Source organism: Carassius auratus, chromosome 36, assembly GCF_003368295.1.
Source record: "Carassius auratus strain Wakin chromosome 36, ASM336829v1, whole genome shotgun sequence".
Lineage (NCBI taxonomy): Eukaryota > Metazoa > Chordata > Actinopteri > Cypriniformes > Cyprinidae > Carassius > Carassius auratus.
In genome coordinates, this window is record NC_039278.1 from 13,933,381 (window position 1) to 14,077,559 (window position 144,179).

Below are 144,179 nucleotides of genomic sequence, written 5' to 3' on the forward strand. Positions count from 1 at the left end.
ACAGTATCAATCCTTTGTGATCATTACATACTTCTTTCAGAACCATTTAAAATAACTTAATTACCCTAAACAATTGAACTGTACAATATATGGACATGTGGACATATTCTTTCAAAGCAGTTCTAATGTCAAAGCCTGAGGTTTGGTATTGATTCACCCCTAAAACACAACGGATATAAACTAAGAGCAGCATAGTGCAAAGTATGGTGTTATATAATCAGTGTCATTGGCTAAATGAGTAATCAGACAGGAGTACCATCAAAACGATGGGAGAGCGATGAAGTACTCTTTCTCAGCTCTCCGATTATCAATACTCCACCATCCAAACCACTTCTGCTTCCATGGAGGACCCCATACACATTGGCAGTTGCTGTACCAATCGATGTGTGATGTACTGTAGGATGCAGGATGTGGGGGTGGGGGGTGGAGTGCACTAAATTTGGAATCATATCACACCAAACAGTTTTGGGTGAAATGGACAAGTTTACCCTGTAAACTAATATATATTTATAATGTGAGCATGATTTCACCAAGTACAACATGTTCCTGGATCAACATCCTTGTTGATCCTGGAACAACATTCCCATCAACCAATCAGATTGAGATATAACTTTTCAGGAAATATCTGTTTTTAGGCTTACAATCAGGGTTAGGTGCTTCTACACAATTGTTAATCAGCTATCATTTCCCACTGATTTTAGGAATAAATTATTGGTAGTGTTAAGTTTAGGGTTAGGGATTAGGTTAAGTCTATATTTTTGGACAATAATGTTGATCCAGGATCATCAAAAGATGTTGATCCAGGAACATGTCTTACTTGGTGTAAAGGTATAAACTTCACAAGTTCTGATGACGTTCTGATGAGTCACCGCTGAAACAAGCTGTTTCGTCACTGCGCTCGCTGGCTGACTGAATTCTCTGGCTAATTCTCTCATCAGAATCAACAAAGTGAAGATGTACAAATGCAGGTAAGATATTAATTTCACAGTGTAAACAGCTTTACAGATTATTATGGGAGTTTTTATGTACAGTATTATGGGAAGCTGCGGTGAGACTATGCTACTCTTGCGTGAAACAAGTATTGTTTACAGCAAAGGAAAACCAGTTTCAGCTTAGCTTATAGACATTTTAATTAACAAATCCTCATTTTGTATTTCTAATTTGTGACAGGTGTTTTGCTCTCTACTCTGTGCTTCTGCATTCGTAACTTCCCACTGGAGCTTATTCTTTGCCTACATCCTATGCCATCAGCTAAAAAGACACTCTCAAGGAGGGGTGTAACGGTTCACAAAATTCACGGTTCGGTTCGATACGATACACTGATGTCACGGTTCGGTACGGTTCGGTACGTTTTAGATACAGCAAAATGTAAAAACATCTGAACTTTTCAGAATGTCGCAAGGTCACCGGGGGTCATGTGACAAGAACTAACCAATCAGCTTCATCCTTTCCCGTAACAACGTTGAAAGCTCAGCCAAGATGAAGGAACAGCTGATCATAGTTGTATATGGATTGCAATTTTGAAATAAATTTAGTAGCAGAGCTAGCCTACTGCAAGCGATTTTTAGAGCTGCAAATCCATTTATCCTTTGCTGAAATTTCCGTGTCTTCATGGAGAGAGCAGGTCATTGTTGCTTAGCAAAGGCAGACGCCTCAGGGGCGCAACTGGCCGAGCGCTTGGGAAAGGAGAAGAAAGATGCGCCTAACGTTTTCCACGCGTTTTGAATGAACTGCTCGCTCACTCAGCGCGTACTGAGTGAGCGAGCGCATGACTGAGTAGCCTAACATAAACATATAAGTTGGTGTTTTTTTCTTCTTCGGGGGTGTCAGGGGCGTTGCCTGTTACGTCGTTTGGGTTATTGGGCTACCTTGTTGAACGCATATCATTATATTTCACTTTTTTTTTTTCAAATATAATTAATTAGTCCAACGAACCGTTCGGTACATAATGCGTAACGTGTACCGAACCGAAAGCCTCGTACCGAACGGTTCAATACGAATACGCGTATCGTTACACCCCTACTCTCAAGTGAAAGCACGCATGACAGTTAGCAGAAGCTAGAGAAAAGTTAAAGTTATAAAGTTTTAAATATAGATTTTTTTCTTACACATGTAACTTTCTTGCATCAATTCACTTTAGGAAGTCTTTATTTCCCCCCCGGAACAGTGTAAAGTATTTTTATGATGCATTTCTTTGGGCTTCAAAATCTCAATCCCCATTCACTACCATTATAAAGCTATATATATTTATTTATTATTATTATTATTATTATTATTTTTTTTTATTATTTTTTTTTTTTACCGGTACCGTTTTTTTTAACCATGACAGCTTCACGTTCTTTCAATTTCTTTTCCTTCACTTTCAATAAATGGAAAGGAATAGCCAGGATAGTCACCTAAAATTCACCTTTTGTGTTCAATAAAAGAAAGTCATACTGGTTTGGAACATCATTTTCTCACCCTCATGTCATTCCAAACCTATATGACTTTTGACGCAGAAGATATTTTGAAGAATGATGAGATTCTAACAACATTGGACCAAATTGACCTTAATTAACCAGACAAAAATTTGAATTTCTCGATATTCAATGTGTTCCTTTGCATATTAGGCTTTAACAAAAAAACATATTCCCTTCCAAACAAATGCACCACTTATGACAGTTTCTCAAAACAACAAAGCACATCATGACATATGTTAAATGAGGGTAATTTATTTCTTCATTGCTGCATTCTAAACAGTGTGGCACTGATCTTTTCTCCTGTCCTGTGTGAGATGTTTTTCACTTCCCCCACTGCTGTATTTTTCCATTGCCTCTCCATAACTATGGCAACCTTGATGATTTGGATATCTGGGGCTATATTAAAACATAGTAAAACATAGAAAATAAAAACAAACAAATATTGAAAGCTGACTTTTGGCACCATAAGGATATAGACCATCTCTTGCCATTTATTCATCTTTGCATTTTCCCCCGTCAATGGACAGTGAGAGAGAAAGAGAAAAGAGAGAGGTTAAAAACGGCGTACAGTTAAGCAACCCACGAGTAGACGTCAGCGGCATCTCACCACCTACCAACTGCTTGTAATGCAGACAGTGTGTGTGGGAGAAGAGGGATGCGTACATGCTTGCAAGTCTGTAGTGTACTATTCCTTCTTCTGTTTCTACACACCACTGATCTATCCAATTCATCTACGTTGGTCACATCTCATGCATGCTCATTACTCAGCATGAAAGAAAAAGTGCAACTCTGCATGGCTGGTCATGAGTGGGTGCTGTGATTTGTACCCGGCTCCTCAGCATGGGATGCTGGTGTCTGCACCAGGTTGGTTAATTAGTAGTGATGTGCAAAACAACATGTTCAAGATTGTTAACCTAATTGGTCTTAAAGGGATAGTTCAGTCTTAAATGACAGAACTTGTGACCATAGGTGGCTAACAGTGCTTCTCGAAAGCACACCCTGATTGAATGCATTTTGCACATTTCATGAGTTTTTGTGCAATGTACAATGAACAGCTGGATAGAGAGCAGCGCCCCATATTTACATTTTCAATCATAAACAATTATTTATACAGCATTTGGACTTTAAACAAGCCAATATTAACTATGTGGTAACTATTTCAGCAGTGTTGTAGTGAGAAAATATGGCAGGATGATTTAATAACATTTTGGCAGAGTATGTTTTATATTAGCTAGCTCCATATGTGTCCTAAATTGAATAGAGTTTTTAAAAAGAGGTTAGACATTTTTAGTAAGTTGGGATTTTTTTTGTTATGCCAATTGTGAATTAAAATAAGATAATATGTTTTTATAACCTATAAAGCAAATTGTTTCTTTTGCATATGCATAATTGAGGTAATCGTCTTGCATGGTTTGTTGCTTTGCAGGGCATCTTCTGATGATTGTTTCCTGTATATCAATATGAGATGTCTGTAAAATGTGGAATACTTTATGCAATCCTTTTTTTTTTTGCAGCATTGACAAAAAGATTAGGCCTTTTTTTTTTTTTTTTTTCATTTTCAAACATCTCATTATGGTAGCAAGTAATGCTTTTAAGGGAGTCTTTAGTGTATTTGTAAGAACCACATTCAGGCACACTGTGGTTCTAATCTTTAACCTTAATGGGCTCAACATGTTCCACATACAATGAAAAATTTGTTGCAATATAATCACTGAAAATGTGGCAGAACCTGATTTTACCAAGTGAGACATGTTCCTGGGACAACATCGTTGTTGTCCCTGGAACAACATTGTGATTAACCAATCAGATTTGAAGAACCAGTTTATAGATTTTGTGAAGTTTATGCTTAAAATCAGTGGTTGGTGCTTGTACATCAGTGTCACTCATCTATCATTTCCTCTGATTTTAGGGATTACTCATGGTTAAGGTTAGGTTTAGGTGTAGAGATATGGTTAAGAATATATTTTTGGAGTAAAATGTTGTTCCAGGGTCAACAAAATATGTTGACCTAGGAACACATCGAACTTGGCAAAATCAGGACGTGCGAAAATGTTTTCCAGAGTTTTTATGTCACTGAATGTGACGTATGTGGACAGTAGTCTTCATCTGTGTAAGAAGAGCCTATCTATTGACATCCCATGAGAAGGCACTGTCTCATAATTAATTATTCATGACACAGCATGACCTTTGACAGGTGCTTCAAGCAGTGATTTGATTTTCACGCATTCCCTGTGTGTACTCTGCCCATTTGCTGTGTGCTTTGTTTGTCTCCATAGTTGTCCTTATTGACCATACCCATACCTTGTTTGGTGTCATAGCCACTTTTTGCTCCCTTTTGTTCTCCAGTGTATGTATAGCCCTCGTGTGTCTCTTGTCAGTTGTTTGATTTAATGCTCCTGTTACTTGTGTAATTTAGGCTTCTCCAGGAAAATTCCTGTAAGATGAAAAATTATCTTCTCCTCTGTTCTTTTGATACTCTTCGTAAGGAACAATGGCTTCCCGGGACAGCACCGGATGTAAATAAACACCTTAAGAAAGGACACAGACGTGACTGTTTATAGAGTCTTTTGTTCGATTACATGAATATTTTGCATGGTTTCCCGAAGAATGGCTACAGAATGACAGGCTTTTGATCGATGACTGATACTTTTGAAATGTGACAAGGTGAAATGGGGATTGTTTTTAACAAGACATGGTCTGACGTTGGTAGTTTGGGTTTACAAACACCATCCATTTTGTACTGTGAGTGTGTTCAGTGAAACATTATTACAATTTAAAATAACTTTTTTCTATTTAAATTTATTTTAAGATGCACTTTGCGATGGCAAAGCAGAATTTTTGGCAGTCATTACTTATTCTTCAGAAATCAGATTTGCTGCTTAGAACCATTTCTTATCAATGTTAAAAACAGTTTTGCTACCTAAGGTCTTTGTTGAAACTGCAATATATATATAAATATAAATATATATATATATATATATATATATATATATATATATATATATATATATATATATATATATATTACTATAGCATTACTATCACTTAAGTCAATTTAGCGCATCAATTCTGAAGTATTAATTTCTTAAAAAAAAAAAAATATTAATCTAACTGCAGGGTATATTCAATTTAAATTTAAATTTATGCATTTAGCAGAAGCTTTTATCCAAAGCAACTTATAGTGCATTCAGGCTTTACATTTTTACATATCATATATGTATATGTATATAAACACACATACACATACACACACACACATACACACACACTCACTTTTTATTTTTAGCCTAGTTCATTGCTGGAAAGCATCATTTGGAGCAGTGAAGCTGGAGCCCAGCAAGTCTTAACATTTACTGATTGACGCACATCTGAGGTCCCAGTGGTCATTGGAGGAGGGGAAACCTAATAATGCTGTACCTGAAGGAATTGGCAAAAAGTTCCTCTTGTGATTTACAATGCAAACCAAGTACCCCGAGGACAAGAGCGCAGCATCTGACACCAACATCCAAAGACCCGATGGAGGTCTACCTCTTCTATCTTTAGTACATGACATCTGTTTCTTCTGGGAAGAATCAGTAGAGGGGAAGAAAAAACAGCCATATATGCATTTCCATGTTTGTAAAAAGAACAGAGCCATTTGAGAAGGAATTTGCTTTATCAGATGTTTAGGGAGCCGTTCAGAAATGTACAGGCAGTTATTGCTGTATTTGTAGCAAAAGTATCAAATCAACAGAAAAAACACTACAGTTCTTTTGGTTTTATTTCAGTTTAGTCTTATCAGTGTGTGATTAAATGGGTCTGTGTCCCTCCTGTAATCCAGCTGCAGTGAATGAGTTATGACTGCAGGCTAATCATTCGCTGCAGCCTTCTACTTATCGTGTATGAGTGAAAAACACATTAGTCTTGTGTAGTTATGTTCTTATATAACCCTAAGCAGCTATTCTCATTGCCATACAGCTTATTATTTTTCTGACAATATCAGTGGCTGAAATTAGATTGTGTTTCTTACAGTAAAGTCGTACAAAGGCCTATAGGGTTGAAACTCAGTGTCTTGGTAATTTATTATAATTTTTTTAAACTCTAAAATACTTTCTATTAACCCAGTTTAAAAATACACTTTTTTTTTTAATGTTACGCCAGTTGGTGGCAGTTGTTTTTAATTTATACTGGTAGCTAATGGTGTGGAAGCTGCTTAATGCAAAAGCATATGTTTAGTTTATGATACCATCAGCTATAAATTCATTCTACAGGCAAATTCGCACTTTTCAGTGTCTAGTGTCTACTGTTATAGGAACATGGGAAAATGATATTGTTTGAAAATTCTGCCATTTATTCATTGTCATTGGATCCTACTGACTTTAATTTTACGGACAAAAATGGTTCTACAAAATATCAGTCAAAATATATCTTGCCTTTTTGAAGACATGGCATGCGGATGAGCAAATGACAAAATTTCTGAACAATTTTTATAATTATGTAGAGGAATATATATATATGCATTGAGGCCTTATTCATATTAAATCAGCTATTTAAACTTGCAATAGTACCAACCCTACATATAGTACATATGAATTGTAGAAACACTTTGGGGCATTCACTCTCTTTTTCTTAACTTACTTGGTTGAATACAGAGGTTTGGAATCTACAGATGTCTGTAAAACATAAAAATTTCATGGCCTGCCTCTGCATGTTGGTATAGTTTCTCTCTACACTTCCAATTTAAAACATGGTCATGCACTGCAACGGACCCGCAGAGATTGGTGAAGTCTGCACCCATAGTGAAATGATGCAGATTTAGCTCTACCTGCTTCTCTGTGCTACCTTATTATCTACCCAGGCCGAATCGTGTGAGGAGCATCTTCTTTTGGAATGATTAATATAATGCATCTTCCGTGGGTGTCTCTTGGCTGATCTTAATACATATAATCACCCATTTTAATATAGCCTCCGGTGAGCTGTGACCATTTGTAAGAGTGTGGTTGTTAAAATAACTCCTTTCTATTTGAATATATTTTAAAAGTTAATTTATTCCTGTGATGGTAAAGCTAAATTTTCAGCAGTCGTTACCCCAGTCTTTAGTGTCGCATGATAAAATAACTGGACTGACTCGAGAATTGACTGTATTGTAAAACGTACTCACTATATGCTATATGACAGGTTTGAGGAAGAAGCTAAAAAAAAAAAAAAAACACTGTAAGCGGGCTTGGTGACATCAGCCAGGAAAGTAATTACATAACATTTTGATTAAAGAAGGCATACATGCACCAAGGATCATTTACAATAAGACCAGAAAAGTATAGTATGAAAGTAAAGATATATTTACCTAATGTTATGCTGTACTTATTTCTTCCTCAAATACTCTGTCTTCCTGTCCTGTCTACCCCACTGTCATATTGTATGTATGTATGTATGGACAGGTTGATGGCTAATTTCGCTGGTACTTGTGACTAGTGACAATAAAGGGCTACTACTACTACTACTATTTTGAAACCATGTTGACTGTAATCATAGTGATGAATAGGGTAATTAAGAGTGTATTGGAGATATCTGGGATACTGCTGGGTTTAAGGGTTTAAGAAGAAAACTGATATAAATCTTGCTGAGAAAAGATAATGTTTTTTAACCAAAGCTGTGGTGGACATTACTGCAAAGTGCAGAATGGCAGTGAAATAGAAAGAGGAGCAGATGATGGATGATGCCTTTCCTCAGTGTGTGAGCTAACTTTTCACCTTTGATCTAAATTGCATTGCATTGTGACTTATCTGAACATAACTTCAGACCTGAATCCATGCCAGTGGAAAGCAAATGGTGGCCAATAAACAATCCCCCCCCCCAAAAAAAAAAAACCTGCATGCTGTAAAACAAAGACAGTTATTGAATCATTTTGCACAGTCTGTGAGATAAAAAAAAAAAACTCAGTGTGATAAACTTGGTAATGTAAGAAAAATGACTTTATATTTACTCTTCATCTTACTCCTCGTTATTTATTTTATTTTTTTGTCTTACTCTTAGAGCTTGGGCTGTGCCTTGTCACCTCTCTCGGATAAAAGCAAATGAGCAGTTTCTCCAAGGACTTTAAATGGCAGCCAGCAAACATGTGAAAGTCCCAGAGTGCTGCTCCCCCTGGTCTCAGGTAGTGTTCTCATGCATGCTTCATTTACTCTCAAGGCTAAGTGTTTCTGTGCTCCTCCAGAGCTTTTCCACAAGTGAGTGTGTTAAAATGCCTGGGAGATTGACTCACATTCTCTGCTTTTATTAGAGCAATTTATCAAAGGATGGCATGGAAAATTTCAAAGAGTTTTACATGCATTTTCATACTTGTGCTAAGATATTTGGTAAGCATTATTTCTTCTGGGAGTTTTTCTTTTTTTATAGTGTTAAAAGGGGAAAAATATTAAGTTGATGAATTTTGCATGATGTTTATTGGAGCCTGTAGTATTGTTTATGGCCTACTGAGTTAAAAGCCAAATTCATCAGATTTAATTGAACAAACTAGCAAGATAACCATCATTTCCACCTAATACCATCCTATGAAAATATTCCAAAGTTATACATTCAGGGTCCGAATATCATATAGACTTTTAAATTGGGTCTTTTGATCCTGATCAGGAAGCAATTGCCTAGCAACAACAGGAAGGGTTGTTATCAAGCAACCTTGTTACTAAAACCCCAAACTTACTTGTCTACTCTTGACTTTGGAATGGCAAGCTGTTCTTTAATTAAATGTAAAAGGCTTTTACCTAATGCTGATATTTTCCATAGTGTCAATTAACTTTTATGATCTGGTGTTTGGATCAAAGCCACTAAGGACATGTATTAACTCTAAAAGCTGAGTTTAAAACCCCCATAAATATAGCTTTTTACAGGTCCTTATTTAGTACAGTATATGAATATGAAATATGAAATAAAAATATGACTTTACATAGCTTATAGCTAGCTACTTAGTCATGCTTGGCTCATTAATACCAATATTATAATCTTTACCATAATCTCTCCATGGAAACCATTTGGGCTGTCCCCGACTAAAGATTTTTCTAGTCAGCTATAGTAGTTCATTTAATCCATTAGTTGACTAATCACACATTTACATTAATTTAATTACTTAAATATGTTCTTGAGGGGCCTTAAATATATAGCCTATTTCAATGCTGACTCGCCATCTTCACAGTACAGTGGTTGTGGCTTTAGAGAGCAATGCACCTTTAATGTGGACTACATAAGAGTTTTTGTATTTAATTTGAATTGGTTAGTTTAAAAGTTAACATTTCAAGCTTTCTGTAGATATAGTTCTCATGCCTGTGAGACAAGTAATACGTATATACACTGAGTTTTGGTTCAGTTTTGTGACATGCTTCAATTAACGGAGACCAAGACAGCAGAAAGCATCAGTAATACATCCTGATTGTTTTCTTTATTTTACCAAAGCACAATGTTTTGTTGATATTGTGAGTGTACACACATAAAATTAGACCCTTGACAATTTCACAGTTTCAAATGATGTATTACTCTTATCTGCATAAGCGAAAACGACTATTTTATTTCCACTCTTATCAGGAAAAAATGCCAGTGATTGTTCCGGCATCATCAATAGCGCACTAATAGCTTCCAGAATCCACACAAACACTTAGAAATGCATTTATCTAGGTTAATATTAGAGGAAGGGGCCATGTAAAGTTGCTACTACTTACATTTTTTCTCTTTGAAGTAACAAGCCATATTTGAGGTCAATGATGGCGAACGTTTGGATTTCCTGGCCAGTATCCTGTAATCACATCTGGGAATTTTAGGTAAATTTTAGTCTACTAAAACTCTTCTCTTTGGCTATTAGGAGGCAGTCCTAGAAACCAAAGACTTGTATGAGTGTGTATGACCGGGATGAGTGTTCTAATAGGACAGTGTTTCTATTCAATAAAATCCAGGGATTTCAAATTAGGCATGGAAATGGATTTAGGTAGTTAAAAGGACTAACATATCCTTCACAGGCACAACCTGTAGGATAGTCTATGGAAATGCATGCATGACATTGAATAAACGAGTTATCGGATGTAATTTGAAGCACTGGCTGATTTCCATATCCACGTTTTCAACCAAGAAGCCGGCAAATAAATGTGCAGTCAACGGCACACTCGGCTTAAATGAATTCTCATGTCGGTCCACCTTTAACAAATGGTTTTTTTGCTGTATGCTCGCCAAACTAAAAACATATTCCTCACCTACCCCCTTTCAACTTGGCTGTTGGCGTAAAGCTGATTTGGAATCTAAGTGAAAATACAGCACGCTAAACATATTTCTGTGCTTTCATTTCAAAATGTCAGCTTAGTTCTGGCTCAGTTAAACTGCTTTGTAAAACGGAGTATGTGGGTGTTGATGCTGCTCAATCCAAGGTGGGACCGCCGTGCCGCTTCCAGATTATGGCAGTTAAGGATGTGTCAGGAAGTGCTGAAGCAGCTTGTTCTATCTCTCTGTCACCAGAGTCCCTGCAGCTCTTGGTAATCACCTGCATCTCAAACATTCATAGCTCTTCTTCCACTTGGAGAAATTGGGATCAACGGATTTCTTAACTCTGGGGAAAAGAGGATGGATTTGTTTTATGACTATATAAAGGAGCAAAGGAGCAAAATGACTGTAGTGTGAGGGGATTGCTTTGCAATAAGGCCTCTACTCTCCCACTGTTTTCTCTCTCTCTGTTTACCTGTACGTACATACTGAATGCTCTACCTCGGCCTTTTAGAGATGAAGTAGGTCTAAGTATGATGCAAAACAGAAGGTTTGGACAACATGTCAGAATTCAAGATTTGGCTTTTTTTTCAGTTCATGAGAGTGGATTTGGATTTAATTTGCCACACACAATTGGATTTTGAATTGAAATAACAGAAAATTGTCCTCATGAATTCCAGTTTAAAATGCTTAAACATGGATGCAAGGTAAAGAAATTTCATTAGCCGAAGACAAAAAAGCCTTAATTTTGAGAATGATCTTTTAAGAATTGTTAACTTTTTAAATGTTTTTATACCAGGGTTATTTTTAACAATTAAAAATATATAATAATATTAATAATAATAATAATAATAATAATAATGATTTTTATTCTGCAATTTCATTATTATTTTAATATATACTTTTATTTAAATTAACTTACATTTTATTTTATTATTTATTAATATAATTAATTTTTTCACAAGCTGGCCCAGCTTGTGTATGAAAGCTTGTTTCCAAAACTGAATAAAAAACTTTCAATTGCGAGTTTCCATCATCGCGGATCTGACTTTTTTTTTCTTTTTTTCTGAGAAATAAGAAATATTAATTGGACTTCATAACTAGTAATTGTGAGTTTATATAATATATTCTTGCAACTGTGAGGAAAAAAAAAGTAGAATTACCAATAGAATTTATCTCACAATTCTGACTTTATTTATCGGAGTTGCATGGTCCAAACATGCAATTCTGACTTTATATCATGCAATTCTGAGAAAAACTAAAATCTGAATTGCTATATGTAAACTCTTTTTCTTAAGAAAAAAAATGAGAATTATTAGACAAAAAGCCACAATTAACTTTTTTTTTTATTTATTCAGTGGTGAAAACTGGCTCCCATACATATATGTGTGTAATAACATGTTTATGGCTGATTCATTTCAGGAGATATTCATTTTTTTTTCTTTTTTTCTTTTTAATGTTACCTCATTAAATTCTAACTGAAATAACAATTCTGCATCCAGTTTGCTACATACAAGGGTTGAATGAATTTCAAAGACATTCTCAATTAAATTCTGAATGGTGCACAACCTGAGACTCCTTCTGAGGCTGGCAGTTTTGCCCGCACTGTGCTCTTCCTGATCCTACTGAGGATACAAAACCATTGAAAGCACAGACCTCTGGGAGTGCAGAGTCTTAATTTGAACTTTTGCAGCCATCCCTACAGCTGTCATGTACTTTCACAAGCTCACACTTCCCTGGATAATAGAGTAGCCAGTGGTGCAATAGTCTACAGGAACAGAAAAAGAAAAAAGGGACATATGCAGGAATGTGAAAAGAGGAGTAAATGAACTGCAATAAAGAGGATCATTAGGAGCTGGGCCATATTGATGCTGATTGGGCTGAACTGAAAGCCTGCAAATAGCCATTTGCACCTCTAGCTTTAATGAAACCTGGATGTTTACAGCTTTTTGTAAAGAAAACGTATGCCCTGTGAAAAACTCACTGCCAAGATACTCTTATTTTCTGTCTTTACTAGGGATGTGTGAGACCGGTCGATTAAACGGAACTGCTTCTGGTAGTCAAGACTGGAAATTCTAGCCGACCAGTCAAAATTTAGTAATTTTTATGTTTACCTTGGAAAGTGGATATCAAATTAATTTCATTTCATCTCAGACCTTGCATGCATGCATTTTCATCATTACCCGCTGCAGCCTCAGAGAAATGTCTACTAGAGAAGACGAGCAAGGTGTGGGAGCATTGTTACTGGTTTAAAGGGGGAAACATTAGGAATTAAAGTTAACTGACTTTCATCAGAAAGGTTTCATTGCTATATTTTTATTCAATTTCCATATAACACCTAATATCATAGTGTTTATACGAGCAGTGCTGCTTTGTTTAAGGGGTATCTATGGAAACCATTGTATTTCTGCTTGTCCAAAAGCGCCATCTGCTGCCGTCAGAGAGTGAATTAGCATTTTTAGCCCATCTGCAGCTTTTGTTGCCGTCAGTGTTGTTAATTTTACTAAGCTTTTGATGGAAAATAAGAACAGTTTGGATGATAAGGTATTTATAAATATTTGACTGTTTGGTTATTTCAAATGGATTGCATATGCACTTAACGTTTTTGACTGTCTGAGGGTTTCTTACTTTTAGACTAGTACAATTTTTGCACATCCCTAGTCATTACCAAGGCATTGTTATACCATTGCTTAGGTGTACTGGGTGGTTGCTAGAGCATTGCTAGGTGGTTAAAGTGTTTCAGGAGGTTGTTAAGATGTTCTGAGTGGATGCTTTGTTGTTCTGGGTTATTGCTATGATAATCCTTTGGTGTTCTTAGTGGTTTTCTCAGGAACAGTTCAAAAGCAACACTCAACCAAATCCAGAGGTTGCATAAAATGGGCAAACATATTGCTAGCTTAATCTACTCTGTTCAAAGCCCGGTGAAACGTGCGAGACAGAGGCAAATGCTGTAATACGATCTCAACTGCGGTTTGCATGTGGATGAGCAATGGATGTAAAAAATAAAAGATTCTGATAGATCTCTTTGCAGTGTTCTCTTAGCAGGCTTAAAGTGGAGCCCCAGGGGAGCCGAGAATCAAATTTAGACATCTATCCTTTGGCCTTAAAATCTCTTTCAAATAACGTGTAATAAATATTGTGAGCAGTTTGCTCTAATATGACCGATGTAAGATTGAATTAGCTGTGAACAATAATGAGCATTCAAACGTGTACAGGGGCATGCTTGCATACCGTATTGTAGTGCTTTTCAATAGCCTTACAACCTACAATCAATGATGCGATCGAAAGTGTTCTGGAGTTTAAACTGAAATCTGTCAACTCTTTTGTGCATCACACTAATGTGGATTGCTTGTTTGTACAGATCTGGTGCATTAACTGCTGTGTTTTGAATAACATCATTTTGGGCAAGAGCTACAGACACAGCACTGCTGTCACATGAGAGTTTTTTTAGTGAAAAAAAAGATGGGTTTCAGTAAAGTGACTTTGGCATTATGATTTATTTATTTTTTTGACAATTTTTTAAGCTATTTTTTTAAAGATGGATGTACAGATTTCCTGTTTGCATGGCATGTGCAAATATTTAAACAAAATTATTTAAAAAATATTACCTGAATTCTACTATGATGATCAGCTGATCATGCTAAGAATAAATCTAGATCCATTGTGGGTGTCTAAAGTAGCATGTGCACTAGTGTGTGGCGTGAGTAGTATGAGTTTCAGTGTTATTTAAGTTAATCATTTTATTTTAATTCACAACAGTCCATAAAGAACACGGGAATTATTATTATTATTATTATTTTAAATGATGATAATACTTATTTTAAATTCATGTCCCTAACAATGGTGAAGTCATGGGTTTGATTCCCAAGGAATGCATGAACTGATGTATATTAAATGCAGTGTAAGTCGTTTTGGGAAAAAGCATCTGCCAAATTAATAAACAGAATGTGTAAACTGAAATATTCTGGAAACATTCAGAAAGAAAGCTGCAAATTCATATCTTTCTTAGGAGGAAACAGATAGTCCAGCTAAGAAACAGTGTTATTTTCAGTGTAGCTGAGTTAAGTGCATCTGAACTTTTAATAGCTAATATTATTAGTGCCTCAACCTACGCAATCATATGCACAAAAAAACAACAACAAAAAAAAAACACCAGGAACTTAACGTCATCTGGCTGATAAATTGGTGTCGTCTGTAATGGAAGGCCAAGTCTGGTACTGAAGCCATGACGTTATTCCTCTGGGGCAGAATGGCATCGCTGAAAAATGCACTGTTTTTCTGGACCCCTGCCTGAGCAACAGAAGGCAGATAAGTGGCTGTTTGGTTATGCAAATGCTGATCTGCTGCCCAAGATATCACTGGTTTTGACCGTACTTCATAAAGTAAGAGTGAAGTCATAAGAAGTGCTGTAGGTGTGGCCTAAGTTGCTCGCGGTAGTTTTGGTGAGTAATGTTTGTAAATGCTTCATTGTTAAGTGATTCATAGGTATGAGGAAGGGGAGTCTCAAGAAGATAAATACATTATGATAGTTTTCTTTATTGAGCAAACTAACCCTATAACACATGTAATGTGATGGACCAAGAGACAATAGGTTCTGGCCCCTAGCTAAATACTGATGCTGAATGATGCAGAAAACATGCCTATGGTATTGAAGTATGTTCTGCATGCTGAATGTTAAGTTATAGCTAGTAATGCTTAGGTTTCTGTCAATGTGTCACAGATTCAGTTTTTTTTTTCTACCACCACAAGATGTTTAGATGTTAAATGCCGCCAAAACTCTAATGGCAGAGCCCTGACTGAACATCTGGGGTGATTTCTACATGGTTTCACGCTTACACAATTACTTTTACCCTGACTTGATTGCATACTTTTTGTGTGTGTTTGTGTTCCTCAAGTGATTTTCCAATAAATCATGAAGAGCCTGTTTGGCCCTGTGCTGCAGTGATTCACTGAACCCTGTAGGATATTACATGTTGTTCTTGTTGAGGTTTGTTGTGCTTTTTTATAGGGAGGTTGCGGGAAACAGATTTCTCCATTTTGACATTGATGTACCTTGAGACAGGCATCTCAACTAAGTTGTCAAAGTGACATGAAATGTTAATGCTGTGAAGGAAGTCACATATCTGTCTGAGGCATCAGCAAGCATGGAATGTAGAACATATCGTGCCACCATTTATCCTATACTTTTTGACTTTGGGGAAAACGTACTAAATACTCAGAAGACCACGTAACTTCACAGAGAGGGATCATTGAGGGCTGAGGCCTCTAGTGTGAAAAAATGTACCAATGCTCAGCTAATTCCATAACTGAAGAGTTTAAAACTTCCACTGGCATCAATCAGCACAGAAACAGGAGCTTCATGGAATGGTGTTCCATGGCTGAGCAGCTGTACGCAAGCCTCATTCTGACCCTCTGTCTAAAAATTATCCATTTTAAGGGGCGGGTCCTTTAAGGCTTGTCAGTAACCAATATTATGATTGGCTAACATCACTGCATATGCAAGGTATCAAGGCCCCCTAACTACTGAATTATAAATTAGATTTATAATGACATGAACCCTTTAATGCTACAAAATTTTGGACGATGTTATGCTTCCATTTTTGTGGGAACAGTTTGGGGACAGCCTTATTCTATTCCAGTATGACTGTGCCTCAGTGCATGAAGCAAGGTCCATAAAGTCACGATTGGATTAATTTGGTATGGAACGATTTGACTGTCCCACACAGAGCCCTGATTTCAACCCCATTGATCATCTTTGGGATGAACTGGAATAGAGATTGTGAGCCAGGCCTGCTTGTCCAACATCGGTGCCTTACCTCACCAATGCTCTACTGAATACATGGGCAAATATTACCACAGAAACACTCTTAAATTTTCAGGAAAGTCATCCCAGAAGCCATTTCCATAATAATATATATGTATATAGAATGCAACATTATTGCTGCAAGTCCCTGTTGTCCCAATCCTTTTGTCCATATAGTGTATGCATAATATTATTATTAATTTAACATTAATAATAATTTATATTTAATCATATTTATTATTTTTTATATTATTATTTTATTACTATATTGAACATTACACTAATTTATTGAACATTGCAAACTTTAAAATTGTATTATAACTGATCTGTTAATAACACTCATTTTCTGCTGTAATGCACAGCATCATATGGTTTATTGCTTTTACTGCCTTTTGTAGAAGTTTTTTGTTGTCTTTGTGCTTTTCCCTGTCGTGTCAAGACATCATCCTTGAGGTATGCAGTGCAACACTGAACTTCATTTTCTGAAAGTTAAACTCACTCAGGTAAAATAAAGAAGTGCACAGGTTTTCTCTAGGTTTTTTTTTCTATATTCAAATACTTCAGTTTAGCCTTTGTGTGGATTTATTGTTCTTATATTAACATTTAAGGCTATGATTTTATGATCAAATATATGTTTAACTGATTCCAATTTCTGATTAGCTTCTTATCAACAGTCAGGTGAATGTCAAAAGATGTTTCAATATTGACACCGCTGTTGAAACCACTTTTTATCTGACTTGAGCTGAATAACAACACTTGTTGTTTCACCTTTAAGTTTGACCTTGGTGTTGTTTGTTCAGGCTGAGCTACAGGAGTAAGTTTACATGCTAAGCAGTGTGAATGTGATATGATATGCATGAAATAAATCAATTCTATAGATACAACTTTTTCCCCATACATTAAAGGAACAGGTTTTTGTTGGAAATTTTTTGGAGCTTTATTTAGCTGTCTATATCAGAGTGGGGGTATTCCTGTGGGGTTCATTGCGGTGCTGTGATTTTCTCGCAGTTGCAGGGTCTCTCTGGAGAGTTGCGTTGGCAGGCTGCAGGTAAAAAAAGCTTTATGCTCACATTTCCCCCACTCTTTTAATGAGGCTAAAAACTCTGTCATGAATCTGTCCTTTACAAGTGACCATTCCTTTTCGGAATGCATCTCTTAGTTACTTTTTAACTTTTTAAGTTTAATTATGATGATTCATTCAATTTTAGTGAGAGGAGCCACACTCAGCAAATGATCCAACAAGATTAAAAATATACTGGACCCCGCTGGGAGGAAAGTTTGTGCTAACTGTACCACCAGCAGTCAGTGATGGTGACACTGTGGATATCTGTTAGATTATTCTAGGCTTCCAGTCACCGTTCTGTTATAATGGTTTTTCTTTCCTCACCACTGATGGAAAACAGCAGCATGTTGGTGAGCACGGGTTTACAAAAAGGTGAACGTATTGATAAACTATGTGTGTGTATGTATATATGTAAAATAATTTATGACATGCATCTATCTATATATTATGAAAAGTTTTATGTAATATTACATTATGATATATAAGTAAATATAGTGTTTGTTCAGATACAATGTGTAGTAAATGTTGAGCAATAGTAATGGTATTCCTTGTCTTGGCAAGCACTGATAATAATTATAAAATTTGTTGAACTTACTTCCACACCACTGTCAGTAATTTCCACTGCAAAGCAGGAGAATTAAAGCATGTCTTAATTTTATATGCCGGAGATTAATTTAGTTAGATGATCCTCAGAACACCTGCAGTATATAAAGTAAACACTGACAGATTTAAATGATTTGTGTGAGGGATTTTGCTTCTTGGTGCAAGGTTGTCAGGATTGAACCTGGTGAATTTTATCAGTTTTATGGCCGAGACAAATAAGCTAATCTGCAGAATGTAAATCAGCATCACAGGAGTGATACTGGAAACTTGAGAAAGTCAGCCAGCAGAGAACTTCTGCAAATCTGCTGCAATGTTTCTACATCTTCGCTGGTCTTTACTCTGTATTTTAGCATTATGAAGAGACAACGGTGGCATGTGCAATTTCGAAATCTGAGCTGATAGATGCCTTTTGATATATTGTGTCACTCACCTGAAAGAATGAAGTGGATTTACTCTTGGTGTTGTACGAGTTCTGAGTTTTCATATTCAGGTTTTGTAAGCATAGTGTGCTTTGTAACATGAACAGCTTTCAGGCATAAATTTAACAGCTCCTGCAAAGATCATATCAATCTTTGAGGTTTTTTTGTTGCTCACTGAAAATCAAACTGTTGACATGTTTCTAAGTTACTTTTGGCATATAGTGAGTAAAGTTGTTCATTCCTGTTCTGTTGTACCATCTGAAATAAAGTATAGACCTTGAACTTCATCAATTATTATTACAATAGGATGAATAGGATACCAAATCAGATGGAGATAAATATCTACAGCTATAAAAATAAAATCACAGTTAGCTTACCTGAGGACTTAAATTAATTTTTTATATTTTTAATCATCAAATGCTACACATACAGATCTCTTTAATATCATTTAACAGAATTGTCTGTTTTAGGGAAATTGTTTTCATTTTGCTTCACATTGACTCTTTTTTTCTATTCCTTTTTTCCCCCAAATCAAATTTCAGTTGTTAATACTCACTGATATTTGTGCTGTTGTTTTCCTAAAATCGAGTCAGACTTCATACATACAGTTTTAAGGACTTTTTATTGTAATTTGTTAGTTAAAATTTAAATACAAAAGACCATGGAAAAAATATATATGTATTGAGAATGTTTAGTTTCGTTTAGTCTTTCAGCTGCTCTCTCCCGAGGTATCAAGTCAAGTTAAGTCACCTTTTTTTATATAGCGCTTTAAACAAAACAGATTATGTCAAAGCAACTGAACAAAATTAATTAGGAAATAGTTTGTCAATAATGCAAAATGACAGTTAAAGGCAGTTCATCATTGAATTCAGTGATGTCATCATGCAGCTCAGTTCAGTTTAAATAGTATCTGTGCAATCATTTGCAATCAAGTCAACGATATCGCTGTAAATGAAGTGTCCCCAGCTAAGTAAGCCATAGGTGACAGCAGCAAAGAACCAAAGTTCCATCGGTGACAGAATGGAGAAAAAACCTTAGGAGAAACCAGGCTCAGTTGGGGGGACAGTTCTCCTCTGACCAGACGAAACCAGCAGTTCAATTCCAGGCTGCAGCAGTGTAACAGCCACTCCGTTTCATGTCATAGCCCCATTACCGCATCAGGTCTGTTGTCAATTATTCCTACAGAGTCTGACTCAGGTTACATCTACCATCAGTGAACTGTTGACTTGTACCTCTAAGCACCTTTCTGTTAGTTGGAAAATCTCTCTAATTATAGTCTGTCAGAAAAGAGGCAGAGATTGAGACCTTTAAAAGGAGACTCTGACATAAAGGTCCCTTTTTTTTTGTTCCTGATGAGGCCTAATCGGAGTTATCAACTGAGAAAATGGCTGTGGATGATGATAATGTTCAATCTGTGCTGTTTGCAGGACGTAATCATTTTACCCATTTTTCTAACACCTATAGGTGAAGTGTGTAATTTTTTCCAGTGTTTAAATGCTTTCTCCTGTCCCAGCTTATTATGCAGAGCTCTAAGTAAGCTATTAGTACGCTGATTTCCTGCAACAACCAATTTAATAAATACGTTTTTCATTTCTGTTTTATGACATTAGTGGTGTAAAAATGGCACACTTCACCTTTGGAAGCAAGAAAGATGTTTTGATTCAGTTGTCTTCAGGTTAACCCTTTAGTCTTCTTATCCAGTGTCCATGTACAAATACACCTTCTGTATATATATATATATATAGCCAGTTCAGATGATAGAAGGAGAATATTTTCTGAGATAGGATTTCTAAAATGGGAGAAATGCAGGACTGAAGAAGCCATTTGGACTGATTTTAAGTGCTTTAGAAAGCTCATAGTCACCTCTCAGCTCTCATTTGTTCTGTTTAGTGCAGCGTTCTAAGATAGTAATTTAAAAGTTTCACTCTGGAGACATAAATACAATTAGGAAGGTGTTAAGTCGCTTTCACGTGACTTGCATCAGAGCTTCAACACACAAGCGCTGCAGATAGTGCCACGGTAGGGCAATTTAACATGTATTAAGACTGATTTTAAGTTTTTTTTTTTTTTACTTTAATGTTATGAAATGCTTTAGACACTATGTCTTAAACAACTGCATACTTTAGCTTGATGTGAAGCTCTGAGGAGAAAAGTGGTAACCTGTAATAGTTAACTTAAGGTGATATTTTTAACTGATTTTGTTTTGTTGGAGTAGCAATGTATAGGTTAAACATGAATAACATCCAATATTTCAGCAACTTCTTTTAAGAATCTTTATTAACAAAATAACTTGGGAAAAAAAAAATGTTACACAGTCAAAAACTGTTGTGCTCCCATCTTACACTAATATAAAGGAATTTCATAATTATTTTAAGATCAGCAATTCTTTTCGGTATGAGAACATTGATGCAAATCATGTGAAAGTGCTTTTAGACTTATTTACAAAAACTATTGGCACAACAGATTTTTTCCGTAAGCTTTATCTAACTGTTTTTCAGCAGGGTCTGGTTAATTTCACTCTCTTGCTGTCATTAAGTTATTTGGTGAAGTGCTTATGTGCCATGTTCAATGAAAGCATCGTAACGTGTTTTCACAATAGTAAACTGTAATGTTCGAACTAGCTTTCTAAGGGTGTTTTCCCCCATGTTCTTCATCCATAGTAGAGAACATTTCCATGCAGCAATCTACAGGGAATGCTTTCACATTGCACACATTGTGCGTGTCAGTACACAGAAATCTGTATGTATGTGGAAGAATATACTGTAGCTTAGGAGCTGCGCATATAGGACAGCAGAGCAGCTTCCCGAGGCTGTATTTTCCACTTGTTCTACTCATGATTTTTCTTTAAGATTCAAACAATCTCCATTTCAGCCACTGCATCTGCTCTTCCAAATGGCATGGACTCAGTAATTGTACAGTAAGTGTATGAAGAACCTCAAATTCAGCCTATAGTGAATACAAGTTGATTTCAATATACAGTATGTGAGAGCTCAAGATGAATGTGACTCAAAAATAAAGGTTCTTTACTGGCATATATTTGGCATTCTAAGGAAGACCTTTAACATCCTTGGAACCTTTGCACTGCTCAAAAGGGTTTTTTATTTTGTAAAAAGTTTCTTTAGATCAGTAAACTGTTCTTCAACCAAGAGGGAAAATGTTTCTGAAAGGTTGCTTAGGGACCTAAAATGGTGGTTCTGGCATCATTGCAAAAAAAAAAAAAAAAAAAAAAACCTTTGCACTTACATCATATTTTTGGAGTAAAACAATGAGGGAGGGGGGGGGGGGATTCATATCAAGACCAGGAATTTTCATTTAAAATTCAGTTTAATCAGTTTAATGTCAACTTTCAGGACAGAGCTTCAGTGTTGACTCAAATTTTGGAAGCATACCTCAATCATGATGGAAACCTCTGAAATATTCCTCCTCCTTTAATGCAAGTCAGCACCACAAACCACTTTATTTTCTGAATAAGAAAAATCATCCATATGGAAATTTGTTTTAGAAGTGGAGTAAGTTATGTTTTGATTGAAAAAGACAAGCACTTTTTTTTCTTGGTACCACACACTGATGAATTATTCATTTAAAGAGAAAAAGGAAATTAATAGTGTCAGTTTGGATTTGTTTTTCAGTTTTAGTAATTCAGTGGAGGCATCACAGTGATTAGTAAAGCCTTGCTACACACTCAGCTGAGAGATCTGTTGTGGTAAGAAGGAGATCCAACCAGATCAACATCAACTTCCAACCCCCAGGGTTCTTCCATACATCCCATCACAATTCTTATGTTTCTTTCTTAATTCTTCTAAGAGCCTCAGACATATTTGATTGAAAAAAAAAATCATTACTGGATGCCTTATAAATTGTGAGTGTCATAGGACATTTAATGTGTATTTGTAGAGCAGTGGGTCACATCTCAGGAGGTTTGGGTCTTCACAATTTATGATTGCTCACCACAAATGCTCATTCTGAAACCAAAATGCATAATTTGAGTTACTGTACTGCAATATTTCATTTAAAAAGCATAAGCATTCACAGATTTGAGCATTGTGTGTTTATTGGCGAATGCGCTATAATCTTTTAATCCATTCTGTAGATGATTACAACCACCTCAGTATATTTTGAAGATGTAAAGCATCACTTTGTTTTTGTCCCCCTTCCGTTTCACCAGTCATAATATCCATGCTGTGCATATTTGCCTGTGATAATCTGTAACCATAGTAACACAGGCTTGTGTAATGTGGTGATGTTAACAGAGCATGAGCACTGTTATACCACAGATGAGCTCTACCCTATATTCAAAAACAGCAAGTACTGTATAGCCTCATCTCAGGTTTGTATTTATAACATGGGAGTCAGGAATAAAAATATGATATATATAAAGCTTCTGGCTACAGTTCTTTTGAGTTTTAGAGATCGGATTTGACTGGCAATTTTCCTTTTATTTTTGAACAACTTCAAAGACAATATTTTACAATCTGCCAAGGAGCATATAATATTACATTAATGGAATTAAATGGGCAATATTTATGTATTAACATTAAAAGAATAACTCACCCAGAATGAAAATTTGCAGATAATGTACTCACTCTCAGGCCACCCAAGATATAGATGAGTTTGTTTCTTAATGGGAACAGATTTTGAGAAATTTATGTGGTGATAATGCTGATGTAAAGTCTTATAAATTCAATTTTAGGCAGTCTTTAGAGGATTTTATAATTATTTGTATACTTAACATGTATATATATATATATATTTACATTGTAGATGCTTCCACTATGTTGTCAGTTTTTTTTTTTTTTACTGTTTAGAAAGAATGCTGTGAGTTTGGTAATGCAACAGTGATTCTACCAATAAAAATCTGGGTTTCATTAGTCTTTTTTTTTTTCATTATAAAGACCATTTGTGTCTTGCACTGAAAAAAAAGGTGTACAAACAATTTTGACTCTTACATTTTACAATTGCAAAGAAACGGCAAGTAAACACTTGACATTTTGAAGCAATGCAAGTACTTTTTTACAGGTAACCTGCTGGTGGGTGCTTGCTTTGAGTTTGCATTACTGTAACACTAAAATGTCAAATTAATATGAGGATGTGCAGATTAGTGTAGTACCTAGTGGATTTTGGTGTGAGCTTTTACAGTTTTTAGAGGCTGGTGGCAGAGGACGTCCCCTGCAGAATTTCAATTTATGCAAGCTGTCTTGATTCTCGAAGTGTTGCTGCCAACATGGAGAAAGCCCTCACAATACAATACTTTTTGAAAAACAAGAACTCCTCTCTCATGTCCATACCACTTTTGCACAGTGCAATATTTATTTCAGGAGATGTTCTTCTGTCCATGCATGACAGTATCTAAGCTTCTGGTGTACAGTATGTCTAATCATCCAAATTTAATGTTTTCTGTAGTCATACGATACTGTATATATATATATATATATATATATATATATATATATATATATATATATATATATATATATATATATATATATATATATATATATATATATATATTGTATAGATGAGAAATCAATCATAAAATCATAAGTAGATTCATTCAAGATGTTTCACATGCTTGATCACATTTCTTGGCTCCATTTTATTTTCTGTCTATGTGAGATGGATTTAGGCAAACATGAGAAGCCACTCAAGCAGGCACTATATACGTATGCTTCAACTAATTCTTTAAGACATTGAGACCCTTAGGGGCAAACTATTATCGCAAGTAAGAGTGAAGCTTGCAAAGACAAATTCCCTGTGGTAGCTGACATTGACCCCATCTGCTCAGCTGTTTCACTGAAAGAAGAGGCATGAAATGGTCTCTGTAAGATTGTGATCCAAAGTATGTCCTTCTGAACACTTCAAACTCAGTAGTGTCCTTTAATCTTATATAATTTATTGACTCTATAATACACCTTTGTATTGTAATCTGATTTCATTGAGACCCTTAGGGGCAAACTATTCTATAATACTATATTCTATAATAACTATTATATAATACTCTATAATACACCTTTGTATTGTAATCTTATATCATTGAGACCCTTAGGGGCAAACTATTATCGCAAGTAAGAGTGAAGCTTGCAAAGACAAATTCCCTGTGGTAGCTGGCATTGACCCCATCTGCTCAGCTGTTTCACCGAAAGAAGAGGCATGAAATGGTCTCTGTAAGATTGTGATCCAAAGTATGTCCTTCTGAAAATTTCAAACTCAGTACAGTGTCATTTAATCTTATATCATTAATTGACTCTATAATACACCTTTGTATTGTGTATATATTATTACAAGACCTTAATCAGACTTTCTACTTATGATGATGTGTAAAAATCTTTCCTGTGATGTATGATCATTTGTCGACAGTGAATTCATTTTTCCTCAAATTAGACTCTTGTATAGACCAGTTTTGGTTTCTAAGCATATTTATAAATAGCTTGTTTTATTGGCGCCTGACTCTTCTTTTCTTTGACTTTGCAATCAATACACTTAACCTGCCCACTTCCATGTCTTCAGTCATTCATTTGAAGTAGTCGTCTGAACGTTAATGGAGAAATATCCATGAGTATTAATTATTCATAATGGTGCATTGGACAAATAATGGTAATGATAACCATTATTATTTTGCTGTTATTATTTAATGATGTTGAGATCATTAAGCTAATTGATAATGGAATAACACAGTGTTTTCATATTATTCCTTAATATACCTTAATCATAGTTTGTCTTTATGATGGTGCTGCACAAGATGATCATCTTTCATATGCTCTATGCAAATGTATTATCATGAAGTGGCTATATAAACAGCTTTGCCCAATAGCACTATACAGTACTTTTGCAAATGTGTTAATTGCTTCATTACCTTATTCAAAGAAATAAATAATAATCGTATAATATCGTATAATATTTAATAATAAATAATATCGTGCAGTGATTTTTTGCGTTTGCTTCTTTTCATAACCAGCAACAGGAGAAGTTTAAATGACAAGTTAAGTTCTTAATATTTGCTTTTATGATATTAGATGGCCACACCCCTAGAAACGCCAGTCACATTAGCGTGCATTATTTCCCTCACGCGCGCTGCTCTTACCCTCTCTCTTTCTCTCTCGTTCGCGCGCGCTCATCTCCATCATTCAATCGCTACTGAGAAAAAAAAAACCCGCTGGCGCAAAACAGATGGGAAGGCATCCGCGGATTTTGCGATCGTTACTGTGCAGAGAATAGCCGTCAAAACTTAACGGACACCAAAAAGAAGTTCATTTCCCCTCCAGAAGAATTCTGGACTGAGAACTTGAGGACATTTCTCGTCTTTTCACGACTGGAAAAGTAAGTTTTGCATCAGTGACAGCGCGTTGAACATAACTTAAGTGTGTGTAATGGATTAGTACGTAATATTCGTCGAAGAAAACCTTTTTGTTGGCTTTATGAATAATAATAACGTTGAGGAGCAGAACAGTGATGTATTCACTGGTTTGGTCACACTTTACATGAGTGTTCATGTTGCAGCGCAATGTAATTACATAAGTACCGAGTAATATAAAAATAGATTTAAAATAGATGTTAAACTTAAGAAATGTGTTGATCTTTATTTATATATTTATTTGATGTGACGTGCTGTATGAAAGACGCACTGCTGCGGAAGACTTTATAATGTAATGCGTCTGTACGTTACCCGTTTTAAACAAAATATGTTGTATGTGTGTGTTATCTTAAAATGAAAAAAAAATATTCTAAATGATAAATAGTCTAGTATGATGTATTTATATTAAATAGTAATGCTACTGAAAAGTCATGTAATATTATATCTTATATTTAATCTGTGGGTCTTTAGTTTATTATACGTTTTGATGAGATCAATATGCACGAAGTTGCTCATTTGCAAAATAGTAGGTGGTAAACGTTGGACTACTTGTTGAAAAGAGAGTCGTGTGAAACTGTCAGCCATCATTAGGGGATGATAGATGTATTCATTCACAATACACTAGTTACTAGACTACAAAACAAAACAAACAAAACAATTCTGTGCTAAAGAGCGTGTTTTCATTTGTTTTGAGAAGGACGACCTTCATCACATTTTATCTTTATAATGATGAAGTATAAAAGTAGCCTTTCTTTTTCTCCTGCTGCATGCTCAGTTGCTCAAAAATACCCCTCCCCCAATTCAGTTTGTCAGTTTCAACAATTACATTCTGCAATATTTTTTTAAAACAAATATATTTTGTAGTGTTAGACACTTTTTATCCTTAACAAACTCATCACAATTTATTCAGTAGTAGCCTGAACATATATGGTCTATTATTCCCGAGTATTCATTAGTTCTTTTAATGATGCCTTTATTTAGTTCCCATATAATGTAAATGTTAACCATATTATGTTATTCCTATAATTACCTAGATGCTTTGAGGTCATTATACCAACCTAAAATAGAATAAAATAGTGTTTGTATATCCATTCTTTATAATTGTCATTTTCATTTGCATTATGTAATATGCAAGAGTTCATTAGTGGCTGTATAAAAGTAATGTGGAGTTGTCACATGATAATAGCATATATTAGCCATTCACCAGAACTTTGTCCTCATGTACTTCTATGGGATGTACCACCAGTCCTTTCTGCTTAGAAACTGAATGAGGTAGGACTGGGTTATAACTTGCCTTCAAGTTTGTAGTACTCAAATTAACTGCTTTATATGGGTTGTGCAGATAGTGCTGCTGTCCATGGTGCTGAAATGTAAATGGCATCATAAAGGCAACAATCGGACAATAGATTACTTCTCCAGTGATAAAAACCATAGTTCCTCCATACTGTTGGACCCTGAACTGAGAACGGAAGTCAGTAATGTGAACAACCGTTCATTCTTTCTTTGGATTGTTGCACCAACATTTTACAGGCATCCTCTTGTGTCCATGCATAAAAGGAGATGCTCTGCTGGCTGGGCATATCAAGCTAATCAGAAATGATACTGTTAGTTGTAGGACAGTAAGCATGATTATAATAAGAAAAAAAGTGATTCATACATGGTTTAGCGTTCTAAGGATTCTCTTTTTAGGGAAGTCGTGGCCTAATGGTTAGAGGGTTGGACTCCCAATCGAAGGGTTGTGAGTTCTAGTCTCGGGCCGGACGGAATTGTGGGTGGGGGTAGTGCATGAACAGCTCTCTCTCCACCTTCAATACCACGACTTAGGTGCCCTTGAGCAAGGCATCGAACCCCCAACTGCTCCCCGGGCGCCGCAGCATAAATGGCTGCCCACTGCTCCGGGTGTGTGCTCACAGTGTGTGTGTGTGCATTTCGGATGGGTTAAATGCAGAGCACAAATTCTGAGTATGGGTCACCATACTTGGCTGAATGTCACTTCACTTTCACTTTCTGCCTGAGTATTTGTGCTGATGATGTTGCTTTAGCTCTTAAGAGCATATGAAATCCATCTCTGTGTCTCAGGTGGTCTTTTGCAAGCGCTTGTGGGAAACTGTTGACCCCTTTTGTCACTCAGCTTGTGCATGCTGCTTGTTGAGTGTTCCTTGACATGAATAATGAGCAGTGTATTGTTTTGAATAGATTACATGTACCCTTGAACTATATTTTACAGACTGTGATCACAGTTATTAAAGGAACAGTTCACCCCAGAATTAAAAATTGCTTAACATTTACTCCCTCTCAGGCCATCCAAAATGTAGATGAGCTTATTTCTTCACCTGAAAAGATTTGAAGAAATTTAGAATTACGTCACTTGCTCACCAGTGTATCAACTGCAGTGAATGTGTGCAATCAGAATAAGAAATAAACTGATCTTGGATGAACTGAGGATGAGTAAGATTTCAGCAAGTTTACATTTTTGCGTGAACTATTCCTTTATATCCACTGGTCATATAGTGAAATGACTTAATTTTTTTCTTGCAGATTGCTGGCTTTCCTTTTATTAGAACATCATACTAGTAAGAGTCATCCACTGTTATTTTCCCCCAAGAGATGGATTATAACTTTTGACATGCCATAAATATTATCACACTTTTGAAAGATATTGAATTGTAATTTGAATTTTGGGATTGCAAATGCTAGGAAGTCATGTAATCAGTATTTAAAGGTTTTGCAAGGCTTATTGTATTGTGAACACTGCCTTCAATTAGGGGTTGGTGATATGGAAATATCAAGATTTTATAAAAAAGAAAATGTTGTATTTCAAGGTAAAAAAAAAAAAAGAAAGAATGGCAGATATTTAGGATAAAAATATTTTTATAGATAAAAATCTTTGTTCTTCATTTTTAATAACAAAGATAAAAGATACACATTGCAACTACACATAATATACACACAAAACAAAAAGGGCTTTATTTTCAGGGACAATACGTGTATTTAGTGACGTGACATACAGCCAAGTATGGTGACCCATACTCAGAATTCATGCTCTGAATTTAACCCATCCAAAGTGCTCACACACACAACGTGAACACACACCCGGAGCAGTGGGCAGCCATTTATGCTGTGGTGCCTGTGGAGCAGTTGGGAGTTTGGTGCCTTGCAGGAGCATTCAAACTGAATGAACAAATATAAAAATAAAAGACTATATAAACTGATTCCTAAAGCATCTGTGTTTAATTTCAAGAGCAGTGAGTGATTTTTGTCTTTGTGTTTTGTTGTTTTATTAAAGGAATAGTTCACCCAAAAAAAAAAAAAAAAAAAAATTCTGTCAGCTGTCTGTCAATTCTGTCATAGTGTTTTATTTTTATACCACCATTTACTCACTCAAAAGTGGTTTTAAACCTGAATGAGTTTCTTTGTTCTTCTGAACATAAATGCTATTTTGATGAACATGGAAAACCAAACAGTTGCTGGTCTACAGCGACTTTCATAGTAATTTTTGCTACTATCAAATTCAATGTGGACCAGCGAATGTTTGCTTTTTGCTCGATTATTCTTCAAAAATATCTTATTTTTTGCTCAGCACAAGAAAGAAATGAATACAGGTTTGGGATAACACGACAGTGAGTAAATAATGACAGAAATGAAAATTTAGGGTGATCTATCCCTTGACAGTTATGACAGTAGGCTGCATGTTTAATAGGCGTACTGTCACTTTAAGACCTTCACGCATCTCTTTATACAGGCACGTATCCATTTTTTTCTCAACTGTTTACTTTAATGTTAGACATAACCAACTTTAATTTTAGACATAACCAACTACACAAAAGATAACTTAGTTCAATAATCAGGCACTGTTTGACAGGGTTTAGCGCATGTGCTTCGGGTGTATGCGGCGCTCAGAAAAAAGCACAGGTCAGACCAGTGCAAATTTCAACATGTAAAAGCTCATGCAAATAATGAGCGAGTTACTCTACTGCTGAGTTAACACTGCTGTGAATGCATGTGTGTTGTACAGTATATGATGGAGGTGCCAGAACTCTAGCTGATAGAATGTGCGCTGTAGCACGATACTACGATTTCTTCAAAAGCAGATCGTGGAGACATTTTTATCGTACACGATCAAAAATTGTCATATCGGACGCACACCCCTACCTTCAAGTAAGTTAAATGCTGCCACTTGAATGGTAGAGAGAGAACAGAGTATCACATATAGAGAAGAAGAGCAATGGCTCCAGAAAATACTGCAAGATTCATGTCGCCTGCTAACCACTAAGTTGTGGCTCCTGAATGAGTTTTGTGGTCTGTCTGACTGACTGTCTTCCATTAAGCAGATACAGTAAATGTTGCAATAAAGTGGAGAACAATTTAAGCCAGCAACCTGATTAATGTCTAATTTTTATTTTTTATTTTTTTATTTACTTTGCTTAATGAATCAGTTGCTAGCATAAGGTCAGACATTGCTTTTTTTCATCTCTATGGAATCATTAATAAGTTAGTAAAATAATATTTTTTGGCCATCAGACCCCCTTCTTAGAAGGTATCTTAGAAAATATTACAGATCCCAATTTGATCACTATGAGTGAATGTTAATAAACATGTAATAATAGAGCTGTTAAAATTATTAGCATTATGATTGTCTTGTTATTTTATGTACAGAACAACAGTAAAATTACAATACTAATGTTTATGAATATTGATGAATGTAGAGTTTTTGCTTTTGTAGGCCACTGGTGTTGAAGAACTCAGTCAATAGGTAACTGACCCCTGGGACACTGTACCATTACATGGTATGGCACAACGAGGCTCAGTTTGCGTTTCCACAGCAGTTTAGTACTGCTTTATAGTGGGCTGGATTATAGATATGTCATTATAGTTTTGCCGCCTTTACTGCTGCGACCTCCTGAAAAACTTTTTCATTCCACGTTGTCCCATCAAGTTCTTGCTTGATCTACTCCTCAGCAATCAATGAGAGAAACGTCTGTACTTCCTCAACATACTACGAAACAGCCATTATCTTGTTGTTTAAAAAAGGTGTGCTCATTTGAAACTGTTGAATTTGTTTTTAAAAAGTTGCATTGGATCTTTGCTGGCTGTGCTGATTTAATTAAGCGGGTCTAGTGTCTCGTGTCGCAAGTTCAATGATGCATATAGTGGTGATTCTCTCTGGAAATCAGTCATCAGCAGGGTTTACACATCACATTTTGTTAATGGTACGACTCGCTTTGAAGCTCAGCCGAGGTGGTACTGAAAAAAGTACCAGGTACCAGGTACTGTACCCAGTGAAAAACCCCCCAAAAGAGAGCCGTGCCGTACCATGCAGTGAAAAAGCACCATTTGTTTGCATTCCTTTGTCCTTTCCTGAGAGATAACAACCAGGATGAGTCTATCTCTCTCTGTGTCTCCAAATGTATATTGATCTGATGGAGGTGCTAAAAAAAAATCACACAAAGCTGAAAATGTCACACCATCAGCAAAACTGGAGGAAGCAGCCATATTTTGTCTCACTGAATGATTATGTGCAAAGTAACTTCTGTTGGCCTAGAGCATGTTAGCTTTACCAAACTCAGAGGTCCTTAGCTAACTTGTGTTTAATATATTTATTCTAGTGCTCACAGTAATCAGCATAAGTGATAATTGATTAGCCATTCTGCTAATGGCTTTGGGAATGAAATTATGTAGTGGTTAAAGCTTCATTGAGTCAAATGCATAAAAGTCACAGAAAAAAAGTGCACCAGCTTTGGTTGTGTGACGTTAATAGAGATTAGATGGGTCCATTCTCTTGTTCTTTATGATTTAAGGATCCATCATCACTGGCAGCACTGTGTCTCGTGGGGAGAGACTACAAGAGGTCAGAGCTTTTACTTTAGCTTAGTCGTTCTGACAAATTATTCTAGTATAGCTGTGGCAGGTTTTATTAAGAGAATGATCTTTTTCAGCTCTGCACCACTGAGCAGGACGTAAGATTTAAGCTTTGATACTATTGAATATGTCCCAGCTGGATGATTTCTTTTAGGCTGCAGACTTTTTGCCTCTTCCGGGGAAACAGTAATGTGTCCAAAATGGTCCATCACCACAAGTATGTCAATCATCTTTTGGCAGACTATTCCTTACTCCAATAGTAAAAAAGAAAAATATATAATTTAGGCATTCAGATACATTGACTGAATGGAAGATTATTTCATTTTGTTTTTTACAAACAACATAGCATATAATGATGTCAAAACTTTCTCAGAGACAAAAGAATGGTAAAACTAGCTAATGCTCAACTCTCTGCTGAAAGGGTTACTTGTGGCATGAGGCAACTTCAAAGCTCCTCTCCAGCTGATAGCCTCCATAAATAGCGAATTTGAAGGGGAATTTTAAATCAAAAATTGATTAATATTTCACCTCCGCATTGATTCATGCTGCCACTGAAGACATTTTCATCTCTCTGAATCGTTTGTATGAGGAATGACTTTATTCCCATGATCCACAACATCATCTTTTCTCACATGCTTTTTAAACTTTTTTTCATAGTGCAGCGTAACATTTCATTACCTTAGCACATTCATCAGTCAATTTAAGTCAGAGAACTACAGCAAAAGAAGTGCATAATAAGACAAGCTCCAACAGCTATGTATTTTATATGCAACCAGTTGTTTCTATGAAGTAGAAGTCTGTTTAATCCACTTATATGTTGGATGCCACTTTTGTGTTGTTTCAAGGGCACACAGTTTTTTTTTTATTCTGCAGCATTTTTGACAACAGCATTTATACCGTTGGTTTCTATCCAAATATATATATTTTTTTTTATGGACAGCAACTGGCACATTAAAATGTCCATATAAGTTATTGCATGTCTTTAAATGTAAATTTGGCTGTCACAGGTGCTGTGATTTAATAAATAATGTTTGCAGAAGGACACAGTGTAACAGAGCTGGATGCTGCAGTTGCCAGAGACTCACTCTATCGGGTGAAGGATGGGGTAACATCCATTTTATTAAAACTGCCAGGACTTGAGCATTTGGACTGTATTGCAAGAATGTCTATGTAGAGATCAATAAAGAGCAACCTCCTGGAGATCTGACAGGTAGCGTATTTGTACACATAGTTGGAGTTACAGCCCACCCTAGTGTGTAAAAGCTGAATGAAGTGCCTGAGTTTCACTCTTAGAACTATTTATGAAGGCCTTCTGCACTAGACTAGTCAAAGCCAATTTCATGTTCCTCTTACGTAATAATGCACTAGCATACAGTTGTGCTGACTCTGTGTGAACAAGTAGCATGCAAAATATGAATAGAACAAATGAAAAAATTAGATATAGACTCCTTTTCAAAACCAAAAGCTAGTCTAAACAGGTTCCCCAAAAAGACTATTTTTGGAGGCTGACAGTTGTGGCTTTTAATTATATATATATATATATATATATATATATATATATATATATATATATATATATATATATAATATTATATGATATTATATTATATTATATTATACTATACTATATTTAAATCTAATTTAAAAGGAAACACTATGTTGAGTGATCTAGATAAATCTCTGTAGTAAGCACAGTTACAGTACTATTATTAATCAATGCTGCACTTATGTTGATCAATTCAAAGAAGGATGAGACAGACTATGTAGTAAGAAAGAGCAGTTTCATTGATTTTTTAGACATGTAGTCGACTTCGTCAGGCAGAACATATCCAACATATGAATTGAGTGTGCGTGGGACATGTCGTCAAATACTTCCAAGCGTATTTGAAAGCTTTAATTCAGAAGGATTTCATTCACATGGTTCACTGTGCTTCCAGTTACCCACACAAAGACCTCATCTTCATGTGCCTGTCCATGTAAATGTTCTATTTTAACTGCCTGATCTTAGATAAAAAAGCAAGACATTTCCTTTTTTCCTCCTAATTCTGAACGATGAGTGCTGGCACAGGCGGCTCCTAAATTTAGCCTTGTATAACATCATGCTCCCGAACCATGTGCGTTTTCTTTTTTTCGCTCGATGATTTACTGGAACTGTAGAGTGAAATGGCATTGAGGGACTTTGTAACCAAGGCAACAAACAATAGCAGAGCAGAATGGTCAGATTAGTGTGTGAGGAGTGAAGGGCTTAAACTTGATTTTTTTTGTTGTTGTTTGGGTGGGAGCCATGATGTGAAACGATTGCCACACCTGACCTTATTGCTCGTAAAAACATTAGCCTGATGTGTTGAGTTGTTCCTATTGAGTGTTCCTGTAGCTCAATTGGTAGAGCTTTGCACTATCGAGTGCAAGGTTGGGGATTCGATTCCCCGGGAACACATGATAGGTAAAAATTGATAACCTGAATGCACTGTAAGTTGCTTCGGATAAAAGTGTCTGCTAAATGCATAGATTTATTTATTTAATTTTCCAGTTGGACTACAAAAAGGTATCACCGCCCTGCCACAAAATTAAAATTTTAAAAGGTCTTACTTTTGGGGACAGAAAGACAAGGATCGCAGTATGGATTATGAAGATTGAAATGTAAAACTGATTTCATTGAATAAATATAAGAGCTGCACAAGTCAAATTTGTTTTCTTTTAACACTGGATGCACCTCTTATTTGAACATGCACTAGATGGAAATCTTTGATTTAAGTGTCTCGTACCTTGGACCAGTGTTTTCTACACTGGATTTCCATGACACCCTGCCATTACTGAATCTACAGCACCACAGAGTTTGCAGTCTGAAAACGTCTTTCAAATTAATGGCTGGAATAAATTACTTTTGATTTCCCCCAAATTTACGGTTAGGATAAGTTTATGCTAGTTGCCTAACATCAGAGCCAGTCTGCAGTTGTGAGTTAACAGATTTAATAGAAAATTGTGTAGTCACAGACACAGATTTGTTAGATTCAGACTATGATTCCATCCAGTCTTGGATATCAAACATGTTTGACATTTTCAGCTGATTTAAGAAATTTCCCCACCATTTAATTGATGTGTGACAACACTGATAATAACCGTGGGGGCGATCTTTTCCTCGCTTTCCTTCGCTTTTAAATAGCTTTTGAAAACGGCATAAGCATTTTACTTTCACTTTCAAATAGCGGCAATTCTGTGTAAAGCAATTGTTTGTTTTTAGTTTGTTTGAATTTTCCCTCTTTTCCTTGCTTTCTTTTGCTTTAGCTTAAAAGCGTCAATTTGGCATCAATTGCTTGAATCCAACAACAAAATATAATGTTGCAAAATAAACTTGCTTTAGCCTGTACTGTATATACAAAACTTTTATTAACAAAACAAATAAAAATACACCATGTTATAAAGCAGGCTATGCCTAATATAAAATAACAAATAACTTACATAAAGTTTAAATAGGTATACAAAACTAGAAATAAGTAAACATGTATAGGCTAATATATAACCAAATAAACAAGAAACATAAAACATTTATTAGCCAAATGAATAAGAAAGCTTGGATAAATGGCATACACCTAGATGAAAAAATAAAATTAATAAATTACACAAAGTTTAAATAACGTAAAAATCAGCAAACAATGCGGAACCAATTAAATAAGAAATGACTGTTTAAAAAAAACTTCCAATGTCACCTAAGATAAATAGCAAAAGTCGACAGGCTTTTCAAAATCTAAAATATTGTCAAACAGGCGCTTTTGCATTCATTTTAAAACTTAATCATCCACTATCGTCTCTGTCTGTCTGTCTCACCTCACTCGTTTTGGCAGTCAGCTCTCCTCACTCTCCTCACTGGATAAATTAAATCTGATCTGTGATGTGACTGTCGTTTTATTGAATTAAATGATTGTTATTACCATAAAAAAAATCAAAGGGATGGTGGGGGTCGGTGCCGTGGTGAAAAAGTGACATATCCAGTGTTGTGGCTTAACATTGGTATTACCTTCAGCACCATCAATTGCAGCAAGCCTAGTACACTCGTTGTTTTCATTTTTCAAGGTCTCTTAGCAACAAGGTGCAGATTTCTGCTAGGGGTGCGCCAATCGAATACTCAGTATCTGTATCAGCTCTGATACTGCCATTTTCTGCCAGATCGGGTATCAGTCAGACGAGACAGATCCAAATCTGATATTGTGCATATACGATTCTGTGTTATTATTAAGCCCCACGAAATGCACAAAAACATTATAAAGCACCATAAAGTTTTTGTGCTGTATATTCTGGGTCTTAAAAACTTTATTAGTATATATATATATATATATATATATATATATATATATATATATATATATATATATATATATATATATATATATATATAATTTTTTTTTTTTTTTCTTTCAAGTTTAAAGGCAAATTTTTGCTGCTTAATGAAAGTTTTAGAAGCTAGTCTGTTAATTGTGGTTTTAGACTTCTCTTTATGATCAGAAATGGGCTGGGCGCTTAAGCAAAAAATGTAAATCTCGATTTTTCCATAATGTTCTCGATTTTCTTTTTTCCAACGATTTTTAACTGATCGACTTGAAAATGTAACGACAACATGATTATATTTTTCTTTATTCAAATTTCTTAATTTTCTTTATCTAGTTAAAGAAAATTCTATTTCAAGTGCAGCACACGTGAAGTTCTCACCATGATGTAAATGTTAAACAAATATCTTTGCAGAAAAGATGCAAAAACTACAACTGCATATTGTACAAACGTGTCTTATACATATTATCTGTTCAGAAATAATACGAGGAAAATTATTTTAGAAAAATCTCAAAAGTCAAAAGTTTAAATTCCAAATGACTGAAGGTAAAACACCAGTAGACTTTTATTAACTATAAATGATCTTTAAAAACAACAGCAGCTTTCAGCCTGTCACCATGGTGCAACATGAAATAACAGACTTACAATAGTTCTTTACAGGTTTTTTATTAATATGTGTTGCTTTTGTGCTCGCATCTTTTGCAGTGTCTCATGCATGAGATGGCATTCTAAAAAAATGTTCACAGTTTTCAGTGCTGTTGCAATATTAATATTATTATTATTATTTTATTTTTGTCTCTTAGAAATGCACATTTGACAGTAGCTTGAGTTGACAATAGTAGTAGCTTAAGTTAGGATGCAGATGTAAATTTATCTGTTTCATTCAGAAACTAGCTTAAAGCATGAGTCATTTGTGTTCTTTGTTCAGTTCAGTGGCTTCACACTGGATCTCACAGCCCTGTTTAGTGCCCGCTCAACAGAATCTCTTCAGTGAGTAAACTCTGCTGTGGTGAGCTCGCACTGTGCTGCCATTTGAACTTTGAACCAAACAGATAAATGGTCCTTGTGCCGTGGTTCAAATGAGTAGCCATTTCATTCTGCTTTTAACAGCAGATAAACATTATATCTGTAACTATATATCGTTAACAATAGCTATCGTTTTATCACCATGCCCTACTTCTGAGACACATGAGATTACTGTGGATTTCTCTGGAGATAAATGAGAAGGCAAAAGTCTCAATTTGATATCTATTTAACCTTATTCATGTCTTGGAAAAACAACTGCGATATTAAAGAGGTGTCATTTGTGACTTTCTTTCCTCTTTTAAATGTGTAGCATTCCCAGCTGAACAGATGCACTTTACTCTCAGAAACTGATGTTTACAAAGGGTTTAATCTTCAAAAACACCGTAAGAGCTGAATAAAACAAACAAACAAACAAAGTGTCATTAGACATCTTCCTGCAAATTGTAAATAAATGTCCAAAACAAACCTATAAACTAATAGATACACAGTTGCAATCTGATTGACCTACATCATAAATTGTATGACAATAAATCACATTTTTAGTATACAGGCTAATGTAATAACCTTGCCTTACTGTACTGTAGTAAGCCTGAATAATATGAATTATTTTAACACTGTCAGTAACCATATTTAATGCAGATACAGCACCAACGAATAAATGAGTTTTAAACAACTGACAAACTTCTTTCAAAGTGCTACTTATATGACCCATTTGATTTTATAAATCACATCAATGTCCTTTTAAAGTTCAATGAGAACTATATGTTAATTAATTAATTTTGGTAGAACTGATGACATCAAATTAGTGCGAAAAACATAAAACATAAAATGACCAAATAAAGTCCTGATTTACTGTAAACAATCCACCTGGTGTGCAAACCAAGAAAAACTGTAACATTGACGAGGAAATAATACAGTAACCATGAATCACACTCTCTCTGAATAACAACATTAGCAAGTGAAATGGTCATCACTGATATTCGAAACTTGCATATATGCTAACAACCAGCTAAACGTTAGTTAATAGCTTCAGAGGTAATCGCTAAAATAAACACTTCAAAGTCTTTCAAAGTTTACCACACAGCATGAAATTAAAACGATACCTTGTGCCCTTCATCAGCCAGGAGCTAAGAGATAGGGAGAAACCTTTAACCGTATATATGTAGAGCGTGCACCCAAAAGTTCATCCTTCTTCTCTGGTAACGTTAGTCAGAATGACGCTTCACGTACAAAAAAGTGCGCCAATGTACACACATAGCACCACTTCACTTCCTTTTTCAAATTTCAAAATAAAAGCGTGAGGCAAGAAACAAACACTCTTGAAAAACAAACAGGAACACAATGTCCGCATTAAGCACTATGCAAAAATCACCAGACAACCAAAACAAACAAATAAATAGTTCTTGAGTGACATTTGCCTCGATTTAATAATAAAGTCCTTTTTTGACTATTCCATGGCAACACCGCCCTCTGTGGCTGGAAGTAAAGGTGTCGACCCACTTCAATGCTTGGGGGATTTAATGGTCATTTACACTCCCACCAAAACATGAGTGATTTGTATGACATTAAGGAATATAAATTACAAATGTTTTTCAAATGAAAATGACCTTTTACTTTAAGAAATGGACATAAAGTGTCCATACTAAGGCATTTCTAGAATTCAAGTAATATAAAGAAAAGGATACACTTGGTTGCTCTTGGTAGGAGCTAGACGGTCTCTAGCAACAGGATCAGCTTCTGGACTGGGCGTTCAATGACAGACAGCTTGTTGAGGCGACGACCATCCGTTTTCAGATTTCGGTCACCAAGGCATACTTTTACTCTTCTCACAAGCCCGTCTTTATCTGTAGTAGTCTCTGTAACTCTGGCCAACCGCCACTCATTTCTGGGCAGATCATCAATCTTTTCCATGACAATGTCTCCTACTTGCAGGTTTCTCTTTACTGTGTGCCAGCGCTGTCTGATGGCAATGTTGGATAGATACTCCTTACGCCAACGACTCCAAAACTGCTCTGCAAGGTACTGAACATGACGCCACCTTTTCCTTGCATAGATGTCTTCTCTGATGAATCTGCCTGGTGGTGGTAATGCTGGAATAGACTTCATAGTAAGCAGGTTATTAGGGGTGAGAGGTGCAAGACTGTTGGGGTCGTTTAAGTTATCAACTGAGAGTGGTCTACTGTTTACGATCGCCATAGCTTCATAAAAGAATGTCCGCAGTGATGCATCGTCCAGTCTGCCAGAATAGAGTGAGAGAGTTGAGCGAAGAACATTCCTCACTGTTCTGATTTGTCTCTCCCATACCCCACCAGCATGACTTGAATGGGGCGCATTTAGGACAAAATCGCACTGTTTTTCAGCTAAGAACACTGTCAGACGATCAGCATCAATCTCCTTGAGAGCATTTTTCAGCTCATTCTTGGCTCCTACAAAGTTGGTGCCTTGGTCACACTTGATTTGGCGCACTGCTCCCCGCAATGCAATGAAACAGCGTAAGCCATTGATGAAAGCATCTGTAGACATGTCATCTAGCATTTCTATATGAATAGCTCTGGAGCTGAAACACGTGAAGAGGAGGCCGTACCTTTTATGATCCTTCCGACCGTGTTTAGTGATAAAGGGACCAAAGCAGTCCATACCACAGTACGTAAACGGTGGGGATGGATTCGTACGCTCTGAAGGGAGGTCGGCCATTCTTTGTTCTTCTGTGGGTCTCCTGAGCTTCCGACATGTCACACAGTGATGCACATGGGATGCTACTGCTCTGCTAATTCCTGGAATCCAGTAGCCTTGTGATCTGATCTCATTAATTGTGAGACCCTTTCCTTGGTGCTTGACATTCTCATGACATTGAGAGATGATCATCTTCGTTATGTGGTGATCTTTAGGAATGATCACTGGGTGTTTGATTGAGTTGGGTAAAGATGCATCACAAAGTCTTCCTCCCACCTTGAGTACTCCTTCTTGATCCAGGAAGGCATCAAGATGATACAGCTTGCTGCCAGGTGACAGCTGGGTCCCCTTGCTCAATAACTTGATATCCTCTGGATGGGTGTTTCTTTGTAAATCTTTAATGATGATGCGTTTAGCATCTTCTCGTTCAGCTACCGTACTGTGGCTGCTGGATTTGTCCCCTTTGGCTCGTCGAATGAGGCGAGCCACAGCTTGGACAGCTCCAGACCATGTAGACAGCTTTGACAAGCGGTCTGAGAGGCTGACTTCTGTTGCTTGTGCACTCAGTGTCTGAGCCTGTCTCACTTCAGGATCTCCAATCGTTAGTGCTGTGTCAATATCTGCAACAGGAGGTATATCCTTCTTCCATAAGAATCCTGGCCCTGTCAACCAATTAGATGTAAGAATCTCACCAGCGTTTAAACCTCTCGACGCATGGTCAGCAGGGTTTTCATTAGTGGGAACATATCTCCACTGTTGAGGAGTAGTGCTGAGATGTATCTTTTGCACTCTGTTCGCCACAAATGTGTGAAAACGGCGTGCTTCGTTGTTTATGTATCCCAAAACCACTTGGGAGTCGGTCCAGAAGTGCTCTTCTATGTCTGCATATTGTAGCTCCCGTTTAAGCATATTGCTCATGGCAACTGAGATGACAGCAGCTGTCAATTCGAGCCTGGGGATGGTCTGGACCTTAATGGGAGCAACTCTGGATTTACCGATGACCAGGGCACAATGGATATTTCCTTCTTTGCTTGTGAGTCTCAAATAGGTACACTGGCCATATCCGCTGTTGCTCGCATCAGAGAAGTGATGAAGTTCCCTTTTGATGACCTTTCCAAAGTTTGCAGGCACATAGCAGCGGGGTATACTGATCTTTTCCAAGTTCACAAGATCTGCTTTCCAATGCTCCCAGCTAGGCTGCAATTCTTTAGGAAGGGGGTCATCCCAGCCTGTTCCGTTTCTGCACATTTCCTGAAGCACTAGTTTTCCACTGAGCAGGAAAGGAGCAATAAAGCCCAGTGGATCATACAGAGACGCAACTGTGGATAGTATGCCACGGCGTGTTGCTGGCTGGTCTTTGAGGTCAACAGAGAATCTGAAGTTGTCAGAATCAATGTGCCAGTGGATCCCTAAAGCTCTCTCTAAAGGTGTGTCATCGAAGCTGAGGTCAAGCGCCTTTACTTCAACAGCTCGTTCAGAAATTGGAATGCTATCCAGGACAACTTTGTCATTTGAAATAAATTTGTGCAGTCTAAGACCACCTGAGGCACACAGTTGTCGAGCTTCTCTTGCTACCTGGATAGCTTCTTCTGTGCTGACTACACTGGTGACACCGTCATCTACATAAAAGTCTTTTGTGATGAATTTTGAGCCAAGAGGATACATACCCTCATTCTCCTTAGCAAGATGTTTCAGACCATAGTTGGCGCATCCAGGTGATGAGGTTGCACCAAAAAGATGGACCTTCATGCGGTATTCATGTGGGTGTAAAGCTAAGTCTCCATTTTTCCACCAGAGAAAACGGAGGTAGTTTCGATCTGCTTCTTCCACGTGAAATTGGTGAAACATCTTTTCAACATCGCACATAAGGGCAATGGGATGTTGTCTGAATCTTACAAGAACACCAGTCAGATTATTCATTAAATCTGGGCCTTGGAGCAAGTGGTCATTGAGGCTGGTTCCCTGGTACTTGGCGGAGCAGTCGAAGACAACACGGAGCTTGTCTGGTTTCTTAGGGTGGTACACCCCATGATGAGGGATGTACCACTTCTCTCCATCCTTTCCTTCATCATGCACTTCTTCTGCATCACCTCTTTCAATGACCTCTTCCATAAACCTCACATAGTGTTCCTTGTACTTTTCATCTTTCAGCAATTTCCTTTTAAGATGATTGAGCCTTACAATGGCCAGCTGCTTATTGTTAAGGAAATTAGGTCTTCTTTTGAAGGGAAGAGGCATCTCGTAATGCCCGTGGTCATTCTTCCTTATGCCTTGCTGCAGTTTGGTCAAAAAGAGGATGTCATCCTGTGACACAGTTTTATCATCTTCACCAGCGTCTTTGAAGTCAGACTCCAATACTTTAATAACATCTGCTGGGGTCACTGGAGGGAGCTCTTTTATGCTGACTCTATGACAGATGGTGTTGAAGCTTTGTGATTCATTGTGTGAAGACAGGCGACCAACAATGCTCCATCCTAGGTCTGTATGGACTGCATAAGGTTCATCGTCTCCTCCTAAAATCACCTGTTTTGGTGCCAAAGCCTTTGGACAGTTGTAGCCTATCAGGAGACCAACCTCACAATCCTGCAGAGCTGGAATTTTATCCACTATTGTAGAGAGATGCTTCCAATGTCGTGCTGTGTCACAAGTAGGGATATGAGTACGGTTCACTGGAATGGAGTCCTTAGTGTAGGCAGGGGGCAGGTTGAGGACAACGGATGAGCTGTACCCTCTTACTTTAAGACCTGACACCCTTTCACTCGGCATGACAAGATCCTTTGCAGTCATGGTTGTCAACTTCAGTCTCACCGGACAGGAGTCAGCTTGTAACTTAATGCTCAGCTCTCTGTCGACAAACACAGTATCACTCTGGGTGTCAAGCAGAGCATAAACAAGTTTTTCAGAGCCTGGATTCCTCTCGGTTGACACCCACACTGGCACGATCATTGAAGTATTGGTGGATGGCTCATTATTCTCTACTTTGTGAGATGTAGAAGTAGTTATCTCTGTGTCACCTTGGTTTGAAACTGGTGCAGAGTTGACTTTCTTTGTATAGTTTTCATCATGTAGACACGTTGGATGTCTACCTCTACAGGTGTCACAGGACAGACGGTGACGGCAGTCTTTTGCGCTGTGGCCTGGTTTCATGCAACCATAGCAGAGTTTGTTATCCTTCACATATTTCCGTTTCTCTTCTAATGATTTTGCCACAAATTTAGGACAGTTGTGAATCTTATGCTTGTCGTCCTTGCAGAAGAAACACATTTTGAAATTCCCTTTACTGGGCTTTTGTTCGTTTTCGTCATTTTCTTTATTTTCTGTGGCTGTTTGAATGTGAAAGACGTTAGCCCTGTTCCTTTTACTGTCCTTAAGGTTCCGTTTTTCTGAAGTAGGGTCAGAGGCACGAAGAGCACTGAAGGAGGTTACAGGATTACAAGAAATCTCTGCTTCCATCGACATGAAGGTCACAAAATCTATAAACTTTGGAAAGTCATGAGTCTCAATCAGTGTCTGCGTGACCTGACGGTTCCAACGTGCTGCTGCCCAATCTGGTAATTTGTGTACAAGTTTCTGATTTTCATCACAATCATTTAATATTTCAAGCCCTTTGACATGAGGCATAGCTTGATGACAAGCATTCAAGAAGTCAGAGAATTCTCTGAAACCTTCAGCATCCCTAGGATGAATCTTAGGCCATTTGGCTAGTTTTTCCCTGAATGCCTTTTGTATAGCAAATGGCTGTCCATACCGTTGGTTCAGCTTGTTCCACGCATCATTATAAGCCTCATTATCATTCCTGTAGAAGATACCATCAAGAGACTTACGAGCTGGACCGCCAACGTACCTTTTTAAATAGTGCAGCTTGTCAGCAAAAGAAATGGCCTTTCCATCAATGAGCGACACAAATGCAGCCTTCCACTCAATGAACTGGATAGGATCACCGTTGAACACAGATGGTTCTGTTGCAGGCAGCCTGTTCAGAGCTATGCTATCTTGGACAGCTTGAGCGAGATAAGATATATCAGATCTTGGAGGTGAGGATTTTGCTGTGAAGTCAGTAGGACGCGTTGCTGTGATGTTGGTAGGACATTGAATAGGAAATGGAACCAAATGCTGTTGTGGCGTTACACTCACATCCTGCTGTTCCCCTAAATTTGAATCTGAAGAATGAATGCTGTCTTCTTGTGCCATTTCTTGATCATAGGCCTGCAGTCTGGCTCTAGCTGCTTTTAGATCCTTCTCTACCTTTAGTTTTTCCAGTTCACACTTCTGAGCTTCGATCTCTTGTATCATTGAGTATTCTGCTTCTTTGGCTGCTAATTCAGCTGCTGCATCCGCTCGCTTAGCTGCAATGGACATAACTGTAGACCTTGATGATGTGGGGTGTGAGACTGTGGATCCGTAGACAGAGCGAGCATAATCGTGATGGAGTATCTCACGAAGACTGTGTTTTACATTTTCTCTGTCAAAGTCCTCAAGGCATGCCATTCTGTCAAAAATTATCTTCGAAATATCTTTTGTCACAGCTTCACAAGTATCAATTCTGCGTCTAGTGTCACTGGATGGAGCGATGTGATCTCTAATTTCCAGGTAGACGTGCATGACATCATCCCTTCCCTTCTCAAGTGTATTAATAAGCGCTACCAGTTGGCTCTCACTAATGTCTGTTTTTAGCTCTTCCCTTGTGTTGCGAGCCAGGACCTTCCATTGTTCGTACAGCTGAATCAATCTTTTCTCCTTTTTCAGGGCCTCACCTTCTTTAAATACACGCATCTTTTCCGTGGGTTTCCGTTGTCGACCAGATCGATGAAGCTCCTCCTCTTCCGTTCTATTATAAGGGGCCTCCACGTGCTGGTCTGGTTCTTTATTTTCAGAAGCATCCATTTTCTTTAAAGAAGTGCCACCGACTTAGATCTCCAGACTAAATCCTTTGGTTGTCATTAAACAGCTTTCAGATATGTGGTGGGACTGATGAGGTGTAGCTGTTATTTATTTTATTATTATTTTTTTTAGGTAAAGCACTTACTCTCCAGAGTAAGGGTAAGCTCTTACTGTAGCATTCCCAGCTGAACAGATGCACTTTACTCTCAGAAACTGATGTTTACAAAGGGTTTAATCTTCAAAAACACCGTAAGAGCTGAATAAAACAAACAAACAAACAAAGTGTCATTAGACATCTTCCTGCAAATTGTAAATAAATGTCCAAAACAAACCTATAAACTAATAGATACACAGTTGCAATCTGATTGACCTACATCATAAATTGTATGACAATAAATCACATTTTTAGTATACAGGCTAATGTAATAACCTTGCCTTACTGTACTGTAGTAAGCCTGAATAATATGAATTATTTTAACACTGTCAGTAACCATATTTAATGCAGATACAGCACCAACGAATAAATGAGTTTTAAACAACTGACAAACTTCTTTCAAAGTGCTACTTATATGACCCATTTGATTTTATAAATCACATCAATGTCCTTTTAAAGTTCAATGAGAACTATATGTTAATTAATTAATTTTGGTAGAACTGATGACATCAAATTAGTGCGAAAAACATAAAACATAAAATGACCAAATAAAGTCCTGATTTACTGTAAACAATCCACCTGGTGTGCAAACCAAGAAAAACTGTAACATTGACGAGGAAATAATACAGTAACCATGAATCACACTCTCTCTGAATAACAACATTAGCAAGTGAAATGGTCATCACTGATATTCGAAACTTGCATATATGCTAACAACCAGCTAAACGTTAGTTAATAGCTTCAGAGGTAATCGCTAAAATAAACACTTCAAAGTCTTTCAAAGTTTACCACACAGCATGAAATTAAAACGATACCTTGTGCCCTTCATCAGCCAGGAGCTAAGAGATAGGGAGAAACCTTTAACCGTATATATGTAGAGCGTGCACCCAAAAGTTCATCCTTCTTCTCTGGTAACGTTAGTCAGAATGACGCTTCACGTACAAAAAAGTGCGCCAATGTACACACATAGCACCACTTCACTTCCTTTTTCAAATTTCAAAATAAAAGCGTGAGGCAAGAAACAAACACTCTTGAAAAACAAACAGGAACACAATGTCCGCATTAAGCACTATGCAAAAATCACCAGACAACCAAAACAAACAAATAAATAGTTCTTGAGTGACATTTGCCTCGATTTAATAATAAAGTCCTTTTTTGACTATTCCATGGCAACACCGCCCTCTGTGGCTGGAAGTAAAGGTGTCGACCCACTTCAATGCTTGGGGGATTTAATGGTCATTTACAAAATGTTAGCAATGTGTTCTGGATGGGGTGTTTGGATCGGTGTTGGATAGGTTTGGCAGACTTACTGCAGTGTGAGACTAATAAGCTAACCAACCATTTCAAAGGAGGATTTTTTTCAATAGCAACAGCAAAAATAAATGCTGTCAGATCGCACACAGTGAGCTGCATCAGTTGGAGCACACACACACACACACACACACACACACACACACACACACACACACACACACACAATCTCTGCTGGTATTAGCATAGCACGACTAATGGGGGCGTTAGTCCTCCATTAACCAAGCTGTTTCTCACCTTCATCACTCAGCACTCCTCATCCTCCCACCGTGCTGACCTCTGTCATCTGTTCAGTGACTCATCTCTCTCTCTCTCTCTCTCTCTCTCTCTGCAGAGCTGTTCGCTCCAGTCAAACTGTGTCCTGACATAAAAACACTGACTAGTGACTGTCCAGTTCAGGCCAACACGAGAGCAATGCACCTAGGCCAGGGGAAAGAAAAATGCTCTTACACACAAATAACTTCTAGAGATAATTGAGCGAGAAGGGCTCTTTCACCCATGTGGGTGTGAGGATGATAGAATTCATCCTTTGTGATGCCTGGTGGGGCTGTTTTGAACAGTGAAATGGCTTTCAGCTCTATTAACATATGCGGCAGAGGGCATTTTTTTGGCTCATAATGTTGGTCTGAAAGCTTTTAAGAGCAGCAGTCATTCTTTCATTGTTCACTCTTCTATGACTGCCTTAAACTGTCTTGCTATTAAATATGTCACCTTATAATGCAATAAAGTGGACTATGGCTTCAGTGCATGTCATGTCATGCAACAGTTTTGCATTCATTGTAAACCAACAAATTGCTTGTCACTGGAAACTTTGGTTCAGGACACAGTGTTAATTAAATGTATTTATAGCCTCAACAGAGTGCAGGTTAAAATTGTTTGTAAATGTTTTTAATATAAAATTTTATATATGTATTTCATCATGTTCTTAATAGTTTAAACACAGTATATGCACTTTACACATTTTAAATGTCCTGGATATTTTATAATCAATATTGTGACCCTTCCTTTTATGTTTTTTATGTGTTATTTTGTAATGGCCGACCATTATATATCTACATGGCCTATATACAGGCCGAAATTTGGCATTTTTTAAATAGTATAGTAAGTATAAAAGTGTTTGGTTTTATATTACTAGTAACAAAAAGTCAAACACCATACCCCACGTACCCCCAGTTTCACAGATCAGGTTTAAAGGGATACTCCACCCTAAAAGGAAAATGTTGTCATTATTTACTTACCCGCATGTCGTTCCAAACCCGAAAAAGCTCTTTTTGTCTTCGGAACACAATTTAAGATATTTTGGATAAAAACCTGGAGGCTTGAGACTGTCCCATAGACTCCCCAGTAAATAACAGTGTCAAGGTCCAGAAAAGGTAAGAAAAGTCGTTAAGCTAGACCCAGATGCGTGTTTGAGCTGTCTCAACAGAAATTATTTTGCTCTGACATATCTTAAAATATGTCAGTGTCATTGTTCTCTTTCGAGATGCACACCTTAATGTTGTCTTCTAAGGCACTTTTGTAAAAGTTTCTTAAATATCTTAAATGGGGAATTGTTTAATTTGGACTTCTCTATACTCTTTGAGGTGGTGACCATAGACCTCCATTATATGAGTCACAGACAAGAACAGTTTGACCTAAAAATATCAAAATTGAAACTACTGCGGAAACAAAGACACCTACATTTTGTATGCCCTTGAGGTAAGCCAAAACATACCAAAATTTAGTTTCAAAGTGTACTTTAATTTAACTTAGTCCTAGTCCTGCCTTAAGATAAGCCCCGTTTGTGAAACCAGCCCTTTATTTCACAAACCTTGCAGATGTAGACAAATCCAGCTGTCAGATATTCTTAATTGCACATTTTCAGCCTGCATGAATGTGGTCCTCTGCGTGTGATGATAAGTACATGAATGTGTATATCTCTCTAAGATTTCTGCATTGACCATCAAAAAAAAAAAAAACAGTATCGGTCATCCACTAGTTAATCGTATGATTTACATTTCTTAGAGCCGCAGGATTCGTTTATAGTGTTAAGAAGCACAGGTTAATTTTCTTGTGTTGCTTAATTTGTTTTTTTCAAGGCTTGATTTTAGGGACAGAAAGAAACATGGAGTGAGTGCGAGAAAGAGAGGAAGGCCCTGCTGTTCTTCGGTAAGAGCTGGCAGTCACCCTTTTGGGTGTCCAGGACAGATTTTTGCAGACAGGATGTGTGAGACATGCTTCAGTTCCCAGAGCACTGCGTATGTGTTTGTGCATGCATTTACAACCAACAAAACAGAGCAGTACACTTGTGTGTGTGTTTGTCAGGGTTATTCTTAACTAGAAATAAAATTAAACAGCCCCTCTAGGATTTCAAGGGTGTTTTGGTTTTATTTATTTATTTATTTATTGTTTTTGTTATAAAAATGACACATTTTGTGGTGCTAATTCACATATATTTGTGAATTTTATTTTATTTTATTTTTTGTATATAATCTTCTAATAGAACTTAATAGTTCTCAATCTTTTATTATTTATTTATTTAAATAAATACTCAGTAATTAAAAAAGTTAGATGCCTATTTTAAAAAAAAGAAATATTGGCAGTAAAACTTTCACGCTGTGATTTAAACTCTGCTAATAATCTGAAAGTTAAAAATGTACAATAATTTGCGGATCACCTCTGTCCTGATACGTGGGTCACGGTCCAACCGGATCCATTTAACCACTAGTAATGACACCAAGTCCAGATATAAACAAAACCTTTATCGATTCAACACAAATCAACATAACGCCCAGACATATACAACACAGGTAATTTATGTTTACTTCAGTTTGGTCACGTTCAGCGACCATCATCCTTGAAGCCATCTCCAACATGGTTAAGCCTAGTTCACACTACATGACTTGAAACGTCGGCAGATTGCTGTGCGATGTGATTTGCATGACTTGACAACACACTACGTAAATGATCCGCAACAGGGGTTCACACACTTCACGAGCTAATGACAACTTTTTTTTCTCTGTTCTTCAGATAAATTGAATTGTGTATTGTCTTGTTAATAACCATCACATTAGGCTCTGTCATACCTGAAGGTGAAAATGATTTGAGCAACAGCATGTCTGGATAGCAGCGAAGAGTATCATACAATTATTGGCTTGGCAATACACAGTAATAACACCACTGAAATAATCAGACCATGAGAATACATAAAGGCCCAAGTAACTCTTATTTCAGTCTTTTGGCTCTCTTTCTGAGTCGTAATGTGTTTATGGGTTGCGTCCAATCTAATTGCAGCATGTTCCAGCACTCTGTGATGTTCAAAGGCATGGACATTGAGATACTCGAGACCAAAGCTGATGGATACAGAAATTAGTCATATTAACCACTAAATAGCTTGAGATGGGAACTCAGAAGCTGAACCTGACAAAAAAAAAAACATGTTTTGTACTGAAAGCTATAGCCTCGTAAGGTTCAAAAGGACATATGTTGAGAGAATGTGGCGATTCAATCCATGAAATACACAAGCTAATATGTCTCAGTTGGCCGTGTGTGTTGCAATTTCCGTGTGCACGTCAGCAGTGGGTCACTTGGAGATATGTGTAGGTTATTATTTAATAATCTACTCTTCCATACTATGGCATATGAATATGATTTATATTGGCCATTGCTCAGTATTCTCTGTTTAAAAGGCAAATGTGATTTCAGTACGAATTGAAAATATAATTGTAACTTTTTTTTTTGCTTCTGTAGGCTCTCTCTTGACTCATTTCCGCCTTTTTTCTTTGCAAACCCTACATCATTTTCCCCTCCGTTATGTAAGTCAAAATGTTTCTGACAGATATAGTTTGAAATATCATCTTCTTGCTTTGTGAATCAAAGACAGTTTCCCAAAATAATTTTGTCCTTTTGGAGTTTGAGGATGTCTAAGTTTCTAGATGAGTGTAAGAGATATTATGTTTCTAAAATTCATTTTCTGGTCATTTTCTGGCCTCAGAAATAAGTATTCTATAAATTTATGAACAAAAATGTAAAGAGTTTGAATTAATCCTTTAATGCTTGCGAGGCATAATTTGACATAAACAGGACATTTCTCCTTTTCCAAAATGTTATTTACTCTAAGTTTTGCATAATTAAGTGGCATAATTCACTATTCAGTTTTAGGAGCAAACTGTTTTGTTTATTGTATTTTTGTTTTACATTTTTTTGTTGTCTAGCAAAGATGGACTTCTTTTCTTTAAAAAAAATGTATTTGTTATGAGACAAAATGAAAAAAAAAATATGCTTGATTATGTCAGTATATTTTACAGTCTTCAAAGTCCTCAAACAATGTTTTGTAGAAGTAATGCCTTATATTGTGGGACCATTTTCATCTATTCAAGTTTAAGATCTGTCTGCTTACAAATGAGTTCTACTCTGCAAAACTAACGTAGCTTGTTTTCTGTTTGATTAAGCATCAAAGACCCATGCAGCATCTACCAAGCACAAGAAATATGTGAGCAAATCTTGTAATGACCAGAATGTAATATTTCCATTTACAGTTCCGAGTTCTGGATCATGCTCTGCATGGAGGAAATGGTGCTAGGTTTCCCTTGTGACTGGACACCAAATACCCAATCAGCATCAGCAATGCTGCGGTTGCATTATGACTGGGAGGAGGGGGTACTAAATGCAAATGAGGCATGGATTGCAGAATTACCCTGTAATCTTTGGCTCTTCTCCTTAGTGAACCAAAAACATTTAAAGTGGATCACATTGTACTTTAAAGACAGTACCTCAATCATTAAAGTAGTAAAAGCTCAACTAGTGGATTACTTTAATGCTGCAGCATTTTTTCACCAATGTTGTGGTGTTAAAAGTCTAATTTTCGTGTCAAAAATCCCTTTCATCCGTACCTGCTTCAAAACATGGTGTCTTTTCGTTGAAAGGAAGTTATTGTAAAGATCCCACAGTAGCAAGCAGGCACCATCCATTATATTATATCAGTGATCCGTGCCTCTACACAGAAAATAAAACATATGAGTAGATGCAGAAATAAACTGAATGTATTTCCGCTCTACACAGTAGTCTATTTGCTGCCACAGTGCACTCTCCGCTGTGCACCTAATTAAATTGACCTTCAATCTTTGAAAAAGGAGTTACTCCTCAGGCGCTGTAGATTTACCTTTTAGTGTGGTTTGAAACATTGATGCATTTGCACTACAGAACAAGACATACAGTGTTAAAACAGTAATTGCTTTTTTCTTGTCACCTCTATGGAGTCAACATCTGTTACCAGCATAAAGAGCTGACGTCGAAGAAGAATTTGTTAACTCAAATATTGCTCCCTGGATCTTACCATCTTTTTATTTCCAACTCAGAAAGACAAATTGGTTTCTTTTACTAAAAAGATGATGCCTACATGTGAATAATATAAGATCAGTATAATATATTCAAGGCATAAGGTAAAAGGCATTATGTGTTCCATTCCGGAGCAATGAATTCTATGCAGAGGTGCTGAGAGCATATCAGATAACAAGCTACTTTATTCTCAACTGATTCATACACTGTGTATTCTTTGGAAAATTGTCAGAAGTTTACGACTAACATTTCTTAATGAAAATTATATTTTTGTAATGATCCGTTTCAGTCAAAATGCCTTTTATGCTTATTAGGCTGAGAAGTGTTATTGGTGCATACTGTATTGAGTGGGGCAAATGAGAGTGCAGTTACCCATGAATAATGTAGAATAGCCATTGATTAGTCATATTATTGATTTCCTTTTATAAGTTAATTTGTTCCATTTTCCTCCAAGCATTTTCTAATGGCTCAAATGGGGACTTTAATTCCAAATGGAAGCTCAGTGGGAAATGAACACAATTCATCTTATTATACTCCATTAAACTGAACATCTTAGCTGGTTGCAGAAGTGGAGTGAATAGGACGGAACATAATATTCCAGAATAGAATAAAACTGAAGTGAACGTCTGTACATTTGTTCATGTAGTTGTAATGCAGATGGCGCAGTCTTTGCCAGCTGACACTGTAAGACATGTCCACTAAATTTAGAATTTGAGAGACAGACTGTACAACTAAAAGCGTAGTGTACTGTAGTGCTCCCAACAGGCCTGTGTGCACCTGTCATAAATGAACATGGTAGCATGGTAGGACAGGTGCATGCATGACATTATCTTTAAAATAATGATTAATTTAAAATGCATTTCAAAAGTGCAAATTCAAGATTAGTGCATTGGGTAATAATACACATAATATACTGTACATTCTGAGGTTTATCATAGAAATGATACTTGAAAGTAATCAGATGAATCTGAAACACACTCACACACACTCCATCCAATTGGATGCCAAGCCCACTACAATTTATAGCCTGCAATTTGTCTCTGCTCTGACTACTGCAGTCAGCATTCCGAATGGACCTTCAATTACTGTGCGGCCTGTATTCAAACAGACTTCATTATTATTTATCTGCCATGTGAGGTTAAAATATTTCCCGCAATGTTCATTTTATGCAAGCCAGTTAAATAGTGAGTAGCTGAAGCTGCATATGAGGCATTGATATCTAATGAGATTAGAGATTGCGGGGGATTGGGGAGGGGGTAAGCACTCATAAACTCTTCGTTCTGTAAGAGAGATATTTATGGCGGCAATTTTGGCAAACGTCCTCTAGAGTCACTGAAAATGTGCACACGTCACTCCTCCCTGCCCTGTAAGATTAATTTGACCATCCTTCATTGGAATTGCCATCAATGTTAAGCAAAGCAAAAGATGTGAGTAAATGCATAACTCTGTCAAATGAGAGTGTAAAGTCTGTCAGAAGTCGATGATGCATCGATGCATGTAAAAATGATCCCTTGCTAGTTTTACTGCTGGAAGTTGCTGTTCAGTGTGTATATTATATCAGCGTTGGTAAGAGAGCAGTCTGCTGTTGTCATGGAAATACTGGAAAGTGTGTTAGTATTTCAGGCTTGTCATCAACCTGTTTATGCTTGTTGCCAGATCTTCTGGTAAGCATAAATGAATCTGTCTGATGTCGTTGTGGCATGTAATGCAGTGTGTTTAAAATGCTAAATCAGTCACATGGTCACTTCACACACACTTGGTGCTGCTTTAGACCTTGACAACTTTTTCTTAGTTGTGAATAAAAAAAGATTTTAAAATTCATGTAATTATCATTGTATGTCTACATGAGTAGCTCATTTACTTTGGTGTGTTCTTTATTTAGATAAAAATAAAAATAATCTTGGAGACATTGAAGGAATAGTGATTTTCACAAATTCACCATATCAGAAAATTCTGCTATGAATGTCAGGTCATCTGACATCTTCATGACGACGACCTTTAATAAAAGTAGTCTGTTCTTTAAAGACTCGTAATTTTGATGAAGATCAGATCAGACCAGACATTTAGGATATTCAGTCTTCAGTGTTGCATGATCATTCAGAAATCATGCTAATATGCTGATTTGTTGACCAAGTTGAAATGACATGTTGAAAACACGCAAAATTTCTGTGATTAAAAAGTCTTACTGACCCTAAATTAATGGTTATATTGTATATGATTTGGTCATAGTCCATATAAGTGGAAGGAATTTGTCTTTTGATTCTTAGGCTGCACTGAAGAGCTCTGCACACTGCTGTACATGTGCATATGAATGTACGGTATATGCATTTACACAATTCCCTGTACTAAGCCATATGTACTGGAGCTGGATGTATAATTGGATATATAATTTATAATGAACCTCAGCTGCCCCTGTAGTAAGCTTGCATCAAGAAATCTTTCTGGCACAGCTGCTCTGACTTCATAAAAGAAAGCTTTGAGCTTCACTGAGAGGTTGCTGCATAGTTTAAGCATGTACTATCTGCTGTTGCCATGCATTACTGCATAGAGCTGAACTGTCTTTAACCCTGCATGTAATAATTGGAAAAATCCTGTCAGAGTGTAAACCTTTAGAACTTTGGATCCTAGGACACCTTATCTTAAAGAGAGTTATTGCTTTTGTCTTATAAAAGCTACAACAGCTGAGCGCTGACCTTGCATCTGTATCTGTATATGCCCTATGATGCATGAATTGCATTTTTCATTCTATAACAAAATAATCAATAATAATGGAGTATACCACTGCAAAACAGACAGCCAGAAGAGAGAGAAAAACAGAGAGAAGGAGAAAAGCCATGTGATGGACAAGAATAACAATGAGGAATCGGAAGAACCCTGGTTCAACAATGCACAGAGAATAACTCGTTCCAGAGCCGGAGAGAAATTGTCAGAGATCTGCGCTAGACAGAAATAATTGATAGAGCGTTCCGTTCTTATTTCACCCTGCTCATTATTTTGTGTTGTTTCTCCTTTGGTCCAAAAATGCTATGAGGCTTGGAGCCTTTCTTGGAGTGACTCTATTTGTGCCCAACTCAAACATCTAAATCACACATTTGAGATGGTGCAGCTTTTCTTTGAAATTGGCCTCAGAAAGTTTTTAAAAAACACTCTAATGCCCAAAGTCCAATTGAAGTCCAAATGACTGCGGATGGACAGCAGATGCTCCTTTATCAGTACTCACATTTGGAAGTAAGAAATGTGCCAGTGGGAGCTGTCTAGTGTTGAGATCTGAGAGTCACATTGACGGAAGACTAAAACAGAGGACAACTAAGCTAGATAAAGTCTTCAGTGCGTCAGTGATGTTCAAGGGCCATTTAGAGGCCTGGCACAAACACTATATATTCTTCAGTTCAGTCCCATCCAGTCAAAAACAGGCCATATTGCACCCTGGAAGTTGTTTATTTATAGGTTGTTGTCTATTCACTACTTTTATTTAATCAGAATAGTTATGGCTGTAACCTTAAAAAAATCAGCTTACAATACAGGATATATAAGGAATAATTACAATAGAGGATATATAAGGATTGAAAATCTCTTGAAAATCTTTTGTAAAACCCTCCATGATATAAGGGTGGTTGCCAAAAAAATTTTGTTTTGTTTTTGTTTTTGTTTTTTTCTGGCCCCAAAAACAATCTCCAGTTTCAATGCCAGGGATTCCCAAATGTTTTTATCAGCCAAACCATTAGATGTAAAATGTTTACTTGAACCCCCTGAGATTCAAAGTTGTTACATCAATAATCTAATGACCTATTTTCATGCTCAGTGATCTCTGAAGTTGATTAATAATAGTCACATGACATTAAAGAATATAGATTATATAGAGCGCTGCAAGTATTTAGAGCTTATTATTATTATTGTAACTCTAATTAGTTTTTTTTACATATAAATATATTACTGGTGTAAATCATGATTGCTCTGTAAAATAAAAATAACAAATATTTGATTAATTATATGCCTAATAATTATACTATTTTACACTGCAATTGCAAGCTACAATGCTAATATTTATGTCTTGAATTATTTTAAACATAAAGATATTCAAGCTTTTATTATGGCAGTATACTTGTAAAATGTTGTAAACGTATATCCACAGATCCACCGAAATGTTGGAAATCATGTGAATGTGTAAATACATTTTACCTATAATGTGATTTTTCGTTTTACTAAAGATGAATTGATTTTTATTTTATATTTGATCTACTTATTAGCTTTTTATCAACTCATAAAACACCTGCAGTTCCCACATTATAAACCGCATTCCAAACTTAAAGTGAAAGCACTATGATCCTACCATCAAAGTAGATGTTTATAGGATTTAGGGTTAAGGTTAGGGTCTTCATCCATAAGGGAAAATCATAGACTGGTTGCTTTATAAAATAACAGCACAAGAGTTTTCAACAATCTGCATAATTTGAGGTATAATTTATATCTTTAGTATGTGCATAATACATTACTAATTGAATTTGAATACATAGTGGTTTATTCAAATCCCTAGTTCTAATTATAAGTAATTATAGAGATCACTTATTTAAGATTATAATTGGCCAGTTCCTGTGTTAGGTGATACAGCTCTCTGTTGTTTACCATTACATCACTGTGATTACTATTTTAAGATTAAATCATATCATTGTTTTGCTGTTTGAGGTTTTGAGAGTACTTTCCAGTTATCCAACTATTTGATATTAACAATACATTCAAAAACACTCGCTAAGTCACTATGGTATCTGGTAGAGGAATTAACCACATAGTAAAAAAAAAAATATATATATATTTGAGAGGGGTTTCAAATGTAATATGCATTTCGAATGCAAAGATGTCAGCCAATCACAACAGTTGTGGTTTACTCGGAGTCTCACAGCAGACACGCCCCTTCAAACAGAGCATTCAAGCCAGAGGGCTAATGTCAGGATATAAAAATGCTTTTTATTTCTAAATTTTAAATGTAAAAATCATACTAACAATATAAATACACCTAAGGAAACATTAAAAAGCATTTAAAGAAAAGGAAATAATCCATGTCATGGGACCTTTAATAGTATTTTTGCCCCAATCCCTGGTTAATATCAGCCCAGCTCAGTGGGCAGCAAGATCTCAAAGCGTCTCTGGATCAGATGTCTAAACCCACCTGCTGTAAACCAATCTGTGGGCCATCAGAAGCTCAGTGATGTCTGTCTCAGCCTATTCATGGCCCAAACTGATGTCATGTATTTACACTCTAAAGGCAGATGGGACTGATGGAGGGAGGCACAGAGTTTGCCAGCTCTGAAAAACTGGAGAAGATGGTGTAATTATGAGAGTGAAGTTTCAGCTGGTCGGGTAGCACAATGCCGCAGGATACGCGAGATGCTCACTTACTAGCTGCAAACCGCCCTTCCTGAGAGACGAAGATGCTGATGTGTGAATAACGAATACTATTGTCTTGTCTTTCTGTCTCTTGTCATTTTATCAATTCTCACGACTCATGATTGATGCGTGTAGCAACACTATCTCTCTTAATTCTTTCTCTCCATCCCTCGCTTATTCCCTACATGAGATTATTATCGCTCCCTCTCCCCTAGTCTCTCTTTTTTGCATTTCTCTACGGCCTGCCGAAAGGTTGAAACAGTGTCTAACGTATCAGCCACTGGGTTTAATTAGCATTCACAGTGCCCTTGGGAAAGCAAAGGAACTTTCATTTCTTTTTCTTAGAAGTTTCCTGTTTCGAATTAAGTCCTGGATTGCCTGATTTCTTTCAAGGGCCGTAATGAGGAGCTGGCGATGATGCTGCAGAATGCAGTTCTACCCTGTTGTACTCTTCCTCCTGCTCAACTCTCTCTGTCGCTCACACAGTCCGTTTATCTTACTTCCTCTTGCTCTCTTCACATCTACAAAAGCCTCTTGAGTTTTCAGCCAATTAAGTTCTTTGCTTGTTACACAGAGGAACATTTCATGAAAAGTGAGGAATGCTCTGTGGACCCTGATGCGTTTGAAGAAGAACTGGTCTTGCAGTTATACACACTGTGTTATGAATTACTTTATTGTAGTTGCATCATTGGAAAGATGAAACCAGGCCAGCAAACTGAAGACATTTTTTTTTTTGTATACCACCTTTTAAACTCACAATACGTCAAAAATCACTTGACCAAACCCGGAAAACAGGTCTCATATGGTCTAATGCAGAAGATTTCCTTCTATTTAAGTTTTCATAATCCATTGAAGTATATATACAGTATATGTGTTATATATATATTGCACATTAATTAATTAATTTGTATGTATAAAATAACTTAGTTTCATGAATCAGATTTTTATTTCTCTGACCTTTAAAAAACAAAACAGACTTGTGTGTTTATGGCATCAGTTATTGCTTTATTCAAAAACACACACGCATTGAATTTACAGAAACTGATGGCATTGACCAGAACACAAAGGCAGCTGTAAAACATCTCAAAGAATTGATTACCTTATCTACCTTCTTCCTAAGACCTGCAGGCCAGATTCCTAGATGATAATGCTTTATATACATTCTGCACTCATGCCAAATGTGATCAAAGTTAACGTTAATAATTGTTTAATTAATTCATGAATGGAATTAAATGGGATTATATATGCAATTTATATTATATATTGTACTGAATCTCCTGTGCCATTTATAAATTAATTTTGTTTGTAAATTATGATAGAAAGGCACTTTTTATGGACCATTGACAATTACTGCTAAACACAATAATTACTTAAATATGCTTTTATCAAATATATATATATATATATATATATATATATATATATATATATATATATATATATATATATATATATATATATATATATATATATATATATATATATATATATATATATATATATATATATATATACACACACACACCCACTCTTAATAAAAGGTGCTTCAAAAGGTTCTTCAAGCGATGCCATAGAAGAACCATTTTTGGTTGCAAAAACATCACTTACCCATTTATAATCTGAAGAACCTTCTTTCACCACAAAAATGGTTCTTTAGATGTTAAATGTTCTTTATGGAGCCATTTAAGCAGCATTTCCACCTCTGGAACTTTACTCTGGGCTTGGGCGCTAAACATGCTGATTGTTTGAGTTCACGCAGCATTGTGATTTCAACCACCATTTATTCTGATCATTTTAAAAATATCACTGTTATCATATCATGAAATGTAATTTTAAAAGCATTTCAGGCGAGAATGTAGTTGTTTAAAACTCAGATCTGCGGTTTATTTATAAAAACAGAGCATATTTAAAAATGTGTTTGGCTGATTTCGGAGACAGTCAGCTCCACGTGATCAGCGGGAGCTCAGTGATCATGTATCCGCCAAGAGCACCCTCACCTCGGCTAGCCCTTCTGATATGTGCAGCTGGCTCTGATGTCTCTTTAGTGGTTAAACTTACAATATAATTCGTTTTGGGAAAATCTAACAGGTTATCTTATTCAATGTATCTATATGTTAAAATGATAATAAAAACAGGAAGATATAATATTTTGTTTCATTGTAATGGATGTATACACATTTCCCTGAACTTATTACATTTCTTCAGCTATTATTATGTTTAAATGAAAACGAAAGGAGACAGGGGTATTAAATATTCTATTTCGTTTTAATGTAAATATACAATGAAGAAAATGGCAGTAGCCAAGGCGAGCTGACTGATGTTATGAAGTACGCTGCTGTTTGTAGAAATACCAGATTTGCGATTTGTGTACTTAGTACGGAGAAACACGCGCAGACCTACGTCACCAGACTATTTGCCTAATCTTCATGGTACTTTAGACCGCAGTGGAAGCACAGAAACAACACAATTTTCATAAAAGTTTCTCCTTTTGTGTTCCATGGATGAAGGTAAATCGTATGAGCTTGGAACAACACGAAAGAGTAAATGATGACAGAATTTTCTCTTTAAGGAGCTCAAAGCAATTTACACTGCAAACAGAATTGTAATTAATCTCAGAGCAGAGAGTTTCATCAATTACATAATATACTAAGCATTATATGTAGGTTTACAAAAAAGAACAAAGGAAAGGAACAAGATAAAGAGAAGCACAGTGAGAGGTGAAATGTGGAACAAGCAAAATGAGAGAGAGAGAGAAATTAAGGACACAATCTGTGCATCTAAAAACTAGGGATATACAGTAAATCAGAGACTATGTCCTCGTTCTGCTCAACTGTGCGCATTATTATTTGTGCTTCAGAATATACTCTGTAGACGCTGTAGTGCTCATAAATCACCATAGTCTGATGATGAAACTAATTAAGTCAGCTGTACAAGTAATTTACTTGTGTTGGGCGATGTGTATTCCAGCCAAGTCTCAAATTGCACACCCACGACCACCCATAATCCATTCACTGACCATCTGATGCATATTGCACACAAAACTAGCAAGGCTTGAATTGCTGGTTAAATCTCATTGGCTGGCATTACACAACCTCCAAGAGTAAGAGCACTCAGGTGTTTTAATCATTCTGTCCTGAAACAAAGTCATAATTGATCCGGATTGATCCTTATTATATTAAGTCAAATATCTAGCTATATGAGACTACCAGCCTAAATTTGAGTGTTAACAGCTGTTGACTAGCATCACAATGAAATCCATTCATCTGCATGGCTTCTATTTGGTGTGTTAATCCAATGAAAACGTGAAATTTCTAGTCGGCAAATATCCTAAGTTGATTTATTCTTGATTTCATGTGCACATACAATAAGATATCAAAAGATATCATCTTCCAATTAGACTGCCTATAAACAAGTCTCAATTTCAGTAAAAAAAAAGAGTGAGAGTCTGGTTTCTAATCTAATTTATCCTGCCTGGGAGAAGGGAAGCACAGTGATTTAGCCTGTAAGTGTGGTAAAAAGCGCACAAAGGCCTTTTATTTGTGTTCATCACACCATTTACTTTGCCCATAATTATTCACCAGTTCTTTTTTTCCAGCCTGTTTCGCAACAGCAGTGATGTCAGGTAGAAACATTTTTCTCCCTCTCACTGACATAAGCTTACTGACTCTTAAAGGGTTGGTTCAGGGGTTTTTTTTCTAGGCTTAATTGTGTTTAAGTGGTGCAGTCTAATGTGTTAATGCTTTGCTTTAAAAAAATATTTTTATTATTATTTACCTTTATTCCACACCGCTCTGTCCCTTCTCTGAGAAATATGCTGATCATTTCCTTCTTTTATGAAGCCCCTCCTTCAGAAATAGGGAATGGGCTCTGATTTGTTAGCAAGCCCAGTGTGTTGTGATTGGCTAAACCGCCTCTAGTGCGCGTAGTCTAAACGTCCCGCCCCTCACCTCGGCGGTGTGTGCTCCGGTTGTATTTTAAACAATGACGTCTTTAAGATCGCTTATCAGTTTGAGCCTGATTGAGAAGCAGAGGATATTATTGAAGAGGATAGTGCAGAACCTTTGCAAGCACGGCTTTTAATGGTAGGCCTATGTTTTTTGTTTGTTGTTGTCTCATACTTTTAGATACACTGTTATTTGTAAAAGTTACTGCTGTGTTAGCTTTTAAATGTATGCATTTAGCAGACGCTTTTATCCAAAGCGCCTTACGGTGCATTCAGGTAATCAATTGTTCTGTGGTCCCGGGGGAATCGAACCCCCAACCTGTAGCTCTACCACTTGAGCTACAGGAACAGTTTTAATATACGGTTTTATCCTGATTAAAGCTTTAATACAGTACATCAACTGCAATCGTGTCCATGTTTAACACTTCTCATAGCTATGTGAAAATAAGTGTATGGAGCTGAGCTGAATGAGAGAGAGAGATACAGAGCGTGTGTGGAGCAGAGGGACTTGTTAAAAAGTACTAAGTACTGCTGCTTTAGAACATTGATTTTGAAACTCGTGAATCCATTAGAATCATTAGAAGACAGAATCGCAAGTCATATATGAATAGATGTTTACGTGCATCTGTAGTTTTCTCTTCCTCTTCTCTAAAGCAGTGTAGCATATCCTCGCCCCGTTTCCTGAGGGCGGAGTTTATCTGAGTTTGAGATGTCATGAACCCAGGAAGTAACTTGTTGTAGTCCCTAGCAGCCCTACCTGCCAGAAGATGATATCTCTGTTTGCATTGAACTTCCGGCATCTTAACTTTGCAGATATTGTTTATGCTCAAACAGCAACATTACACACTAACTAACCTTAAAAAAGTGAAATAGAAATGAACCACCCCTTTAACAATTAACCCTATTTATTAGTTACCTAACTAAAACTTAAACCAGAAAAAAATCGTTACTTGAAAGAAAATATGTTATCTGATGAAAAACTGACAAACTTTAAAATAAAAAAGTAAAAAAGTGTGAAATACAAAAATAACATTTCTAAATATAAAAAACTATATCAATATTTTAATGATAACCCTAACCCTACAGTAAATCTTAAACTTAAATGCAAAAGATATTGCACCATTTATGCTATGAACATGTATGATGCCTTAAATTATTCAGTTTGTTGAGGAGAAGTGTGCTGTACTGAGACTATATTTTTACCCATTTTCACCTAAGTCAGACCTATCCAACTAAATTTTTTTGAATTTCTGTGAAATGAATTTGATAAATTGTGGCAACAATCTGTAAACATTGGCTCAATAAGAAATATGTTGAGCCAATGGAATTTGTTTACTGAACAATTTTGTTGGTGAAATTAAATATTTTACATTTCTCACTATTTCTCACTGTCCCCACAAAAAAATAAAATAAAAAAAATACATTAAACAAAATACAGAACACAGACAAAAGCATTGCCTTTTTTTCACTTCACTTTTATCACTTCAATTGTTTTACAAATCCATTCAGTATTTGGAGAAAATACATAATTTTAAATAAAGAAAAACACATTATGCCAAACACAAAAATGAATAACAGGATGTCTTGATGTGGTGAAGAAAACTTTCAAAAGTGGCACTGCATAGGTTGAAAATCAAAAAAAAAAAAAAAAAAGTTGCATCAAATTAACAACTCAGTAGATGATCTAACAATGTTTTACACAGAAATCACACGAGAAAAATAAACCTATAGTCTGTCAGCTGATAATTGTAGAGTAACCGGGGAAACATGGTTATGAAAACCAATGAATGCATGATCTTGCAATTCTGCATAAAGCCTAATGCCTATTTAATGCCTAAATAACTTTATACAGGAGACTTTATACAGGAGACAGCTTTTGGAGAATCATTTCAATGCTCAATACTTACCATGACATCTTAAAATTTGTGACTTTGAATATCTGTCTTAATCTGGGATTGATGGTCGGTTTTCAGCTTATTCAGCTCCGCTCGCTGTCCCATGCATCCACACTTAAAGGTGCTGTAGGGAACTTTTGTAAAAAAATATTTTTTACATATTTATTAAACCTGTCATTATGTCCGGACAGTAGAATATGAGACAGATAATCTGTAAAAAAAATCAAGCTCCTCTGGCTCCTCCCAGTGGTCCTATTGCCATTGCAGAAACTCCATCGCTCCCGGTAAAAAATAACCAATCAGAGCTGCGGTCTGTAACTTTGTTTGTGTTCAAAATGTAGAAAAATTTATATAATAAGCGAGTACACCAGGAATCCATTTTCCAAACCGTGTTTATGGCTTGTCCTGAATCACTTGGGTACACCTATAATAAGTGTTTATATTCGGACTATTTTAGATTGCTTCGGGGGTACCGCGGCGGAGTAACCCAGTACCTTTGTGATTCTTCATAGACATAAACAGAGAGAAGTAGATCCGGCTACAATGTTCTTCCGCAAGACGCACGCAGTTCTGTTTATTAACCGGTGCATGTTGTGCATGTGTATACAGTTGTTTGGATGTAGGACTTGTTTAGCCATCAGGTTTTTTACTTGCCTGAGCACTATAAAATGTGTTTAGTGAATATAAATGTTTAATTTGAACTAAAAACTTTAAGATATGATTACCACAATGCATCGTTTTGTTGGAGATAATTATTTGGGAGTCATTTCTTTGAGCCAGTATGCATTTGTAAATTTCCAAAATGTTTCCCCTTTTTTATTTTTTTATTTTTTATTACAGTGTAGGAAACATTTTAAAATCACTTTATTCTTAACAACCACATGACAAATGCTAGCAGCATTGCTTGTGAAGCATCGTTATGGCAAGTTTTTGCATGTTTTCCATCAATTGCATTAATATTGTTTCACTGGAAATTAAATTGGTCGAGAGACTCACACTTGTTATTTCCCTTCGGAATTAAAATGTCACAGAACATGATATAACTGTTAAGTCAGCACGCATATTAATTCAGAAAGAGTGGTGTGGGCGAACAATACATACTCTCACAATGTGCAATGTGTTTTGACTATGTACAGTATAACTGGATTCAGGTTGATCTGTAACCCCTCTCATTCTTTCTGTTTCTCTCAAGGGCAGGGTAGGCCATGCCATTCAGCTGTTTGAAACCTGGAGAGAAGAAGGACTACAGCAGTCCAACAGAGATCACAGACAAATATGATCTGGGCCAGGTTGTTAAATCGTAAGCAAAATGTGTTTTTGTGCAATCCTTTCCTTTATTTTTGCATGTAATTTGCAGAAGCTGTTCTTGAATGTACTTTTTTTTTTTATGGATAATGTGCAGTCAGCCAGCAATTATCACAAAATATATCCAGACAGGCTCTTGTATCATCCCAAAGGGGTTTATTTTGTGATAATCGACTGTTAATCTCTTTAATTATACTGCTACTTACCAAATAAATAAATAAATAGATTTTTAAAATATTTACTTAATTATGTGAGTCTATGGAGTGTTAAGGGATGCATGAAACTTGTAGATTGTAGAAAAGTTATAGAAAATGTTTTACCAAATTATGTGACTGACCAATAAGAATAGAGATTTCAAGCTGTGTATAAAGACTTTATACAGTACATTAAGTTCATTTTGTGTGTACTATTCCTTAATTCACTCTCAATTCGAATGTAATTAGTGCAATAAAATCACTTTCTTCTCAAGGGAGGAGTTCTGTGAGATCTTCAGGGCAAAGGATAAGAACACACTGAAAATGTACACCTGCAAAAAATTCCTGAAGAAAGATGGAAGAAAAGTGCGGAAGGCTGCAAAAAACGAGATTCTCATCCTAAAGATGTGAGTTACACACAGTTCACTTTTTAAAAAACCCTTCACAATTGTTTTGTAGAAATTAACCTTTTCTGCTTTCCTCAGGTCTTTTCTTTGATTTGATTTGGTTTAAGTAGAATCATATTTTTATAATCATAATTTTAATTCACAAAGAATGATTTCTTAAAGCTTGATTAAACACTGTTGTTCCTCTAAGATGATTTGTGTACTGCAGAAGCTCACTTGCTCAAATCCTCTTTGTGCTGAGTTAGATTGCTGTCATGTTCATGACTCCAAAAAGTGATTTTTCCTTTTCACAAATCATTCGTAACAAACTGTAATAGATGCATTTATTTATAGTTTATTTCCACTGCATAAGGTCTAAAAAATACTCAATCCAAATATGTGTGTAAACTTGTAGCAACTGTACATAATCTTGATTTTAATAAGTTTAATCGCACAGAGATTTGAGGTTCTGTAAGAGTATTTAACATTGTTTCAGTTTCAAAACACCCATATAATATAGCTTGCAGATTGTAATTTTTTTTTTTTTTTTTTTGTAAAAAGTGAAACCACACAGTGGATTTTAACAAAAAAAGCTTCTCAACTATTTGGAGCAATGTGTAGCCCTATGTTCATTATTGAAATTATCAGTCCTCTCAAAAGAAGGAAAAGTACACAAAACACCTAATGATGCAACACATTTTGTTTAATACACCAAACATGTCAAAGCCTTAAGACATTACATATAAATGCTTTGCACAGTGTATGATGATTAGATATGATTTTACTGCATCTAAAAGGCTGATCTGCTGTGAGCGGAGTCATCAGAGTCACTGATGTCACTTTGATTTTGCAGTGCTGCGTTTGTGTCCCGCTCACAATTCACAACAGCTCATGAATAACCCGTAAAAGAAATGTCTCTTTTAGAATGAGAAGGTTTTTTATGGGTTCAACTTTAGTTCCCCTAACGATTGCTGGGGAAAGTGCACATTAATGTCTTCAAAGCATAATCCGTTTATTAATTTCTTAATGTAAAAGTTGGCTGGCATAGCCACCTTTACAGAATTCTGAAACTCTTCGTTATAGTGTGCATGTTACAGAATGAATAAAGTAATACGATTACACGTGCTTGAATGAAATACGCTTTAATTTTAATACGCAAACATCTGCTTCGTTACATCTGCTATTCAGTTCATCTTGTTTTATTTAAATAGGACTTTTTCATTTTTTTTAATTATGCGTTACAAACAATCCATTAATTAGCCAACAACAAGAGTGGCAATGAAAAAAACAAAGCATACATGCATAAATACTGATTTGAACACATGTGATGCAGCCACAGAACATAAATGATTATACTGACATTTGTTGTTTAATTAAATATGATTATAGCGGATATAGGAATCCATGTGATGCAAATAGTAGGAATGCAGGCGTGCATGACTGGCGTTGGATGACTCTGCGGTAACAGATGGGGCACGAGTGTGGGGTTGATGGCAGGCCGGGATAAATCTGGGCACAAAGCTACATGTGTATCAACCTCCTGTGTGCCACAAACTGTCTCCTAACTGACTGTCCATCTCTCCTCCACAGGGTGAAACACCCCAACATCCTCCAGCTGGTCGATGTCTATGAGACCCGGAAAGAGTACTATCTTTTCCTTGAGCTGTAAGTCCTGAAATCAGTTTATTATTATTATTATTTTTTTTTTAACTAAAGTTAACTACATTCAATAATTTGTACCAATATCAGATACATTTCTTGACACCCCAGAAAAAAAAAAAAACTAATTTACAGTCCAGCGTACTCATACTTAATATTTTAGTGAACCATTTATAAGTTCAATATTACTGCAAATTATTAATTATAAGATGGCCTGCAAGTATTTTCAAATAAATGAAACATTGCCTCAAAAAAGATAATTCAATTAAAGTTATCGTATGTGTTTAGAGTTGTATTTGATGATATATCATGGTTTTTTTGTATACTCTCATATACTGTAGTATGATATAGTGAGAGTATGGAGTTGGTACTCGAGGAAATAAACTTGTTTGGTGCACTTGCTGATATTATATTGCAAAAAAAAAAAATGAAATTCTGATTGCTTGTAATGTAAATCAGTGAAAGTTCAGCAGACTACATATATAAAATGCATGTACATATCAGTTGACACTATGGGCCCTATCTTGCACCCAGCGCAATTGACTTTGTACACCGACGCATGTGTCATTCCTATTTTGCACCCGCGCAAAGCGAGCTTTTCCCTCCACAGAAGCACGTCGCTAAACTAGTGAATGAACTTGCGCTCCCTGGGCGGTTCAGCGCAAAAAAGGAGGCGTGTTCCGGCGCAAGCAATCCCTGGTGCTATTTTGCTGTTCCATTAAACAATTGCGCCACTGACCAGAAAAAACCTAGTCTAAAGTCAGTGGCGCGTTGCGCGTTGTTCATTATGCTATTTTAGGGGCGCATGCTTGACCATAATGTATAGCATGCACAACGCGCATACACTTTGCTCATGTAATCTACACAGATGCAACAGTTATTTTTGCAAATCATAAATTGTTACACTAAAAAAATATTAACACATGAGATGACGGAAATCATGACGCTATTTTGAGTGGGTTTCTCCCATCCCCATACAACACAACTTCTCTGTCTTTCACTGCTCTTACAAGAACATCAGTCTCCTCGGCTGTGAACCGCTCCTGGCGTGCGCCTGGTAAATACGCCATAATAATAGCAATCCATAATGGAACTTGCGCACCTGCTTTTAAAGGGAATGTTGGATGACGCTCTGATTGGTTTATTTCACGTTACGCCCAAACCACACCTATGAATAATGAAGCTACTTCAGACCAACCCATTTTAGATTTGCGCCGGGCGCAAGAGCCATTTATCCCGCCGGGAAAATAGCAACAGCGCCGAGACCCGCCCACAAATTTACTTGCGCTTCGCGCTTTGACACTTGCGTTTCAGATCGTTAAAATAGGGCCCTATATATCTCCCAATTGTGAGAAGAGAAGTTGTGTTGTATGGCGATGGGAGAAACCCACCCAAAATAGCGTCGGTTAAACAGGCGTGGGAGGAAATAGCCACAATTGTTTCATCGATTTTTTTTCCTGGTTCTTGACGGACAAACCAATTTGTCAGATGTCCTTATATACATATATGACCTCAAACAGGTCTGATTCTTAATTACTACAATTAGCCTGAATAATTTGTAAGCTAGATTTATGCCTATTTTTTCACATCTTCGTGGCACACCACAATGATTTCCGTCATCTCATGTGTTAATATTTTTTTAGTGTAACAATTTATGATTTGCAAAAATAACTGTTGCATCTGTGTAGATTACATGAGCAAAGTGTATGCGCGTTGTGCACGCTATACATTATGGTCAAGCATGCGCCCTTAAAATAGCATAATGAACAACGCGCAACGCGCCACTGACTTTAGACTAGGTTTTTTCTGGTCAGTGGCGCAATTGTTTAATGGAACAGCAAAATAGCACCAGGGATTGTTTGCGTCGGAACACGCCTCCTTTTTTGCGCTGAACCACCCAGGGAGCGCAAGTTCATTCACTAGTTTAGCGACGTGCTTCTGTGGAGGGAAAAGCGCGCTTTACGCGGGTGCAAAATAGGAATGACACATGCGTCGGTGTACAAAGTCAATTGCGCTGGGTGCAAGATAGGGCCCAATATGTCTTAATAATATGTATTCATTTTAAACAAGCATTTGAAAGCAGTCACCTCTCTCTCAGGCAGCATGCTGGTATCGAATGCAAAGGGCAAAACATTGACATAAAAGCTGCAAAAAAATAATAAATTCCTCAGGCAATGGTTATTTGGCAAAAAAAAGGTTCTCTTCAATTCATGTTGATACTTACTTCAAGAGGCTAAAGCTGCAGCTGCTGTTTCCTGAGACATAACAGAAATAAACCCTGTACTCAGACTGTCCTAGCACGATTATACTGCCTCGTTCTTCTCACATTCCTTCCTGTCTGTTTGGATTTGCATTCATTATTTTATTGCCCTTTCCCTGCTGTACGCTGTATGGGACTGGTTGATTTGCGTCAGCTTCACCTGCATGATCAAGCAAAAGCTTTTGAAGGGGCCAACGTTTAAACTCCTGGGGTCGACAAAAGTGCCAGTGGGATCACTTGCATTTTTTCCCTGACAACAGCAAAAAGAACTTAACGCAGGGTGTGAATAATTCATAATTGTTGAGAAAAAGCAGCTCAGCATGTTGTGTTTTCTTGCAGAGCCACAGGTCGGGAGGTATTTGACTGGATTCTGGATCAAGGCTATTATTCTGAGAGGGACACTAGCAATGTCATCAGACAGGTGATGGAGGCAGTTGCTTACCTGCACAGCTTGAAGATCGTTCACAGGAACCTAAAGGTACATCGCACAGTGCCCTCTGGTGGTTCATAATTAATCAACTCCTAAGACTGTGTCATACCAGACTTCCACTGAACACACAATTCTGTTTTGGTTTACAAATCTAATTTTTATGATTGCATTTAAATTTTTTATGTGATGACAGCAGATCTGTTTGTTTGCTGTTGTCAATATCCAATATTCATTGTTGTCAATGTTAATTATTGTCATAATATTTTTGTAATTATGTAAAAAAAAAAAAAAAAAAAATTTCCTTGGTACCAATACCAGTGATTTTTTTTTTTTTTTTTTTTTTTTTCACATTTAAACTTATTCCAAAGAAAAATATTAATAACATTTTTAAAAAGTTAAATTTATTCCAAATTAAAAACTAATTTAAAATGGATTTGGCCTTTATTTTGTTTTCAAAACATGGCTTTTTTTTCCATTGAGACACATCTCACATATATATCTATATATCTATATCAATCTATATCTGTCCATCGCTTGCTCTTTGTATATATATATATATATATATATATATATATATATATATATATATATATATATATATATATATGTGTGTGTGTGTGTATATATAAATATATATATATATATATATATATATATATATATATATATATATATATATGTGTGTGTGTATATATATATGTATATACACACACACATATATATTTCTTATCACATTTTTTAGCATCAAACATCCACAAAAGTTATTAGCTTCTCAAGTAAATGGTTTGCTTAATTTTATTTATTTATATATATATATATTTTTTCCTATTGGTAAATCATGCTTTGTTTAAAGCACAAATCTACCAAACTTTCATGTGGTTAATGTCTAAAATACTAAAATACAATTAGCCAATTGGAAAATACAAATATTACATTATGTACTGGAAAACAAGGAAAAAACACTGTTTTATGATTTTTTTTTTAACAAAACCATGGTGACTAGTAGCTCTTACCATAGTCAAAGACACATGCTTACTGACTTTTAAAACAACGACATGTGTCTATACATTGTGCTATATCTATGTTTAATACATTTACTAATAATTACAGTAAATAGCGTTTCTTAATTTTTGCTCTAGAATGTTACTTGTTTTACATCCGTTGTCTGATTTGAGAAAAGCATCATGTCATCTTGTCATTCTCATTCCCTCTAGCTTGAGAATCTGGTGTATTTCAACCGACTGAAACATTCGAAAATAGTCATCAGTGATTTCCATCTGGCAAAACTGGAGGATGGACTCATCAAAGAGCCCTGTGGAACCCCAGAGTATCTGGGTAAGAAGCTTTCAAAACAGGCAAAACCTCTTTGAACACTCATGGGGCAGATGCAACAGATGGAACGACAACAACAAGATTACAGCGAGAGCAATGTTTACATGGGCATGCATTTGTTAACTGTGATAATCAGAATATGTTTCCATACACGATTTGTCCTTGTCTATTTTTTTTTTCAACCAGCCCCAGAGGTTGTTGGGAGACAGAGATATGGCCGACCTGTGGACTGCTGGGCCCTTGGTGTGATCATGTACATATTGTGAGTGTATTCTTCTATAAACCAAAACCAGGATCTCATAGTAGCTTTATTTACAGACACCATTTAGCCAGGCTTCCACAGCCAGACTTTTCATAATCATTGTGGTCCACATTGTTCCTTTTTCTAGCCAAAAACCTCCCACTCTGACTAGAATGAGCTGTCTGAGGAGTAAATGTGAAACTGATAATGCCATATTAATAGATCAAAATCATCTAATTCACAGTGTTTCTGCAGTTTCCATGATACAAAAAAAAAAAAATTCCAATATTATACAAATTTAATGTGTAAAATGCATGTCAGTGAGCTGTGTGGGCATGACAGTACCATTACCCAGACCCTTCTCACAGTTTGTAATGAGTTCCCACATCTCCTGCACAGGCTCTCCGGAAATCCTCCATTCTATGATGAAGCAGATGATGATGACTATGAAAACCATGACAAGAACCTCTTCCGGAAGATTCTAGCTGGAGACTATGAGTTTGACTCGCCATACTGGGATGAAATTTCAGACTCTGGTACATTTACTCAAGAATACTGATGAAACCTCACATGCTTAGTAGAGCACAAACTTGTCTTATGTAAACCTTGATTTTTAAAGACATGACATGACAGTTCAGACAGTTGTTTACAAGTTTAAAGTTCCATTTTGTCTATTAACAGCTAAAAACTTAGTGTCACGTCTTATGGAGGTGGACCAGGATCAGAGACTGACTGCACAAGAAGCCATCAACCATGAATGGTATTTATAGAATCAATATACCTGACAATCACTTGATATATTGGCATTCATAACTATTGCTTGAAAGTTTTGGGTGGGAAATACATTACAGTTCCAAAGTTTGGGGTCAATAAAATAAAAATAAAAAATCTTTATACTGCGTTTAATTACAGTAAAAAGAGTGATATTGTGTAAAATATTACAATTTAAAATAATTGTATTTTCTAATTTAATATCCAGCAGTCATTGCTCAAATCTTAAACAGTAAGTTCACCCAAAAATGAAAATTACCCCATGATTTACTCACCCTCAAGCCATCCTAAGTGTATATGACTTTCTTCTTTCAGACAAATACAATCAGAGTTTTATAGAAAAAAAAATGTCAATGCATTTGTACAAGAAAATAATCCATATTAAAACTTTATAAACCGTAATCTTGAGTTTCCACTAACTGTTATATGCAAGTCCACTAGAGACTGGCATTATAGCATATAATGTAGGACGTAGGCATAGCGTAATCTCCAGTGAGAAAATGTTAGTCTTGCAAGAACCAAGTTTTGTTTTTAAGCAAAGGAAAACCAGTCTCTGCTTGGCTTATATCAAACTTCTCGGTGTTTTGTTTTGCTCTCTGTGTTCGTCACTTATCTTATCTAGTTTATCTAGTAGCTTATGCTAAACCTACATCCCACGTCATTCCCTGAAACACCACTCTCTTGTGAACGTGCGTAGTACAGTTACCTGAAGATAGAGATTTAGCCGTGTGAAGTACTTAAAATGATAGATTTTTGCACTTTATTTTGCTTCAAAATCTCGACCCCCTTTCTTAAAGAAAATAATGTAAAGAAAAAAAATCTGACCCCAAACCTTCGAACAGAATTGTATCTAAAAACAACTTTCAAGGGAATATGTGACCATAGAGCACAAAACCATTCATTAGGGTCAAATCCACAAAACTGAGATTTAAACAATATCTGAAAGCTGAATAAATAAGCTCTCCATTAATTTATGTTTTTTTAGGATAGAACAATATTTGGCAGCGATACAACTGTTTGAGTATCTAGAATCTGAGGGTGCAAAAATCACCTTTAAAGTTGACCAAATTAAGTTCTTAGCAATGCATATTACTAATCAAAAATTAGGTTTTGATATATTTACGGTAGGAAATTTGGCCCAGTGACTTAAGACTTAAGGTTTTGTGGTCCAGGGTCACATAAAATAAGCTTTCTTGTACTGTTAAAGGATATCTGGAAATGCTGCTTCAGACAAGAACATCAAGGAAAATGTGTGCGCACAAATTGAGAAGAACTTTGCCAAAGCTAAGTGGAAGGTAATTTCTAGATGACGTTCACTCTTAAAAATGCTTGTGTGTTAGTAAGTTGAGTTTTTCCAATTTAATTCTAAACTATTGCCTCCCTGTAGAAAGCTGTACGGGTCACAACCATGATGAAGCGTCTCAGGGCACCAGAGCATCAGACAGCAGCAGCAGCAGCAGCCGTACCAGGTGCACCTAACCCTGCAGAGGGGGCTCAGGAAAACCCTCAAGCTCCATCGGAGGCCGACACAAGTACCGCTGAAAGCAACTCGATGAGCACAGAAGCCCCTGCTGTGGAAGCTCCCAGTGCTGAAGCAATGGCTGCCACCGTCCAGCCACCAGCTGAGCCTGTTCTCCATGCCCCAGCTCCCGAACAGCCTGATCCAACATCACGATGCAACGGAGAGGCTTTAGCCCCCCTGCCATCGGACACAGGGGAGGAACAGAGCGGTTAATCTCGCTACCTCTCTCCCACCTGCGTTTAGATCCCGTTCACTTGTATATAAGCAGCAAGCATGCTAATACTGATCCCACAGCTCATAGCATTAACCTCAACATGCTCTATCATGAGCCGACTTCTAAAACCTTTCCCATCAAGCATCTGTTTTCTATTGAATCACAAGCTGTGTGACATGTATCGAAGGCTCTGGCTACTTTAACTTTGCATAAAAGAAGAAAAAAGCTGTTTTCTGCTTACATTAAGCCGAGATCGAAAACTTCAGCACTGATCTGCATACTTGTTTTACGTTAGATTATCAAAGCAGGCCTCATTTTATAAGTAACTTTTTAAATTTTTTTGCATTGTGGTTAGTAAACATCTGTCTTGAGCAGGTAGTCAGGGGAGCACAGATACACAGCTTCATGTGCAATGTAAAGTTTCTGTAAATAGCTTCCTAACCTCTGTAGATTAGACGTAGCCAAGAACAGCATGCTTTTTCAAATCTGCCGTTTATGACATTTCAGCTTCAGCTTTATGTGGACATTTCATGTCTTGATCAAACACACACTCATGAAATTTTGCCATCAGTTTATATGAGAAATACTTCAGCAGCAACTAAGGCGGCTAAATTCATCTTGTTATGGCATTTGAATGGTTGAGACATGTGGCCCAATAAATGGAGCGGAGTAGGTAAACTTAAGAAAAACCTCAAATCTGCTTGGTAGCTAGCCACATGAACAGTGGAAAAACTAATTTGTTCTCATAATGTATTATATACTCATTCCCATACACTGTACATGTTTTGAATAATATCAGTTTTAAAAGTACAAAGCCATGCACAGTGAAATTAGTTTTCAATAGGATTTCATCTGAAGCATAGATGTACATAAGTTACAGTGGTTATACTTTGAGACTCTTTCATTGGGTTGAATATTTACTCAGACATTATATATTTTTTTTTCTTGATATCTCCCTCTATTAATCTATAATGCAGTTTGAATATATTCTGAGACATTTATTAGACTTAAACATCAAATTTTACAAATATAAATTATAGATTTTCTTTTTAGATTAATCCAGATTTTTTGAAATGCAAATATGAAACAAGTATCAGATATTTACTTAATGCTGTTAAGTCATTTTTATTTTAAACTCTTATACAAAACAGATTATGTCAAATTATTATATAATTTATCCACCTCCCACCCCATACACATTTTCAAAATACAGGCACAAACATTCAGATTACAATAACAAAGTTCTCATTTAGTAACCCATAAGTACTACAGGAAATAATTCGTATTTTTGCACTTTCGGTTTCATCATTGTGAAGTCAGTGACTTCTTGAATGGACCTTGGTTAAATGCCTGAAATAAGATCTAATATTTTAAGATTTTAAAATATCATCGAGCCAAACATTTACTAATCTGCTTTTACAACTTTTGTGTTTATACTCACATTCTTGCAAGCTATTCTAACTCAAAAATTTCACATTTAAAAAATGTAGACTTTTAGACTGAAAAAAAAGTGTGACCTCTGTGTCGTTTGTTTATAGCCTAACTTTATACTTCAGGGGTGTATTCCAGAAATCACGGTTAACTTACCATCAGCTAAACCCTCCATTGGTTGAGAAACACCAAACCATGAGTACTCAAGGTATGTGGTTCCAAAAATGCATCCAGGAGCAAGTTCACTAAACTCAGAGTATGTTTCTGATTAAATTGGAACCAGAAGCTGAGGTTATCCGCTCGTGTATCCTCAAACATACCCGGGTATGTCACATAACCTGCTTTTTGTAATACCCCCAGGTGAATGTATTTAGGTTTCAAAATTAACAAAACATTTGTTCATTTGTGATTATCTTAATTAAAATGTGTAAGAATCATAAACGTATTAGTCACAGAGCTTATTTTCTACAGTAAATTAACTAAATTCTATAGACTGTTTGTCAAGGGAACCAGGGTGATGATAACTTATTGATTATCCCTGCAGCACTCTATATAATGTAGATTCTGCCTTTCACACTAATAATCCTTTTTGAGTCTAGCAGTATTAGCCAAACCCTAGCTCTAATGATTTAACATTTTAAGAGATAGTTTTTTTGCCTTTTACTTATTTTATAGAAATGTTTGCTGTCAGCAACAGACGCCCCATCTTTAACAGTTTTATACAGATCTTTCTCATTAAACATTCACGCTTCACTAGTGATTGGTGTTTACTGTCACTCAGGATGGCAATACTGATTAATTTCTTAGTTGTTGCGTTCTATAGTAAATGTAAAACTCATTTTGTGCCATCATGATTTGCACATGAACAGGTTGATGTCAACATTACACAAACATATTTCTATTTTAGCACAGACAAATGGCAGGCGATGTAGGATTACAAGAGCTTGACGAAAGCAAAAAGAAACGGTCGACCTCTTAATATGAGCAATAGTCTACAACTGCGATACTGTGATGCTACTCTCAATGTCAGTGTCTTTGTGAACACTCGATTTCTGATGGGCGTGTCCTCTGTTGAAGTTGACAGTAGTGATGTCATACAGGAAGGGTGAGAAGCTTCTGACTTAAACAGGTCAGATGAAGTCAGTGCACCTATTGTACCACTATTTCGAGCCTATCTTACAGGTGAACAAAAACAGTGACGAAAGTTTCCCCTCCAGTGGCCAATGATTTGTAATTGTGCAGTGGCGACATGCTGTAATTTTCCAAACATCACAGGAATCAATGGAGGATTGACTGAAGAAGGCCTTGATATGCAATTATGCTGTCAGTGGTCTATTGATTTGTGGTCTATTGTGTGTGCTGTCACAGGTTTATACTGAAGTGAGCTATGATATACACTAGATCTCACACGTGTCATTGTCATATCTTTAACTTCTCTTTGCTCTTATAAAATATTTCCTTTCTAAAAATCCATCCCGTACCTTTATTTGTTCTATTTACCTTGAAACTATGAAATGTTTTTTATTTTTGTCTTTGATTTAATTTAGAAATACTTACAGAAATACGTACCGGTAAAACCTAAAATACAGTACAGAGGGGTAAGTTTCATGTAAGTCTGAAAAAAGAAAATAAATAAACACTTTTATAGCATTCATGTATACCGAAACCGCAACTAGATACTGTGTTATACAAATTAAAAGCAATTTTTTTTAAATAGTGCTTCACTATTGCCTTTGGTGTTCGATGTCTGTTGATTTCTTCATCCTCTCTGTTCTTCTCAGTGTGGTTGACTGTGAACCTGTGAATACACTGAGGACTGGTCTCTCTCCACTTTAACCCCTGTATTCTTCAACTGACTTTAAAGCTTTCAAAATAAACATCCTGAATCATCATCTATTAGTCATACTTTATTATATGTTGCATGGAGTCGAGTACAAGAATGTGAGACTATTGAGATTTTAATATTTTGTAAAAAATCTGATGTTATTTGTAGACAGTATATGTATATGTAGACAGTTACATTAACAGCCTTGAAATCGTTTCTGTATGCAGACAGATAATCTGCAAGGGCTGAGTGAGTGATTATTTAGCATAGAGGGACATTGTGTCAGTCTCAACCTTACTGAAAGTTATGACTTGACACTGGTATCTATAGGGAAGTGAGACCCCATTTTTTTTAATAATTGAAACCTATAATTTCAGTGGCCTACTCCCATGCAGTGCATCAGAAAGCAAGCATCCTAGAGGCTTAGTAAAGATTGCCCTCTGCTGGTTTAAATCATTTAGTACACATTTGATCCTTATATTAGAAATTCAGCCAGACATTAAGTGCACAAAGTTCTCTCTTCTGTAGATATTTTAGTTTCAACCCAATGCGTCACTAAACCTCAAAAGAATGAATGAATTACTTTATTGTCATTGTACAAGTTGATTGAATGAAATCCTTTGGGTGCACAGTGTAAAAAAAAAAAAAAACATTAATCAATCTAATAAATAGTACACAGGTGACAGGATCTGTGACACAGCATTACACACAGAAGTCCCACATTCAACAGAGTTGCACGATTCATTCAATAATTCACAAAATTATCAGTTATGTTATTGCGTTGTCAAAAACAGATATGGCTTGGCATGTAAGCTATTAACCTTACAATCAACAGAGATAAACACTTGATAAACACATGCTTAGCTTACATTTTTGCAGAATTCAAAACAGAAATGGTTTTGGAAGAAAAACTATTCCTTATTCTGTTTGTTCGGGTTTTCAGAACCCTGCACCGTCTGCCGGAATGTAGCAATTCAAAAATAGAATGTCCTAGACGAGATGGATCCTTGAGAATTTTTTGAGCTTTCAAGAGTGACATTATATGAAAGTCTGAGGATGAATTGACATTTATCATCAGCATCTAAACCACTTTAAAGGATGTTCATAATGACATCAGAGTCTGTGCTGGCCACTAATGTCCTGTCCAGACCACGAAACGTCATAAACATGAAGTCTTGTACACGATTCACCCTACATTTGAAATCTTTTGCTATAATCTAGTGCTCTTCTCAAAAATCTGAGACACTCACTAATAATGGCATTGCCAGCAATCGCTTCCTTAGTCCCTGATCTCACACTGATAATACCAGCAAATATCTCTGTCCTTCAAGACTGATCAAGTTACTTTAAAAGTGTTATTCCATGCTTTAATTTCTTTCCACAGTGTTACACTTCTAAAAACATCTGCTTGGGCAAAACATAATCGCTAAAAGTTATTCTGAAGCTTTCATCTCAGACCGATAAAGAGGTTTTGAAACAGTGAACAAAAGACTTTGTAAGCATGAATAGAGGCCTTTCCATAATAATGACAGCCTATGATGGCATGTTGAAAGGATGGCACTCCTTCCCCCTCTGAGATGGGTCGGGAAGATAAGCATGTGGGTTTCTGAGCCATTCTATCCTTAATGTGTTCTGCTATTCACTCCGATAATAATCCATCACCCCGGTGGGTGAGAGCAGCCAGTTACTGCTAAGACTGTGCCCACAGCTGCCACTGAGACACCAGACGCAGGGAATGATGGGAGCTATCAGATAAGACAGAGACAGAGGTCTGTATGTTGGGGGAGACACAAATGGGACAAGAGGCTAGTGATGATGGGATCTTGTTCCACCTAAATGTGATGCCCATGATGATGCCCGCTGTGCTCAGAGATCAACAACAATGCAGTGACAGGCAGTAGTGCTGGATGTCCTCACTGGGAATGATATTTAGTAACTGCAGGTCACAAGTAAATCCACTGAGAAAACTACAGTACACTCAAGTGCTGACAAAAACGAAAAACTGATGTCAGAGCTCAATATACTTCAGTCAGAGTAGTGCCCTATTTCATTTGTTTCATATGTTTACAACCAGCTTACAACTGCGACATGAACGGGAGACAACATGGATGGTCAAGTAGCAAAGAAAGTAGTTTATTCAATGAAACATCATAATTAAAAATGTTCAAACAATCAGTAGTCAGTAGTGAAAGCGTTCATGACAGGGGACTGAACGCTCAAGGTCTGAAATCGATGCAAACAAAATAGATGTTAGAAAAAACGATTCAATAACAGCCGCTCAGGCAAACACAGTCACATCATAGTCAATCCACCACCAGACCCTCAAAAAAAGACAGGCCCAGCACTTACTGGGACATAACCAGGCACGTGCACACATAGACATCAAAGGGGGCTTGAGCACCTGCCCTTTTTATTCCTGGAGAGAAAGTGCCCTTTTTTCTGGGGTGCTTTTTTTTTTTTTTTTTTTTTTTGAAAAAATAATATATATTCCTGTTTGCGCACAGCTTCCCTGTCAAAACAAATATATTTATTGAAGAATAGTATATCTAAGTATCAGGTCAGGAGTTCTGAAGCGCTCATTGAGCTGATGATACTGCGCATGTGTGATTCAGCGTGAAGCAGACTGACTCACAGCTCGCCTGAAACGAACTGGTTCTTTTGGTGATTGATTCTGAACTGATTCTGTGCTTATGTTATAAGCGCGGGTAAACTAAAGGCTTGAATTAAGGGCAGTCATCGCTAATGGCATTACATCGAGCGCAAAAGAACCGGTGAACCGTTTTTTTTTTTTCAACTGGTTTAATTGATCGAATTGTCCGAAAGAACCGGTTCACTTGAGCACCTGCTCCTTTGCCCCAAAAGTGCCCTTTTGTCAAAGCAAAATTTCCTCGAATTTTTTTTTGCAATAACATACCCTTTTGTCAACGCCCAATCATAACATTATTACAATTTATTAATAATAATTTAGTCGTAAATAAAATGACCAATATGTTGACCTTTCACCTGACCGGGAAAATTCCTCAGGCCACACGCGCATTTTTAATTGCTCAAAGATATTTTCAGAACCGTGGCAGCTGGTAAGTGGTGTTTCATTCTCAGCGAAGTGATTTTGATGTTTATATACTTATTATTATTTTACGAGAACGATGTGATGTGAGAACATGCAGATATGTTGCTGTGTGTAGCCTGTAGTGTAGAAGTAACACTAGCGTGCTGTTTGAGGGAGAAAAGTTTCACAGACATCGAGGGGTCTGGTCTTTTTTATGTTTTTTTGACTAAACTTTTATTATATTACAGTACTTATTTATTTTTTAACCCTTTGAGTGCCTTAAAAATAATTATCACAACACTGGTTAGGCTTTCTCATTCTCTGAATTATCATTATAAAAATAAAGACAATTCAGGAATTAATTATATAATTATATTTTAAATGTGACGCAAATATATATTTTTTCTACAATAGCAACAGTGCTTTCAACAGCAAGACCACTTTAGCCTGTAAACTCAATAATATCTCTCTGGAAATATATGTAAAAATATCAGTGTCAATAAAAAATGCATAATATAACTTACCTGACATCAAAGTGCAGTGTGAAGGATATGAATAACAAATGTAGCCTGTCATTTGTTTACATTGCAAAGGTGTTCAATTTTAGACAATAACAACTACAACAGTAATAATAATATTAATCACTATATTCCAGTGGATCAGTTTTTTTATGTTTTGTATCAATATTTAAGGTGGACTTATTGATTAGGTGCAAGAGTAGTAGTGATGGTTAAAATAATAGATTAATGCTGAAACAGAGAAGAAAAAGCCATCAGGTTGGGACAATTTAAGACATTTCAGTTTTCTAATCCCAGAGCTATTATTATTTTAAACTTAAAATTGTCTTCTCTATTGTTTCTTTGCATCAAAGCATTTACTGCTGTATCAATACATAACCATCCATATCGATACGTGAATCCGCAAGGAATGCATCACAATATATTAGAGCTGCACGATTAATCGTTAAAAGATCGCGATCTCGATTCAGACACCCTCTCGATCTCATTTCTAAAAGACAACGATTCCCCGAGTCTGTTAAACCTTTGACAAAGTCTTACCGGATCATTCAAATCCGTGCGCGCACTGCCGCTGACACAGAGAGAGCTCTTACCATGTTTGGTTAAGAAACATCTTCACAAACAGTCTTTTCAACTACACAGTATTATATCTGTCTTACAGTCATTTATATTATCACAGAAATACTGGGATAAAGTTTATAGTTTAAATATAAACATTGATGTCTATATGGCAGCGATCAAAATATAACAAATCCCCTTTTGAAAGTACTGCACTTTAAATAACATTTGTGTCGATTGCATTGTTTCACCAATAGGTGGCGACAAGTGTCTTAATTTATTTGTCAATGAATTAATTTTTCATTCAAGAGAATCGTTCAAAAACGCTGATTCATCCAGAAATGAAACAAGTGTAGTAGGTTTATGAGTGAGTCGTTGAATCAGTGATCTAAACAACTTTTTCATCATTCTAATATTAAAAAAACTGGGGTTTTAAATATATTATATATACACTACCAGTCAAAAGTTTTTGAACCATAAGATGTGTAATGTTTTTTTAAAGTCTCTTCTGCTCACCAAACTATATTTATCTGATCCAAAGTACAGCAAAAACAGTAAAGTTTTGAAATATTTACCATTTAAATAAATGTAATTTATTTCTGTGGTGTGCAGCTGTATTTTCAGCATCATTACTCCAGTCTTCAGTGTCACATGATCTTCAGAAATCATTCTAATATGCTGTTTTGCCGTTCAAAAAAAAAAACATTATTATTATTATTATTATTATTATTATTATTATTATGTTGAAAACAGATGAGTAGATTTTTTTCAGGTTTCTTTGATAGAAAGTTCAGAAGAACAATAATTGTGTGTAATAGAAATATTTTGTTATAAATGTCTTTGTCACACTTGATCAATTTAAAGAATCCTTGCAAAATAAAATAATAAATTTATATACTTGTGATAATGATAATGTTAATAGTAATAATAATAATAAAGAATCGTAGGAGAATCGTGATCTCTATATGAGATCAAAAAATCGTGATTCTCAATTTATCCAGAATCGTGCAGCCCTACAATATATTGCTGTATTGATATTTTGAACAGTGCCATTTAAAGCCTTGTTCCATGTGCCCCTTTTATACTTTGAGCACCTGCCCCTCCAAAGGTCTCTGCACGGCCCTGGACATAACACTTAATAACAGTTTTGAAAGTTGTGAAAATTCGCTGATTTACGTCCTTTATCCAGTCACTAAAGACTAATGCTTTCCATCACAGACACGTTTTCATCCAGTAAAATTCTATCTGGCGTCTAAACTGATTCAACTCACATGGGAGAGGGGATTTAATCTGAGCTGTAATAATCCTGTTCACCATATGACTTGCAAAACACACACAAACATCTAAAGCCCAAAGTATGAGAGTAACGCAATTTAAATTATCCGTGTGTATGTGCTGTACATATGGAAGAATTGACAATAAAGCAGACCTTGACTTTCTGACTTTGACTATACTTCACGTGAACGCTTAGCATGAAGGCAAACTCTCAGTTTTCTCAAACCACATTTGATAGCGTGCACCGGCACAGACTCTCGACACACGCGCACTAGAAAGCATCATACTTGTCTGCGCTATTTCTCTCCAGATTTATTGCAGAAAAAATGCTTTTGTACTCGTTTAAACTTGAGTTGCGAGTGTATCTTAACCCTCTTAAACAAGCATTCATCTTCTTGCTCTTCATCTTCTTCGGTTTTATTATGCCACCAATATTAAGGCATTATTGTCACCCACTGAGTTGTATGGCAAGCCATTTTGGATTCTATTCATTAGCAGGTTTGGCTGTTGCCTTTCAGGATATAAATTCTTGATAGCAAGATTAATTTTACAGGATAAAATGTAATTCCGGATAACAAAAATTTGATTTCTACGAGTAGGAGTGCTGATGATGACATTTGTGTCAATAAAACCAAAATATTAATTACAGAAATGTATAGAGTTTTTTCGTCAATACAATGGTAGATTTTATATTTATTACTATTAATATTATTATACATAGGCCTACAACAAGAAACAAGTGAAAAATACACTACACAATAAACAAGGCTACACAAAGAAAACCTTTAAAGGTACATCTCTGAAAACAAGTTCTTATATCTTATGTAGTGTTGTTTCTCAAGTGAATTTGTTTCAATTAATTTTTTTATATATATTTTACTGGAAGTGGAAAGTAACTTACTTGGTAGGGATTGGTTTGGCAACCATAAAGTTGCTGGATTTAGTCTCAAGAACAATCTTTCTGCATCATGAACATGAGACTTACTCCAGAGCGATTGTTACGGTAATGTACTGTAAAACAAAATCATCTTATAAATGCACTTAATAAATTATTATTTATGGTTAAGCACATAAAAAAAAGCTTAGAACTAAACATATATGCAAAGATTACAATCACATCAGCAAAAACTCTTAAATATAGCTTGCATGTAGACGTCAAAGAAGACGTTCCATTGACGATCCACCAGCTCAGGTTTGTTGGTATAATCGCATATGAGATGCTGCGGTAATCTCACATTACACTAGCTCCAACGACACTATAAATGAACAGTGTATTTTAGTCTGGTTCTCGCACAAAACTACAACATCATATGGAGCACTTTAATGCCACTGCTATAGTACTGTACAATCTGGATCTGGCCAGTTCCCACTCATTACATATATGCTGAACAGCTTTTGTAATTTTTGCATTTAAGAAAAAAGTCATGCAGGTTTGGAATGACCTAAGGGTGAGTAAATGACAGAATGTTTCATTTTTGGATAAAGTTGTTTGATAAATCTGCATTTCCACTGAAATACCCCCACTGAATGCATGCAAGAGCTCTAATAATGAAATATTATTCCCACATAGTTTCACTTTCTCAAACATACCATCAAATCCATCCTCAGACATGTCAGCCCAGGATTCAAGAAAAACTTCTAGTCTTTGATAAAAGAATCAACTGATGAAGAAAAATGAACAGTTGAATTACTATAAAATATAGAGCTTTAATTTATTAGTTAGCAACAGCAAGTGGGGAAAGACAATCATTTACACAATTATTACAGTAACATCACCTGTGCATTTAGTCTCAAATTGATGACAAAATAAAAACACAAACATTTCTAAAGACACATCTTAAAAATACCAAGAAATTGTACAACCATATTCTCTCAAAGTAAGACACTGCTTCATACTGGTTTTTGGGGCCATGTGGTGCTTTGCAGGAATAGAGAGAATACCATTAACTGTTGAGGAAACAGTCATCATTTTAAGGTGTATAGTTGTCCTCTGTTTTGCCTGTGTAAGCCATGCAGAGGAAGACCATCAGCCTTCTATCCAACACTGACCTGACCATAAAAACATATGAACAGAAAGAACTGCAACGTAGCTATGTTTAATTTCGTTATTACGATACCACTACATAAATCATGCACACAACGAAAAACCAGCTTCCCAAGACTTCGAGTAGTTTAAACCTGTGTGAACACATTCTGAAAATGAATGTAGCTTTTGTCATATATCAGGATGTGTCTTTTATAATATTGCAGCATTCACCAGTCTATCTAAATGAATTTTTAGGCTATGAGTCACAATCTCACAAAACAGTACCAGATCATATTTCACCTCTATGTATGTGTGTGTGTAGCTTAAAAAAAAGGTCCTTTTCTTAACTACCAATAACAATTTTCGATCATAATAGAAAAAAAAAATCTCATTCAAATATTTAAATTATTTAAATAATATTTAAATAATATTAGTATTTGTTCATCTAGACTTGTTGTAATTTGAAATTATCGTAATACCATAAATAAAATAAAATATTGGGGGAAATATGATTATATGAAAACAATTATTTAAACGAATAACTTAATGGGAAAAACGTATGGATTAAATTTAAATTAATTGAAATGTATAAATAAAAAAAATATTTAAAAAATTACATTTAAAAGGTGAAATATGACCAGGACATGCTTTCACATTTGTGCATTTATGGCATCATCGTGCTGCAAGTTGTTTTGTGCTTTTAGTCTTTTCAAAAGTGGCATAAAAAACAATAAAAGCTTACTAAGAGCCCTCATAACTAGAGTCCAGTCACAAAAAAAAAACAAAAAAACTGTGCCATGAAACTGGATGACCTTAAACATTTGCGCACCAGAAACAGATGTGTGTGCATATAGAGTGACATTAGGAAGACAATATGAGCTGGTGTATGAGCTGGTGTATCATTGTAACCAATGAGGGACCAGAATGCACTTAGGGGTGGGGCTAGTGGTGAGGAGCATTATGATGTCAGCGTGTCCTGCCCGCCTTTTCCAAATGTCTTTCTGTGTGAAGAGTCCGAGGGGGAAGAATTGCTCCCAGTCGCTCTTTCCTTAACCATTTCAGTTCAACATAGTTCATAGTCTATGAGTTTATGTCTATTTATAAATGAATCGTCAATGCCCGAATGATGGAAAATGAAGATTTCTCTTGCTCTGTTTGTAGTTGTGACAATAAAAATAATATTACAATAATATTTGCCCGTTAGGTACTTATACACAAAGAGCATTCATTTTTCTATTTAAGTACAAAGAAATCCACAGAATGGTACTATATACAACCTAAAATAAATACTGTGTATGATATCATCTTTATCTGCTAAGAGATGGAATTCCGTTTGTTGCTTGTGAAGTTCGTTTCATTTGATGGAAGGTTTTTTTTTTTTTCAGGTTTTACTCTTTTAGAAGTCTTTCCTATAGGACCGGGGGGTGGAAACCCCCTCATGTCTCCTCTTCATCCCCGTGATGTCTGCGATTCCGTGGTTTCTTCTGTTCCTTCAGCTCTTTGAGATCTTGGGCCTTGATGACCCCCGTCAGCGGGTCTCCGTACTGCCAATAGTCCTGGCAGTACTGGTTTATGAGGCCCATCTCAGGCTGACTGAGGATGGTCAGAAGGTCTTTGTACTGTCCAGAGCTGGGGGTCCAGGTGCTGGATTGGAGCGAAGAAGCCGCCGGACGGCCTGTTTCCACCAGGATGTTGTTGACGGCCTGGTTGGTCAAGACCACCAGCTGAAGTTTGACCAAGGTGTGCTTGAAGTTCTTCTCGGTGGCTGTGCAGATGTAGATGCCAGAGTCTGAGGACTGGAGGGAAGGCAGTAGTAAACCTTGATCCGTCTTCAACACGCGCCCATCAGTACGGACCTGAAGAAACACACAAAACAGCCATGATTAATAAAACAGCAAACTTTGGATGTGTCATTGAAGCTGCTTATTTATTTAGTACTTTTGCACTGATAAAAAAATTCAAGTTGGCCGACATCAATTATCAATAGTTAATTTTATGATTATGAATTTATATATATATATATATATATATATATATATATATATGTGTGTGTGTGTGTGTGTGTGTGTGTGTGTATATATTACAATCACATAAAAATTATGTGTAAATATACTATACTTAAGTGGCATTTTTTTGGATTATAATTATTATAAATATTGTTTTTTAATTAGAAATGTTCTTTTATAATTATTCATTTACAATTTAAGTTTTTACTACATACTATATTTAAATATTAACAAAATTATATATGTAAAATCACATGTAAAATTATATTTAATTTAAACAAAGTAGACGTGATACAATATAATATTTTAAATTATTTATACACCCACACACACACACACACACACACACTATACATTACATAAAATAATATAATTACATATATAATTTTGTATATTTTTTTTTTAAGTAAAAAAAGTTTTATAACTATATAAATATAACTACATAAGAGAATATATATATATATATATATATATATATATATATATATATATATATAAATCAGTAATTATACTATATACTGTATGTGATCCTGGACCCTGGATTTAAGTTGCTGGGGTATATTTTTAGCTATAGCCAAAACAAACATTGTATGTGTCCAAATTATCGATTTTTCTTTTATGCCAAAATTCATTAGGGTATTAAGTATAGATCATGTTCCATGAAGATATTTTGTAAATTTCCTACCGTAAATATATCAACACTTAATTTTTGATTAGTAATATGCAATTGCTAAGAATTCATTTGGACAACTTCAAAGACAATTTTCTCAGTATTTAGATTTTTTTTTGCACCCTCAGATTTCACATTCTCAAATAGTTGAAATTTGGCATGTGTGTGTGTGTGTGTGAAAGGTAATTATACTATTTAAAAAAATATTTTTTAATTTATATTTTTACATTTTCTTTTCTTTTTTTTACAAAATATTGCACAAAACAATGTACTTTAAAAAATCCTTCATGATACAGGCATTCAGCATCTGTCTAAAAAGGATGATGTTGAATTAAAAAAAAAGCTAATATTGGCTCATCCCATTATGGTCACATCATGCATCTATACTATTTATTTATGCATGTATAATGTACATGTGCGTCCACACCTCTCTCCTTTTATCGCTGTTGTCTCGGTGGAGATGCCATTTAATGACAGCGTGTGGTGATCTGGCCTGGCACTCCAAAAACGTGCTACTGCCCTCCACCCCATACTGCACCGTCTCCAGAGTGTTCTTATTAGCTGGACAACAAGAAAAACACGTCACTTCTCACTGATATTAACACAGCTCTTGAGCGAGTATGAGAGCTGGCCATGAACCGTTAGAGCAGAGCCAGTAGAATGAAAGCTGTGTCAGTCAAACTACAGGAATGTAAATAAACTGAACACTACAAAAATCAGACCAGAGCAGAGTGAGGTTTTCTGCAAACAGCTCATTATGGTTGTACAAAAAAAGCATGACTGTATTTTACACATATACTTAATTTCTATAAACAAATTTCACAAATGAAATAAAAAGCAAATAAAACTGAATTCATGAACTGATTATGTTGATAATTGTGTCATGATATGAAAACAAGTACTATCTGTGAATGATTTATCAGTTAATTAATTGTGCATACAACGGACATATTTACTTTAGAAGTGAAAAACTAACTAATCAAAACAAGACTAAACCTACTTATTGATATTATAAATAATAAATATTTGTATTGCGTGCACAGCGTTTTAAGCCCAATTCATGCGTCCCGCAAATTGAGACTGTGTCACGCATAATCAATGCTTGCTAAAAAAAGTTGGTCACTCTATATCCTCGAGCCCCAGGCAGCCAAACGAACATTACTTGACAGTTCAGCACGCTACTGTACTGTCAACACCCCCCCCCCCCAAACCTCCCCCCCCAGTTGAACTGCTGACTAGGTTGTTGTCAACTTTTTGGTTGTTGTCATGACAGTGCACGCACGTGCATACCAGACACACTGGGAAGGAACTTTTAGATGCACGCTTTCCAATTCGAAAAATGGAGAAAGATTTTTTTTATGCGCCTGCCTTTACTAGCATGCGAGTTCACCATCCTACCTCCCCGTGAACCTCTGGAGTTGTGAGTTTAGACTTTTTTTTTTTACTGTTCCTGTGGTCTAGCAACTACAATTCATTTTAATCCTATAATTTTATATTATAATTTATTTAAAGTGAATAAATTGTAATGAAAAATAAAATAAAATTAAATAGCTAAAGTAAATCATAAGTGGAAGTGCATCTGTCAATTCTGTCATGAGCCAACATCAGCAGTTACACGTATAGGGGAATAGGGCATTATTAATATACCATGTAAGGTGGTATGTGCTAGAAATGGGTAAACCACTATCAGTGAGTCTGCCCATGGTGTGGGGGCACCGTACAAGGTGTCCCACATTGTCCCTCAGAAACATACCCCTTGCCTCCCCTTGGGCTTATTAGCAGGTGGTCACCCTATAGTAAAGTTTGACTAGTAGCTTACTGTTGGAATTGTATCCTCGGCACTGCCGTATGGGATTCCCATATTTCACATCCTGTCGCCGACTGCGTCTAAAAGGAAGCCAATACGACAAAATAAGAAATAAATTTCCACCTATATCTGACAAAGCATGAAAATACTTTCAACAAACACCATTTTTAGTTTTTTTTTCAGCCCAAACTATGTTGTACTGTATACTAGAGTAAATCTCGCTGTGCACTCAGCCACACTAAAGATATGATGGTCGGCACATTATATTACTGTATGTGTAAAGTTCAGAAGAGGAAGAAATTTCAATCTGATCTGGATTTCATAAAAAATTGCTTCCCATTTCACAATAAGAAAACTCACTAAATAGGATCCATACAGAAACCTGTTTGTGTCAAACACTTTGGGATAAATGAAAATGAATGCATTTAGCAGAAGCTTTTAAATTAAAACTGTGATCCGCCCTGAAATTGCCCAATATGACTAATGCAGGAAAGCAATCTTCAGTTGCAACATCTAATGAATAACATTTCCAGAAATTAGGAGGCTGTGACTGTAAATGAGGATTGAATCCTCATGAACGCACATGACTGGAATGTGATCTTTGATATGTAGGAGTTTTGAAAAAAAATGTATTGAGGTTTTGGATCTTATTAATATGCATTTCATTATTTTATATCAGTGTAAATAAAAATAACCAAATAAAGAAATAGGCCAGATTATTAAGAAATTATGGAAAACAGAGATGGGGAACTGGATTCAGATCTGCATTTCTCTCGGTATAGAAAATACAGAATAACCACTAGGCTATTGCTCTGACATCACATTTTAAAACCAAATGTGATCACACTGTACATAGCTGAAAGTGGTATGTATGAAGATGCTGACTAACACAGCGATGGCACACTCCTGTGTAAATGTCACTGGGTTCTGAAGTGCCTTGACATATTTACCTCTTCTGTGAGGCTGAGTACCGAGAACAGGACTTGCCGTCCCATGCACAATAAGGGTCCCGGGCCAAACAGCAGTCTGCGCAGGCCTCGCCATAGACATCACACCTGTGCAGGGCCAGATGAGTCACACCAACCGCGGACGCTACATATAGTTGTTGCTGAAGCAAAACAAAAACATATTGTTATGCAAATTGTTTCTCGCTTTAGAATTATAATTTGATCCTAATACTTCAAGGTCCATTTTCTACCTTCAAACTGTTTGGAAAGAAAAAACCCTACTATCCCAGCCCTAATGTGATGAATTGAAGATGCAGGTTTTGAACTGCAAATTTAAGCCTGTTCTGATAATAGACCTTTTTCTTTCCTCCAGCGTTTATAAACTTGGCATTTCTGTTTTTAGGATCAGCTGTTTTAAATCAGCTTTTCTGGGAGAACTAGGGTTTAAATTACAGCCCAGAAATGATGTCATGCCACATCTGCCAACAATCCCAATTATGATGAAAGAATAAAACGCATTGAATGATAAGTTAACATTTTATCTTCATACATCTGTAAAATTGTTATGCCCTTATGAAAGAGGCTTATGGATTACAGAGACAGAAAGCAGCTGCACGTCTATCTTAAGTGGGGTTATAGTTATCCTCTTCATGGGTAATGTATTCCTCCAGTATTTTATATAAAACATCAATGTTTGTGAACAGGTTTAATTTACAGTAAATTCTTACCCGTTTTGAAGAAAGCTTCATAGTTGTGATGGGAGTAGGGACCTGAAAGTGAAAGATTCAAATATATTATTTGCATGACACCTAAATAAAAAGCTTTTGTTTGCAATGATTTCTAAAGGATCATGTGACACTGAAGACTGGAGTAATGATGCTGAAAATTCAGCTTTGTGTCACAGGAATACATTTCATTTATATATATATATATATATATAAAATGTATAAAGAAAAGTTATTTTAAATTGTAATAATATTAAAAAAAATATTCATGTTTTTATTGTGTTTTGGATAAAATAAATGCAGCCTTGGTGAGCATAAAATATTTAAAAAATAAATAAAATAAATCTAAGTGTTATAATAAAGTCAAGTAAATTAAACAGAAATTCAATGCATTGAACCAGCATAACTGAGACAATGGTCAAATGTGACCCTGGAGCACAAAACCAGTCTTAAGATGCTGGGGTATATTTGTAGCAATAGCCAAAAATACACTGTATTGGTCAAAATGATTGATTATTCTTTTATGCAAAAATCATTAAGATATTAAGTAAAGATCATGTTCCATTGAGATATTTTGTAAATTTCCAACTGCAAATATATTAAAACTAAGAACTAAGAACTTCATTTGGACAACTTTAAAGGCGATTTTCTCAATATTTCTATTTTTTTCACACCCTCAGATTCCAGACATTAAAATAGTTGTATCTCAGCCAAATATTGTCCTATCCTAACTTCAATGGAAAGCTTATTTATTCAGATTTCAGATTATGTATAAATCTCAATTTCGAAAAATTGACCCTTATGACTGGTTTTGTGGTCCAGGGTCACAAATATACAATTTCGTGGCCAGTACTCAAAAATATTTGCCCATATAAAATTCTCACATTTGACCAATCAGAATCAAGTTTTCAAAAGAGCATGTAATATTAAGAAGTTAGTGTGCAACAGGAGACCCCAGGTGCAGATCTCACCTTAAAGACCTCCACTTCCTCTAGCAGTAGTTCCTCTGTCTGCAGATCATCTCTGGGCAGGACAATCACCTTCTGTACTGTACCTCTGTCTGTAGGCCAATAGAAAGACAGTCAGATTATTCACTGAGCCAACCACAAGCAATTAAACTGGCTCTTTCCATGTCCACAAAACATTCAAAGCATCATGACATTCTTTGCACCTTATGTCTTGATATAATCATGAGTATGTACTGAGACACTTGAGTTACTCTTTCTTTCCTTCCCATCTACAATGTAGACCCTTCACATTTCCCATACACCATCACTTCCTCTGAAAATCCCTCTTTTGTCTTTTGTTTTTAAGGTAAACACATCTTTCAGCTCGGCTGTACTTTGTCAGGCTCTGTCTCTATTGAAAAACGGACGTATTTGAGTGGCTGTGTCTGACCAAAATGCTAGTTTTTTTTAAGCGTGCCCGTTGCATTCCTCTGTGCACATCACCAGAGATTTATTGCAACCGGAGCAATACATCTAACCTGAGCTTTGAATGCAAGCGAGCAACTGCCGCTGAAAGCCAGGGACGTTCCTGTGAGTACTTGTAGGTGCAATGGGCCACGCAGAGTTGATTGAACCCATTAGCCTCTAAGCCTCATAAACAGACATAAAGGCATAACCCACAGCATGACAAGACCAAAAGAGTGATGTCACTCTGACTCTTTAAAGTTAAAAGAGAGTTTGAAAAGGAGACGCGAGTTAGGCAGATCAACTGTTCTAGGTTGATGGATTCTTATTACGTGACCCTGCGGCCTTAAGGTGCGGCATGTACAGTTTTTCTATCAAGAACAGAAAGATGGAAACACAAAACCCTTTTTTGGAGTTTAACATCCATCTAAGTATAGTCAGATGCTTTCACCTCCTCTAATAAATGTACAGTACACTGAGAAAGAATGAAACTGACTACTTTTTCCCTTAATCCTCCAGCAGTTTCAGTGTCTTGATAATAGTTTAGCAAGTTTTTTTTTTATAACTTGCAAAGAAAAAAAATTGATTCCTTTTTTTGAGATTTGGTATATTATAAAACTTAAAACCTTTACATCCTGTCTGCATTAATCATGAAAATGCCATTAGTTAGCAACAACACTAGATTTCATGGAGAAATGTAATGTTGTTAAACATTTTTAAAATGACAACAGTTAGAGCATTAACTCTATTAAGTCTAAAATTAAAACTAATAATAAATAAATATCATTTACTTATATGACTATAAAAAGGGTTTGAATTCAAGTGAAAACTCAACTCAACTGAAAATACTAATTTAAAATAATATAAATAAAAACTTGAGATAAAAACTAAATGAAAAATAAACTACAATAACCTTTTTCTATACAAAATATCTCATTTGAAGTTGTTTATATGTAATTGTGCATTTCATATATTGCACGTAACAAACAAAAAAAATCGGAATGTGTACAAATCAGGCTAGTTTCCAAACTCACCTGTACCCAGGAAGAGCACTTCGTAGTTGCCATCGGCAGCAGTCACCTGGTCCACAGTGATGGTGGTGAACTCATAGTCTACGTTGGTCCTGACCACCAGGGGGCGCTTGTGCACCGGATACACTGTATTGTACATGGTAGGATGGTTCCGCATGAAGTTGATGACCTCGTCGGGGTAATCTTTCGTGGACTTCATGTTGGGGGTGAAAGTCCCACCAGGACACTAGCAAAAATGGGTGAAGGGGACCAACCTTAGCCAATGAGATCTCTGCATTATCCAAATACAGTAGGAGGAATAAAGGCTCTTCCAAATGGTTAGATCTAAAAGCTAAACCCTGCTTCTAATTTGTGCTTTCAGCTTGGTTTTAACTTTCAACAGCAGGTCTAGATTAATACTTCTATACCAGTGTGCCAATAATTAATCTAATTTTTGGTATTTGGTACATAAGAGTGTTAAACTCACTGTTCCTGGACGAGGGTAGGGGATTTTTCCAGTGTAGGCCACCCATTGATAATTAGGACCTTCTTTGTGAGCAAAAGGTCCATTGAACACCATCCGAATGTCTGCCATTGAGTAGACACAGACCGCTGAGCCTTTGAATACAGAGCTGGGGGAAAATAAGACAGTGTTTGTTATAAAGTTCATATATAGAACTATTAATTTATAAAGTGTTTAAAAGTGTGCATGTGAAAAACAGATGCAAAGGCAGTGGACAACTGCCCATGTTAAACAACCCCTTCCTGTATTTACTACAGTTTCCAGATGGAGGAAGATATAGACATATCTAAACTCACCCAGACACAGAGAAGACCCCATAGATGATGGGATTTTTAGTGTCCTGTGTAGGTTGTATGTACACATCCCCTAAAAGACACAAACATAGAAAAGCATTGCAATGAAAAGGCTGGAGAACACTTTGCTAATATTTGCAGTGCATAAATCAAGTGCATTTACTGAATATTGGGGCAAACTTCCTGTGACTCAGAGTTTCTCAACGCATTTGACTCATCATCGCTATTAATGAGAATTTTTATTTTTGTTTCCGGCACTTCATCTCTTCCATCTAATATTTATATATTTATTTATTTTGGACATCTAATACTTCTATTTTATTTTACATCAGTTTTCAATTAATGGTAAACTGGACAGTAAATAATGTGAAGGAGACAATGTACAAAGAAAAGACATGTAATCACGATTACAAAACTTGCTGAGTTGACTTTCATAAACACTTATGTGTGCATATGTGTGTTTGTGTGTGCAAGGGAATGAGTGTGTGTTTAAAGACCGCTAAAGTGCTCCTCAGGGAGAACTCACAGGAAAATAAAGATGAGCATAACAAAACATATGGTTCCTATTGCCTCACACACATACATCCTGCCAACCGTTATACATTATCTCAGTGTAGCTGTATGTAAAGCGCAGGTAATACATCATGTGCATATGGATCAAAGACATGGTTTATAAGACGATCAAAAATTCATTCAGAACTCATTCACAGTACTAGAAACTCATGATCTTATGAATGAAAAATTCACTGTGGTATATTGATTCCAGACACAGTGAGACGCTCATGTTGGATATACAGGTTCAAATTCAGCCTGTAACATGTCCCATCCACCTGAGTTTTCTTATGATATCAACTAATATCACTTTGAAGACTCTCTCTCTATCTCTCTCTCTCCGTCAATCCATTTGGCAACCCCAAACTTCCTCTACTTTCGTCCTTCACAGCAGGACAAATGCAGTTAATGGGATGTATCTAAAGATCATCAACAGGGATAAACACATACTTTTAAAATGACAAATCTTTACAGATTTTTTTAACAAACATTTGGCCATCTGTGATGAATTTGCCAAATCCTTAAAGTCTGCCAACTGTTCAAACTCCCATAATCTCCTAAATGCAAAGCCAGAGTCTCATGAGCACTGCAGCTGTATAGAATCTATGTATAAATCCACACTATCCCTCTGAACAGAAAATTGAAAACATGAAACAGCATTTATTAACTTATGTGGCCTATTTCAAAGTGCAACAATATGCAGTAGAAAACAATATAGGATGGTTTTTGGTTTGTAATGGATCAAGAATTGATTGGATTGCTAATCCCATGCTATGATAGCAATAGTTAAATAGTGCTATTCTGTGTGTATATATATATATATATATATATATATATATATATATATATATATATATATATATATGATAAGAAATGAGCAGTAAAGCATCATATTAGAATGATTTCTGAATGATGTGACACTGAAGACTGGCGTACTGATGATGAAAATTCAGCTATGCATCACAGAAATAAATTGCACTTTAAATATATTTTCAAAGAGAAGCAGTTATTTTAAATTATTTTTTAAGAATATTTAAATATATTTTAAGACTTCGTACTGACCCCAAACTTTGAAATCATGGTGTATATACAGTATTAGAAATCTTCTGATTTCCACAGAATGTAAATGTGTAATTATGATTACTCTGACTACTACTATGACAAGCTGTACTTTAGCACTTTATCTGTATTAATCCATCTCATTAGAAGACTGTCACAACTCAGAACAAACTACAGCTTTATTGCCTTATTAAAAATGACTGGACATCCCTCTTTCAACACACAACACAAATCATCACTTCTCCACGAGCCTGTATAAACATCCTCCCCACTAATAAACCTGTTTATAAGAGTTGAGCGACTGTGTTCGGGAGCGCAAATCTGCTCTCTTAATATGAGCAACAGCAATACATTCCTGCACGATCATAACCCGCCGTTTCCTTACATCACTGAGGCCAAATAGTCTGGAAATGACTATAAGTGCAAGAAAGACAACCTTAGTGGACCCGACATTCCTGTCAGTCCACCTGATCCGTCCACAGGGCATGGCCTTCTCTCTGGACGTTATCCGAACTCCCTTCAAGTCTCCACGCAGCTCATGGCACATCTCCCACACCTTCAGCCTTCTCAAAAGAGGCTTTTGTTTGGAAAAAAAGAGGGTGGATTTATGTAACACCGCTCCAAATAAGCCATTACCTATCTATGCACATGGACAAGGGGGGATTCTGGTGCCATATTATGGCAGGGAGGGTGAGGTATGTCACCTGGCCTGGTGTAAATGCAGACCTGGAGGCCCATGTTAGGGGATCCAGGATGTTGTGGGTGGATGGAGGGTTTGCATGTGGTTTTGTAGTAGGGTGTGGGCGACATTGGACAGGGCCACTGAAACCTGACTAACCAAGGGAAGATCTTTCTCATTCACACACAGCTAAAGTGATCACTGACTGGCCTCCAGCCAACGCAAACCACTTTAAGAGCCGAAATGGGGCCTTTCAACTGATGACATTATCTGTTGGAGATGAACAGAGTGAGACTTACTGAGCTCGTCGAAATGCGTTTCAATCCCATCAGCTCCTGGGACCGAGCAGATGAGACGGGCTTTCAGGAAGGTGCTCCACTTGTTGACCAAGCAGCAGTGACCACCATCATCGTTCTGTAAACACACACACATCGAGAGCCACTGGTTTGAAATTGAAATCAAAGAGAGCTGAAATAGCTGTACTTAATTCATTCAAGCCCCTCCGCAGCGGGAGAGAGAGGAACAAACAGCCAGGAAAAGTTAGCTGTGAGAAGACAGGATTGCAAATAGTGTCTCGTCTGGTTCACAAAACGCACCCATCTGGTCTGATGGCTGTCCACATATTTGGAAGAGATGGTTAAGGAATTCCTGATTTATCATCTGACTTTAATCACAACCTTTTCGTTTGGCAGTATGAAGGGAAAGTTCACCCAAAAATAAAAAAATCTGTAATTACTTTTTAATCGTTTTGTTGTTCCAAAACAGGTTCACTTACAGTACTTTCTTAAGTGGAACACAAATATGATTTCCCCATACAATTGTAATACAGTAAATAAGGACTGGAGCTTTTAAGTTTCAAAAAGGACATACAAACACCATAACAGCATCAAAGCAGTCTGTAAACTAGATGTTAACTGCTATGACCTGGATCGTTGAGTCAAGGAATTTAAGACTTTCTTAAGATACATTCTAAAATGTTTGTAAAATGTTTCTATTACTTATTATTAGTAATTATTACGTATTTTCTAATAAGTTCTTAAATATTTTCTTTTTCTTAGAATTCTTAGAAGACTTTTTTCTTAAAAAGAATGTGACAGACTTTCAGACTGTATGGTGTACATGCAGATTGCAAGCAGATTATATAATAAGTAATAAGTATAATAAGTATTCAGAACGTTTTTGTTGCAACAGGCTTGATGGGAATCAATAAATTCATTAGACATCATATTTTTGGGAATTTAAGACAAGTTAGAGGTTATCCTAACTTTCAGAAGTTATTTACAATGATTCTTAAGAACAACTCTGCGCGCAACAGAGACCACGCACTCTTAGAAACACACCCCTAAACACAAAACAGAAAGCTGATAAACACAAAACTCAAAAACATGTACTGTCATATACCTCCATGTGGTTCCACATTTGAAACAGCTCAATAAACACATGCATGTTACAAAAAATACACAACCCCTAAAAAATGCATTGAATCGGAAGTAAAAAACATTACATAATATAAATGTCTATAATGTTAAGAAAAATGTGTATTTCAAATAATTCCTGTTTTTGAACTTTCTATTAAATCAAAAGACACCATAAAATTCCCAAAATATTAAGCAGCATAACAGCTTTCAGTATCTATAATGGTTGCTGTTCGCATGTATAAAATACTTTTAAGTTTTTAATAATTTTAATATATAATCAAATAGAAAAAGATTGTTTTTTTAAATTTTAATAATAGTTTTTACAGTTTTTCTGGTCAAACAAATGCAGCCTTAAGAGACTTTTGTTTATCATATTGACCCCAAACTTCTGAATGCTGGTATAAATTCTTGATTTCCTGCCATTGACTGTGGTTCTTGTAGCAAGCCAATTATGATTACCTTAACTCTAACAAAGATTCTGAAAGAGAAAATTACTATTATTAGGCTTCAAAAGACTCGAAAGCACATTTACAGTCATATGGACTACCTATGATGGTCCATGTTTTGGTCCATTTTCAAACTTGACATTGAGAAACATATTTAGAACTATGTACTAGCAATTATCCAAACTCTTTTTTGCACATTTAGCTTACATTTTCAAAAAATCGAAAAGTTATTTGGTCCATTTATGTGGGTTTGTAAGGAACTTTTCAGAATTCATCCCTGCCAAGTTTAGCTAAACATGAACACACCCACAAACTTACATTAAGCCCAAGAAGATGTACCACAAACCCCTGAGTTTACCCCTGTGGCTCAAGCCTGTCGCTCCATGTGTGTTTTCATTGCCCTGCCCAATTTGCAGCTGTGGTCTGGCGCTATTTTCATTAAGAACTTGTGGTTAAGCTCCACATTCGGGACAAATCGCTGTGGTGCTAGTGAATAAGCTATCTTTTCCATAGCATGCTCTGGTAAAGAAACAGTCATACTCAGAACAGCTGACCTGACAAGTTAAAAGGTCACAGGTTCAAGGGTCACATTTATAGAGAGAAGTATTGTAAGCAGGAAGGTCAAATATGTGTGGATTTCAGCACGTCAGCGGCCAGCAGACAGAAATGCCACAGTCAAGTATCCACAAACCAGTACTTGCTCGCTCTAGGCTGTTGCTGGAATCTCTTTCAGAAATGCTAAAGGGTACGGAATGTCTCAAACGTCATATTCATCAACTCATATTTCAGGTCAGAACTCACCAGGCAGATTCGGCCGATGCGTGACTGTAACTTGGGGCTCTGGCCCATCTCGGAAGACTTCTCGCGGAAGAAAAAGTAGAGTTTGTCATCGTTTTTTTCATTGCTGTCAGGGATAAGGTGCACATGGACAAATGAAGGGTCTAAGAAAAAGAAAGTGAGGGAGAAAAAAAATAAGAAGAAAAAAATGCAACATGCAATATCATTTTACAGTTGCACAATGAAACATTTATCAGCCTTTTCATAGAAAAATTTGTGAAACTATTAGGACTATTTAAGTACTATTTAAGTTTTAAAAAAAGCATCAAATAGCAAGAAAAGAAAAAATAACTTTTATGATAAATTGGCATTTTTTTATCATTAAATAAATGGTGGATTAGGCTTAAAATATAAAAATAAAATAAAAACCATATCAATGCATTTAAAATATAGATAAAATAAAATATAAAAACACTATTATCAACTTATTTACCATTCAGCCATCTTGAGTTGTATTGGTCAGTACGCATGATTGTGTTTTTCCCCAAAGTTCGGAAAATAGCAGAGTCTGTCCCCATGAAATCAATATACACCCCTGCATACAGTTCTCCATCTAAGGTTTACAAAAACAGAGATAAAAAGAGAAAGTCAGAATGTAAGTGTCTGTGAATATAAAAGAATGATACAATTGATTTATGAGCTTTTATTTCATTGAGACATTGGCCACACCCATGATGATGAATTATTGCCAGGGGATTAATCAAGGCACAGAAAATGAGCATTTAACTTATCAACTGTTCAACTTACAGTGAACTTACTCGATGGCAACTGCCAACTTACATTACACGCTGCACAAGATTGATGCCCACTGAGTTTCACATGCACTGGTCATTATGCATGTGCATGTGAGGGGTTATTATTGCCTCTGGAGGAATTTGTTCCTTGTTAAGTAGTGTGGAGGTCAAATGTGTGTATATATGTGTGTGTGTGCAGAATTCAGTTGCAGGCCATTTGAGCAGGTGTCTCAGCGTGTAGTTGGCAGAGGCCATGGCTGTTAAGGAGGGGCGGTAGAGCCTTGGCCAGGCGGAGCGCTGTCATGAGCCGCTCTCTTGATTAATTCCCTCTTGGAGGAATCCAGAACGCAGGGCCTGCCTGTTTTTGCCCACACTTGCTTCTGTGTACAACGGGAGATACGAGTTCAATCGGAGGGGTTTGTAGAGGAAGCATACTGGATGTAGAATGAGTTTGCTGACAGTCTATTTGCTCAGCCGGCGGCGGTTTTTCCGACGGCATATCAAAATTGTTGATTCTTAGGGAACGTCTAGGTGCCAACCTGTCAGAACGCCTTGTAAATTCGACCAAACAACTTTAATATATGAGGTGGTAGTTAAACACAACCAGACAGGCAAGTACTAAAGCGTTCTTTCAACGAATAGCATGCCAAATTGTTTGTAAAAGCTTCCTTGTCATGTTTGTTTGTGGCTTTTAAGGTCGCACTTCATGTAAGACTGTGATAAATTGTTTTACTGGCTTAGCCAAGTGGTTTTTGCTAGTTGCAGGCTTTGCTAAGCTGTGCTGATTTAGATGGTTTAGCCAGTTGTTGTCCTAGTCAAGAGTTTCGCAGAATTACCTGCTGTGTAAGACCTGCTAAATTGGGGCTCTGTGCTGTTTTTTTGGTTTTGGCTGATAATGTGCTAGTTTGGGGACTGTTTAGTCAGAAAAAAACTAATATACTACAAATTTGTCACAAAAATACCTAACAAACATACGGTTTTAAAATGTAAAAATATTAAACCATCAAGCTTTTAATTTGGCAGCCAGTTCAGACGTGCCAAAAGAGAGGTGTTTTCAGAGATTGAGTTTGTGTGGAGCAGCATTTAATGTGATTCCAGTCACTCAGAGACACTAAAAACACTAGATCAAGGCTTGCTCACAAGTAAAAGAATCACTTCGCCCTAAAACACACAGAATATATATTTATTTATTTAAATCACAGCCTTTGTGATTTCATAATCACACAAAGCAGTATCACCATTTTGGTTTTATTTTGATACAGTCCTATTCCTATTAAACTTGTTTAGTTTTGGACCTAATATAGCTACAATGAGCCTAATAAAATAGCAAGGCCTTTTTTTCTCAAACTTAACATGTTTTTCTGTGAATATAAGACATAGTTAACCTATCTAAATGTGAAAAACCTTTTCCCCTTAACCATTATTCTCAAATGACCCATCTCAAATGACCAATAAACAATTGAGTTTGCAAGTGCATGTAGACTCACAGTGAGAAGCATCATTAGAGGACTTGTTAAAACACTCCATGCACTTAACTGATTTGCACGTTTCGGTATAAATGGTTTCTCTGCAATCTGAGTTCTCCATTAGGAGATATTCAGAAATCATGGGAAATCATAAAAAAAATGTACCATCTTGAGAGAAAATTCTGTCACTTTTTTAGGCAATAGCTATGAAACAAGTCTTCTAAAAGAGTGAGTTGCTTTGAGTAGTCACTAAAATGAATGCTCACAAGCATAGGAAGTGCTGTTTTTCGGAGTAGGACAGGCACAAAAGAATGCACAATGTGGCACATTCAACACTCAACTCAAATATGTCTCCTCAGTTTTGAATGGAATTGTTGAAGGGACTCACTAATCAAAGTGGAGACACTGTTCAGTTTTGGATCATATGGGCACTTTCCCTTCCCAGAATCCTCCTTGCCGGTCTCCAGATGGAAGACATATTCCTGAAAGGAAAATTTAATGCAAAGATTAGATTTCGGTGTCGTACAATCAATAATTCTACAGAAATGCTTTGCATATACTGTATAGTAGGTCCTCAAACGCCTATAAAACATGACGTGGATTAGATCAACAGCGTTAGGCGTGTGAAGACAAAGACAATAATGCACAGTTGGTAAGAGAAAAGCAATAGCGCAAAATTAACTAATCTCAAAGATAGATTCCAGAATACAATCTGTATATAAAAAGTTTCACTATCCAAACTTCTCTGCCATGCTCCTGATAACACCGGTCTAATCCTGCATCGTGAGCGTGGCGAAATGGCTTACTGACACCGACCCATCCCAGAATCCCTCGGGCATGATGTAGAAACACTGACTGACAGGTATTTGGATGTGCGATCTAGGGACTGCCACAAGCGTGTGCTGACATGCCCCGAAGACTCACCACGAGAAAGATCTATAGCTTTCTAACCCCAGATTTTCAGTCATAGAAGGAGACAGAAGAGTGCAAGACATTTCTAATCTAATCTATCAACATTCATTTGAAGGAGAGCGGAACGGCTGTCAAAATATTCAGAGTTCTCCAGCATTAACAGATTTCCTTTCACCCATTATTAAATCCAACAAAAACAAGCCAACACTGCCAGCTCCTGCAGGGTTGCTTTAAATTAGAAATGACAAATTTGCTATAGATATCCTATATTCTTCTGTTTGATAGATGTGATGTTAGGAATTAGTAACTATATTCTACTGCAAATAAATTGCTAAATTTAGTGAGTTACCTGAATAACCATTAACAAAAGGTTTTCAAATGCCTTATTTCATATGTGTTTGCCATCAATTCATGCCACAATTCAAGTTATTATTATCATTATTATAAAAAAATTATTAAATAAATTTAATTAATAAATATGAGTTTTTAATTATTTTTATTAATAAAGCAATGGGTTAGATTTGTCTCTTTTTACCAGTGACGATTATATTTAATAAATGGATTTACAAAAATAAAAAAAATTATATAATTAATATATAATTAATTAAAAAACAAAGCAATTAAATCTACATTGTAACGTTATGTATAAATACATTTTAATATATATAAAATACATTTACACTGGGTTTAAGTGATGCCAATTTCCATTTTCATATTTTAATTCAAAATTTCTCTCGATGTAAAGTTCTATTTCTGCAGTGGTAGTGCATTAGGAGCAATGGTTTAGTAAACAAACGTGTATTTTAAGGTTTGAGTCTCTACATTGTGATGCTCAAACCTACAGTGAGCTCAGGTCACAAAAAGGTTAAGCACTTCTTCCTGAGATGTGAAATGTAGGCCAGCTGAAGTATTTGAGTAATGTTTAGCTGTGTAGGTCTATTATTTCCTCTGCTTCTTTGTGTTTGGAAGAGCCGCCTTGTGTTTGCGCTCTATCAACTGCCTGAAAGTGTGTGTCACTCCTTTGAGGGCAGAAACGTTGAGGTGGGTGATCAAACTAAAACCGAGAAGGTTATGTATTGCAAGTTTGTTATTTATAAAGAAACTGCAATGGTACCAGAAATAAAACACATTCTGATTATGTAATGTTCCGTGGAAAAATATCTTGCAAATTAACAATTAACTTCAGAATTGAAGTTTGCAGGGTGAACTACAAAGAGAGAAACATTCAATAAGCTAAGACACTACAGAAGAACAAAACTTAAACATAGATCAGCCGACAGAGATTAACCATGAAGACAAATTCTACAAATAAAAGAAAGCAAAGACTTTAATGCACAAAAAACAAGACATGAAAAAAAGAAAAAAGAAAACAGGTTAGAAATACAAGACAAAGAGTTAACAAAAACAAAAACACCTGCAGACATCAGACAGATGAGGCGAAACAAGAAAGACACAGAGGAACGAAAAGCATGCAGGTTAATGCATCTTTAGACTGAAGGAGAGTCATCAGGCTTGTGGCAGACATCCAGATTAGTGTCCCACCTGTAGTCCGGTCTCATCAAACACTATTTCAGGTTCCGCTGCACGACTAGATCTGCCTCTGGTCTGGGGCATCTGGAGATGCATGGCGGTCTAAAACAGAACATACAATAGTCACATGACTTAAGATGTTACTCACTTACCAAGTAAGGTTGCCCCTTTCAAAAGAAAAAATAAGACAGGTACATTCAGCTAGGCACTGAGGAGAACTTTAACACTCAGAGAAACAATATTCATTACATGTATGTGTATCTGTGAATGCTTTTGAAAGTGAAAAATCATCTCTGTACCAAGACGCAAAAAAATAAAAAAAATAAAATAAATAATTTTTTTTAATAATAAATTTAATTAATAATCAAAATAAATAAAGATAAAATAAGGATTCACTACAAGTATCTGAAACAGTAAAGGCAATCCCAGAATAGATTGCACAGTCGCATAGCACTATGTATGATGATAATAAAACATACAACATACACTTATTTTATTACACTTATTTTATGAGTGTAATTATTATTATTTGTTTTTAGATCAAACACACCTTATTTCACATGTGCAATCAATTCATGCCATTTTTTGTACTTTTAACTTTTTTTTTTTTATCATTATTTGTATTCATTTCTAATTATTTTTATTTTAGCAAGCAAGCATGCAATTTTATGTATATACTGTAGCACATTTTTTAAACAACAGACGCTGCCCCAAAGTGCTTTACGAAAATAATAACATTAAAATCATACAACAAAACAAACATACCTTATTCTAAAGAAAACAAATACGTTTTTAAATAAGACTTAAAAGTTATAATCGATGGAGCTGATTTTATTAATATGACAATTGCTTCGATTTGTCTCTTTGTATTCTTCCATTCTATCCATTTACATTTACGTTTTCTATTTACTGTTATTTTTAAATATAATAATTTCAATAGTGCAAAATGGTCCATGAATATATGAATAAATCATTAACATAATCAATAAACATTAAGTATTTTGTGTACCATGTAATTTTATGCCCCGCTTTCTGCATTGTGCTTGTTCATCGCCACTTCATTTAGGAAGTTGCATTGGTAGAAGGTGAAGAAGACTCTAAAACCATCAAAACAGACTAACTAGCCACCTGGTTTACTGTGCACTCTTTTTCAGCAGGGACATCAAGCTTGCTTACTAGGTTTCGGAAGAGAGTTTGTGTATGAACGATATTAAGCACTAAAGATATTTTGAAGTGTAAAGCAAAACTTGTCTGGGACTGTGGTCTTATCATAGCGTGCTGCTATTGGATGGTTTGATCGTGATTGGTTGCACAGCTGGCTCTCGGAAATCCCCAAAAATCATCAACACAGAGTTAATGTCCTTGCAGTTGGCCACATCTGGATGCCTTTGGATTAATGTGCGCCTGTATGTGTTAGACATGATGTGTGTTGTGCTCATTGGGACAGACGTGGAGATGTTTGCCTGACTGGAGGACTTTGTGGACGCAGTCTGTGACCCAGGTTTCCTGTCTAGAAAGAGCAGGGTGTGAGGGGTATGATATCACCTCTCAGCTCTTATACCAACATTCAACCGCGGATGGCATTAATAGATGTGTGCCAGTTAAACATTGCTGAGAAAAGTTGAGGCAATTCATTATTATGGAGGGCTACAGACCACCAGTACCATACTGAGACACTACAATGGGAGTTAACAACCTACATGATACACATCTCAGACTAAAAACTAAGAAACTACAGGAATAATTGTCGTTTTTTTATTCACCCTCATGTTATTCCAAACCCATGTGACTTTTTGAATAACATTCAATGCATTAAGTTCCGAAAATGTTTTTCATTGTTGGCTGAACTTCACTGTTGGGTGAACCATTAAGAAATGCAAAACCAATTAAAGTAACTGTAATATTGGCATAGGTGTGTGCGTGTGTTAAGAAAATAAAGTAAATGGATTCCCAACTTCTGACTTCTGTTAATTCCACTTTAAAATTCTCTGGACCGTCATTAGAGAACAAGCATTGTATTTAAAGCTGCAAAAGTGCTAGCTGCACAAGCAAGGGTCCTAATAAGGCAAAGAGGGTCCACAGAGTGATGCCTGGCTCGAGTGAAGAAACTCAAGCTCCTCGGTTAAAGAGTAAGACTAAACAGGAGAGAGAGTTATAGTGCGCTGGGGAAGGCAGCTGTGAGGGTGAACGCCAGCCAACACCTGGAGGGATTTTAATGGGGGAGGAGGTGACACAGGGGGACGGTGAGTGAGAAATCACACTTGATGAACTGTAAGAGTCGGTAATGGATAGATTTGTTGAGAATTCTGGAAAAGGAATATCTATAAATACAGTAAGAACACCTGTGCCTCACAGGTATCCAGGTGTACCCGCTATGGTTAAGACACATCATTCATGCCCTGTTACCCCACTCTCAGAAAAGGTAGTTACCATAGGTTTGCGTCCTCTGTTGACATAAGTGCACACTGGGTTGTAGGCGCCTGTCCCGCACACGTACAAGTGCGTCCTGTTCCAAGGCTCAATCAGACGGATGAAATTACCGCACTCGCCCTGAGAAAGGAAACAATCACGGTAATTATTTTCACACGTCTGTGACAGGCTGAACAAAATAGCCATTAGACCAGACATTAAAAATAAAACTGTGAAGTTTTATTAGTTCATGTCTGTTAGCTTTTGGGTTTTGTTAGCATTATATGCTACTGCTAAACAATAAGAAAATAAACTTCAGGCAGATATAAACGTGTGAAAATTAGTCCTTCAGTTCTGGGAAAGCAGACCAAAACATTTGACGGCAGAATTTAGGGACTGTTTGTCCAAATACAAGAACTGTCAAGTATACGGGTAGCTAGCTATAAATATATAAGCATTTTATATCATCTCAAACTTAAACTGTATTGCTCCACTTTCACTGTATTTGACCTCAAAGTTGGCTGTAGAAGACAGTGCAATATGACAGTTTATAATAATACTCATAATGACACAGTTGCCCTATTAGTTTTGCTTTGATGCACACAGCCTTTTAAAATTCTAGGATTTTTTAAACTTTATTTTTAATAAGTCTCTTATGCTCACAAAGGCTGCATTTATTTGATTAAAAGTACAGTAAAAACAGTAATATTGTAAAATACTATTACTATTTAAAATAACTATTTTCTATATGAATATATTTTCAAATGTAATTCATTCCTGTGATCCAAAGCTGAATTTTCAGCATTATTATTCTAGTCTCAGTGTCACATGATCCTTCAGAAATCATTCTAATATGCTGATTTGAAACATTTCTAATACGAAGCATTTCTTTTTGTAATCAATGTTGAAAACAGTTGTGCTGCTCCATATTTACTGTATGTATAAACCGTGAACCATTTTTTCCCAAGATTTCTTTGATGAATAGAAAAAAGGTAGCATTTATTTGAAATAGAAAGATTTTGTAATATTATGAATGTATTTACTGTCACTTTTGACAGATTTTATGAATCCTTGCTGAATAAAATGATCAATTTCTTGATGGTATCCAATTATTATAACTATATTATAACGATCCAAGTATTTCCAAGGTTTTTAAACTCTGTACTGGCAGCAACCTTACATTCAAGAGTTCAAAAGATTCAGAAATCAGAAGAGCTACATGTGGATTAATTTCAAAGCAAGTGCATTCAACATTATTAATCATTCCTAAACTGTTGTTGAAACCCATCACATCCCGCCACCAAACTGACACTAAGTTCCATACCAGTGCACAACAAAAAACCCCCAATGAAATGCACCCCGCTGATGTGCAGATGATCAGGTGATGCACACAGTTTCTTTACCAGACCACTAAACCGCTTTTCCAATTCCATATCCACGAATCTAGGAATTTGACCGGTTGGAGTTCATTGCATGCTGGATCTAGCATCTGTTTTCCTTCTCTAAATACATACGAGTGCATACTGTATTTTTTTGTGTGTGGTGTCTGACCTGGAAGGCTGAGGTTTGCAACACATATATTTGACCTCAGCACTACTCCTAAACTCGAATATCTCACTTTCACTTAATTTATATCAGCAACTATTTTTTGTGGAGTTTAAGGGGGCTATAGACCCTGACCAAACGACTTTGCATATGCTGTGTATTTGTAATGACATTTACAGCTTAAAATCCAAACCACAAACAGATGTCACATAGCCATAGTGTTTCACAAGTGAGAGCTGGCCGGAGATATCCAGATGAGTTAAGATGTCTAAACAAACATATCTTGTGAGCAAATGTGGACCAACTGTAAACTGAAAAACTGGTTGTGTATGTTGTTATAACACTGTCTTGAACAATTCTTGGAGGAATTATTACACTCATTTGAAGAGCTGAGCAGTTATCCAAGAGTTCTATTCTGTGTTTATCGCGGCCTTCCAGATTAGAGCATATGTGAGCGGAGTGGAAGCAAAGAAATTTAAAGACAGCCTCACGTTTGTGTCTTTGCCACTTAAAACACACTCCGTTTTCCTTTGTGGAGAAACAGGCCAGTGTATCTGAAAGAGAGAGTATCAGAGAGAAAGGTCAATCCCATTTGTCACAACAATGACACACTATCTCAGAAATGATCCACTTTAACTCAACAACCTTTCACCGTAATGAGCTGGACTTGCCAGGGAATGTTCACCCTGAATTTTTACAAGGCCCTGGGGTTCCCCACATATCCAGCCTTTAGTTTTATAGAATTTAATAGTCAGTTTCCTGAATTGCTGTGAGCTAATCAGTAAAAATAACAGTGATAGAGGAATGACCCTTGGAGCCTGCTGTGATTTAGTTTATGGCTTGTGTTTGTCCAGAAGCTGAATCCAAAATATTCTTTAAATAAATAAAGTAATTAATAAAACTGTGAATAATAAATAAAACAACTTAAATAAATAAATACAAATATTAAAGGATACATTAAAAAAACTAATAAAAATATATTTTTAAAAAAGAATAAATCAAATTAATAAAAACAAAAGCTGTAAAATAAAAGCATACAACTTAAAATAAATAAATAAATAAAATAAAAAAACAATTAAAATACAAAGCTGAATCAATAAATTATAATATATATATATATCCCTGTCTGTCTATCTATCTATCTATCTATCTATCTATCTATCTATCTATCTATCTGTGTTAGTGGGAGGCAGTTGGAGTGGGTTTGTGTTGGTTCTTACTATGAGGGGTTCTCGGTTGATGTCATGGAGGTCCAAAGAAAGGATATAGTCTTTGGTGCCCACATACATGCGGTCGTGATCCTCATCCATGCGCAGGATGCGATAGTCTGATGTGTTCAACAGGAAAGAGAAGTGATGGGCTGTACCAGTAGACCTCAGATCTGCAGAAAGAGAGAGCGAGAATGAGAATTCAGGTCAATCAGCAAAAACAGACAAGCCATTTATTGCCATGACATTGTTTGTTTTAGTAAGATTTACACAGAGAGAAAGAGCGTTTCCACTCCCAGTTTCATTCCATTTCCATAATTCCTGAAATACATCTCATAAAAACATGGCAGCTTGACAATAACATAATAGTTTTGGCCACAGTTCACAACAAAGTATAATCAATCCATTTCACCATATGAGGTAAAAGAGAGTTTGTTATCGCAGGCTCAAAACATGGCAATCGAATCTTTAATCATGTCTTCAGATATTTCCAATCTTATCTTAGAGACACACAAACATAGTGAGATCTGGGGGGGGGGAGAAACACTTCACTGTGTTTCCAAAGCAAAAGGAAGTTATCAATAAATTAAACAAAATATATGTGCTGGGATTCCTTTTTGGAGTTGAAAATCTAGAAAATCATATAAAAAGATACTATATTAACATTTTTGTATAAACATAATTTTAGGATGTGAACAGTTATGGAGGGCGTAAAACTACACTTATACTCAACAGACATCAGTTAACCTGGTGTTGCACACAGGTCATGGAGGACAAGGAACACACACACACACACACACACACACACAAACACACATCTATTCAGAGCGTATGTCAATCAAAAAGTCAGGAATCACCCATTAGAGATAACGATTAAAAATCATTTCTAATCTTAGTATCAGAACAAATCTAACGATGAATCAGGGCTTTGATTGACAGCAGTCACAACGGTGTGTGTGAGTCTCCGTCTGTGAGATTATTTGTGTTTCAGCTCAAGGCACAACCATGAATCCATCATTTAGAATGTGTGGGGATAAACAGCCAGAGGAAAAGAAGTAAGTAAAAGAAAGGACAAGTGAAAAGAAAAAGAAACGAAGAGCAGAGGAGTCTAAGAGTGAAACAGAAAGAAATAAAAAGAAAAAAGAAAAAGAGAAAAAAAATACAAGAGCAAAAGAGAAGTAAAAAAAAGAGGAACAAGAAAAAAAGAGTGAAAGAAAAAGCCTGAGCCAAAGAACTAGCAAAAACTGAATGAAGAGGAGGAAAAAAGAACAAAGAAATCAAGATTAGAAGAGCAAGCAAAAGAAACCAAGAGAAAGAGTGAAATAAAGTGAAAGCAAAAAAAAAGCAAAAAAAATAAAAGGTAGACTCCACATAGTAGTTCCATCTCCTCTCAGCACGTCTGTCAGCATCTCCTAAACATCTGTTTGTTTTAGCAGCCCTTCTGACTGACCATCTGCGTGGTCAGACCACACTCACATCAGTGTGTGCTTCCACTCAAGACCCAGGGGAAGCTTTCACACACACAAGACCATGAGCTCAATCCCACAGCACAGTACATCACTCACATTTGGCACATGCCTGTTCTAAAGCTGGCACCATAATGCTGGGATGGGAGTGGTGGCTAGATTGTTGCTTAGCAAAGTCATAGCACAGTTCTCCTCAAATATCCACACAATATCATTCATGTTTGTTGCATAAATAGAGCAACATTAAATGTTAATACTTAGGGAAGATCAGCTCTAATAAATCAGGGAGCAAGACAGTACAGCCATTCTGTCCACCACATAACCTAAACAGAACATTCATCACGTGTATTCAATGATTTTTGCCAAGCCATGCAGCAAACTAGCACCTGAAGCTCTCAAAGAAAACACCAGTGTTTAAAATCTGGAATGCTCTACTGGGAGGGGAAATGGAAGTTTACTATTGTAGGAATTCAAGTATGCACTGTCTCTCTGAATTCACAAAGCTCACTTCAGCTCTAAGGCTTGGCATATGGTTGGACCTGATGAAACCAGAGTAAATACAGTGCAGAGACTGTGCATGCCAAAAACTAAATGTTACCCTTATCTCCCTCTTCTCTCATTCTCTCCGCTGACTTTCAATGCCCCAAACTGTCTCTGATTCCCTCTCTTTCTCTCTAGCAAGACAGAGGGCCACCTGTGGAAACAAGACGAACTGTCTAAAGAACACTGTACTCCAGTACCAACAGCTTCACATCTATCCAGGATCCATCCGGACACAAGAACTTCCTTTAGATAATATAAGACTAGAGTCTACCTAGAAGCAATAAAAGACAGTGACAAGACGCAATGCCAACAATATGATCCTCTGACAAGTGGAAAATGCACATAGCCCACACGCATATTGGCTAAGAAACTAAGAAATCTGTAATGTGATTCAATACCTTTATGTTTTTTTTGTTTCAATATCCGAATTAGATATATTTATATTCAATAAATCCATCCAACTCAAACCGCATCTTAAATATATAGACTTTTTTCTTCACAGAGCTTACTAGGCAACACATTACAGCTGCATCCAAAAGTACAGCCTAAGTATTGAAACTTAGCTACTGCTGTACCTTCTGGTGTCTCATTTGGATTAACTTAAAGACATATAGGACTAATAAAACATTAGAGGTGCTGAAATATTGCAAGAAAAACCACATAACTGGTCTTAATAAGCTCTACATGGCCATCGTCTACCAAAACCTCAGCATTCTTTGATAGATCCATTTTCAACCTTTAGGTGAAAGACCTGTGAAAACCCAGTCAAGTGGTGCCAGATAAACCCTTTAGGAACACCATTACCTTGTGGAGCCTTAGTAGCTGACTACTGGGGGGTCTGTTTTGCACACACTAGAGACTTTGTCTTGATAATGGCCCCTCTCTGCTTCACCTCTGTAGCATGAAATGGCTTGTTGGAGGAAAACTAGAACTTGGTGTTGTTAACGAGTAAGTAACATGAACCGTACTTGCACTTTTTAGCCTTTTTTCTACAATTGCCACTCTCATGGATACATGCCCACTTTGCTCTTTACATGAGCAGTGTAGCAGGAAGAGCCTGAGGGATATCCATTGCTAAATACAGCTGCGATGTTCAGCTCCTTCTCTTCTTCTACCTTCTCACATGGTCTTGTTCACTCTAAGTTTCTCCAATCAACTGAAAACCTTCTTGCTTCCTTCACACCGTATGCTCTTGAAAACCCTAAGGTAGGTAACGTGACCTGGTGGGAGTTTCGGGTGTGGATATGGGAGATCAGCTCTAATCCATTCTTGATATGCATGATGGTACCAAGATTTCCAGCAATGACCTCTTTCTTCCTGACTGGCTTTTCCAGTTGCTGGCCAGAAACAATTGAAGAGCATGCATGCTGGGCCAATTCTGCTCCAAAACCCACAAAAGTACATGTTCCCATAGCATTACAATCATAAGCTGCTGGATAAAGTCACTTAGCCTAAGATGTAGCATTAGTTGCATTTAACGCTGATATGGTTCAGTTTGCAGCCCCACGCAGTGGTCACTGTATTGGATAGGGGGCTTCCAAGATTGCCTGTACTATCCGGATTAGCTGCTTTTAGTAGTGAGCTTGACATTCAAAAAGTGAAAAACTATATACAATAGTGTCCTAACAATGTCTAAACTTCATCCTCCATGAAGAAAACTGCTTTTCCAACACACTTTCCATTGCTGAGAGACATCCAAAGTTCACATACTCAAAGATTAAAAGCATTTTTTTTTCTGTTTTAGAAAGACAAAACAGCTGGTGAATAGCATTAAAACATAAATGACTCATTCCCTTATCTAACGGTCAGCTGTTCAATTTGTGCTGCCAAGTGTGCTTGATTTTGGCTGCGAGAGCAGATATTATGAAAGGTCACAACCTTTTTGTTGATGCCACTGTAGGACATTTCTAGCTTGGGAAACACTCATCTCAGAATACAAACTTTACCCAAAATGTCTTCATTTATTTTTCATAAATTTTTTATAGGAGTATTTGTGAATTATTTTTTCCTATATACACTATGCAGTATTGCAAAGTTCAAATGTTTTGATATACACCTATTTACACATATTTAACATCATTATTTCCAGCATAATATCTGTATTTGGAGGCACAAATGGTAAAAGTAAAAATAAAACTACTTTTATCATTATTATTATTATTATTATTATTATTATTATTATTATTATTATGAATACTACAACAAAAACGACTACTAATATTACTAATATAATATAATAATTTGCAAAATAGATTAGATAAAATTTTTTTGAAAATAAATAAAGATTATGGTTACCTATACTTTAATCAATAATAATAATAAATTGCAAAAAAAGTAAAAAAAAAAAAAAAAAAAAAAAAAGATTATGGTAAACAAAAATTATTGTAAGTATAAATAAATAAATATAAAAACTATTCCTTAGTAAAACAAAAGAGAGAGAGAAAAAGTGGAGTCAATCAATCCATGTGTCTCAAATAAACAAGATTTCATTTTGACTTTCCTGGACATCTAAAATGTGAGTGGAAGCATTTGATCTAATAATAACAATCATTCAACAACAAGACTACTTGTGAGTCCAGATTGCTAGCTCTGCTATTGTCTTTATACAGCAAGAACTGACAGTCCATCTTGTGGCAGATTTCTCCAGTTTCAAATTTGGTTAAATTAAAGAACCACTGCCAAACGCTGCAGAGCAAAGGCCTGTAGCAAATTCAGTCTGCCCCCAAGGAGAGGATAGCAGCAAAAGGAGGAAGCGGTTTGAGGGCGGTTTGGGATTAGCATGACACCATGTATGCAGGTGGTCTGCGGACGAAGCCAGAACCCAAATCATTGCTCTTTACAACGTACGCAACACGACTGTGTACTGGCTCACTTGCTCTCACGCACAAGCAGAAGTGACATTCTCTAGACACATGAAGTGATAATTACAGTTTAAGAGGAGCATGTGACACACAGAAAAAAAAGTTTCCACCTACTTATATACACATCATCAAAAGAATGACAACATCATCTTCTAGGACAAGATATAGAATTAACTGAACTATAAGCAACTTTGAAGTCTGTATAAAAATAATTAAAGTGGTATTTGGGTGAGCTTGTCCATTGCAATACCAGAAAGTTAGCCAAAACTAACAGTTACATTAGTAAAAAAAAATTACCAAGAAGTCTGGCAATAATGTTACTGTTTTAATGAGACTGGCTCATTGAGTAGAAAGCAATGTTTAAGAGTCTTGCTTAGCAGCCATTAAAGTTTGCAAGTTTTAACACATTCTTTTTTTTTCTTCTTTTTTTTATAATGCCTTTGCCTTGTCCAAAATGTCACTTTGCACTGGAATTAATGGTGTGAACTAGTGCTTTCCATGCTAAAGCTTGACAGCCGCCAAACACCTGCTATATGTATGTCTTCTTAAATTGTGCAACATGAGTGCCAAACTGGTTTCTATTGACTTCCATTATAATTTAGATTATTTTGTTCATGGGAACCAAAACTGTTTGGTTTTTAACATTCTTCGTAATATCTTATTTTGCGTTCCACAGATTAAAGTCAGAAAGTCAGCCATACAAGTATGGAATAATATAAGTAAATGATGGCAGAATTTTCTTTTTTTGGTCAGACTATACCTTTAAGGCCTTCAAATTTTGCATACTGTATCGTCATGTGACCCTCATCGTTGCCCATTCATGTTGAACAGCTTGCCTTGTGTTGTCTTGTTCCTGCGTGTGGCAAAGTGGGCCGAGCATCACACACACACACACAGATGGCAGCAGTCCAGCCCACTGCATGCCGCAGTGCACTTGTGTTATTGTTCTCACACATGCTGATTTCCTGTAAGACTCAGATAAGAGCTCACAGAGAGCAGAGAGGGGGAGAGATGTATTTATCCTTAATATGTTCCAGCCGGATGTTGCACCTGATTCATACCTAAAGTTCTGGAAGCCTGGTTGTATATGAGGTAAGTGTGGTCTTTATCAGCTCACAGTACAGTTTCATTAACCCTAGAGCTATGACTTACGCTGTTAAAAGTCTTACCTTAAGAGCAACATTATACTGTGTCAAAAATTAATTCACACTTGTTTCTCAGCCTCTCTCTCTCTCTCTCTCTCTCTCTCTCTCTCTCTCTCTCTCACACACACACACACACACACACACACACACACACACACACACACAGTTTTTGTTGGCCCCCAGGTTCAAAAGATGATACAACAGTGAAGGAATGTTTCTTATAACTACTGGAACGCAGGTCTAGCATATTCTTGCTGTTTAGTTTGGACCTGTTTTAATCACAGATAAGAGCAACAGAAAGACCATTATAGAACACAACAAGAGTGGAATGAAACATTTTAAAGTTCTAGTTTATACATTGTCCCTTATACATATACATATATATATATATACATACATATATACATATATATATATATATATATATATATATATATATATATAGTAAAAAGCATTAAAGATAAATAAATAGGTTATAGAGGTTATATAGCCAAATATCATACCATGCACCCCAATTTACATCTGTGTAACCTTATATATCTGCAGCATTTAGAAGGCGTGCAATTCTTTTGCCCATATGTTTTGAGGTGTTTTCAGGTACACTCGGTTTCTTCGCTGGTTATTTCATCTGGAACATGCAAGTCTAATAAACTACATCAGCAGATGTTTCAAGATCATTTAAAAACGTTTGCATCCATCATCATGTGTGTACAAGACAATAAAAAGGCACCCATCGGTCTCACAGAAATAAATATGTGTGTATGTATGTATATATATATATATAAAAATATAAAAATATTAATACTTTTTAATAGTATCTCAATAATACTAAAATAATACTGGTAATACCCGACAGATTTCAATGAAACCGTCCTAAAGAACTCCACCAGAGTTCTTCAAAATGTTGCACTGTACTTGACCTGAAAGGGAAAATTGACAATGGAAAATAGTTTATGAAGGTCTAATAGCGACTCAATATACCACAGATAGGTTTCTCTCTCAGTGCACGGTATCTGTTAAGAAGAGACACGGCTTGCTTTGAATTAGAAACATCTGTGAAAACACAGCTCTCTATCACCACATACATGTTTTATTAACAAGCCTTCTTTTAACAGCGATCAATCTGGAGCATCTGCCTCTCACACACGTTGCCCTCATGCGCCCTGACCTCAGGAGTGTGGCTGGCCTCGGCTGGCCGGGGATCAGGTGTTAGAAAGAGATTGCCTTTATGAATGACAATACTGAGAAGAGTGAATCTGAGAAAGGTGAATCAGAAAGAAACTGAACAGCTGTTTCTGGCAGGACTCTCCTGTCTTTCTCAGTAATACAGAAATACTCATTCCCGCCAATGTAAATACATCAGGCCCACAGCGCCGGGACTTAGAAGCAGTGAGGCATCAGTAAAGACTGCTTGAGCTCCAGATTAATCCAGCATTAGCCCCAGGGTCAGGGCCGCTGGCCTCGACCTGAGCAGAATCAGGAAGCAGGGATTGCAGAAACTAAGTGCAATTACCGCGAGGAATATCAATGAGGTTTACAAGCTCAAAATGAAATAGAAAAATGGAAAATACACAATATTGTTCATAAGTTTGGGGTTCAGTAAGATTTTATTTACAAACCCGATTCAAAAAAAGTTGTGACACTGTACAAATTTTGAGTAAAAAAGGAATTGAATAATTTACAAATCTTATAAACATATTTGATTCACAATATAATATAGATAACATATCAAATGTTGAAAGTGAGACATTTTGAAATGTCATGCCAAATATTGGCTCATTTTGGATTTCATGAGAGCTACACAATCCAAAAAAGTTGGGACAAGTAACAATAAGAAGCCGGAAAAATTACATATACATATGTATATATAAGGAACAGCTGGATGACCAATTTGCAAATTATTAGGTCAATTTGCAACATGAATGGGTATAAAAAGAGCCTCTCAGAGTGGCAGTGTCTCTCAGAAGTCAAGATGAGCAGAGGATCACCAATTCCCCTAATGCTGCGGCAAAAATAGAGAAGCAAAATCAGAAAGGAGTTTCTCAGAGAAAACCTGCAAAGAGTTATCGTCTTCTACAGTGCATAATATCATTCAAAGATTCAGAGAATCTGGAACAATCTCTGTGCGTAAGAGTCAAGGATCCGGGTACTGAAATGGCCAGCCTGCAGTCCAGATGTTTCTCCCATAGAAAACATTTGGTGCATCATAAAGAGGAAGATGCGACAAAGAAGACCTAAGACAGTTGAGTAACTAGAAGCCTGTATTAGACAAGAATGGGACAACATTCCTATTCCTAAACTTCAGCAACTTGTCTTCTCAGTCCCCAGACGTTTGCAGACTGTTATAAAAAGAAGAGGGGATGCCACACAGTGGTAAACATGGCCTTGTCCCAACTTTTTTAAGATGTGTTGATGCCATGAAATTTAAAGTCAACTTATTTTTCCCTTAAAATGTTACATTTTCTCAGTTTATACATCTGCTATGTCACCTATGTTGTATTCTAAATACAATTTTGAAATAAATGAAACTTCCATATCATTGCAGTCAGTATTTATTCACAATTAATACTGAAAAGATTTCTGAAAGATCATGTGACCCTGAAAACTTGAGTAATGATGCTGAAAATTCAGCTTTGCCATCAAATTAATGTTTAAAATATATTAAAATAGAAAAGAGTAATTTTAAAATCGCAATGATATTTCAAAATATTACAGTTTTAAATGTATTTTGGATCAAATAAATGCAGCCTTAGTGAACATTAGAGACCTCTTTGAAATACATTAAAAGGAAAAACTAAATACATTTTAACAGCAGTGTATTTTTAAAAGAGCAAAGCCATACTTGCTCAGTTTTTACAGAATATACATTATTTCAAATTCAGCAGCTGTTTTACATTGGTACCTATTAGTTCAGAAAATAATATTCCTAACCAACGACAATTTGAGATTGAGGCTGCAATTGGACTTGCTCAGAAACAAATCATAATGAACATAGCAGTTCGGTGGACTTTTGTGGTCTTCTGAGACTACAGGCCACCCTTATTTCATTTACACACTGCCAAAACCCATATACACTTTCATCGTATGAGTATGAAGATGTTTGACTTGGCCTGGACCAGAAGGAAGTTCAAATTCAGCGTAAATGTTCCACTTCACTGCTTGTTATTATTAAAAATCTGAGTTTTGAAGACCGCGCTGAGAGGGTTGAGCCTCAATAAGCTCTCAAAACAAAAATGTGAGGAAAGGGTTGATTTCATTCTACGTACTTTTTCCATTCAGGTGTCCAATGTGACATACTAATATAGTTTTGAATGTGATGTGATGTGAAAGTCTAGGGAGGTTTTGCACTTATGGGAAGAACAGATGTCTGCACCGTAGTCCAGTACTAAAACAGTCTCCCGAAATGACGCCTCAGGCAGAATTGCTACATCATCCTTAAAATGAAAACAATGCCCTCCTTAAAAACACACGCTCTAAAAACAGCCTCGGGAAATGGGAACGGTGGAGAAGCACTTCGTCAGCGACACTGAAAGATTTTCAAAGCACGGAACGTCTGAGACTAGCAGGTTTTCCGCGAGAGTTCCTGCCTGTATCCTGTGACATGCTGACGGCTAATTTACAGTCACGGACATCCAGGAAGATGATCTCTGGTGTCCCTGGAGGTGATGGGAAATGTCCTACGTACACCCTGGTGAGAGAGTCAGAATGCTGGGCCATCACAGTAGAGGTCAAGGGGTCACAGCACGGCAGAGGTGGCTGTGGAATTGTTCCCCCGTTTCCTCTGAGGCAGACGAAATGGAATGCCAAAAGTGACAGAAACCATTGTGAAGGAACCCTATCCATAGGTTTACCGCCCGCTGCGGGGTCTCTATAGCGCTGTCTCAGTGCTTGTCACTCCAGCCTATGGGACCTGAAGAGTCTGTATGACTGTTGCTTTTGTAAATGGAAAAGATTACATATAGAAGTGACTCTTTTCACACCATTCGTTCTATAAGACCTATAAGAGCCAGCGCATGAGAGAAAGCCATCATTGGTGTTACATTTGGCAGATGCTTTGGGTGCAATCTGGGCTGCATATGTTGCATTTCCCAAGCCAGACAGGAAGGAAGCGGGATTAGGATTGAGTCAACACGTTCATCTCTTTCGCCCAGTCGCTTTTCCTCTACGTTTATGCAAGCACTCATCTGAGAGGGAGGTGATTAGCTGCAGACAAACAGCATTGTGGTTTTGTGTGCCATACGTTTACCCGGCACCCCAAACGCACTCTCTCATGGGAATAAAATGCCAGCTGGTTAACCCTTTCAGGACAGCTTCTGTCACCATATCAGGGACCTCAAGGATGGACAGGTGTCACAGAGCACACGGGGTCCCTGCTGATGAGCCTGTAAAATGACGAGCTCAAGTAGTCTAAGAATTGCCTGTGTTAACTTGCTTCAAGAAAGTGTGAGACTGATGCAAGATCTGTCCAGTGAGGGAGGGAAAAATATGCATACATTTATGCTATAGGTCTCTTTTACGGTCACGCTTTTTTACATATTTCACCTAAAATGTACATTTTTCTTTATTCACCCTAATATCATCAATGTTTCTCTTCATGTCATAAAAATAAGTTACATGTTATTAATCATAAAAATAAGATACAATGTTTCTTTCCATACAATAAAGAGTGAATGGATGTTGGAAAGCTAAACACTCTATACTGTTGCTCTACACTCTATAATCACTCGTTTCTATAACATAAAATAAATTAAAAGAAAAGAAAATACAAACTTAGTCTTTAAAACATTTAATGAATTAAATAATGACAGGCAATGCTTAATTTATTCATTTGGGAAGTGCATGTCACCAAGTAACAACTGGACAGAGTTAGGGATGCTTGGGAAAGATCCTTTATATTTGCATATTATTGCACACATTACTTTTTAATCCCTTCCAAATTAGTAACTTTAGTTTCACATACCTTTAGCAGTCTTTCTTATTCATTAATTCTAATGCATTTAGGGCAAATTGCTGTAGCTCAATTGGTAGAGCACTGCCTTATTAAGGCGCAAGGTTGGGGGTTTGATTCCCGGGAACACAGGAAATGTAAAAATTGATAGCTTGAATGCACTGTAAGTTGCTTTGGATAAAAGCATCTGTTAAATGCATACATTTAAATTTAAATTTAATTTACATTCTGACACCAGGAAACATGCAAGTATTTTGTCCACATTGGAAAGAGACTTTAGAGACTGAAAAAGAAGGAAGCTGGGCAAGATTAAGCAGATAGTAATAAGAGGAGACTGAGATCTAGGGTTAAAGGGTTTCAGATGATTTAGTGACTCCCTGTTGACCATTAATTAAGAGAGAGAGAGAGAGAGAGAGAGAGAGAGATTATCAACATGACCGTGACAGTAGCCCAAAAAGAAAAAAGAAAAGAAAAGAAAGGCCAAGATTCTCACTCATGAGGAGAAGACAGCTTTCAACTCCAAAACCCAATTATAATCAGCAAGCCTTTATTAAACACTCTTTTTGTGGGAGAACAGAGCAGAGCCTGAAAAAAACGATGAAAAAAAAGAACCATTTAACTTAGAGGTATGGAAAAATTCAGCCTATGAATAGTTTACAGTACTGCAGGCGAATGAGGTAACCATGCAATCAGACCTGGCATGGAAGGTAACTGTCAGATGATTTACAACCCGAACCTTGCCAACTTCAAGACACAATGTTGAACAAATACTTCTGCGTATAAGAAATGATGTGTTGCTGTAGGCTCCACCCTCAAGAAGAGCTCCGAAAAGAGCTTGCAGTCTCATCTGCATTTTGAAGATTAGTCGGAAAGAAAGTGCATGACATCTTGAAACGTTTTTCTGGTTACATCAGTTCATAAAGTACACTATGTAGGGTGAAATGAGTAATGAGCAATTCAACATTTATAAACTTAAATAAAACAATATTTTAAACTCATAAAAGTCTGTTGAGTGAATGTAATGTCAGTTAGCAGCTGTACGGCATATCGATCCAGGTTATTCATTCACAAAAACATAAAGAATCATTTGTCTTTGTTTAAATAACAGCCAAATTGCATTTACAGAAAGTCATTATGGAGCCCTACAATTCACTTTCCCATTGTTTTAAATCAACTGGGTGGTTAAAAAGTCATTCCAGGTTTTTAAAAACTGGTTTGATCAATGATATGTAAGAAACAAGTCCATGACATGATTTACTTGTTGAACTCACTTTACATTCTCGCCCAGAAACTCTGTATTGATGTTGATTCACCATGTTGCTACACCATCAGTTAAGAGGCTCATGTTTCCTTTTTTTTTTTCATAATGATCAGACATTAAGCTTGCTTATAAGTCAGCCAGCCGAGTCCATTAGTCAACCACAACATGAAAACATTTCACAACACATCCTATTTTCTCAGTAAAAAAATACCCGCATGAATTTCCATGTTGGTTTATGCTGGTCCAGCTAGTAGACCATTGATGAAAATGCTAGTTAACCACCACAGTCTTTCTGGTTAATCTGGTCGACCGAGGTTAATGCCGTGGGAAAAAAGGTTTGTCTAAAATAGATCTGTCTTCAGATAAATCCTTTCGACGACACACTCCATGCAAGTCTCTCATTGTGTTTTACACACACAAAGCATCCCGATTAGCTTCCAGCAGGAGGGAGGTCGTAGGGTTATCATAGCAATGCGTCTAGTAGACGGGGAGGGTCACAAGCTGTCCAACCTCATCCAATGATAGTACACCCACACTTAAACCTCATCCTCTTGCACCCCTGTCCGTTGCAGATAAACTTAATTTCTAGATAACACTACATTAACCAGAATCCACTGTGCCAAAGAAAACCAGAGACATATGAGAGGATTACTATGAGACATTATTGTTAAAATTTTATTATGATGCCCTTAGTGGCCCCTCAACCTGACCAAATTCATCGCTGACACAGTTTGCTGTTGGCATAATGGGCTTTCGCATGAGCTGACTGATACGAAAGAGGATTTGCCAGTTGCTATTGATTTTCTAAAGAGAAATGGAATTCAAAAAGCAATCATCTTGATTTGCACAGGCCAGTAAACATGAGTCAACTGCTGTTGTCTGCTGAGGGTGGTATTTTAATAAAAACACAATTTTTTTTTTTATTTCAGTACATTATTACTTAAAAAAAAAAATTTGAACAATTCAGTAATATTGAAGCAGAAATGTTAAAATTAATTAAAAACCCTCATGCTCTTATTTGTGAGGAAGTATTTCTGTAATTATAGGAAAGCAATATAATCCTCTTTATCCTGATCTGATTTTTTTTTTTATCATCTCTTTTCCAGGAAAGTTTGAATATGTACATTCTCCAAAAATCCAAAAGGCCCAAACTGTACCATGTGTTTTTCTGAGGATTTCAAGCCTCCTCATTAAAGGGGTGGTTGATTATGAATCACTTTTTTTTTTTTTTTTTTTTTTTTTTTTTTTTACTTCAGTTAGTGTGTGATGTTGCTGTTGGACCATAAACAATGTCTGAAAAGCTAGGCTCAAAGTTAAATGCAAAGGGAGATCTTTTCTTTTAAAGAAATTGCCGTTTAAGGACTACAAAAGAAGGCTGATAGGGACTACAACAAGCTTCTTCCTGTGTTTGTGACATCACTAACCCCGCTGTTTACATAAATCCTTCCCTCAGGAACATGCAACAACACGTAATAGTACAGGTGACATTTCCAGACAACGTGCACTAGACAGTTAGTGAACACACTTGGCCAGCTAACCAATCTGAGCCAGTCTACGTATTTCTTAGGGAGGAGCTTCAGAGAACCAGGAGCTCAACAGACTGTTTTATGAGATCGGAAACAGCTGTGTAGAATAAAGGTAAAATATGTGAAAATAATGAATTTTTTTAAACAAAGACTAAACAAACACAATCCGCAAAAAAAAAAAAAAAAAAAGGATCACCCACCCCTTTAAGTTTAACCACAATCGCTGCAGGCCATATGGATTTAGAGGAAATTTAGTCAAAATGTAGAGGAAGATGTAAGCAAAATATAATTTCTTATGTCTTCATCGTGAAATTTGACACCAAAATGATTTTGATGTTCCCCTGAACATCCCATTAAAGATAAAACTTTGTGCTGCACTTCCAGACTTCTTTGTCTTACATGAGTCTTTTTTTACACACCAGTGAGATCTGGATATCTAACAAGCCCCATTTCTCTCACAGAAGTGCACTTACAGGTCTGCTCTCAGGAGAGGGAAGCTGAGAAGAGAGAGCTCTCATCCATCATCAGAGGTTTGCCTGGATTAACCAGGCCTCATAACTTCCCAGTGCCAAGCAGTGGTGTAAACCTTCCTCTCCCTGCCTTTTATCATCCGAATCCCGACCATCCATTCTCTGTATCAGTCATTAGGAGTAGCCTTGGGTTGACCTCACACTTCCAATTAATAACAAAAGAATAAGTCAACACCACCTTCTTAAAGTGCATGCACGGACAGGCGGTTTCATGCAGATCTTATTTATCACCCAAGGTGCAAAGGGAGTAGAATGGTACAGTAGTTACTGTATGAAAAACAGGACAGAGAGAAAACATGTAGGACATAAAACTATTTTTATTTATTTATTTATTTATTTCCACCTATATGTTTAAATTATGAATCCATAGAATTCAACCTCCAGGAACATCTAACCACAGTCGAGCTTGTCAGACATCAGGCCCAGACTATAATCCCCAACTCATAAATCTCCAGCCCCTGTGGCTCAGGTCTCACACATTTGAGATGAAAGATAAACAGTGAAGGGAAAGAGTGACAGTCCAATAAATTAAAACCCATCTAAGAAGCCTGTTTTTCTTTACCATTTCTCCCCTACCAGCCATTTCAACCCTAACAAAGCCTCCAACCTGTCAGAGCTCATTCCAGTTATGCATGATTGACAGATGAAACGCCCAATCAAGTTTGACTGGCAGGCAGGACATCCTAAACCATGACCTAACGTTTGATCTCTCACCTCCAGCAGTCAGGTTGCTAGACAGCCGTAAGATGAAGACATGAGATACTGCTTTCTTTCCCCCCACAAATTCTGAGTTTGCGTCTCAGTTAACAGAGAAACCTGGATTTTTCCATCAAACTACCAATCTCCAGGGTCTTAACTTCATACTTTAAGTAGCAAAGAGCCTAAAAGCGAACTATGCTTTATAATGAAGTACCTATAGCTAAGACTCTCCCAAGCCCTTTGAGTTCCTATGAAAGGGAAAATGAGCATTGTTCCTAAATCTTGGAGGCAAAGATCGCTCTATCTGGGTCTCTGGTCATGGTTCAGCAAGATCAAGTGAAGAAGAACCTCCCTTTTTCTCACACTCCTTTGTGGCTCCAAGGTTTTGCAAATTAAGCATAAAACAAGCGTAACCAGCTCCATTGAGAATGCCCCCTTGTCCAGTGAACGAGATTAATGAAATTCCAGCACAGTGCCAAAGCGAACAAATACCTAGCGTCACTGAGTTAGCCATTAATACGGCTTGTTATTGCTGGCTTCATTTTTACAAGAAAAGGCAAAGCCCTCATAAAAGCTCATAAATTTCCATCACAATTGTAATATTGAGAGGCCACGTTAGGCGAAATCTGAATACGTTTCTAATATTGACCATCAATGGCAATCTGAAACTAACCAAATTTGACTTGAAATTAGCAAGTTGTGGAGTAACGTTTTGTGTGTAAATCCACAAATCTCACAAGTAATTTCCGATGACCGATATTGCAATATCAGCAAAGCTACCTGCAGCGTAGACATGTAATCTGTCTTACTCTTTTAAATGTAACTTCTTGGCTACATCCAAAATTTAAATACATTTCTAATAATGGCCACCCATTTCAATTGAAAACTGAGCAAATTTGACTTGAAATTAGCAGTTTGCAGAGTAACTTTTTGTGGGTAAATTGTTAACATCTTTCATGTTAACATCTCAGCTAAATCCTTCAGTCAAGATAGTAGAGCTCAAAGAGGAAGCCTCTCTTTCTCTGGGTAATATGCTAATCTGATTTGGAAAAGAGCCAATGATGTTTTCCTACTTGTTTGTTTGTTGTGTTTCACTAGACTTTTCTTCTGCAGCTTATCCAGAGATAACAGCCTGCTCAAAGAGAGTAAAAGAGAGAGACCGCCGAGGTGCCACCCCATGATTTTCGGCAGAAAACATTTTAATTGCTTTAGCAATTAAGCAAGACGAGTCAAAAACCGAGCATGCCTGAAAATTCCCACCGCAAGACATTAATCTACCTCCTTGGGCAAAACTATTCCTCAACGGAACGAGCAGACGGCGAGAGAAGGAGGTGTTTGATTTTCTAAGAGAGAAGAGAGACGCAAGACTTAGAGAAATTAGGAGACAACAGAGAAGTTCTAATCTTCATGAATTAGATGAAAACATACAAGTAAAACATGCATTAATGTGTGTAATCCCTCTGTGTTTATATATTCAAGCATATTAATTTCAGACCGTAAAGTTTAATTTTATATATTCTAACAAGAGTCAAAGATTATTATGCTACTCTAAGAGAGCTCCAAAATGCATGCTATGATGTTGCTGTATATAAACGTACAGTATAAACTAGAAAGGAATAACCTAAAAAAGGAGACCGCCACTAATCAATGAAGATATCCCAGTTGCTGTCATGCACTGGTGCTCTATGCATGTGTGTTGAATCTGAGAATGAACACAAACATGCACACAAGCACACACACAATCTGGGTGGTACATTCAAAAGAGGGGAATGGTATCAGTCTCAACATCTTGTTCGACAGATTACAGCACAAAGCATTTCATTAAAGGGATTAAGTCGTAATTCAATCCTCCATGGATTCACTGCAAGCTCTGGCTTATGGATCGTGAAGAGTCTTTTGGTTGAAAATCTCTAAAGCTTGTTTTTCTTTATCCTACATAAAGTGTGAAACATAAATGTATGACAATTTGGACATATTCCTTTACTAGCTTTCCATGGAGGTAACATGAAAAAATCTAAATGGATCATTTAACTTAATAAATGCCCCTGTGTTAATGTGCTTAATAGTGAATATTATTCTAAAAGAAACAAAATGTTTCTTAAAATGCAATAACTTTCTCAGACTTTTATGGATTCAAAGGCATTAAAAAACTATTAATTAGCATAAAACAGCATTAAAAAAAACATTTAACTTGAATTCAATGAGAAATTAGTACATGAGCATCAATTGATTTTATTAATTCTTGCATTATATATATATATATATATATATATATATATATATATATATATATATATATATATATATATATATATATATATATATATATATAATATATATATATATGGATGAGATGTTATTGATACCTATTGGCTACTGAGAAGTCATTAAAAAAAGAAAAATAGGAACAAAGCAATGCATTTGCAAATTATGTGAAGAATGACACTCATATATCTGAATAGGTGAGATGTCCCTGAATACTTAAATCCTTAATCTTACTATCATTTTCATTTGTAATGGCCTATTCTCATGAGCCACTTCTCATTAACCTCATCTATTGAGAGACTTCAGACTGGTTATGGGAGAAAACGGTCTTGTTCAAATCAGAATAATAAATGTGTGGACTCCAAATCACGTTGGACTCCATCTGGGAACAGATCGGAAAACCAACCCTCTGTTTCTGCATCAAACTGAGCCATTATAAGCACAACTGGAAATAATACAATCACCTACAGAGAGACATGGAGAGAGAAACAAATTGAAGTCTACGTTGAGAAGTGTATGAGCCTGAGATGACAAGTTTTAAACACATCATATTTTCCAGCGGTTTGCGTGACCGTAGGTTTGACAGTCATACGTGATGTGATGATTATTAAACAGTACTGGACTTGAGTGCTCTCTTAACCGTGGCTTGTCAAAACTAAGAAGCGAATCATAGAAGAGGTCGTCCATCTAGCTATAGTTGAAGTTTCCAGCAATTAATTCTGTCACATAGAGTAAATAGCAGTAAAGACCTTGGCTACAGCAGAATAGCCACAAGATCACTGGTTTTTCCCACATTCTAATGAAATGCCATAAATCAGAACAGATGAAGGCTGTTAAAAGTCACCTCTCCCTTCTTAGACGAGGTTGGCTGATGCCAGAACTGTAACTAGTTTGTTCTTTCCAGGTATGAACTGGAACCACTTTGGCAATGCAAACTGGCACAAAACCTTGAGAGGGAGTGATGCTGGTCTTTCACGGCAGGAGAAATGTGTCTTGATATAGAGCAGGTTATTTTGCTTCAGGTAAGAGATTTAAAGAGAAAACACAAAGTTGTCACAAAGTAGTGACACCATGACTAACAGACTTTTATCAAACAAAACAAAAAAAAGATAACTTTATGCTCGAAGTTCATCACATTAAAACTTACATAGAAAAAAAGTTACATTATTATTATTATTTCTGTTGGGCGAGTTTGCTGTGGGTGTCCAACATATTGTAAAAACATTTTTTCAGTGAGTCACGAATATGATGCAATGTGAAAATAACTTTCCAAAAAATGGTTTCTGAAAGCAGTGGGATTTTTAAATGGTCCAAAATCATTGCTGCAGCTGTTCTACTAGCTAATTGATGGAGTAATTAGTCATTTCTTACAGAAAATAAACCAGAAGTGGGTGATGACAATCATAATCCCGTGGCAGTGGTCACACACTTATGCAGACAGGATATGTTCTTAATGGCAATGAGAATAAAAAGAATGGCTTCCTCACACATCTGGAGCACAGCCTGATTATACATTTGCTTCACGACGCCCAAGTGTCACCAGCACACATCTACTCAACAGCCAGAATATAGACTGTTACTCAACGCTCATATTAACACGTGTGTGCATGGAAGATAAATTCTAAACATGTCCAAACAGGACCAGCACTACAGGAAGATCGCTGAGGCATCAACCTTAGGGGCTGGGGGGAAATCTGATTCCTACTGTATCCCCATCCCGGACAACCACCATAACAAATTCAACTCCGGCCCCCTTCCACACATGCCACCTTCCTTTGCAACCTCCTGTCTTTGTGCGTGCAAGTCTATTGCTGTCTTTTCCTCACTTGTACTCATCCCACGTTTGTGTTTTCCACAGAAAGGAAATGCAAATGTGCCGTTTCCCCACTACTCTGGGAAACGCCACAGGGCTCCTGGATAGTGAAATTAAACAAAGTTGCTGTGATGCATGCGGCAAAGTGGCAATAAAGTATTCATTAAAAACCATTCAAACACTAAGCAGGGCAACAGTGGTCAAGTTAAGAAGTTAAACAGGGACTTTATGTGGTAAAACCTCCCCTGGCCTTATATATTTACTAAACAAAAGAGCTCCTTTGACGGGTCTCGCGGAGCAGTGCATCTTGCCCAGGGGGAAACGGCATAAAGTGCATTTACCTATTGAATGGCGTCACTTTGATGTCAGAGGAGTGGGTTAACACAAACACAATCAGAGAAAACACCTATTATGTTGTATTTTAAGGGACTCTGGTCTTGGCCCATAGCTACATGCTCTATGTTCTCACGTTTGGAGGTGAAACAACAAAGATGTCAAAACCTTACAGAAAGAGAAAGATGATAATCTCTCCTCTACTTTGGTGATGTGGAGAGGAAGCAAGCATCTTCATAATTAAAGTTAATATAAATTGAAAATTTTATTTAGATTACATTTATTTAAAAACAATAATAATAAATAAACGTAATAAAAAAATAGTTGACTTCTATAATGTGATATATAACATATTATATTTAGTTGGAAATAATATTTCTACATTTAAGTGAATATGATTATTTAATTAAATTAAATTTAAAGCTACTAAATTCAGTCTTGTATTATCAAATCATTTAAATAACTCAAATAAATCATACATGATAAAACCAGGCACATTTAATAGAACATTTTATTTGATTAACTTTTAATTCATGACTTTAAGCCACCAATTCAGAGCTTATAAGTGCATGCATACATGCTTTTTAGATTTATATTTTTATGATCAATGTCATTCATTTCAAAGTTTATTTTCAACTCAAATTCAGCCGTCCTCCAATATCTCTACATGTTAATGTTTAATGTGTGCATGTGTGCTGCTCTGTGGCACAGTGTGCAAGGCACTCATTGATGAAAAATAAAGGCCCAGTGCCAGTCACAAGCCCACCCCCAGATCTCCCAGAATGTGAATGAACTGCTGTGAAAAGAAAGATGAACCCACACAAATGCCCTCTTACCACTCACGCCCGCCTGCCTGTTTGCCCTTCTTATATGGATGAACGTGGGGGAGAGACGACACAACAAAGCATCAACAACAACAAGGGATATATGAAGCCCCGCCCCTGTTGCATTCCATCCCTCTGGACCCCTAGGAGTGCAATACGCCCCCCGACTCCTGGCCAATTCCACAATCCACAGGGAACTTAAAAAAAGTTGATCTTCTCACAAAGCCATACCTCCACCCATTTCCCACCAGGAAGAGGGGGTGGATCGTGGGTGGAGGGTCAGTGATGGAGAGGGAGGGGCCTGGCACTGCTTCAATGAGAGCTGATGAGAGCTCATCTTCTTCCATGACAATTGCCACCCACTCAAAAAGCACACAGCGTTGAGTGACTGAAGAACGCAAATCCGCATCTCAATGAAGGCATCAAAGGCTCTGGATACAGAGGCGGACTTTGAGATCAACACAAATGTTGTGTCCTATTGGAAAACACTGGACAGGGACTATAATAGCCTGAGAAATGAGAATTGCGTGATCATGACTTAATTACAGGCATTCACACTATAAATCAGCAAACTAAAGTGACTCCAGATCATCTCTAGAATCTAACTCTTAATCTGAAAGTATTTGAGATGGGCAGATCTAGTGAATATCTGACAGTGTGCTGATTAATGATGCCAAGCTCATTAAACAGAGCTTGCTCTTGACCCCAACCCATGGAGGGAATGGCGGGGGTATTGGGGAGGTGTGCCTGAAGTGTAAATTCTTACACCAGATGCAAGCGGCACGTTGCAACAAAACACAATAAAACCACTGATCTATAATAGAGATTCATTATATATAGATGAGTCAATAGAACTCATAATCAATGATGCTGTCTACACTGGACGATGTGGCATGACACCACAAATCCCTGACCGTAAACTGCTGTCGCGTTCTATTTATGACGTACTGACAAAATTTAAAGTGATCATTCAATGGTCCCTTTATTTAGTCCAGTGTAGACAGTCTATAATTGATGCGGAGCGGCACCACATGACAACTTTCGCAACCAGTGAAAACACTGTGTAAGGAGAGATGACGGTGGATAATGGCGAATGATTTGGAGATCCTCAGTACCACTGAAAAACACATAATCTTGTAAAATGTGTGCTAAGTACTGACACTCCATAGTATAAACAGAGTACGTGTGATCGCCAATCTTGAAAGTGATAGTGAAACTAATAAGCGATCATGCATTCAAAAAAGGGGCGGGAGGGAGGGGCATCATGATGCCAGCGCAACATTGTGATGTCTATCAGCCATCGGCAATGGTCGATTGCAGCATCTATCGGCCCAACCCTACTGTAGATGTTATAACAAAATGCAGAACATGTGCCGTTTCGCATAAAATTCCATCTGTGCAATAAAATTATTGTAAAACCATATAAATTATATTAATGAAAACTTAACTCAACTACAAATTTTGTTCCCAGTATCTGATCATTATAAACACAGTGGTCTTCCCATTGGTTAAATCGCATTTTAACACTATGCTGTATCATAGCCAATGAGAGCACAGCAGCTCACATTCAGGATTTCTCCATTCTACAATGAAAATAAAATGGTTATGCAAGACGAATTATACAGTGGTTTTATACTAAACTCACAGACATGGTCAAATGCTGGCTAAAAATGGATTGAGAGACAATCCTCAAGTCAAGACCTAATTAAGACTTGTTAAAACTCACCTCTCACCCTAATTTTAAATAGCAGTATGAAGAACTGGGGTGTCTAATTGTAGTTGCAAAATCTTAATTCCTATTTGTAAAGATTTCGTTTCTTATTGATAGATAAAAGCCACAGAAATTCCCAGGGTAACGCTGTGTTTACAGTGAGAAAAACAATCCACTCAGTTACTAGGACAAGTTAAACATGAATGTGATTTCATGTGTCACTCTCCAGTGTGGCAAATACAACAGATGGAATGAAATAAAGAAGTGTGGATTGGCATCTCTGAGCATTCCTGCTGAGGAAAGATCCCAGTTTTAATCACAGCTGAGCTCTGACAGACGGCGAAACCCAAAACCCCCAGCAGCGCACAGGTGAGAGTCCAGAAAAGAGGCCACAGTAAATCTAACATCACTCTTCCTGTGAGAGCTAAAAGTGTCCACTGCTGCCGCCCCAAGAATGCTAAGTATTCAGCCTCACGGAGATTCCTCCATGTCAATGGATCAGATGAGAGAAGAGAAAAGAGAAGGGAATGGGGAAAGAGAAAAAGAAAGTAATAGACCTAAAGAGAGATGGAGAAAAAAAAACGCAAGAGAACCAAGACAGAGTGCAAGAGGATAATGTTAGTCATTATAGGTAAATAAACCAAATTATGACCCGCTGAAGGGGTTTATTTAGTAATAATGACTAGTTGACTGTAAAAAAAATTCCTCTTATTTTATGGCTACTATGCAAATAAACAAAACTGACTGAAATATCAAATACTTACCAAATATGAACTATTAGTTTGAGTTTAAAGTATTTTATAATGTGAGAACAAAACAGAATATTTAAACTAGTACAGCTGTATAGGAAATCGGTGTCCTGGGACAATATACACTTTTTTTACAAACTTTTTTATTTACCTTATAAAGCTACGACTGACCAATCAAAATCAAGTATTTAGAAGAGCTGTATTTGACAGTGAACAGTCACCTAAAGATTTTTGACCCTTAAATTAATAAACATTAAGTGAGAATCCATATGGAGTTGATGTGTCTGTGTGTGTGTGTGTGTGTGTAACTACTAGAGACACTTCATCCTCACCAGGTGCCCACATAAACATCAATCTCCAGCATCTGTGGACAGACCAGCAATAAATGCTGTGGAACACACAAACAGACACTCACACAATCCATGACCCAAACTGAGAAATGAGGACCACCCATGTGACTTCTGATATGCAGATGTACATTTAAATACATGACAAGCATGACATGACTAAAAGCATTCAGTACCAATAAACAGGAAATCATCCTCTCACAGGAAGAGTTCACTGACCTTCTTTGTCCACTCTAACCAAGATGTGCTTCCCTCCCCTGCTTTGCATTACTCTCCGTTACAATTTTTACATTTTTAAATAGAACGGAATCAGATTGGGGCAAGTTTTTTTTTTTTTTCACGTTGTTGGAGTTGGAAAGAAAATGCTGTCACGGGGTCTTTGGTTTAAAGTTGTCCATACCTAAATCATACTCTATCAAAAAAAATTGACTAACTTAAGTACACAAGTCAGCAAAATATATAACATTGTTCTAGTAGGTTTTTTTATATTTGAAAAAAAAAAACCTTACAAAATTAATATAGTATAATATATAGACAAACAATGTAATGTAATAAAAAAGGCTTACCTCTTTATATAAAAAAGTTTTATTTAAGCCAGTGTTTCTTGTAATACAAAAAGACAGTACAACAAATATTAAAATGATACTTCACAATTTAAATCATTAAATAATTGATTTTGCATTACAGTATTGAGCGTGGGATAATTGTCAAGTGATTGTCATTTTAAATATATATACATATACATATATACATATACATATATATTAGAGATTTCATGCCTTTAGCTGAGAGACTCATCATTTCACAGCACTCAGAAGCCTCTCCCTCTATCCACACACTCATGCTGAACCGGCTGACCTGGAACTGGTGTGAAAGGGTGTGATAATCCGCTGACCTCACTCTGAGCACTCGCAGAGCAAGCTCCGGTTTGTGAGGTCCATCTGCTGCCTATGTCCTGATGAGATGCAAACAGGCTGCATTACGATGCAGCTTGCATGGATTAGAGCAGAGGTTTTTTGGGAATGCGGAGCATGAAAGACATCATCATATCACTCCAGATTACTGAACCATGCCAGATTCAATGAGCAGTCAGATTCACTGATAAGGAGGTTAAATGTGGGTAAATGGTGTCAAACGACCAAAACTGTTATATTCCCCTCTTATAGAGTGGTTCTGTGCAGGTCAGCAGAATCTGATCTGATTTCTCAAAAAATGTCAGTGTGTTAATATGCACAAATTTCAAGACAAGGGTAAACTAACACACTTTTAGGAAACTTACTGTCCTTATAATTAAGTAAATTAATTAACAACACAGCAACAAAACCTTGCCTATTTTTATATCACCCTGCCAGTTTTAAAGCACAATCAGTCAGCCGACAAAAATCATTGATTAGATAAACTAGAAGTGTTCTTTGCGTCAACAGGCTCGAGCCCTTTGTGCGATTGGAAGGACTTTGTGCGTTTAGGGGCCAGTAAGTCCACACAACTTATCTTTACCCAGAGAAGCTATTTTAATACAGGACTATGACCTGGCCCATTTCATACGTGGAGGGCAGGAACACCCTCACAGGGTTAACGGTCACACAATCTCGAATGCCAAAGGCCCTCAAAGTGAATTGGAGCCTCCAGTGTCGCAAGAGAATGTTTTCCTGAAATCCGAAACAGTCTCAGAGGAAATGGCTTCAATAGAAATAAAGAGAAAAGAGCTAGAGAATAAGAAAGAGGGACTCTTCCAAATGGCTCTTTTCCCCTTATCATCCATCTGTCTATTAATACTTATCAGATCTCCTCTTGAGATCCTCATGTGGTCGCAATGCCAGGTTTGAATGATCATTACCCACTCTAACACAATACGTCCAGTGTTCCTTCTATAAAAGCGGATACTTAAAGGCCTGGAGAACAAATCACTCTCGACAAACTTCATTTCCAATGACCTGATTTTACATGACAGCACCGAACTCTTTATAGAGATTGGATGACATCAGAGACATTATAAGAGGGAGATCACAGTCCACTCAAATCAAAATGAATGCTCAATAAAGCAGCTGCAGAAATGAAGTACCATCTTTTAATTAAAAGAGCCAAAAGCATAGCCTAGAACATAGAAAAATACTCTAGAATGTGCATGTACATTAGCTGGAAAAAGATATAATACGATTCTGCTGCCAACTTATTCCCACTTGCCCATAACCTGTCCATTTGCGGTCCTGTTCTCATCTTATAAGTGATATTTCCTTGTCTGGCAGACCCATGTGTAATGGCCTTAGCACATTAATTATAGTGTATTATGGCTGTATTGTGTGTATTAGTCAATGAGACGTGTAATGATCACCACCACTCTGGCCAAAACCAACCCCTTAAAACCAACAGTTATTTTACGAAATTAAAAATTATATTTGCAGGCTACTATGAATGCCACATGTTTGGCATCTAGAGGTTAACCACACAAGTAAAAATAAGCTAAGCTGGTATGGGGCTCCCGGTTTTATCCAGTTTCCAACATTTTATTCTGATAAATGAAAAACTGGGTCAACTTAAAACTGTTACTTTTAAATGTGTCCACTAGCTAATGTATGGGTATATGATTAACACAGTAAACTGTGCTACTCATACACATGATAATGATCCATGCTCTTTCTTTATATGAACTGGAAAACCTTGTTAAAATCTTACATGAATACCAGTCTTACATGAATTAGTTCTGATATCAAGTGCAAAGAAACATAAGCCAGTTGATTCTTAAAGCAATCTTAAATATACCTTCTTTTGCTGATCTGAAAAACAGTATTGCTGCCTTTGTCATAAAACCAACCAAACTGTTCTGGTTTAAGTGTAAAAAATGGCATCTATTTAAATAAAACAGATACAGATAAACACATACCAGTGGATTTTCAAAGCAAAGCAATGTAAAGTATACCTTCTTTTGCTAATTTGACAACAGTTGCTGCCTTTGTCACAAAATCAAGCAATTGGGTTAAAGATAAATGTTCTTAGATCAGGTAAAAAATGTCATCTATTGGAGCAAAACAGGATGCAAAAACAATTACCAAATTCCTCCCGATATCTGTGAATAGGTAGCGGGACAAGTTAAGCCAAAACTAGTCTAAACACCCAGTGGGGTGTGTGTGTCTGTATCTGTATGTGTGTGTGTGTAGTTGAGGGGGGTCAGAACCCCTCTGGAGGGAGGCTGGCGACACAGACTCTTACGGCTCTGAATCAATTGTGCATGCTGGGTCACCTTTCAAAGGTGGAGGCAAGAGGTGGAATTAAATCCTACATTCAAACAGCATTGATTTACATCTAATGAGCTGTGATTGTGGTCGATAACCCCCCGTTGGCTCAAAAATGCACTTCTACATGCACTATGACTGAAAACGGCATCTGGGTGCAGTCAATGGTTTGACTGATCATCACTGAATCAGTGTCATTCCATTTGCAAATACAATCCATTTCTACACCAGACCAAACAAGATTGGGTTTCTCCTAAATCTGATATGGAAAAGGCATCACATCTGCCACTGGTTTAAAAGCCCTCACTGTCGGCATCATGGGAAACAACCTTGATGAATTTCAACACAAGGGGGAAGGAAGTTGCAAAGCTTAAAGAACAATTAAGGTGTTATTTGATTTACTCTCCAAGTGGGGTGGAACTGCTTTACTAGAAAAAAGTGAGCTGCACTAGTGTAAGTGGGGGTCGCATCTTCTGACTCCTTAAGTGGGTTGACAGAGCAAATCGATTTAAGGTATTATACACAGTCAGATGTTCTAGCTTTATGAGCCTCAAAACGTGCTCAGTTTGGCTTGGTATACTTTTATCATGGAGTTCCTGATAATAAAAGCACTGTAAAATGGAAAAACTGATAACGCATCTAATAGCTGTTCACATGTTGACAAAGCTAACTTCAACATAGATGGGCTGGGTCTTAGATCTTCAAAGCTTTGAGAACTATCCAAGCAAAGTTTAAGAGAAACGCTTCAATGATCATTTAATTCACCAAACTCAGATGAGAAGGGAGGTTTAAAATCTTTAAACGGTCATGGATTTGACAATAATTAGCACATTCCTGTTCATGTTGTGAGGCACTATCAGTGAAATCAGTAGGCCTGCAGCTTGGGGTGGACGACAGGTTTGTCTTATGATGAGGTATGCTGTTGCTCGCCAAAACCAATTAAAAGCGCTAAATGTAAGTTTGCCTGGAGAGTTCAGCGACTGCAGAATCCAAATACTGCTGCGCCCTGCTTAACAAGGCAAGCAAGTAAGCAACGACTCAGCTTTTTCCTAAGAGAACGAACGAAAATGGCAAATCCATGACCTTTTCAACCATAACCACAATAGATCCTGCTGAGAGCAATATATTATATGAACAATTTAGACATCACAGAGCTAATCAAAGACTGTGGGTTGTGTAAAGGGACGGGTTCTAGCATAGCACCGCTTCAGGAAGTGAAGCAATTCCTGAGAGAGCAATATTTGAAATCATTCAAAAACTACTGGGTCTACAAACAAGCTCAATGGAGTGTTAAATCCATCTTGATTAAAGCAGAAAAAAGCCTTGAATAATGAACTGTGCTGGCCAGCTTTTGTAATTAAGTCCACAAGTGCATTCTGGTCTGGGACCCTGAGCCTTTGGCAACCAGGGAAATTGCTCAGTCCCTTCTCTCAAATGGCTGATCGCTGGATGGATCTCAAGCAATGTAGTAGTCTTGATAATTTAACTCTACAAGATGCTTCTTAAAAGCCCAGACACAGCCTGGCCAATTGAACTCTTAATGTTCTTTTACTGCATCAGACTGTAAATGTTTTTTTAAGGAGCTTTATTTGTAGGTAAAAGCGTGAATCTGTGAGAGAGTTCAGGCCATGTTTGAAAACAGTAGACTCATATGCCATCATTTCATCACTTACATCTAACATCTCCTGTTTTGCATCTGCTATTGATTATTTCAGAAATGTACTTAAAAACATACTTCCGAAATAATTGAGACGGCATGTTTGGTTTTCTGTACATTTCTCTGACCTGTGTTGAAGTTTCGAAATGATTGTTTCTTCAACTCTTGTTTGTGTTTTTAATTACTCTGTTCCAGAATGAAAGTGGACGCAGCTGGCTGAGAAAAATCTGAGACGTTTGACAGGAAAGCCATTAGAAACACACAGACGGTTTTAACTCATTCGGTGTGTGGTTGGACTGGAGAATCCATCTATGCAGTGAATTTCCTCATGAACCAAGAACATTTATCAACTCATCAAATTCAGTCATGAAAACCAGAAGGTAGCACATGAGGAAATTAAATTCCAGAACATTCACACGGTTCCACACAAATGCCACAGGCCACACAAATTGAGCTGAAGCCAATCAGAAATACTTTCTTACCTTTGAAGGACAAGAAGACTCGAGGGGCATTCTGAGGTTCGCTGTCCGAACCCAATGTTAGGACAGATAGAGCCAGGAGAACCTGAACTGACCATAGACTGCCCGAATGCATGGTGCAGCCGTTGAATTCAGAAAGACACGCTTGAAGAGGTCACTGGGAAGAAAAAGCACATTATTGTAAATTATATGATGTCACTTACTGCTTTCCAAAGTTAAAGGATGCAAATACTTAAATAAAAAAATTCTTTTGGTATTGACTACGGAGCAAATTCAACATTTGGCACACTTTTGCATACCATAATTTCATCAAACACTGTAGGGCACTGTACAGTGCATTCAAATTAATAAACTGTCATTCTTCAAAGCAGAAACATGCTTCCTTTCTATGTAAATTAGATTCATTATGGTTTACGCCTTATTCACAAAACTGCTGCTCACCTTCAGCTATAACATTTTTTTACTGCTCACAGCAGCAATAGCTTATCAAATGAAAATATACAAAGGAAAAGGAAAATACAAGTTTAATGCATTCTCTTATTCTCTCAGTGTCATATCCGAAATCTTGTTCACCCATATGTATTCCATTTATTTTCAAGTTCCACATGTTTTATATCTGGGCTCCCTGCTTTAATAAGAGAAGCTAAGAGGCCTTCTACAGTAAACATTTCACCAAAAACAAGGGTTTGGTTACATTTGTTTGAAACATTCAGCAAAAGGATATTCCCCACGGGAGTATGTTGACAAACCTCACTGCTGCCACATAGTACATCTCTTTCAGATGGACAGGAACAAGGCTGCCACCCAGAGAGGGGCTGCACTCATTCTGCTCAATGGTAGCGTGACACTTAATCTTAAAAACCTAAATTGGTGTGTGGATATATCTAAAACCAATGATACCATTCCCAAAGCCACACGGCATTGACATTAAACACAACTGCATGCGTAATACCCTTTTTCTTAATGAAAGAACAAACATCTTTGAAAACTTAAAAAGTAGTACTAGCAGAAGACGATCAGTCCAAAAAAGCGCTGCCTGGCCGCACAGCATTTATGAGTGGAAGCAGCTGTTCAAACCTCAGCTATTTGCAGGCAATTTGTTAACTGTCCGGCTGTTTATCTAAAATCTCTGCCTCTTTACCTCACACAAGCCAGTGAAATTAAACAACAATTATATGAACACAAGTGCACACAGACACAGTTGGAGGCAAGCAATTATGGATACAGTCTTACAAATACAGTGAAAGAATAGATCAATACATACACATTTTTTATATTATGTGAAAAATTGCGGGATAACAAGAAACATTCAGGCTGTTGCATTCAAATCTCATTCTTTCAGTTACACTTTTGATTTATTCATGTTTTAAACTGAACTCCCACTTAACAGACACTCTTTTAAGACTTTTAACCACAATAAAATAATTCCTCAGCTACCACATTTACACATATTATTAAATTGTGATTTAATCAATTTCAATACGATGAGTTTAATTAAAGAAACTTATAAAACACTATGAATGGAATGGGCTCTTCAGCAACTCATAATTCAACCAATCGAACTTGGCTTAGAAATTGAGCCTTCCTGGACGTGCAAGTTGTCAACATTCATAATCAAGTCTTATGACTGATCAACAGGTCAATTGCCCTCACTTATTTTTATGCAGTTCTTGCTTTCTACATTCTCTTACCCTGTTTGTATACCCTATATTATCAACATGTACAGCCCATGTCTGCATTTATTGTGTTTGTTTATTGCTAGTTTGTGAAATTGTTGTGCTGTTTGTTTTGTAAAGGCATGTACTCTGACAATGCATTTTGTTTCTTTTTCCTGCTACCCAGCAGAGCAATGAAAATAAACGTATCTGACTCAATCATCACTGCCTATTGTGCTGTTATATATACAGGAGCTCCAGGATAGCTCAGTGTATGGATAACTTGTGTTAGAAAAATGCTGGGAAACAGCAAGAAATGAGCTGTGCAAAGAACAGCAGAGCAGTCTCGCAGTGGAGAGCAGAAATCAGTGACAATGCAAAGAAATATAAGGTTATTTGTGGGCATACAGGGATATTATCAGCTGTTGTGGGTAATGCAAGTTCAGAGAATGTGTTATTCTTAATCTAACCAACATGAACATGAAACATCAAGCAGTTTCTGTGGTGTGACTTTACCTTTTTACTGATTCTATACATGAAGTGTTAAGCACCACATTACATTCAAGTACTATGTGGAATACTTTTGAAAATCAATTTGTCACTATAGAGAATCATTTAAAATTAACTTTTAAAGGTGATAAAATCGTGATCAGTTAAAAGACCCTTGATATCAATAAGCTCATCCGAACCTAATTTCTTCATGTTGACTAAAAAGTCAGTGGATATGTTGTCAACTACCCATATACAGCAAGCAACAACTACATTAATAAATTCAAGAAATTACATTTTGCATAACAGAAACCTGGATTCACCGCAAAGCCAACTGAGTAAATAAAAAGTTGCATTTAGATACAAAATCTGGACGTTTAAATGTAGTTCATAATAATAATAATAATAATAATAATAATCCAGTCCAGTGTTTACCTGCTTGCTCCAAACTGTCCAGAAGAAACTTTGAGCTGAATTCAAAGAATGAATCCAGGAAATGTCTGAGTTCTGGTTTATGTTTGTATGTCCCAGGTCCTGCAGTTATAGTGAGGTCCAGTCCTTATCTCTCTGAACACCTGAGCGCGGTGTGCTTCTTCTTCTCTATTATGGTGTTCATTTGGTACAGTTCTTATAAAATCCCTTTTGATATCAAGCTAAGACGCGTTAGAGAAGCGTAAAAGCCACCTGACAACTCCGCGAACAGCTTCAGCGCCGTGACTGCTCGTCTGAGTATTTCCAAACAGAGGCGCACTTCTACCCGCACTCATTCGCTCGCCTCAAATACTGCCTAAACAGCCTGGCAGGTGGATGCATTGTCGCTCATTTGCATACGGCACGCCCATTGGGTGGGACTTTACCTTAAAGCACCGCCCCTTCAGCGCGAGCTGGCATGATTATCTTCAACGCATTATAGCGAACTGTCAAGCAGTAGTCTGGAGAACACTGCTGAATGCGATTACATTCATTAGGTGGAGTAAACTCGATAGTAAGAATTCACAATTCTATGTGGAACGCAATATTTATGCATTTTCATAACCCCCTTAAATGAGAAAAATATCGCATATTTTGCATATTTGCTGTTGAATAACACAATAAAACTACTCTAGCATACATTTAAACAAGAGTTAACTAAAGGCTGAATTATGTTATAGAGACAGGGATATATTTTTAATATAATAATAGGCTTGGGGCAAGTTATCATTGTGTGTCATTGTGTGTGTGTGTGTGTGTGTGTGTGTGTGTGTGTGTGTGTGTGTTTCAGTAGATTTTTGTAGCCAAGACATTAAAGTGTGTGTCTATACAAAAACTTTCAAAAATAAAACAACCCAGACTCCCAGAGCCTATTCACTGGCATAAAGAATGTAACAACTAGCCATCAGTCTCTCTCTCTCTCTCTATTAACATATTTATTATAATATATATTGCAATGTACTATTCAACTATCTATCGATCTATCTACGACACAGGACACTTAAAACACTATTAGTAGGTCTATAAATGAGAGCAGTGGACATTTCCCATGGCCAAAATATTTTATTTGTTTACACATTAAAGGTCTAAACATGAGAGCATTGTGCAAGATATGCAAGGTTAACTTCAGCGGTTTCCCTTGAAGGACTGCATCGGTGAAAATCTTCTCTCTGATAGTAACTCTAAGAGCTTTGAAAATCAGTTTTGTGTGACACTGGAATCAGTTCTGCTGCTTTTTTCAAACAGGCCTTTGTATTGAAATGCATAAGCAATGCAAAGCAATTACAGTTAGAGAGCCTCAGGTTTAATTTATACAGGGCCATTTGCACACACACACACACATTCAAGTCCTATCAGCTCAGCCTGTAAGCAGAAACGCATTCTTGTATTAGGGAGTAAATGTTTTGCGTGTTAATACATGACACAGAGATTTAGATAAAAGGCATACCAATGCTTAAAGGTTGAAAAACTACCTGTACAAGATTTACATGCAACTCATCTACTCATCTGAGAAGCTTAAAAAGAAAGACAGGGATGAGTTTCTGCTCTCTTTGATGTAAGACATGCAGTGACATAACTTTACGACATCCATCTATTGGAAATGAACGTGTGTGTCTTCCTTGATCAGTTAATGTGATAGCAAAATTGTTCCACTACAACACTCAGACTACTTGAAATAGAGAGTGTTGAACCCACGAGGAATGCTTGGGAAAACCTCTGGGAGGAATTAGGATGGATTTTGTGGTATGTAACGTACATAAATACAAGGTAATGTTAAAACACACAGATGGCAAACAAAGTGGAGCAATCTAACATGCTACAAATAATGCACAGTTTGCTAAATTAAAACAAATATATGTAATATTACTACCAATAAAATAACTGTTTTCTATTTGAATACATTTAAAATCTTATTTTAGCAGACGATGTTTTTCAGTGTCACATGGTCCTTCAGGAATCATTCTAATATTCAGATTTGCTGCTCAAGAAACATTTCTTATTATTATCAGCAATAAAAAGACTTAGTTGTACTGCTTAATATTTTTATTGAAACCATTACACCTTTTTCCAGGATTCTTTGAAGAAAAGAAAGTCCAAATGAACATATTTAATTTGAAATATGTAATGCAATGTTTTAGTAACAATGTTAAAGTCTTTATTAAATTTAGTTACATTTAATTTGCTCTTAATGAAGAAACATAATTTTGAATGGTAGTGCATACACACACAAACACACACACACACTCACATACATATATATATAGATCTGCAAACTCAACACAAGTTTATAATTTTTTTTTACCATAATTCTGCAAACTTTTTGAATACAACCCACTTCCTACTTGGTCAGCAGAATCTATAGGATGGTCGGATTTTCTGCAGCAGCAGTCAGTTTACAGACATCTTTGTCTCTCACGTCACAAAGTTATTTGAAAACCTTCGACTAATGAAAAGTCATTCCGCTATTGTAAAAAAAAGATTGAAAAAGCGAATTCCAGGCTTCGCATTGCTGCACTTCTGTCGCTCACTTCCGGTGGGCCACATTCTTTATTAGCCTCCTATTTAATCCATGTTCACCACAAAATTCACATTACAGACACAATGCAGCCTGCCGGTGAGATTGGGCTCGGGGCTGAAGAGGTTGAATGGACAGAACCGGAGAATGAAGCAGAATCTGTCTTTTCAGCAACGCCCGAACCAATCACCCCTCCCTCCTCTCTCGCGCCGACCTGCAATAAAACAGTTTCAAAGACAACTTGGCAGAGGTCAAATGGAAGATGTCTGTAGATGAAAGCAGCCTGACTTGTCTCTCTCCAGGCAAACTCTGACAACTTCGACAACTTATCTTTTCAGCGCAGGGCAGAGAGGGGCTTCTGGAGGAGGCAGTCTTCTGTGGAGTCTGAGTGAGCCTGTGAATTTGTTTCCACCATGCTATTGTCTTTTATCCGGTTTGCTTTATTGACATCGAATCTTCCCTCGAGGGCTCGAACTGTAATATGGCTGCAGAAATATTAGTTAAATGTATCAGTGGGATGACATGACGAGCTCATGATTAGGCCCCTTGTGAAACAGAAATAATAGGCCTGCGTTCCTGTGGTGCAGTAAAACCCTGTGGCTTCAGGTGTTATTGTACCTGTGTGCATCTGTGAACTCTGGGTAATTATGAAGGGTGCAGACACTTTAGTCACAAGTGTTCACACTGTGATTACCTCAGGGGTCAATAACCCGACACCTTTCTCACAGCGGAGGTGTGTGTCGCAAACTGTGGGTCCTTTAGTTCTGTGCTTTTTTTGTTAATAAGCATGCACATTTATTGATTTTTTTTTTTTTCACTAATAATTATTTTAAATTAGGAATGATTGAAATTTGTTTTATAAAAAAATAAATAATTATAATTATAATTAAAATCAAAATTCCTGAAACATTTATACTGAGATCTTTGAAGAAACTTTCCTTTGGAGCAAAACAGCTTCATTTTCTCATCTCACTCTGAAAACGTCCTCCAGTGCTCTTAAAAAACAGACAAAAGATCTCTATTCCTGTCCAACTTCATCCCCCTCACTAAAGTACTGTAAAAAGCAGTGATTGTTCCTTGCACCATTCGGTCGGGCCCATCTTACCTCTAATGGTCCTGATTAGTCTCCTGTACTAGTTTCCCTCAGGTGCTAGGAGATTTGGAAACCGTCCTGCACTCTTTCTCAATTCCTGGAGGTTAAAAAGTCACTCCTGTCTCAGAACTTAAGAGGTTCTGTTGAATAGGCCTCTATTTGTACCTAATCAAAGAAGACATATCACATCAGCCATTTGATTCACTCAGGAGGCATTAGCGCTATTAGAGCTTGGAAATAAACACTGCTCTCAGGTGTTTTCCCCGGGGAAAACCTGTTTTCTGGACACTTAAAATCAAACTCGGTCACCCACAGCTGCAGCTCCCTTACTTTTATGAGGATGAAAGCTCACGAAAGGCTCTCTTGGATTCTCAACGCAAAGCTTTTGGTCAACGCTAATGTGTACTAATAACAAAGAATATGGCCAGGAAAGAACAGCCTTTGTTTCTGAATCAGCTGAAAAACTGATTAAAAGAAACTATTAACTTAAAAACAGCTTGCTCAAGGGCACCTAAGTCATGGTATTGTCAGCCCGAGATTCAAACCCACAACCCTAGGGTTAGGTGTTAAACTCTCTAATCACTAGGCCAGGACTCGACAATAGAATAGTCCACCCAAAGTTAAATATTCCGTTATTATCTACTTACATTTAATACTACTTTAATTCTGCCATGGAACAAAAAAGGAGATATTTCCCAGAATGTCCAGGCAAATAGTGAAATACGATGATAACCATGCTGGGACAAAATTCAAAACTGAAGAATTTGCAATTTAGAATTTATTGGAATTTATCGTTAGAATCTGAATTTAACTGTATTGAACCAGAGCTTCAAAGTTCAAAGGTTTGCAAATCTTCAAATGAGCATCCAAAGATTGTTCAAAATCAGTCTAATCATTCAATCATCCTTTTTTTTCAAATCTGAGTTCAAATTGTGTTCCCGGTTTGCTACCTTAAATCAAATTCAGTTAAAATCCAGGAAATAAACAGCTGTTAAACTCAATTCTGAGTGCCGCCCCACCCTGAGAGAACTGTGGTGGGGTGTTGAGATCCAAAATTCTGTATGGAGGAGAATCAAAGCAAACTACGGTGTAAGTATTCTTCAGTGATGGACACACACTCTAGAACTTTTCCATATGTACAGCACACACACAACACACACTCATACAGTACAGCAGATTAAATGGTTGAATTATTGAGAGAACATGAAGTAATCTCACAGCCTCAATAGGAACCTTATGCTGTGACAAGATATGACTTAAAAAAAGCCCCCTGACAAGCCAGCGGTAGAGCTGATGTCCCGTCTCTCTCATTAGCATATATATGAGAAAAGTTCTCTCCTCTGCCTCTCACCTTGAGCATTCACAGGTCTTCATCTCCGCTCAAACACTCTGCTCCAAATAAATCAAAGCAGAGTTTTTACATCTTTCCCAAAGTTCTTTTTTTTGTCTCATTTTCTTTCTACAGCTGTGAAAACAGGTTTTATATGAGAATCGTGGACGGTCACACTCTTTGTCAACTTTCAAAATAAGAACTGAAGTTGTATTGATGCTTTGGCAGAATGAAATATTATGAGTCACCATCACCGAGGTCCTGTATACAGGGCGAGGACGTGAAATGTGTTGGACCTTCAAGAGAGAGGAAAAAAATTATGTTTCAGCTGTTTGACATTTGTATATAAATGTACTTACTGTAAGCTTATTTCAATCAAG

General features: G+C 36.7%; 3 protein-coding genes across 3 annotated transcripts; 1 reads left to right on the top strand and 2 right to left on the bottom strand.

Moving 5' to 3' along the window:
* The first annotated feature begins 25,622 nt into the window (after nt 1-25,622).
* LOC113055349 (caM kinase-like vesicle-associated protein) lies at nt 25,623-76,312 on the top strand. Its single transcript, XM_026221594.1, has 11 exons — nt 25,623-25,878; nt 63,868-63,975; nt 64,450-64,581; nt 66,151-66,225; nt 68,819-68,957; nt 70,124-70,244; nt 70,428-70,503; nt 70,882-71,018; nt 71,164-71,242; nt 72,461-72,548; nt 72,641-76,312. Exons 2-11 carry the CDS (start codon nt 63,881-63,883, stop codon nt 72,986-72,988), a joined length of 1,290 nt encoding a protein of 429 aa, XP_026077379.1. The 5' UTR covers nt 25,623-25,878; nt 63,868-63,880; the 3' UTR covers nt 72,989-76,312.
* On the bottom strand, nt 37,469-46,092 carry LOC113055348 (uncharacterized). The gene is made up of 2 exons (XM_026221593.1): nt 45,644-46,092; nt 37,469-44,930 (listed from the first exon to the last, which is right to left on the bottom strand). The coding sequence occupies exon 2, from the start codon at nt 44,675-44,677 to the stop codon at nt 38,828-38,830; it is 5,850 nt and encodes a 1,949-aa protein (XP_026077378.1). The 5' UTR covers nt 44,678-44,930; nt 45,644-46,092; the 3' UTR covers nt 37,469-38,827.
* A 7,020-nt stretch (nt 76,313-83,332) lies between the features above and the next one.
* Nucleotides 83,333-139,168, bottom strand: LOC113055350 (semaphorin-3F-like). Its single transcript, XM_026221595.1, has 19 exons — nt 138,826-139,168; nt 136,250-136,403; nt 107,872-108,032; nt 107,143-107,205; nt 105,128-105,247; nt 102,710-102,799; nt 100,644-100,737; nt 98,489-98,608; nt 98,020-98,159; nt 95,654-95,768; nt 93,068-93,137; nt 92,736-92,880; nt 92,273-92,495; nt 90,798-90,886; nt 89,830-89,871; nt 89,105-89,262; nt 88,167-88,234; nt 86,775-86,908; nt 83,333-85,527 (listed from the first exon to the last, which is right to left on the bottom strand). Exons 2-19 carry the CDS (start codon nt 136,359-136,361, stop codon nt 85,108-85,110), a joined length of 2,364 nt encoding a protein of 787 aa, XP_026077380.1. The 5' UTR covers nt 136,362-136,403; nt 138,826-139,168; the 3' UTR covers nt 83,333-85,107.
* Nucleotides 139,169-144,179: the final 5,011 nt, after the last annotated feature.

Excerpts from the sequence above, each read along its gene's own strand:
- LOC113055348 (XM_026221593.1), bottom strand. The coding sequence starts at position 44,677 with ATGGATGCTTCTGAAAATAAAGAACCAGACCAGCACGTGGAGGCCCCT.
- LOC113055349 (XM_026221594.1), top strand. The coding sequence starts at position 63,881 with ATGCCATTCAGCTGTTTGAAACCTGGAGAGAAGAAGGACTACAGCAGT. Across the intron at positions 63,976-64,449 it reads CTGGGCCAGGTTGTTAAATC|GGAGGAGTTCTGTGAGATCT; the intron begins GTAAGCAAAATG and ends TTTCTTCTCAAG. Across the intron at positions 64,582-66,150 it reads GAGATTCTCATCCTAAAGAT|GGTGAAACACCCCAACATCC; the intron begins GTGAGTTACACA and ends TCTCCTCCACAG.
- LOC113055350 (XM_026221595.1), bottom strand. The coding sequence starts at position 136,361 with ATGCATTCGGGCAGTCTATGGTCAGTTCAGGTTCTCCTGGCTCTATCT. Across the intron at positions 100,738-102,709 it reads TTGATGAGACCGGACTACAG|GAATATGTCTTCCATCTGGA; the intron begins GTGGGACACTAA and ends TTTTCCTTTCAG. Across the intron at positions 92,496-92,735 it reads CCTACCCTCGTCCAGGAACA|TGTCCTGGTGGGACTTTCAC; the intron begins GTGAGTTTAACA and ends CATTTTTGCTAG.